Source organism: Carassius gibelio, chromosome B22 (assembly GCF_023724105.1).
Source record: "Carassius gibelio isolate Cgi1373 ecotype wild population from Czech Republic chromosome B22, carGib1.2-hapl.c, whole genome shotgun sequence".
NCBI classification, from domain to species: Eukaryota; Metazoa; Chordata; class Actinopteri; order Cypriniformes; family Cyprinidae; genus Carassius; species Carassius gibelio.
Genome location: NC_068417.1, coordinates 25,685,384 through 25,829,562, shown reverse-complemented (window position 1 = coordinate 25,829,562; position 144,179 = coordinate 25,685,384). Strand labels below are relative to the sequence as shown.

The 144,179-nt window shown below is 37.1% G+C and overlaps 7 protein-coding genes and 1 long non-coding RNA gene across 20 annotated transcripts; 4 read left to right on the top strand and 4 right to left on the bottom strand.

Annotated features, from left to right (window-relative positions):
• The first annotated feature begins 1,058 nt into the window (after nucleotides 1-1,058).
• On the top strand, nucleotides 1,059-3,385 carry LOC127987053 (uncharacterized). Its single transcript, XR_008161035.1, has 2 exons — nucleotides 1,059-1,988; nucleotides 3,117-3,385. It is a non-coding gene; the product is annotated as an uncharacterized LOC127987053 (long non-coding RNA).
• A 10,052-nt stretch (nucleotides 3,386-13,437) lies between these two features.
• On the top strand, nucleotides 13,438-18,247 carry cirbpb (cold inducible RNA binding protein b). 9 transcript variants are annotated; one of them, XR_008161482.1, is made up of 8 exons: nucleotides 13,438-13,600; nucleotides 14,219-14,331; nucleotides 14,421-14,527; nucleotides 14,619-14,736; nucleotides 14,908-15,109; nucleotides 15,211-15,269; nucleotides 17,444-17,529; nucleotides 18,046-18,247. XR_008161482.1 is itself a non-coding variant. In XM_052590503.1 (7 exons), exons 2-7 carry the CDS (start codon nucleotides 14,232-14,234, stop codon nucleotides 15,633-15,635), a joined length of 594 nt encoding a protein of 197 aa, XP_052446463.1. In that variant the 5' UTR covers nucleotides 13,438-13,600; nucleotides 14,219-14,231; the 3' UTR covers nucleotides 15,636-16,545. The 9 variants fall into 9 exon arrangements, 4 of the variants coding, with proteins under 4 accessions (XP_052446463.1, XP_052446462.1, XP_052446464.1 ...); XR_008161483.1 differs by having other exon boundaries at nucleotides 18,016-18,247; XR_008161486.1 differs by having other exon boundaries at nucleotides 14,908-15,111; nucleotides 15,206-15,269.
• A 7,506-nt stretch (nucleotides 18,248-25,753) lies between these two features.
• On the bottom strand, nucleotides 25,754-28,049 carry si:ch211-212d10.1 (duodenase-1). The gene is made up of 5 exons (XM_052590499.1): nucleotides 27,875-28,049; nucleotides 27,484-27,640; nucleotides 26,555-26,678; nucleotides 26,143-26,364; nucleotides 25,754-26,053 (listed from the first exon to the last, which is right to left on the bottom strand). The coding sequence occupies exons 1-5, from the start codon at nucleotides 27,927-27,929 to the stop codon at nucleotides 25,856-25,858; spliced, it is 756 nt and encodes a 251-aa protein (XP_052446459.1). The 5' UTR covers nucleotides 27,930-28,049; the 3' UTR covers nucleotides 25,754-25,855.
• A 26,744-nt stretch (nucleotides 28,050-54,793) lies between these two features.
• On the top strand, nucleotides 54,794-83,801 carry si:ch211-212d10.2 (uncharacterized protein LOC557710 homolog). Of its 2 annotated transcripts, none has more exons than XM_052590505.1 (3): nucleotides 54,794-55,105; nucleotides 56,033-56,148; nucleotides 81,657-83,801. In XM_052590505.1, exons 1-3 carry the CDS (start codon nucleotides 54,934-54,936, stop codon nucleotides 81,810-81,812), a joined length of 444 nt encoding a protein of 147 aa, XP_052446465.1. In that variant the 5' UTR covers nucleotides 54,794-54,933; the 3' UTR covers nucleotides 81,813-83,801. The 2 variants fall into 2 exon arrangements, with proteins under 2 accessions (XP_052446465.1, XP_052446466.1); XM_052590506.1 differs by lacking the exon at nucleotides 81,657-83,801 and adding an exon at nucleotides 57,680-58,357 and having other exon boundaries at nucleotides 54,799-55,105.
• cilp2 (cartilage intermediate layer protein 2) lies at nucleotides 58,360-73,656 on the bottom strand. The gene is made up of 11 exons (XM_052590493.1): nucleotides 73,217-73,656; nucleotides 72,408-72,495; nucleotides 67,182-67,277; nucleotides 66,368-66,637; nucleotides 66,073-66,255; nucleotides 65,215-65,367; nucleotides 64,819-65,136; nucleotides 64,618-64,726; nucleotides 64,372-64,529; nucleotides 60,795-63,223; nucleotides 58,360-60,710 (listed from the first exon to the last, which is right to left on the bottom strand). Exons 1-10 carry the CDS (start codon nucleotides 73,220-73,222, stop codon nucleotides 60,807-60,809), a joined length of 3,798 nt encoding a protein of 1,265 aa, XP_052446453.1. The 5' UTR covers nucleotides 73,223-73,656; the 3' UTR covers nucleotides 58,360-60,710; nucleotides 60,795-60,806.
• yjefn3 (YjeF N-terminal domain containing 3) lies at nucleotides 73,811-107,217 on the bottom strand. The gene is made up of 6 exons (XM_052590500.1): nucleotides 107,047-107,217; nucleotides 85,045-85,153; nucleotides 79,442-79,552; nucleotides 77,703-77,816; nucleotides 77,435-77,585; nucleotides 73,811-75,855 (listed from the first exon to the last, which is right to left on the bottom strand). Exons 1-6 carry the CDS (start codon nucleotides 107,103-107,105, stop codon nucleotides 75,659-75,661), a joined length of 741 nt encoding a protein of 246 aa, XP_052446460.1. The 5' UTR covers nucleotides 107,106-107,217; the 3' UTR covers nucleotides 73,811-75,658.
• A 1,358-nt stretch (nucleotides 107,218-108,575) lies between these two features.
• tssk6 (testis-specific serine kinase 6) lies at nucleotides 108,576-109,391 on the top strand. The gene has a single exon (XM_052590959.1). The coding sequence runs from the start codon at nucleotides 108,576-108,578 to the stop codon at nucleotides 109,389-109,391; it is 816 nt and encodes a 271-aa protein (XP_052446919.1).
• Nucleotides 109,392-110,230: 839 nt separating this feature from the next.
• On the bottom strand, nucleotides 110,231-141,532 carry LOC127988006 (transcriptional repressor p66-alpha). 4 transcript variants are annotated; one of them, XM_052590496.1, is made up of 11 exons: nucleotides 141,227-141,532; nucleotides 125,014-125,272; nucleotides 117,738-117,864; nucleotides 117,503-117,631; nucleotides 117,351-117,422; nucleotides 116,014-116,133; nucleotides 115,729-115,911; nucleotides 114,359-114,608; nucleotides 113,855-114,282; nucleotides 113,559-113,778; nucleotides 110,231-112,077 (listed from the first exon to the last, which is right to left on the bottom strand). In XM_052590496.1, the coding sequence occupies exons 2-11, from the start codon at nucleotides 125,262-125,264 to the stop codon at nucleotides 111,944-111,946; spliced, it is 1,914 nt and encodes a 637-aa protein (XP_052446456.1). In that variant the 5' UTR covers nucleotides 125,265-125,272; nucleotides 141,227-141,532; the 3' UTR covers nucleotides 110,231-111,943. The 4 variants fall into 4 exon arrangements, with proteins under 4 accessions (XP_052446456.1, XP_052446455.1, XP_052446457.1 ...); XM_052590495.1 differs by lacking the exon at nucleotides 141,227-141,532 and adding an exon at nucleotides 139,875-140,048; XM_052590497.1 differs by lacking the exon at nucleotides 141,227-141,532 and adding an exon at nucleotides 126,491-126,752 and having other exon boundaries at nucleotides 113,649-113,778.
• Nucleotides 141,533-144,179: the final 2,647 nt, after the last annotated feature.

The window sequence follows — 144,179 nt, the reverse complement described above, 5'->3', positions numbered from 1 at the left end:
TTCGATGTTCCATTAAAAAAAAGTACAACTAGCTATAGGAGTTAAATATTCCTTTAAAATGTTTTCTTTGTGTTACACATGGAAACAATAACTGTATGTTTATAACGGTAAGGGTTTGGAACGACAAGAGGGTGAGTAAATAATGACTGAATCTTTTGGTTGAATGCTCATTGCTGACTTATAGGGCTAAATTATATGTTAACTGACTCACAGGCAGGAATGTGGGGACAAAATTTTGGTGGGCTACCCTACCCACCGCATGGATTACTGGCAGTATAGAACTTCCCAGAGCAGTCTGTACTTTGCTTGAAATAGTAATGCCTCCATGTTCCACCTCTGTTTTGTAGGATACCTCAGAGAGGAGAGGCCTTGCTCCAGGCCACCTGTGCCTAAAGAGGGGTCATTATGTCCTCTGTCAACACCACCTGCCCTGGCTTGTGTGGACTGAGTTCAAATGAACTCCCACACAGAGCCAAACCCTTATCCCTCATGCCCAACTACGTGTAGGTTAGTTAAGTGTGTGTGTTCAAGGTTCTGTGCATCCCATTTGGAAATCACCAGCCTTGCATACCAAATATGGCCATTCCTTAGTATTTCTTGACGGAAAATCATTCACACCCAGCACCGGCAAGACACAAATAATTACAGACATTCCCAGCGTTCCTTGTTGTACTGCATGTCAATGAGAACTGAATTTCAATCATTGCAATAACAAGGCTGCTGAAAAAGCTGTTAGAGAATGATATTTAATGCGGTTTATGCTTGAAACGAGTAGAAAAACTCAAAGTGGGAGAAGGAAATAATCAAATGTTCACAAAATTTTTAAAGGTAAATCCAGGAGTTTTTGCCATTAATTTTATCCCTAGACTTTTAAATAATAGTTCATTATAGAGTTTTAAACCTTGAACCAGTTCTAAAATAAATTGCTGCATTACTTTCAGTTTTTAGTTATTAAACCTTAAACTTTAGTTTAAAGCAAAAAAAGTAGGCTTAATGTCAAGATTGTGAAGGGAGTAAATTAATAAACATTTGGAAATTTGGGAATTTTTGGAAGCTTTGAATGACAGTGTAGGCAGACTGTTTCGATTATGTCATTTGCAATGCTTTAGGTGACTGTGAGTGTGATTATGTGTGGGGTTCAGAGTCCATGAACAATCTGAGCTCATAAAAGGTGTACTTAGTTTGAAAAAGTTTGAGTAACCCTGCCAGATGCTTTACCACAGCAGCAAAAGTGAAGTGCTTTTATGGTTGTGGATTATCTCTGCATTTTCCACCATTTTCTGTTGTCAAAGTTGGTTCAAGGTGAAACGCTCATTCGAGGCGTAACACAATACTTGGTTTTGAAATGATTCACAACTCACTTGACATCAAAGGAATGTTCTGAATGCATACATCGCTTGGCCTTCGTGAATATATATTGTTCACGTAGAACTCTCCTTCCAGATAGTGAGTGCACTGATGCCGTTTTCCATCTGCAGACAAAAGCCCATGTGTGTGCGCTGTGAAGGCATGCAGCATGACCTGAGGGTCCGTTTCGACGCATGACAAAACAAGCTTGAGTGCTGCATGAGGCACAGAATGGGGATCTAGCATTTGTTCCATGACTTCAAACTCCCTTTTCCCCTTTTCTGCATTTTTTCCTCCTTTTAGGTACTGTTTTTTTTTTTCTTTTATCGTCATTTTCTTCCAGCATTTTTGCCTGGTATTCCTGGTCCCCCCTCTCCCAGCATTCCTTTGTGAGTGGGTGGAAGGTTGAATGGTCATGTGCGAGTCCAAATGGAGCAGATGAAGGAATGACTAGTACACAGTGAATTTTGGTTTAAGGGGGAGGGCAGCTGTTCGGTCTTTCCCGGAATGAGGGCTACCGTGTGAGGTATCTGAGGTGGTTTGAAGGCCCTACCACGCGAAAAACGTGCCCTAGACAGCTGTCCTCTGCCGGATCAGCTACTCTACTCAAGAGGCTGTCGTCCTTTTCTCGGGACCTAGAGGTGAGCTGATCAATGGGAGACCCCTACTGGTGTGTTTTTGCCACTGCAATGTCCTTCGAGAACTTATATGTTGATAAATATATTATATTTAGACTATAACACTGTCTTGAACACTGGGGCAGACCAAACTAATTAAATTACTAATTACATGGAAAAACTATGAAAATAAACTGGAAAAAAAACAAGTAGTATGCATGTTATTGAATATTGCTCTGTCTTTTGGAATTTTAGCTACTGGTTTAGCTACTGGTAAGAATGCACACTATTTCACCATTCAAATGTGTCACGCAATAATTAAAGTTTGGCTTGAATAGTAAATACCCACCTTCTTTGATTTGAAATTATATATATACATGTTGTTATTATTAAGTTGATATATAAGCAAAATATTTGAAAATGCTTAACAGTGGAAGTGTCATTTACATCTGAACCCATAATTAATGCACTTTGGGGTCATTTTTTTTTCATTATATTTATAGTTTCCAGTGATGAGTCCTTGTTTATTTGGCATATGGCTACAGCAAGATGACTGTGCACCAAAATACAGTCACTTTGATGTTTATTTGATGTCACACATAGGAAGAATCTTATCTCTTTTAAAAGTTAAATCATGAAAAATTATCTGACTAGTTCCATTTTGTATTTTCCGTGACCCTTTTTGGGATTTTTTTTTTTTTTGTGGCCTACCGGTTGAAAAATGCTTACTTAGTGATTTCCTCAAAAGTGTTATACAAGTTACTTGGTAGCACAGTAAGTCGGTTCATTTTTACAAATCTTGGCACAATCCAAATGCATGAGAAGCACCATATCAGGTCAAAGATGCGCCATTGTTACATTGTGCAAATGAAATTCACGGCAGACGTTTGGCACAGACTCAGGGTGCTGACTCAAGCGCATTATCTTATTGTGCACAGAACAATGGCAGTGAATCAGAAATGAATTCGGGATTGTTAGGCAGTACAGGAGGGTTCGCAAACGAGGCGGTGTTGTTGTGCCAAGGTGTCAGCGTGCGTGTCACCCTGCATTTCCCATCAAACCTTCTTTGATTATGGCCACTTTGCACCTCTACGTCTATTTATTTCATCACATGTTTGTTTGGTTTCATTTCCTCTCCCCCCAATCAAACAGGTTTTTTTAGAGGCCGAGCTGCTCTGTGGGCTGCTGGTGAGGTGGCGGGACAGGAAGAGGTGGGCGACCAGAGAATTGCATTTCCTTGTGCGTCTCCACTCCCTGCCCTCAGGTTATCGATTCAGCTCCTACTAAAACAGCACACACCCACGTGGGCTGGCGCAATACACACACACTTGTTTGGCCGTGGACTCACACATGAACAAGAAATACACATGTACGTAATGCACTTGATCCTCCGAGCTCTACAAATAAAAAGCTTTTTGCGTTTTTGGCTTGTTTGTGGTTGTTCATTTTACACCATTTTCCCTCCCTCAGCTCACACATTAGAGCCCACACAGATATGATACATGCACACACACACCTCTACATGCCTCTTCACTCAGACAGCTCATCCAAAGGGACAGTGCAACATTATGACTCACAACAGCCTAATTATCTAAATCAGAGAAAAGGTGTTGGATCAAATCAGGACAGGGTCTATTTATAATCCCAGGCCCATTTATATTTCTCTCAAAATGTCTTGCATGCATTTAATCATTTCCAGAGAACCGAAGCACACTGGTGTCTTTGTTCATGGCGTTTGCCAAACATGGTCAGCAAAGTCAGGTTTGGTACATGGTAAACATTGCGTAACTGTTTGAACTGACAAAGAGATAATTGCATATTTGTGTGTTCGCCTGAATGACGATGCAAGTGGGTGAACCTCACGAAAACATAAAACCGGGTTATGGTGACATTTCACTGCAAATTTAGGAAAAAAATTATTATAATTTGAACTGAAAAACAAGGCCTTTTTTCGGGAACAAGATTTTTGCATTGTGACATTTCATGACAATTAAGCACATTTACCCTTTACCCTATTTATTTATTTTTCTTTCTTTTGATTTTGGGTTGAAATGTGGCCCAGTCATGTTATTGACAGGTTTCAGCATAGGTGGGAAATATAAATCTTTTAAATACGTCCCTGTCAGGATTTAGAAGTTTTTTTTTTTTTTTTCATCTCCACCCTCAGGTAAATTATCCACCATCTCCTGACATCAAAGCAGCTTTCATCATATTATCATTCGCTGAGGCGCGCACATCTTGAAAGCCTTTCGGTAAATACTTGATTAATATTGCGTCCATCAACGTGATGATCAGCAACTCTCTGAGCGCTGAGAGAGAGGAGGGCAGACAAGAAAACAGGGATGTTTCATTGGCATCAGCTAGTGTATAATTGGCTCGTAAAAGTCTAATTAGTCTTACAACCTGCAGGAAAGCAATGAACACAAACAAAATTATAATATGCATCGCTCTAGCTGATGGGCAAAGTTGGTTTCCATCAGCGTCTGTCAGTCATGTAGGCTACTTATGCTTCTATTCACTCAAAGCTAAATGTGTTTGACAAGGGGATTCATATGTTTACCTCTATTGTTTATCCTCCTCCTTTATCCTTTCATATTTATTTAGTTACTTTTTTTATATATTTGCAACGTTTAATTTATTCATTTGCTAGCTTGTGAGTAGTACACTTACTGTAGCCTATATTCTGTAAATGGGTTAGTTTTAAATAATGACTATTGTTACTTTGGAAGTTTGTAATTCCAGTCAGGTCACTGGGATCATTATAAACATTCCCTCGTGTGCGATGACTACGCGTCATGTCTGTTTTCTGTCAGCCGCGCGTTTACCTTGTAATGAATGGAGACCTGTACCGGCTCTCAATCACCGAGAGCCGGTACACGCCCACGGCAACCAGCGTTGTTTGTGTACGGCCCAGGATACAAGAAAGATAACAGCTGCCTGTTTCCCAGGTATCACCTCAGCGACAGCGCACCACAACAATTAGCCAACAAACTTCCACGCTCATATCCTCAAGTTTTAGTCATTATCTGATTATTTGTTTTTCTTTCCGCATAATATATATTAAGAAATATATGTTATCGTTTACTTTATGTCCTACATAATGTATTGTAAGTTGCTAATTTGGGTTAAGACCACTGTTAACACCCACTGAAAACTAGCATCCACAAACACCAACGGACAAATGTTCTGTTTTTTAAAAGCGCATCGCTTGGCGCTTTAATGCTCGTATCTGATTGGCTGTTGATGTTTGAATCGTTTGTGAGCTGAAAATCGTCCTGAAAGTGATTCCAATGATATTTTATTGTAATAAATGTGATATCGACTTTACCATCCTAGTGAAAAATAAATATACAAAAAAAGGATTTTCAATACATTTATTTCATGCTAAGTACACCACAAATAGCCTCTTTTTTGTAGGCTATATTACAATAAATATCCTTCAATTGTACTTTTTGTATACTAAACTGGTATGTTTAAGGTCTGCTAAATTGAAACAACTAATTTTGTACTAAATGCACTTTAATTGTGTGAGTGAAGGATACATAGAGCGAATGTTCGCGACGCAACCAAGCCATTGTTTTAAAAAGTCTCTGTTTTGGTTTACACTAAGGGGCCATTTACACAACAATGTTTTCAGCTAAAAAGCGGGAAACTATTATGCGTTTTGACTGTTTACTGTTTACACGACAATGGCATTTTGGGGACTGAAAACGCATATTTTTAAAAAAGTGTTTCAAAGTACAAGTTTTTGAAAATGGCACCATTATCGTTTCCGTATAAAAAAATCAATACGAGAATCTTCAAAACGGTGACGTCATGCCTACGTGTTGGGTATGTAGACATGCGCAGAACGTGTCGATTTTAAAGGCAAGTGCGAACAAACATACACACAAATGGTGGAGTACATGGCACTGTTGTTGCTGCTCAAGAGTTTGCTAATGCTTCTTTAGCAAAGCGTGGATTTACCTCAGCAATATTACAACCAACAGCGGAGATGCATCATATAATGGTCACTTCCCATACTGATACTGTTTAATAACAAGGTGACAGAGCCAACTACTTGCCTGGAATATGTAATACAGTGTTTTGGGCTTTTTAAAAATGCAAGGGAAAAACTTTTCTGTTTTTGACTACACTGTTGTAGTGTAAACGTAGCCTAAGGCCCTGCTTACACTAGTACGTTTTTGTTTTAAATTGAAAACAATCCTCATCAACACTGGGGTGTACTCCAGAAAGCAGGGTTAACTTACCGTAAACTAAAACCTGAACTCTCGGTTGATTAACCCCAAACCTTGCTTACTCGAGGTATGTGGTTTCTTTCTTCTTCTTTTGTTAATTAGTTGTTTACATGCTTAGTACATATCGCCACCTAATTGATGGCTGTGCAATCATTTTTTTTTCCATTTAATCTTTAATACTTCCGAATGTGAATTATATTGTTTGTTTTATGCTAAGTATACATTGTCATATCAGATATGTATTTTGATTTAGAATTTAGACATTATAGAAAATGCCACTCCATGTGTGAGATATAACATTTAATAAATATAAAGTTAAACATTACCTTGTCATAGTGTTTTATAATTTATACATACTTCTTAATACATAATTTATAGACAACTCTGATATATGCCAATAAAAGAAATAATCATATTAGAATATTATATTACCTTATTTATTACTTATAATAGCGCTTCCTCATTAACATATCATATATAATAGGCTATATTACATATTGTAATATTATATAATGTTGTGTGCTATCTGTCACGCCCACTGAAGGCTCGCTGAAGTGAACTAACCCTGGAATATAACCTGCTCTGGAGCAGGTTAAGTTCAGAGAGTGAGTTGCTATGACTACTAATATACCCTGAAAGTTACCTCCGTGTTTGGAACCGAAGGTTGAGGTTATTCGCTTACTTACTCTTAAACACATCCGGGTATGTCACATAACCTGTTTTTTGGAATACCCCCCTGGTGTTTTCACTGCGTTTCTGAAACGATCTCCGTCTACACTACACAACCGAAAACACATGTCACATGACCAATGATGCAGGTACAGCCATAGATATGTTTAGGTAGATTCCCTATTATTTAGATGGCGGACGAGTCTGCGTGCTTGGAGCGGTCCAATGGGGAATCTACTCATACATATCTATAGGTACAACAATTAGCATAATGTTATTGTTTACATGATCATCAAGGATACGCAGAAAGAATATGGCCAGCCACGCCATTGTTTGCACTGTCCGTTTGCACTGAAACGCAACTGCATAGTTTTTCAGACTAAAATGGTGTATGCTGTATTTTCGAAAGTCTCCATTTTCGTAGGATAGAAAATGCTGGAGTAGTGTAAAACAACAGGTGTTACTGTAGCAAAAGTTATGAGTTTTAAAAAAAAATGCACTAGTGTAAATGTAGCCTTAGGCAGGTAAGGCCAGTTTCTATGACAACAGGCCAGCATGTACTCTTCTTCAGTGGTGCTAGAGGGTCTCTCGTAGCCGGTTAGGGGGAGTAGACATGATGTTCAGCTGGAGAGACAAAACAGCCTGTGCTCGCGCAGAACAGCTTGTCCTCTCCATGGATGGCAGGGTATTTGGAGCTTGGCTGCGAGACTGACGCACAACTGCTGCGTTACACCTGGACAAGAGCGTAATTGGTGGACAAATATGCCCTATCATGGCATTGTCCATCAAGGACACTTTGCTGAGGTGAATATGATTGCTAATAGCTTCAACCCAATGGTGACAGAGACAGTGGTTACATCAGGATTAAGTAATCATGTGAAACGAGGTCACTTCTTTAAAGTAATACCATCAGGTTTTACAGTGCAAGATATGGGATTTGATATATATATATCAAATCCCATATCTTATATATATATATATATATATATATATATATATATATATATATATATATATTGTTTATATGTTTACTGTGTATATTTATTCTGTATATATAAAACACACACATACATAAATATTTTGGAAATATTTGCATGTATATATTTATATTCAAATAATTTATATTACATATAAATATATTTAATATATAAACATTACATATTTTTCTTAATATATACATGCATGTGTTTGTACAAACCAGATTACAAAAAAGTTGGGACGCTGTACAAATTGTGAATAAAAACAGAATGCAATGATGTGGAAGTTTCAAATGTCAGTTTTTTATTCAGAATACAACATAGATGACATATCAAATGTTTAAACTGAGAAAAAATATATAATTTTAAGAGAAAAATAAGTTGATTTTAAATTTCATGGCATCAACACATTTAAAAAAATTGGGACAAGGCCATGTTTACCACTGTGTGGCATCCCCTCTTCTTTTATAACAGTCTGCAAACGTCTGGGGACTGAGGAGATAAGTTGCTCAAGTTTAGGAATAGGAATGTTGTCCCATTCTTGTCTAATACAGGCTTCTAGATTCTCAACTGTCTTAGGTCTTCTTTGTCGCATCTTCCTCTTTATGATGTGCCAAATGTTTTCTATGGGTGAAAGATCTGTACTGCAGGCTGGTCATTTCAGTATCCGGATCCTTCTTCTACGCAGCCATGATGTTGTAATTGATGCAGTATGTTGTCTGGCATTGTCATGTTGGAAAATGCAAGGTCTTCCCTGAAAGTGTTGAGGTCTGGATGGGAGCATGTGTTGTTCTAGAACTTGGATATACCTGAAGATCACAGGCATCCAGGATTGTTTTCTGGCCTTGACCCTTACACACAGAGATTGTTCCAGATTCTCTGAATCTTTGGATGATATTATGCACTGTAGATGATGATAACTTCAAGCTCTTTACAGTTTTTCTCTGAGAAACTCCTTTCTGATATTGCTCCACTATTTTTCGCCGCAGCATTGGGGGAATTGGTGATCCTCTGCCCATCTTGACTTCTAAGACACACTGCCACTCTGAGAGGCTATTTTTATACCCAATCATGTTGCCAATTGACCTTATAAGTTACAAATTGGTCCTCCAGCTGTTCCTTAAATGTATATTTAAGTTTTCCAGCCTCTTATTGTTACCTGTCCCAACTTTTTTGGAATGTGTTGCGCTCATGAAATCCAAAATGAGCCAATATTTGGCTTGACATTTCAAAATGTCTCACTTTTAACATTTGATATGTTATCTATATTATATCATGAATAAAATATAACTTTATGAGATTTGTAAATTATTCCATTCCTTTTTTACAATTTGTACAGGGTCCCAACTTTTTTGGAATCGGGTTTGTATTTATACATAATAAATCTGCATAGTACACACATATATTACACTAGTATAAAATAAATATAAACATTTGTATTAAACACATAATGTGTATATATATATATATATATATATATATATATACATATACAAACCACTGGTTAAGAGGGACACCAGCAACAAAACACAACATATGCTGCTCACAGCAAGAAGGGAAGACTTTAAAGGCTTTCAGAGAACATATAGTCTGGACTGAAAGCAAGCGGTGAGTCAGAGGTTTGTCTTAATATATATATATATTTATACAAGCACACATTGTCATGAGTCATACGCATCCAGTAATAATGTGTGAGAATTATGCTCTCAGTCTTTTGCAGGTGCTGTTCAGGGCATAAACTTGACAGTATCAAATAGTCCTGTTTGAAATATAACCTCACCTAACACAGCAATGAGTCATCCTCCACCAACACTGATAAATCTGTGCAATGAACATGCTGTAAAAGTTGCAATGTCCTTGCTTTTTCCAAGAAACGGCAAAACAGTGGCAATCACTAGTGATTTAATGATTTTCAGGATGTAAAATATGAGTCATGAGTGTGAGGCTCATATATGCTCATAAATTTCATTCTCAGAATGTTATGTAACTCAAGTTTTCAATGTGAATGAATATATGCTAGCACGTACACTAGCACGGCACAGTCTCTTACTGTGCAACCAACAAAGGCAGTAACCACCGGTCGTCCACCCCCACACTGAGCCTGTAAACAAAACAAGAGCTCACGCCTTACAAGCTGCAAAATGTTAGCTTACATATATGTCAGCCAAAATCCTGCCAATACACTACATATACATATATAAATAAATAATTCTCACCAAGGCTGCATTCATTTGATCAAAAATACAGAAAAAAAACAGTAATCTTTCAAAATGTTATTACAATGTAAAATGATGGTTTCTATTTGAATATCCATTGAAATATAATTTATATCTTTGATGCAAAGCTGAACTTCCATCAGCCAAAGTGTCCCATGATCCTTAAGAAATCATTCTAATATGCTGAATTATTATTAGGATTATCAATGTTGGCAACAGTTGTGCTGCCAGATATATAAATTTTTGGATTAGTTGATGAACAAAAAAGTTGTAATCCTTTCTATCAATATAAACCTTTGTTCTTCTTGCTCTTTGCTTTTTGATCTCTTCTTATCAATTTAACACAACCTTGCTGAATTAAAATTTATATTTCCTTAAAAAAAAAAGAAAGAATACAAATGTACGGACCCCAAACTTTTGAGTGTTAGAAAAAAATTGTATTTTAAATAAATGCTCTTCTTTTAATCAAAGAATCCTGAAAAAAAGTATCATAGGTTCCAAAAGAAATATTAAGCAGCACAACAGTTTCCAGCATGGAAAATAAATCATAATATTAGAGTGATTTATGAAGGATCATGTGACACTGAAGTAATGATGCTGGAAATTCAGCTTTATCATCACAGCAATAAATTAGATTTTGTTGTAAAATCTATAATAATAATATATCAAAATATTTCACAATTTTATATATTTTAATGCATTTTTGATCACATAAATGCAGCCTTGATGAGCATAAGAAACTCCTGTAAAAAAAAAAATATATATATATATATATATATATATAATATTTTAATATATAAATATTATTCGTAAATAGTAATATATACTTTCAATATTAGACTAATTTTACACTAATGCATAAAACAATATAGAAATGTTACAATTGTAATAGGTAATAATTTGCAATAATGTTATATAGTGTAATATATTGCATTACCATGTAATAATTTGTGTACAATATTTGTGTGTGTATGTGTGTGTATAAAAATGTAAAATGAAAGTAAACATCATGCATATTCTGCTCCATGTATAGCCAGTCGACCTGCTGATGAAGCTTCCTCGATAAGAGGCACGTGACATCAGACATACTCCGAGGTGCATGCGATTACTGCCCTCCACTGGTCAAATAGCTAATTGCAAATAAAACAATACATTTCTGATAGGCCATCTACAATTGCAGCCCCTTTATCGAGATCGTAACACAAAGCCTGGGGTTTTTGCGATTCTAGTAATTGAAGTTATTCTAGTTTTAGTATTGTTTTAGATATGTGATGTCGTATCATATATACTGACCGTGCTGAGTGGCGGGGGAGGGTTTGCTCGAGAAATGGAAAGTTGTGGTGAGGTGCAGGAAGCGCGTGTGTGGGCGTCTGAAGCGGAGGACAGTTCTCAAGGTCCCGAGGCTACGATATTTATAACCCTGCTGCTTCACCCTTGCTCTAGCTTGCTTTCTCTTGCCTCGTAGACGAAGAAGCATCTTAATCCAGGTCACTGCACAATTCTGAGAGATGCCAGGCTATTTTTAGCTTTCTGCATGAGAGGATAAGGTGCATATTTGTAGCCCTGCGTTACCACAGATTTGCACATTTTCCATGACCATGCAAATCCCGACATAACTAAAACAGGAGAGTGTGTAATTTAGCTTATATCACTATTGCTTGCTTGCGATGTTTAATTAGAATGTGTTGGTCCACTCGAGCCAGCACATCCCTGATGTAGTTGATTGTCCTACATTAGAACCATCTCTCCACAATCATCTTGGTAATCTGCATCCGATTGTTACTGGGTGGGGTCATCGCTGCCCTGCAGGGGTCCTCAGTCTGCCACATTGTTATGAATGCTTAACACGAGCATAATAGATGGGTGATGATAGTGATGAACCATTAATGAGTGATCCCAAGGCCAGTATCTTCTTTGTAGAATCTTTGTTGATTTTGGCGGTAAATATATATATATATATTTAAAAAAAAAAACTGAATTTAATTCTAATGAAATTGGCACTATATTCAGTTTTAGAATTAATCACATTTCTGAGATTGTATTTTAATTTTCAAAGCAGAGAGCAGAATTGGTTTTAAAATGTTTTAACTTGTTAATATCTTTTTTTTTTGCACAGAAATGTAAATCTTTGTTGTTCACATTGTAATTAAAAAAAAAAAAAAAGGAAATAACCATGTTTGTTTTTTTAGGCTACTTCTTTTACTTTGAATATGCAGTGAACCGGATTTCATGACACTTTTAGCCAATCTGCACATGACCCTGGTTCACACATTATCTTAAAACCCACAAGTTAAAGTGGATTCAGCATGAAAAAGTAGTCTAAAAAGATAAACAAATGTAGTTATATATGTAGTATATGTAGGATTGTGAAACAGTGTTTCACTGCAGATACATTTAGTGACCTTGTCTGTCAAGCATATGTTGATATAATCAACCTCTCACCACATTTAAAAAAAACCCCTCATGATTACCACAGATTATGCCATATCAGTGATTAATTTGGTATTGACTGATTCAGTTATTTGTTTACAGAGTTTAACTAGCACTATTTTTTTTTTATTAATCGCAGACGATAGCCTAGCTATAGTACAACGTACAAAAATATAGCCTAGAATAATCAAGCATTGCACATCCACAAAAAAATAAAATAAAAAATACAAATAAAATGTTTAAGGGGATGTTTTTGAAAACATATCAATTTAGTACCTTATTTAAATATTTCAACAAATATTTCAACAACAAAAACACATTTTTTGTGCACATTTGCCTTGCATGAATCTAGGACCTTTACGTAAGATTATATAATATCTTTATGTAAATAAAAATCATATTTTTGTGTAAGAGCATAATTAACATTCAAAGTGACAAAGTTGGGCTTTTTGTTGCAAAAAAAGCAAACAGCACTGCATTGAAGTACAACAAAGGTAGCATTTTGTGCTTTCTTTTTGTTTAATACAAACAGATGCAACAGAATGACATATACTGTACAAGGGCGCAAGACAATATTGTTGCCTACCTTTTGAACAGATTCAGTTTTGTACTTTCTTATAAGTAGAGTCAGAAATCAAACACATATAGAATTTTAAATCTGTACAGAAAATTTCTATAGAAAGACTTACACTTGCTAAATTTACCTTTACGTAGCCTATAAAAAATGGCCTAAGCCAGGAACCAAATTAAAAAAAAAAACATATGACTATTCACTCTCATGTGTACAGGCTATCCTAGAATATAATTTTCATACTTCAAAGAGATATCAGGAATTACACCACGGAAAACCCTCGATATGTGTTTCAAGAGATTCTTATTATAATCTCAATACCAAAAGAGGTGAGACAAACAACAAAGGTAGAGCCAGTTCTTTCTGCACGTACAAGCCTGTGACGCGACGCGACGCAACGCGATGAGAACACGCCCTCAGAGATCTGCAGTCACGTGAAGACTTTAAACTGGCGCCATTTTCTGTGTAGACTTCTGTTTTGCAGCAGCCGGCGTCGAGTCCTGCAACCCTTTTGTGTCTTCGAGAAAAAACTGAGGTGAGAAGTACTGCACTTCTTCCAATGTGCTCGGGCTAAAACAAAACATTGTATTCTGGTTATATATTATATTGATGTATGGTTTACAATGGTGGCTCATTTCTTGTATTTATACGCTTTTTTCTGGTGTTCTAATTTGAGAAATGTTAAAGTAGGAACATTGTGTAGGCGTTTTGCATTATAATCGCTCTTTTACTTCGAATGCAGTGTGTACATGGAGCTAATTCTGTCGAATTGTATTGGATTCTTTGTTCTTCTTAAAGTACAGCGTGACCTAAACCGTTAGTTCTACTGACCTACTTTAAACAAAGCTTGTGAATGGAATAACGAATTGTTATTTATTCATGCAATATTTAAAACCCAATTCGGTGAAGATTTGAAAACGTAGATTTCAAAGGGTTTAATCTGGTAAAACGTGTCTTTGTGGTAAAATGGCTGCAGCATGCTGTGAAGAAGATGGGTAGAAAATGGCGTTTCCTTGTTGCGCACTTAAAAAAAATGTCGAGTGTTAAGCCGGCTGTTAATTTGAGTCTCTTCAGACCTTGTGATGTTTAAAAAAAAAAAAAAAAAATCAAAATGTATTTAAATAACTTTGTTTTATGATAAATATTTTCCCAGCAGGTGATTCAACATGTCTGACGAGGGAAAGCTCTTCATTGGTGGTCTGAGCTATGAGACCACAGAGCAGTCCTTGGAGGAGGCTTTCTCCAAATATGGGTCAATTGCCAAAGGTTTGTTTTAAGCAGTTTTTCATTGAAGTTTGTTGAAATTAAAGATGTCAAACACATCTTTATTGATTATGTTGTTGTTTTTGCTCCAGTTGATGTCATCCGGGATCGTGAGACGGACCGTTCCAGAGGCTTTGGCTTTGTGACGTTTGAAAATCCAGAAGATGCCAAGGATGCAATGGCTGCAATGAATGGAAAGGTAAGATCAACACCCTCTAAGGATGGAAATTTGTAAAACTGGGTGGAGGCCTAAAGTGAGTTTTCTAACCATAAAATGCATCTTTTTGCAGTCTGTCGATGGCCGCATGATTCGTGTTGATGAAGCTGGCAAATCTGGTAGACGTTCTGGTGGTTTTAGAGGAGGTTCTTCTGGTGGTAGAGGGTTCTTCAGAGGAGGAAGAGGTAGAGGTTGGTATTCTTAATCTTGAATGCAATTGTATTAACCGATGGCTGTATTTGCATTTCAAGTATCCTTGGTGGCTTGTAATTATCATGACAAAGCTGGTAGACCACCTGGATGGATGCATGTTGTATTTCTTGCATGAGTTTTATTGATCTAACTTTGTTGTTGTTACACAGGTGGTGGAGGATATGGTGGAGACCGAAGCTACGGAGGTGACCGAAGCTTTGGTGGTGATAGGGGCTATGGTGGTGGTGATCGGGGCTATGGGGGAGGAGAGAGGAGCTATGGTGGAGGTGACCGATCCTACGGTGGTGGCGGATACTCAAACAGGAGTAGTGGATACTCGGGTGGCAGCGGCGGTGGATACAGGGATAACAGGTAAGGGATTGAAACATGGAACAATTTTGCACAAGGAACATTTTTACGATCATTGTAGCCATGAACACTTTAAATATGGCAAATATTACTTTTGGTTTTAGAAGCCAGAGTGGATATGACCGTTCTGGTGGATCCTACAGAGACAGCTACGACAGTTATGGTACGTATTGATTGTTCAGAATTACTAATTTTAACTAAATGACTGCACCAGTATATCTCAGCCCACTTGTGGGGTTTTAAAATAATGTCTATAGACCCAAGCAGAAAAAGACAATTGCCATTTTCGAACTTGAGTTCAGTCAACTTGGTTGCCTTTTTTATCTTGGAAATGACCACAATCCAAAAGCTCATTTTACGATAGTAGTGACTAAAGTCGGTTTTGTGCTCTTCTTCAGAATAGTCCATAAGACCTTGTTGGAAAAGAATCATGTCTTGGTGTCAGTTCACTGTTTGGAAAAGGATGTTCACAATGCTCCAGTGCCTTTACCCTTTTGCCTACTTCTTGTCCTCAGCTTCACACGAGTAAAAAAAAAAAAAATCCTGATTGCAAGATCATCCCTTCGCTGGCTGTATATAAAGATGCGCTCTTGGAAGACCTTTTTTGTTTTAACTTTTTTGTTCTGGTTCAAATGTTCTATTAAAGAGAGACTCCTATTTTACCGTGTCAAGTATCCGCAAGAATGTTCCTCTCATTGAGGAGCTGCCTATTATCCATGAGCATTCACTTCCTGTAAGAGTTTTCAAGCCCTGTGAGGCTACCTGTATCTGACATTTTACCTTGCGATTTGTGTAATAATAGATGCTCACAGAGGTTGGAAATTGTCCTTTATTTTTATTTTCAGTGTGTGTTTAAGAAACTCTGTCTCTGAAACCATGCGTGAAAATTGACCTGTCCAACACAGCCTGATAGCTTCTAAAAACCAATTTCCTCCAAGATCTTTGGACCAATTTCTTAATATCGGCTCACTGAAAGTGCTTCGAGGGGCATTTGAACAATTTTTAAACGGCACCTGAAAATATTCTAATCTGATCCTCCAATAGAAGCTTGATAAGCTGTGATGTGTTCTTTATTGCTCCTTGCCACCTCCATTTTGTGATGCATTCCTTTAGTGAAGCAAGGCAGGCATGTTGCATTGGAGTTCTCTCCGGCAAACCTCCTTGATGTTGCTAAAGATCTGTAAATATGAATTATCCAAAGAGTAAACCACTGAAGTGGGTCATTCTGCCTCGCATTAAGACCGTTGGCCCAAAGTACTTTACTCTTTGACCAGTCTAAATTAATTTTAAAAGTATGCTCAACTGTGGACTGAACATATGTCAAGATTTTGTTCCACCTTGGAAAGAAATGTGCTGTTCTGTATATCAACACCTCCGAATCCTTTCTTTTTGTATTAATCTGGATTCATGAAGCTCATTAAAGAAAAATGGTTGGAAAATGCTCTCTCTTGCCTTCGATATTAAAAAGCTCAATACAAGCCAAATTAATGTCTTGGAGTGGATAAGCTGGGGTTTTAGCATCTGGGATCCTAAGTATTTTCCATTAGACCAATAAAACTTCAGATTAGATAAGTTGACAAAGATGAAACGTTGTGGTGTAGCAACCAATGGTTCTGAATAATGCTTCATTGGATCCAAGAGTTCTCTGCTAGCAATTACGGAAGTCAACAATGTCCTTGGAGAATGAAGTGTTGTGCCTTCCGACTCAAGAATCCTGAGATGAAAGCTGCTCTCTTGACTAGGTCATTTGTGGAGATAGGCCTGTAATGTGAGGTAAACCCTTTTGCTCTCCTGTACGCATCCTACAACCGTTCTCATTGTCCATGTTTTCTTCGAATGTTGCTTCGACCAGTGATAACATCTACAGAATCTGTTCAATCCCGATCCACAACCCACCCAAAAAAAACAAAAAACACTTCCTGTTCCTCAAAGCATGACAACTTTTAATATACATATATAGTGTGTGCTTGTGTTTGGTGGAAAGTATCTCATGTGGCCTCTGAAAAGAGTTAAAAGTCCCTGTTCTGATTGCAAATTTTGTCTGCACCAACTTTAAAGATTATTTTGGTCCGTTTTAAGTCGCCCATGTCAAAAGTTTTGAAGTTGATTGTAGCTTTTTTTTTGCCACATCTTGAGTGATTAACTATGGAAGCTCGCTAAAAGTTTGGCCCTTTGTTTTAAACGATAACAATTTTTTTTTATTTATATATATATATATATATTTTTTTTTTATCTAGAAGTGTTTGTGTAGCATTATTTTGAAAGCTATTTTAAATGCATGTTTTGTCCTATGATGTTTACATCTTCTGTAAACTAAAATAACCTTTTATTTTTCAGACTGACTCCCTGGATGTGTTGTATTTGAAAACTAGAGGAGCATGACCTTTTGAAATGACCTCATTTTCATGGCAAAAACACAAGAGGTATGGATTTACTTGTAGAATCAAATTACTAATAGTTTGATGCGAGTAATCGAAGTTCTGTTAAAGATTAAAGGGATAGTTTACCCAAAAATGGAAAAATAAGACCTTTAATTATCCTCATGTCTAAACCCATAAGACCTTTCTTCATCTTTGGAACACCAAATTAAGACACTTTTGATGCACCCCCGTGAGCTCTTTGACCCTTCATTGACCGCAAGGGTATCAAGGTCCAGAAACATATCAAGTTAAAACCATGAAAATGAAATCTGGGGTTCAACCATAATTTTACGAAGCTACAAAGATATTTTTTGATTATTTAACTCCTCTATTCAACAATTTGTCTCCTGCATCACACTGATCCGTTGTCTGTTATTTGTGCTTGGATCCCAGTTTAAATGTTTACATTCAGTGGATACTCTCTAATTGTTAAGCACCGTACACTTGACTTGCATGCATGCTTGTTTGATTGTTTTTCTTTCTTATAAGGGCTTAAGTTACTTGGACTTGCTTTTTCAGAGCTCATGGAAATCCCTGCTGTGCAGATGAACCCATCTCTCCCGAAAGAAAGCAGAGAAAGTGTCAAAACACTTGCAAGATGATCAGTCTTCGATCTAGATTTAAGTTTGATTTATTTTGCTGAAAGCAGTGTTTCTGTATAAAGGTGTTAACTCGAATTGTTGTGAGAATGACATCAATTCAATAAAGCTTTTTTACATCTGTTTTGTTCAGTACTTTGGATTTATTCGCACTGGTTTAGTGGCAATGTTTCAGTACACTTTTACCACAAGGCGGCAGTGGTGGCCAGCTATACACAGGCCCAAGAAAATGAAACTCTTATTAGGCTTTAGCAGTACCAGTTAGGATTTATAAAGTTTTAAAGTTTTCAAATTTAGACAGGTTGGTTTAGTTCTTAAATACGATTGGATTAAACAACTACTGAAGTTTATCTAGCTTGCTGTTTGAAGGATTCTTTATAGGATTTTTTTTTTAGATTAAAGGCATCCTTTTTTAATATCCACTTATTTTGAAAGTTTAATAATTTTACCCATTTATTGGCTAATATTGCTGATCAGTCGTTTTATTTTTCTGTTGCAGTTTAATCTTATGCTCTTGTGGTTTGTGGCTTGTCTTAACAAGAAACAGAAAGTGTGTCTTCATTTCTAGGTTTTTAGCAGTGAGCAGTAATTTTCCATCGTGATATCTTGTATAACAATTCTCTCAATATTAGCACAAAGAAATATTCAATAAGTTACATTGCATTATCTCCGCTTTGTTAATTTTTGTTGGGTTCAGGTATCAGACAAACCACTGCTAATGGTTTTTGGTGTTTGGCATCTGGGGTTAGATCTAATGTTCCTGGTTTGGAGACTTGATCTAATATGTTTGGCATGTTGGATGACATGATCTGAAGAATCCATGGAAGAATCCGTTACCTGTGAGGTAATATGCATTTCCCTTGTTTTTGGAAAATCAATTGCAACTCATCCACAAACAAGTTCACCCTCAAAATCTGTCTGGATTATATAATTTGATAATTAGTATATCAAAATGTACTGATACTCTATAGATAATTTGTGAGTGGTGCCACTTGAAATACCTGTGCTGCAAAAGTAAAAGTGTATTCGTCAAATGTCAACCAACCATTTCCTACCACGAAAGGCATTTTTTCTAGTTTTGAAGGTGGTGAAATCGTTCAGCATTATGCATTTCCTTTAGAAGCAAAGATGTCTGTTCTTATATTGAATTCTGGGCATGGAAGGGATCTACCTCTATGCCATCAGGTACAAGTTAGTTTCACTGATCCCCAAATCTGCCATAAGATGACTTAAAATTACATTTTTTTTTTAAATATCTTCCAGACCAGGTTTACAAAGTTATTAATACATTTAAAATACAGTGATATAACCGCCACTTCGGATAACAGATGTCACTAGTGTAAAATATTCAGGAATACTGATATGACTGCAATGATAATCAAAACTTAATTATGGCTATAGTTTTCTGTAGAGCTGTTGAATTGAACTTATTTCAAAATAGATCAGAATTAGCTCTCTTCGCTTATATGTGTGTGCAAACACAAGGAATTTTTTTTAAAAGTGATCCTGATACACATAACACACATATTTGACATGAGAACAGAAAAACACTTCAATAACAAGACTTCACAATAAATAATGTGTATGAGTCTGGAACATTAGATTCATGTACAGACTTTACAGCATTATTTACTCTATTTACAGCTGTATAAATAAAGAGCTATGCATTTGTATTAACATAATCCTTGAGAAGGAAATAAAGAAGTAGAATGAATTACAGAACACAGGTTATGATTCATGTGGAAGTACAACCTCTGCTGGGCCTTTTTCACGATGTGAATGTCCCACTTCAGGTCCTGAGGGATGGTGGCTCCTAGGAACCTGAATGACCCCACTGTAGTCACAGTGCTGTCCATGAGGGTGAGTGTTGGGAAAGTGGGGGGTTCCTCCTGAAATCTAGGATCATCTCCACAGTTTTGAGTTTTCTGCTTCAGGTTGTTGTGACTGCATCAGACAGACAGCTGCTCAACATCTTGTCTATAAGCAGACTCGTTGCCATCCTGGTTGAGGCTGATGACTGTGTTGTCATCTGCAAACTTCAGGAGTTTGTCAGTAGAGGTACAGTCAATTGTGCAGAGGGAGAATAGCAGTGGGGAGAGAACATAGCCCTGAGGAGCTCCAGTGCTGATGGTGCAGCTGTTGGATGTGGGTTTTCCCAGTCTCACTAGCTGCTGCCAGTCTGTCAGGAAGCTGCTGATCCACAGACAGATGGAGGTAGATGAAATTTACACTGTTTTTAACTGAACTGAACCAACACCGAACTGACTTGAGCTGAAAAATGACACTATATTACTGCATAATTTGCATCATCTCCATAATTAAGTTTAAGTAACTGATTTTATCTTACTGTTTGTAACTGTGAAGCTCTTTTGTCAGATTGTACACCCTTTCTGAATAAATTATTAAATCTGGCAATTTAACCTGCCTTCGTTTACAGTGGACAGCTGTCATCAAATAATCCTTTCTACTTAAAAAAAAAAAAAAACACCCACAAGATGCTTGTTTTGATACCTTGTCACGAAAGTAGTCTAAAGGTTGTTAGAGCTGTGATTATCATCAACTTGTTGATTCACAACTAACACTGTTGGGTAACACTTTAGAATACTGTTTCTTACTTACTGCATAACTAATAAACAATTATTAAAGAACTAACAGGTAATTATTCATTAACACTTAACTTACTGTTAACTACTAAGGAAGATGTGTTAACTAATCAGTATGTAATACAATTTTATGATTGTGTTAAGTAACACTTAGCTAATCAATAACTAATGTATTCTGTCATATCTCCTGAATAACTATATTAATTATCTAAGGTTGAAGAAAAATAACTATGAGATAACTTCTAATGAACATTTATAAACAAATACATTGAATTTTGACCCTTTCATGTTCATGTTATTAGCAGAAGTAGTAGTAGTATGAAAATGCAATATTAATAAATGCTACAAATTTTATAGAGGATTTTTCTGTGTAGTGAATTGTTTTTTGAGAAATCGGCTTCCGATAGGAAAACCATCCCCACTCCAGTGCCTTAGGTTTTTATATTTTATATACAGTAATGTATGTGTGCCTCCTCAGCATATACCACATGATCTATTCGTTCAATTCCTGTATGTAAAATACAAAACACAGGTAACCAATTAGAAATTAATAAAGAATTATCAAATAATTCTGCAGGGCTTATTTCAAAACTGAAACAGTAGGCCTATTCTAAAGTTAAAATATTAGAAACCTGTTAGTAATTAATAAATAATTACTAGATAATTCTGCAAGAATTACTTAGAACCTCAAACAGTATTCTAAAGTGAAAACATAGGGAACCCATTAGTAATTAATAATTATCAAATAATTCTGCAGGACTTATTTCGTCACCTGAAACAGGCCTTTTCTAAAGTGAGAATATAGTGAAGCCTTTAGTAATTAATAAAGATTTATCAGATAATTCGGAAGTAATTACTTAGAACCTGGGCGAGTATTCTAAAGTTAACCTATAATTAAATAATAATTACTATAATTTTGTCTTAAATAAAACATACACTCTAAAAAATTATAACTTTTTATAAAGTAATCATAAACTTTGTAAAATACAAGACAACTTGTTTACGATCTTTCTTTCAGATGAGAACATTCCTTAATACAGCATATTTTATTAAATTTTAACATGTATACTCCCCACAATTAAACTAATTTAACAAACATTTTATAATCAAAAGTTAAACATTTACAGTAGAAGCAAACAAATTGCATATTTCATTTCCATTATAGGTTTATAAGTGGACTGTAAAAAAGTTGTTGTTGTTGTAGTACTTTGTACTTGTCCTTTTGCTCAAGTAATTTTGAAAATGAATAGGCTACTTATAATTTTACTGGAGTAATATTGTATTGGGGTGTCTGTACTTTTACTCAAGTACTTGATTTGTGGGACACAGCCTGATTATTATAGTGACTACTTGCGTATAACTGTTCAGTAGTAGTTATTTCATAGTAATATTTCTTGAAACTTAACTAGTAGATAATTAATTGTAGTTCTTCAGGAGGTATGGCAGAATAAATTAGTTATTGACTAGCTAACTGTTAATTAAAACGATCATAAAATTGTATGACATACCAATTAGCTGACACATTTTTCTTAGTAGTTAACAGTAGTGAGTTAAATGTTAATGAATAATCACCTGTTAGTTCTTCAATAATTCCTTATTAGTTATGCAGTAAGTAAGAAACAGTATTCTAAAGTGGTATCCACTTTTTGTGGTTATCTGATGTTCTACGCGAACACCGTTCTAAGCTTAGAGCTTCTGAAAGGGTGTGGCGCAAGTCCAAAAATACTACTGACCTTATTGTGTATCAGTCACTCCTATCTTCTTTCTCTGCTAACATCTCCTCTGCTAAAATGACATACTACCATAACAAAATTAACAATTCATCTAACTCTCGCATGCTTTTTAAAAAAAATTTCCTCACTTCTTTGTCCTCCTCCTCTTCCTCCTGCTTCATCTCTAATAGCTGACGACTTTGCAACGTTTTTCATTAATAAAATTAAACACATTAGTGCACAATTTTCCACACCACTATCAGTCAAGCTCATATCACCAGCAAACTTACACTCATTTACATCCTTCTCTTCACTCTCTGAGGCAGAAGTGGGGAAGTCGTGGCCTAATGGTTAGAGGGTTGGACTCCCAATCGAAGGGTTGTGGGTTCTAGTCTCGGGCCAGACGGAATTGTGGGTGGGGGGAGTGCATGTACAGTTCTCTCTCCACCTTCAATACCATGACTTAGGTGCCCTTGAGCAAGGCATCGAACCCCCAACTGCTCCCCGGGCGCCGCAGCATAAATGGCTGCCCACTGCTCCGGGTGTGTGCTCACAGTGTGTGTGTGTGTGTGTTCACTGCTCTGTGTGTGTGCATTTCGGATGGGTTAAATGCAGAGCACAAATTCTGAGTATGGGTCACCATACTTGGCTGAATGTCACTTCTTTTTTTTTAAAAACTCATCCTTTCTAATCACCCTACAACTTGCCCGCTTGATCCTATTCCATCTCATCTCCTTCAAGCCATTTCTCCTGCAGTTGTACCTTCACTCACTCACATCATCAGAATCAGAATCAGAATCAGAATGAGCTTTATTGCCAGGTATGTTTACACATACGAGGAATTTGTTTTCGTGACAGAAGCTCCACAGTACAACAGAATGACAGCGACAGAACATAAAACACATAATAAAAGAATAAAAAATACAAAAAAAAAATAATACACGTATAATGACATACTACCATAACAAAATTAACAATTCATCTAACTCTCGCATGCTTTTTAAAAAAAATTTCCTCACTTCTTTGTCCTCCTCCTCTTCCTCCTGCTTCATCTCTAATAGCTGACGACTTTGCAACGTTTTTCATTAATAAAATTAAACACATTAGTGCACAATTTTCCACACCACTATCAGTCAAGCTCATATCACCAGCAAACTTACACTCATTTACATCCTTCTCTTCACTCTCTGAGGCAGAAGTGGGGAAGTCGTGGCCTAATGGTTAGAGGGTTGGACTCCCAATCGAAGGGTTGTGGGTTATAACTCCACTACTTAAGAAACCCAACCTCAACCCATCTCTTTTAGAGAACTACAGACCAGTTTCCCTTCTTCCTTTTATTGCAAAAACACTTGAACGAGCTGTGTTCAAACAAGTCTCTACATTTCTCACACACAACAATCTCCTTGACAGCAACCAATCTGGCTTCAGAAGTGGACATTCTACTGAGACGGCCTTGCTCTCAGTTATTGAAGCTCTAAGACTGGCAAGAGCAGAATTCAAATCTTCAGTACTTATCCTGCTTGATCTGTCCGCTGCTTTTGATACGGTTAACCACCAGATCCTCCTATCAACCCTACTGGCAAATGGCATCTCAGGAACCACACTTCAATGGTTTGAGTCTTACCTATCAGATAGGTCCTTCAAAGTATCTTGGAGAGGTGAGGTGTCCAAGTCTCAACATCTAACTACTGGGGTGCCTCAGGGCTCAGTTCTTGGACCACTTCTCTTCTCTGTCTACATGGCATCATTAGGTTCTGTCATTCAGAAACATGGCTTTTCATACCACTGCTATGCTGATGACACTCAACCCTACCTCTCATTCCATCCTGATGATCCGACGGTAGGTATTCGCATCTCAGCTTGTCTAACAGACATTTCTTCCTGGATGATGGACCATCACCTTCAACTAAACCTTGCCAAGACAGAACTGCTTGTGGTTCCATCAAACCCATCGTTCCATCACAATTTCACCATCAAGTTAGGCACATCAACCATAACTCCTTCAAAAACAGCTAGAAGCCTTGGAGTTATGATTGATGATCAGCTGACTTTCTCAGACCACATTGCTAAAACTGTCCGATCCTGCAGATTTGCTTTATTCAACATCAAGAAGATCAAACCCTTTCTTTCGGATCATGCTGCACAACTCCTTGTTCAAGCTCTTGTTCTGTCCAGGCTGGACTATTGCAATGCCCTCTTGGCAGGTCTTCCAGACAATTCTATCAAACCTTTACAATGATTTCAGAACGCGGCAGCAAGATACATTTTTAATGAGCCAAAAAGAAAACACGTCACACCTCTGTTTATCAATTTGCACTGGCTTCCAATAGCTGCTCGCATAAAATTCAAGGCATTGATGTTTGCCTACAAAACTACCACTGGCTCTGCACCCATTTACCTAAATTTGTTACTTCAGACTTATGTGCCCTCTAGAAACTTGCGTTCTGCAAGTGAACGTCGCTTGATTGTGCCATCCCAATGAAGCACAAAATCACTTTTATGGACTTTTAAGTTAAATGTTCCCTTCTGGTGGAATGAACTTCCCAACTCAATCCGAGCAGCTGAGTCCTCAGCCATCTTCAAGAATCGGCTTAAAACACATCTCTTCCATCTTTATTTGACCATCTAACTTTAATACTCAATACTCAATATTCTAATTCTATTCTTTAAAAAATCTAACTACCTTTCTAATCTTTTTGTATTGTATTTTCTTTTCATTTATTATGCAATTGTATTTGTATGTGTGTGTGTATGTGCAAAGACCTCTAACTAGCTTGCTCTATTCTTTTTTTTTTTTTTTTTTTTTTATTCCGTTTTCTTTTTATTTATTATATTAGTTAAAATCCCATGCTACGTGTACTGTGTTAACCTAACTGAGACTTTGTTATAGCACTTATATATCATTGCTTTTTTTGTTGTTTTTTGATTACTTCCACTGTCTTCATCTGTAAGTTGCTTTGGATAAAAGCGTCTGCTAAATGAATAAATGTAAATGTAAGTGCACACTAGGGGCAGTCTTGATAGTTGTGAGAATATCATTATCTGCAATTTTTGCAACTTGTCATTTTTACGCATAGTGGCCACTTTATCAGGTACAACCTTAACAAATAATCTCAAGTCTTTGTGGCATGGATTTAGCAAAGTCTGGTCTCTCTCTCATTTATTAGCATTAGCATCTTTCTGATAAGACCCTTTTAAGTTACTTTTCTTTCCAGAGCGATCGATCTGATGTCTAGATTCAGGTTTGACTGTGCTGTATTTAGCTGAAAGCGGTTTTTAGCAACAGAAAAATGAAATTCCTATTAGACTTGGGTAAAAGGGTTACAAATAAGCCTTTATTTTAAACTTGCACATTTAATGATTGGTGTAAAACTGAACCAAACATAAATGATAGAACTTGCATTGAACCAGACAACTAAATGAATTTATCCAGCTTGCCCTTCCATGTTTCATATCGCTGCTGAGTAGGTGGTATCATGTTGTCATGAATCCATGCAAAGTAGTGGGAAATATGAGTGTACACCGTGAGGTAATCTGCATTTGTGTGGTTTTTGTAAAATGACACAATTCCCTGTGCGACGCCTCCACAAACAAGTGGACCCCCAGAGTCTCCCTGTGGATTATATCAGTTGATTATTAGTATATCACAATGCACTGACACTGATACTAATAATAATTTGTGTGTGGTGCGTCTTGAAATACCCGTGATGGTCCAGTTTTTCCCTCATTGCACAGAGTGTCAGCCGGGCCACAATTTGCAGAGTCTATCAGAGTCACGTTTGCTTCTTTGAGCACATTTGAAGGAGACCTATGCTGGTAATCTTGCCAGCCCCAACCCATGACCATGCAGTCCTTTGAGAATTGTTCATTCCCAGGCAAAGCGATAGTATTCACCGTTTTGTTTAAAACTGCAGGGGTTTTGAGCTGGAAGAGAAGATGCAAAGTCCCTGATTCAGTCGATGACCGCTACATTTCATTCAGTGTTTTTAAAGATAGGCTATTAAAAATGTTATGCTGATCTTAAGTATATTTGGTAAATGTTAACAATTTCCTATCATAGAATAATGTTTTTTAGGCATGATACCAATGCATTTGTTTAATCTTATGTTATTACCTTTAGAAGCATGATGTCATGTCCTTTCTTGTCCATACTGAATCCTGGATGTGGAATGGGATCTACAGCTACACCGCCAGGTAAATGTCTGGTGTCATCGACTCCCAAATACACCATAAGATCACTAAAATAAATAAATAAATAAATTGTTATCATAGAGGCCAGAGTAACAAAATGGTTCATATATATTTACAAGAAAGACATGGACTTTGGATGTTAAATGTCACAAATTTTCACGGATTTTCAGTAATATTATCAGTATGTCTGCCCTGATACCAGTGGATGAGAACAAAACTTGAACTGAATTAAACTGGATGATAACACTATTGGGGAAGTCGTGGCCTAATGGTTAGAGAGTTGGACTCGCAATCGAAGGGTTGTGAGTTTGAGTCTCGGGCCGGCAGGAATTGTGGGTGGGGGTAGTGCATGTTCAGCTCTCTCTCCACCCTCAATACCACGACTTAAGTGACCTTGAGCAAGGCATCGAGCCCCCAACTGCTCCCCGGGCGCCGCAGCATAAATGGCTGCCCATTGCTCCGGGTGTGTGTTCACAGTGTGTGCACTTTGGATGGGTTAAAAATGCAGAGCATGAAGTGATAGCTACCTTACAGCTGAATTAGACTCGATTCAAAATGTATGAACTTTACAATGAACTGAATAATAACACCATTGTCTTTTTAGAGCTGCTTGCTACTAAATTTGAATTGTCTTCATAACTGAGCTTTCCATAGTTTATTCTGATATTTTCGTGTTTATTACTGTAAAGCTGAAATGATCTGTCTTATATAAAGCGCTAAAGAAATGAATGTCACTTGACTTCAAAGTAGGGTTTTTTTTTTCAAACCGTTATAGACAATGAATGCCCGCACTTAGTCAGTTTGTATACTCTTAATTTCTTTTTGATTCTAAAATATGATAATTTCACCTACCTTTTTATGCAGTGGGCGGCTGTCATCACATAATCCTCTTTTACCAAAAAACCACCACATGTTGTTTTTGTAACGCTGTCACGGATGAAGACCATGTAGGGTCGACTGTGTGGAACGGAGACTTTACCACCAACAATGCCATCATCCATGGAAAAACCTAAAAAAAAAAAAAAGAGTTTAGTACTATTCAATAGCATATTCTGGGACATATTCTGAAAAAAATAATAAATAAATGACTGCTGACATGATTACTTATCATTACTTTAGTTAATTTGGATAGTTAAGTTATCTCAACAAAAAAAAAGTACCATTTAAGTAAACTAATTGCGGAAACGTAATTTTTTTTTACTGTGAGACTGTTTAATTACTAATGTAGACTGGATGTAAATACCTGGGGTGCAGGAAGGCAGCAGTAGCAGACAAGTGATTTGCCAACGGATGCTCATTGTAGACAGCTCAGTTACACTCAATGTGCACCACAGAGATGTTGGGCTGTGCTTTTATAGAGTGGCCCAAACCCGGAAGATAATAGCAGAAGCTGCAGCATGCTCTGCATTCAGATCAGTTGTACTGATCTGACAGCGTTTAAGTTAGAGACTGTTAAAGGAAGATTTGATCATCATCAGCTTAAGTTGTTTCGCAACTAACACTTTGGTGATAATATCAGAACTTGATAGTAACAAGATAGTAACGAGAATCTCGTTATATGTAATGTTTGCAGCTTCTGGTACGTTGACTACCATAATTCATGGCCATTTTTGTTTTATGCGTAGTCACCACTTGATCCGGTTCATACTACAAACCCGAGAATGACCTGATTTCTTTGTGGCGTGGATTTAGTAAGGGGTTGGAAATATTTATGTTTAGAAAGTCTGGTGTCTGTTGAGATGGTAGCGTGATACAGTTGCTGCAGATTTATATGAGCTGCACATTCATATCAATCTGCCCTTTCTCCACATCCCAAAGGTACTCTTTTGAGTTTTGGAGACTGTGGGAGTCGTCTGAGAACACTGAACCTCTCGAGTGTGCGTGCATTTTTTTTATGCACTGAATGTTCTCTGTGTTTCCTTGTTGCTCAAGATGTTTCACAACTTGTTTAAGTGTCTTCGTCCCTTGTGGTGGTACAGAGACACTCTGACATTTAACCTCTTTGTGTTACTTTTCAAAAATGGTTGGATTCCTTGGAGAGATGGAGATAACGGGTGACAGTTGGAGTGAAATTGAGTTAAAGATGGTTGATTTATCACTTGCTTAGTCAAGAAGTTTTTTTGTAGCATCTTATTTAAAAAAGTTTTTTCCCTCTCCATCTTTTGTAAAGTATAAAATACAATTTTATTTTTCAGACTGACGGGACATGGTGCATTTCCAATGTAGAGCTAACCTTTGATGAAATTACTTTATTTTCATTGCAAAGATGAGAGGCATGCATTTTCTTTTAGAATCACTTACTATTAGTTTGATGTGGGTAATGGCCAGATGTTCTGATATGCATGATGGAATATTTGGCAAACTGGGACCTTTTGTGTTGCTACAGTACCTGCTTGAGTAGCATTAACTGACTATTTTGTTCAAATAGAATGGTTCTTCTTGTCAGTGTGTTCATTTAGCATTGATATCTTTCTAAGATCTTTTTGTAAGACCACATTTGATAGAGAACTGTCATGGTAATCTTGCCAGCCCCAACCCATGCCCATGCAGTCCTTTGAGGTTTTTTCATTCTCAAGTTTTGGCAAAGTGATAGCATTCACAGTTCTTTTCAAAGTTGCAATGGTTTTGAGCTGAAAGAGAAGTTGCAGAGTTCTTGCTTGAGGTAATAACCCCTATATAACCCCTCTTCCCCAATTGTTCAGTGCACTAAGTATAACCTTTGTGATAAAAGTATAAAATATAAGAATTTTGCCCACCTTCTTTTACAGTGGGTGGCTGTCTTTAAAAAATACTTTCTTTCCAAAAATAAAAAACCACCACATGCTTGTTTTGATACCTTGTCATGATTGTAGACCATGTAGGGTTGATTGCGTAAAACAGAGACTTTACCACCAACATGTTTGGTTCTGCTTTTATAGAGTCATTCAAAGGACCCAAATCCAGAAAGAGTTGCAAAGCATTTAAGTTAGAGACTGTTAAACAGGAAAATACACTTAGCAGAATAATCCAACAGAAAATTTGACTATTACCTGGAAAACTGAGAATCTTCACAATCATATTTTATGCATCAAGTCACCACATTCAATTCAAAAGCAATTTGCATTGTAATGCGCCTAGTGGGATAAAATGGTACAGTTAAGATAAGTTACGTAAACTCAAGGACATTTATAAATATGCAAATAATATGTTCAGCAAATAACTGCTAGCGCAGAGTATGCGTGATCATCCTTCAAGCATGCTTGTTTAAAAATAATTGTTCAGCTGTAGAGTTCATTGGGCCAGAGGTTTTGTAGCTCCTTGTAGAGTCCTCCAAAACAGGAAATCCATTTTCATAGCTTTCATTACACGTCTTTGATGGATGTAGAAAAATGCACATTCAACAGAAACGCTGTTTTGAATATTTCGATATTAGCGATGCGGTCGCATAGTTCCTAAAGGCTGTAATGCTATATGCTTGCTTTAGCCATGCAAATACGCCAAGCAGTAGCACAGGAATGCCCATTAAGAAACTTCCTACGTCTAGACTGAGGTATGTTCTTCTCATACCTGAACCACAAGACGTTATTATAATTATTGTGAATGAAGCGCAACCAAGGTTTCTGAGAGAGAGAGGGATGGTGGGGAGTGGGTTGCATGCAGAAGACTGGGTTGTGAACAGTAATGGGTATTACAGGAGGAGGATTGGAGAGGCCGAGCAGAAGGGGGGTGTCCAAAAGAACGTTTACCGGCAGACTGTCAGCTTTATTAGAACCAGGGGGTTGACTTTGGGATGGTTAAGCAATTAGACGTCATGACAGAAGCAGGGAATGAAACGAGAGTTGTAAAAAGCCCATCAATCACTACACAAATCATGATTATTAGGAATAAAAGGAAATGACAACAGCGTGTTTCCAAAGAAGAAGGTAGCACACTGCGAGGTCAGGATCTAGGATTGGGTTTGTGTAATACACTTAATCACCCACATCTTCTTTGAGGGATCTCAGTTGATATTTGCTGTTCCTAACTTCATATATGTTTTCCCTGCTATCTTGCATCGCCTTCAGCTCTAATCAGTATCTCTGCTCATGGTATCATCTACTCACACTGAGGACATGTCAAGTTATTTTGCAATTCTCAGAAGATCACTAGATAAAGCCTTCACCCACAGTGTTACGTGCGTTAAATTGAGTATGTGTGAATACGTGGTTTTGATAGTTTTTTGATCCACAGTACGTGTCTTTGACCCTTTGTATGGTTCCCTGGAGCTGATCTCTGTCCCGGTTGAGACCAAAGACAGGAATTAAGAAGGCAAGACGAGCATTGACAATGAGTTCCAGACGAGGTTAAAAATCTATTTGTCTGAGCACTAAATTCTCCTTTTGCTGCTTCCCCAAAAGGACTTTGTAAGTTTATATGTCCCTTTACTACATTCATAAAATGGATCACGAACTTCTGTCCTAGAACAAAGAAAACACAGCACAACTTGTGCACTATATTGCTATAATGTGAGAAAAAACAGTTAAATTTATTCCATTATTCATTGGCATAGCTATTATATGGTTTATTTCGTCAATGAAAAGGGTGTTCGTTGATTAGCTTTTTTCCCATGACTAAAACGAGACTATGACGAGATGACAATAAGGTCAGTAAACAGTATAACTGTGTCTATGTCAACATGCAAAATTGTTGCCGATAAAAGTAGATACTAAAATATGTTTAAACTATTTATTTTTTCCGTCGACCGCTGTACACGCCTCTACTATGTGTGCTTTCATGTTTTCGGTGGACAGATATCAAGTTTGAGTTAGCTTGAGCTCTATAGTTCCAATTCGCAAATCAGAGCTTCTCTGTTAAAAGGACATATTTATATATTTGTTTATATTTTGCAATCTGGCAACTATGTGCACACGCTCGCTATTCATCGTGGAAGCGCCGACGTTTATTAGAAAGCACCGTCAAACTTACAAACAAGTAAGCTGAAGTTTCGTTATCTTTTCATCAACTAAAACTAAACTAAAATGCTCTGACATGTAGTCGACTTAAACTTGACTAAACAAAAAGAGGACAAGGTTGACTAAATATGATAACTAAAAAGTGCATTTGACACCAAGACTAAGATTAATTAAAAAGTCTAAGACTAAGACTTAATCAAAAATGGCTAAAAAAAGGAACATTATTTAAGTCTATATATGGCACACATTTTATTGTTTTATCGTTTTGGTGGTGCATGATGAATGTCGCTATGATTTACGTTTTCGTATGTGTGTTTCCTCATAAGAAGAAGCCATTTAATTTGAACTTGTTTTCTCAAATGCTAACTTGGACTTGCGTGCATTCATTTTGGCTCTTTAACTTTAAGAAGAGATGAATTTTTGCCTAAACCCTCATCCTGTCTCAAATAACACCTGCTGTTACCGTGCTTGTAGACCGAGTTCTCACGAGATGGATATGCAACATGGGAATACGCTCCCTGCCAACAAAATTATATCTGGTATTTTGATTGCGAATAAAACAGATGAGCATTTATTTTTAAATCTAAAAGCCAATGTACGTCTGACAGAAAGCAGAAGTGTTTTGCAGTTTGCTACATACCCACAGTGTGCTGACACTAGTGAACCCTACATTCATCCAGCACACAAGACCTTTGGTGTAACACATACACCAGAGTTTGATATCCCTTTTCACTTGGTCAGACAGCCAATTAAGTGCCTTTTCAGGATTACAGAGTATTTCATGAACACTGAGTGCCCTTGACTTGTGGTTCAGGGTGACTGTAATTTGCATAAGTGCTGTGGTAAGCTGTGTAGTGGAAGTCACCAGAGCTACCACAAATAAAGCCGTTACCATTGAGAAAAAGTTATTTGGTATTGCTTCTGTTTCAAATCCTATTGCACTGCTTTAATACATTAAGCCATTATATGCACTGAAGACAAGAGATGAACAATGTATCAATACCATTTTATATAATGTGACCTAAGCTTGCTGGTCGTTATAAAATAGTCGACGAAATTGACTACGCCACCCACAAATTCTAGGACGTGGGACCCTAACAATGATCTAATCTCTTTTTTGTTTTTCTTTGAATCACACAGGTGGTTCAAATAAATGAACTAGAAGCCAGAGTACAAAAAGGGTTGCTTTATTTTCCAGAATGAGCAAAATTTTATCTTCTCTTAAGAGTAGAAGGACTTGGTAAAACCATCCATGACACCAAAGAAACCAATAAAAAAAATAAACTAATTACAACAATTAAACACCACTCTGAATTGATTTAAAGTAAACCAAATTAATTTCCAAAAGAAATAACACTCCAAACAAATCGAAATCTAACAACATTCAATAAGAGAAACCAATCATTAGACTGATATTCACATTAATTAAACAGAGAAATCATACTTTAACCCAAAAGAAAACATAAGAATGGCACTCAAAATAACACCCAAATCAACCTAGAATACTAAAATGGGAAATATACCACATGGGAGGAAGAAAAAAAACAAACCCAAAAGTCAAACCCAATCAAAAAAATATAAAGAAAATAAAAATCAAACCCAATCAAACCATTATACGTAAAACACACAAATCAAACAAGGCCTCCCAATACAGCACTATACCATTCAAATAAGACAGGCAGATCCTGCAAAATGAATGCCACAAATCAAAAAAACAAAACAACCAAATCCCAAGTTTGGTGGGGAAAAAAACGATGGCCACTTGCCAAAGAAGGTTTTGATGTCCTGTAATTAAAACCATTTAAATTTTATTACACACCACATTCTACATTTAACAATCAAGAAAATACTCACGTTGCTAATGTATTAATGCTCCTTTAAAGGATACTTAAAGTGTATAAGTCTTTAAAAACTAGCTTAATCATTACTTACGTCCAGTGGTCGTAACCAAGCGCAAAATGACAAGTGCACTCTGCTCTCACCTCGATCATTAAAACCGGAACAATCCTACAACACATTTACTATGGTGAATGCGAATCTTACTACCAAGCATCTCCTTTACGATAAACATGATTAAAACAACAGGTTTACTCACTCCGAGTTTTCGGACACAATAGGTCAAGCCGTTCCTTCAACGCGCCAGCAGAGGAAGAAACACAAACTCGCTCACCAAGCGTAGAACGAGAGCAAACGCTGTTTCCTTGACGCCCGCGAGACTTTATACGCCACCTACCCATTACGTCATCTACCTACCTAACCGCACAACATACTCATACCGGTTACATCCACCCCCTCCTTCAAAGATCACCGTCCCGGTGACAACATTTAACTCCATCATAACCAATTCTAATCCCAAGGTCTAAAAGGGACATAGAGGGAACTAACGGAGGCTGAATTTGGTGGCCTTTGATTTTCCAAGGATCGCACTGGTCTTGGTAGATTGAATACATTTGAATGCTGGCCAGCCCTCGTCCTAAGCGACCGGCGTAACAAAGGTTCCGCCCGTTCTGGCTCGGATTCTCGTTCTAAAAAATCGAGGTGGGAGCCAGGGCCCGATAAATCAAGTACCTGCTACACTGGGACTCTGGGGGATGAAGGACCCCAGTTAAACATTGGTCTGGCTCCGACTCACCCAAATCCTCCCTAACAGCTGCCACCGAACCTCCCTCCTGGGCTACATGAAAAACCACAGTCTCTTCCTCTGACATTTCCTCTTCCTCAGCTAATGGTCTCGGATGGTCGTACTCTGACAGCAATCCTACAGGGGGGGGAATATTTACTACACCCTCACTTTTATCCAAGGTTACGTACCCATCAGGGAGCTCTCGCAGATCCGAGCGATGGACATTCTTCACGTGCTTCATTGTGTCTTGTTGTCTTACCTTATACACAGTGCCTACCATATCTAAACACTCTACCACCTCATACACCTTGGAGCCCCACACATCTTGGATCTTATGCCGGCTTGGGAAATGATTCTTACACAGAACCAGCGTACCAACTGGCAAAATAGGCACAGACTCTGGATGATGATGTGCTCGCTGGGCTGCTGCCACTCCCAGCTGTTCCCTAGCCTTAACATATACAGAGGCCAGATGGTGCCGATGGCTCGCCACCCAATCCTGGGCAGTCACTGGAGTGCCTCCTTCCTCCATCCCTAGAAGACCATCCACAGGAAGTTTTGGCTTCTGGCCAAACATAAGTTCATAAGGGGAGTAACCAGTGGACTGATGGGCACATGTATTATAGGCAAAAAGTAACTGAGGTAAAGACTGCGGCCATACCCTTTTCTTTTCGATGGGCAAAGTACGCAATAAATCATGCAAAGTGCGATTAAATCTTTCGCACTGCCCATTTCCCTCAGGATGATATGCTGTAGTCCTACTCTTCTGAATCCCATAAAGGTGGCACAGTTGTTTAAGCAATTCTCCCTCGAAATTCCGCCCTTGGTCCGAATGGATGCGTTTTGGCACACCATAAACATAGAACCACCGCTCCGTCAAAATGCGAGCCACAGTACTTGCCTTTTGGTCTCGGGTTGGGTACGCTTGGGTAAATTTAGAAAACACATCAGTCACTACTAGCACGTTCTCACATCCATTACTGGCCCGCTCCAAAAGTGTAAAATCAATTGCGAGAATTTCCAAGGGCTTTGAAGCCATCAAATGCCCCATGGTTGTACGAACTTTGGGGCGTAAGGCTTTAGAGACCACACAACGCTCGCATTTGATACACCATTGCTCAACATCCTGGCGCAAATTAGGCCAAAAACATCTCTCCCTCACCAAGGTGGTTGTCCTCTCTATACCTTGATGCCCATGATGGTCATGAAGGCTCTCCAACACTTCCTCCCTTAGAACCTCAGGCAATAAAACCTGAAGCACTCTAACCTTCCCTGGAGCCAAGAAAACTTCTCTATACAAAACACCATCTACTTGTCGAATACGTTTCCATTGGCGAACAAATTCCATTACTTCCCTAGACTCCCTTGCCCTTTCATAACGAGTAGGGGCCACTCCTCTTTGCCAATATTTCAGAAATGCAGCAATATGCACATCTGCCGCCTGAAGAACTTGCATATCTGCCTTTTCACGACAGGGCAGAGCTGCTATTTCTGAAGCTTGAGTACAGGTCGAAGCAGAGCTCAAACACTGAACTAAGGAAAGTTCATGAGGCAAAGTGATACCAGAAGCAATTTCCCTAACCCTTTTAGGAGCTAGATCCACAGGAAGACGGGAGAGTGCATCCGCATTGCGATTGGCTGTCCCAGGACGATATTTCAGCTCAAAATCAAACAACGCCAGCTGTGACGCCCACCGCTGCTCTACAGCAGCCAACTTGGCGGTCTGAAGGTAACTCAAGGGGTTGTTATCTGTGAACACCACGAACTTGACACCCAGCAGATATTCCCGAAACTTCTCGGAGATGGCCCACTTAAGGGCCAAAAGCTCCAGCTTCATGGAACTATAGTTTAACATATTTCTTTCTGCAGGGCGCAAGCCCCGACTGGCATAAGCGATAGGCCTCCACTGGCCCTCCTGTTCCTGAGACAATACAGCACCAAGACCAACCTGACTAGCATCTATCTCTAACACGAATGACTTTGTGAAATCAGCATAGCCTAAAACTGGGGCCTCTACCAGTGACTTCTTCAAAGCCACAAAGGCATTCTCCGCCGCCTCTGTCCATCGTCCTTCCAAAAGGGTGTCAGTGCCTGAACCCCGCTTCTTACCCTTACCTTGGAGCTCCCCTACTAATCTATGTAGAGGTGATGCTAATTGAGCAAAACCCTCTACGAACCTTCTGTAGTATGATGCAAAACCCAAAAAGGAACGCAACTCCAAAAGGTTACTGGGTCGCTTCCAGTCAACTACAGCGCTGATTTTCTCTGGGTCAGTGGACACTCCCTGGGAGGAAATTATGTGACCAAGATACTTAACCCTTTCTTGAAAAAATTTACATTTTTGGAACTTCAATTTCAGGTTATTTTGTTGAAGACGCCCCAAAACCATCTCCAACCGTTGAAGATGTTGTTCAAAGGAACCAGAAAAGATGACTATGTCATCCAAATATAACAAAAGGGACTGGAACCGTTGATCACCAAAAATCCTTTCCATAAGCCTTTGGAAAGTACTGGGTGCATTGCACAAACCAAAAGGCATTCTGTTGTATTCAAAGAGGCCAAAAGGAGTACAGAAAGCAGTCTTCTCTTTGTCCCGTTCGATCACTGGGACTTGGTTGTACCCACTCGTCAAGTCAAGAGTAGAGAACCACTTAGCACCAGTCAGCGCATCAAGTGATTCCTCAATCCTTGGAAGTGGGTAAGCATCCTTCCGTGTTTTCGCATTGAGTTGGCGGTAATCCACGCAAAGACGGATACTCCCATCCTTCTTTTGCACTATCACAATAGGTGATGAGTAAGGACTAGAACTAGGCCGAACTACACCCTGCTCAAGCAGCTCACTAATATGAGTTTTGACTTGCTCATACTGAGAGGGGGGCAACCGGCGATAACGCTGCCGAACAGGAACATTGTCTAGCACTGGGATCTCGTGTTGGACTAGGTGAGTACACCCCAAGTCACCCCCTTCTTTGCTAAAGACAGAACTAAACCGGGTCAAAAGGCATTTAACCTGCTGAGACTGCGTAGTGGATAATGAAGGCCATGACGCCTCATTGAAATCCAAAGATAGCCCACTACCTGCCTCCATGACCTGATTACAGCTCACCATATCCTGGCTATTCACGCTCTCCCCCAACGCAGATTCCAAAGTTGACTGCAGATTGACCACATACAATTGGCCCAAAAAAGTTTTTGGCCTAAGCCATTGGTCCTTTTCTCCCAAGTTTACCACCGGAACATGAACTACGCCCTGCTCTACTGGTAATAAACACTTTGAGATGAGGATATTCGCAGGTAGTATACCATCCTCCCCCATTGGAGGCTCCAAGAATACAGAAGTAATAACACGTGCCATACCTTGACTGCGACTTATAGGAACCCATTGCAGGGAACCCGCTGGCACACGTATAGCCGATCCTGCCCTTACAACTGCCTTCCCCAAGAACCCAGACTCGGCAGTAAGAGCTAAACTTTGGCACTCCAACAGGGCCTGCTTCCACTCCTTCCCGGCTTGCTTAACTGTGGGGGAGGAAAATAAACGCTCTTCGTGTTGACAAAAAAGCTCTTGATAGCAACAATTCAAAACATTCATGCCCAAGAGACCTGGGACTGCAAGCTTTTGTTGCCGTATAAGAGGATCTAGTGGATCTCTCATAATTAGTATCCCCATTTTAGGGAGGATCCTACCCAAAACCTCGACTTCCAGCTCCAAGTAGCCACAATAGGGAATGTCCAGCCCATTTGCAGCCTTCAACCGCAACCAGCTACAAGGTTTCAAACATTCCCTAATATGCAGTGGAAATGCAGACTCAAAGAAGCTCTCTGTGACCATTGACACCATAGACCCCGTGTCCAGTAAGCAGGGAGTTTTCACCCCCCCAAAACAAACTTCCACTATAGGGCACTGCCCAATAAGTTGGACCCAATCTTCCTCAAATACCCCTTTAGAGCCAGAAGAACCCCCCTCTGGTGTCAAGCTCCCAACACCAGAGGGTGCTAGTTTTCCGGCTGCTCGGGGGTTTCCCGTACAACCGTTCGACCTTGCCCATGGGATGACGGTCCCGGACCAATTCCTACCCCCTCTCTCACATTCACGTGCATGCCTGCCAAGTCAGATCTGCAGAACCTTGCAATATGACCAGCTTTATTGCAACGCATACAGATTGGCTTGCCGTCGGCTTGGAACCGGGCAGAAACAGGCCGGGAGCCTACAGCACCCCCTACAGGATTTGATGGATTTATACTCAAGTGCTTCAAAATAGCATCCAACTGCGTCTGTTGCTTACGGAGACAATCTTTAAGCTCACCCAATTCATTAGTGGATTCAGAGGAAAATTGAGTTGACCTATACGTACCCACCACCTGAACATCTGCAGTACAAGAATGAGCTCGAGGTCTTATACTAGGAGTGCCTCCCTCATCTGCCCACCGTATAGCCTCAGCACGAACCTCTAGGAACGACATCTCAGCATTCAACCGTACCTGTCGTTTCAGCTCCCTACGAAGGGTATTATCCCGCATGTGTTCAATAAACTGGTCACGTAAGGTGTGGTCGGGGTTACAAATGCCTGTCAAGTTCTTACGTTTCATTGCCTCCATTAGAGCCATGAGGGCGTGCGAGTATTCACGAAGCGATTCTCCCTCTAGCTGGCGACGTTGAAAAAACTGCTTCTGCAAACCAACCAAAGACTGAGAACAACCATACATCTCAAGCAAGATTGTAAAGATTTTTTCAGGATCATCCCGGTCGCTAGATGGGTGAAACTTTACTTCAGCCTTCGCTTCTCCATCTAAAAGATCATAGACGAACAAAGCTTTCTCGGCCACTGGAACCGGCCGAACGATCAAAGACCTACGTACTTCTTCAACCCAGTCTTCTGCCGTCAACAAATCAACAGACCTCCTCCCAGAAAACCTGGGACACTTTCTTTCACGTGGAACATAAACATAACGTTCAGATGCCGGGATGTTAACAGATGGACGGGCACCAACATCCAGTCTAGAACTAGCAGATTGAGCCTCATCAACAACCTCCACAGACCTCCTTACAAGTTCTTGCCGAAGTTGCTGGTTATCTGTCTGCAATTGTTGTACCAATTCTGTCAAGACTTTAAGTTGTTCCTCCATAGCAATCTGTAACATACACACAAAAGCAAACCAGAAGACAACTGATGATAGATAAGGATCACCGCTCGTAACAAAATTAAATTCTCGGTCAGTTGCGACCACCGTTTCTTTCCCCACCCCACAAAATACACACTCTAGAACAATACAACCATTTGCACTCAGGCTTCTTTAATGTATGGTACCCTGCCGACTACGCCAAGTGTGACCTAAGCTTGCTGGTCGTTATAAAATAGTCGACGAAATTGACTACGCCACCCACAAATTCTAGGACGTGGGACCCTAACAATGATCTAATCTCTTTTTTGTTTTTCTTTGAATCACACAGGTGGTTCAAATAAATGAACTAGAAGCCAGAGTACAAAAAGGGTTGCTTTATTTTCCAGAATGAGCAAAATTTTATCTTCTCTTAAGAGTAGAAGGACTTGGTAAAACCATCCATGACACCAAAGAAACCAATAAAAAAAATAAACTAATTACAACAATTAAACACCACTCTGAATTGATTTAAAGTAAACCAAATTAATTTCCAAAAGAAATAACACTCCAAACAAATCGAAATCTAACAACATTCAATAAGAGAAACCAATCATTAGACTGATATTCACATTAATTAAACAGAGAAATCATACTTTAACCCAAAAGAAAACATAAGAATGGCACTCAAAATAACACCCAAATCAACCTAGAATACTAAAATGGGAAATATACCACATGGGAGGAAGAAAAAAAACAAACCCAAAAGTCAAACCCAATCAAAAAAATATAAAGAAAATAAAAATCAAACCCAATCAAACCATTATACGTAAAACACACAAATCAAACAAGGCCTCCCAATACAGCACTATACCATTCAAATAAGACAGGCAGATCCTGCAAAATGAATGCCACAAATCAAAAAAACAAAACAACCAAATCCCAAGTTTGGTGGGGAAAAAAACGATGGCCACTTGCCAAAGAAGGTTTTGATGTCCTGTAATTAAAACCATTTAAATTTTATTACACACCACATTCTACATTTAACAATCAAGAAAATACTCACGTTGCTAATGTATTAATGCTCCTTTAAAGGATACTTAAAGTGTATAAGTCTTTAAAAACTAGCTTAATCATTACTTACGTCCAGTGGTCGTAACCAAGCGCAAAATGACAAGTGCACTCTGCTCTCACCTCGATCATTAAAACCGGAACAATCCTACAACACATTTACTATGGTAAATGCGAATCTTACTACCAAGCATCTCCTTTACGATAAACATGATTAAAACAACAGGTTTACTCACTCCGAGTTTTCGGACACAATAGGTCAAGCCGTTCCTTCAACGCGCCAGCAGAGGAAGAAACACAAACTCGCTCACCAAGCGTAGAACGAGAGCAAACGCTGTTTCCTTGACGCCCGCGAGACTTTATACGCCACCTACCCATTACGTCATCTACCTACCTAACCGCACAACATACTCATACCGGTTACAATAATAAAAAAAAAAACATTTTATCTGCATTTATTGTGCATGGTCATTTCTCTATTTTTACATCTAACGCTCACTTAAAGTGCACTATTAAAAAAAATAATTTAATAACACCGTAAGTTATAATTTAGATAACATCTAAAAAATATATAATTTAATATATACAAAATTTGTCTTATATATAACAGAATTGTACAATTTATTGTGCATGGTCTAATATCCTTTAAATGTCCTTAAAAATTCACTCAGTTACAGTTAGCTATTAAAACAATGATATTTAGTAACACCTAAATAAAATGTAGATAATATATATAAATATAATTTAACATTTGTTTGAAAATATATAAGTGAAATATTACAGCAAAAATATTAATTATTAACTTATTATTTATATTTACTATTATTAATTATATATATATATATATATATATATATATATATATATATATATATATAATATATACACCAATATACACATAATTATATACACACAAAAACGCATTGATTCGCTTCAGGAGGACTTTGTTCAACAACCATCCCCCAACCCCTGGTGGTGTCTGAGACATTTTTATTATGGATGGGTGATTTTTATTTAATTTCTTTTGGACCGGAGCACAGCAACACCTGCTGAGTGCCATTAAAAAGCTTTAAACTTCAAAGAAACATTTTAATATAATTCTAATATTTAATATAAATATAACTAAATTTTTAATATAACTTTAATGTAACGTCTGAAAGACGAAAGCCACAGTCACCTAGGATGACTTGAGGGTGAGTAATTTATGGATTTTTTTTTTTTTTTTTTGTGGTGAACTAACCCTTTACGTTAGCAGAATTGCACGTCCTTCATAGAGAAGACAATCCCAGAATGCATTGCAGCTTGGAAAAAAAACCCCCAAGAGAAACTGATTTAAATAATACTTATTCATTAAATAAGAATTGAAAGGAAATTGCAAGAAAAATAGTGCAAAGTAACAAATAAATGACTATTTCATACAAGTCTTCCATCAGCTACACGTGTTGAGTGCTATTTTGTATGATGTACAGACTTCCTGCACATGTAAAGCGTTTCAAATCACTCACTTCCATTACTTATGAGACAGTAGGCAGCGAGGGAGCTCACTAGGTTGTGGAACAGAGCTATTAAGTTTATCCGGCAATCCGCCTGACAGTTCAGTCATACATACCGAACCAGAAAATAAGATTTTCTTTTTTGAATAGGTTCTTCAGCGATACCTGGGATACATTCAGTAGCTATGACAGAGATGAAGCAATATGTGGGCTGCCAAAGCACACTGGGATGATTTTTAATGTTTTGTACATTTTTATTGCTTTCCTCTGGACCATGACACACTTTCTCTTATTCACCGATCTGTCTTTCTCTCTTCCTCTCAGAGAGATAAGACATCCATCACAAACTGCGGTTGAAGGTCTGATGTTACAAAATGAGAACATCAAGTGCATTTTTATTAGCTCTGGCAAGGATCGAATGTGCAACTGTGCATGATCTCATGTCTTTAATAATGGCCCTGTAAACAGAGAACCTGCTTCATCTGGTTTTTCAAACTGGTACACCGGGTCCAAAATTAACAGTCACAAGCACCAAATGGAGTAGAAACTGGCTTTTGTGAGTTACTTGCCAATTGGCTGGTAGGAACTTTAAGGAAGTCAAACTGTAAGAATGATAGTCTGATCCTCGCTGCCCAAGTCATGTGAGCCAAAATAAGTTCTTTTACCTCACTGGAAAAATTTAATCTAGGAAGCCTATACTGTAAGTATCTTATAAGTAACCTTGTGGTTATATACAGAATATTTTTTTACATAAAAAAATAAAGAACAAATATAAATGTTGTATGTGTGTGTGTGTGTGTGTGTGTGCATATATATATAAAATAATTTATGGCAGTAAAAAAAAAATGTTGCTGGTAAATTTTCTCAATTCCAACACACTTTCATGGTGAATTCTAACTATTTTTAATTTCATGAACTTGTGGTAAATTGTTATGATTTTGTAACCTCATTGGTATTTCGTCACACGCACACAAAATGGTTGGTGGTTAGATTTTTCATTGATCACGAGATTGGATTACTAAATTCTCATGACATTGGCAGGAGTGACAAAAATGTGTTAATATTTTATTTTAAGATCTCCTTGTTACTCATGTTACATGTGACTTATCCACCCACCAAACAACACCAATAATTAATATTACTCAATACTTATTATTACACTGTAACAGGGAAACCTTAAAATAAGGTGAAACCCAAAATTTCTGTGAAATTTCACATCCATCAAATGTAAATAACGTAGAGATGTATGAAGCACAGGTCGCACAGAAGTCAATTTTAAACCAAGCATGGAAAATTAGCAAAATTCCAGATCATTTATATTCCTATTTCACCTTTAAAAAATTTACAGAAAGGTCTGCACCTTTACAAAAGTTGGAACCTGCATCTGTTCCACTGCTTGCTTCAACTGAAACTAACAAGGCTGGCATTGATCTAATCACATGGTGCCAAACTTTTTCAACTGTGAACATATAGAATGTGTTCATGACTTGCATGCAAGTCCTCACTGTGGTTTAAGACAAAGATGTGTGTTACATTCACTGGAAATGATGATGCTCAATAACAGAAACTCCTGACTTTGCCAAAATGAAGCTTTTCTAGAAAGCCCTCGAGACCATGAACAGAGATCAACGACATGTTAGAGTGGAGAGGTATAAATTATGCAGAACACTTGGATGTTCTACTCTTCCGAATTTGATCCATAAAACATATGGTGTCTGCCCGCATCAAAGAAGGCCTTCATTTTAAAAATCAATCAAATGATGACCAAAATGACATATTGCAAAACAATTCTCAGTCATAATCCCAAAGCCTATTGAATTAGCAAGACTCAAAGTCTCCAACAAGCCCCAACCTCTGCACCGAGACACACACACTAACTAAGGGAATGTAAAAAACGCAAAAAAAAAAAAAACTATCCCCTCGTCTTCCTGCAGATGTTGTTCTTCTAGAAGGTGTGGGTTGATTAGAAGCACAGAGCTAGGAGGGAGATGAGATAAGAGACAAACTGCCAAACTTTCAAGCATTGCACTTATGTTTCAACTTAATGCGATAGACATGGAGATGAAACACTCATCTCAAAACCACAAGATAAACCAGCTCAGAGTTCAAAGGCATTGTGCAACGCGCATTCATTCCTGCGACAGACATACAGCAGCCTAAAAAGAGCTCCCTTTTGAGTTCACCATCGTAATTTGTAGTTTCCCCCTTTTTGTGTAGTTTGTGAAGCATTGGATCATTATGAGCCAGACTATGGAGAAAACAGTGGAGATAGGGCCTGAATTTATTGTAGGGTTGATTGAATCACTTATCTATTAACCAGACTGACTGTGGCCATGAGCTTGTAACTGGAGGCGTGAGAGTCAAGTGTTTTATTTTTAGAAAGTCTGCAAGGAGTCGCTGGCAATTATTTGGTAATGTAAGCCGATATTTTTAGACGGTTCTTTCATCATTGTTCGGACCAGGAGGGTAATCGTTTGTCCAGATGTGGTCTGGACCAAAAAAATGTGATCGGTAAAGGATTTCTATGTATGGAGGATAAAGCTGTCGCTAGTTAAGCCAAGGCTGCTGTACAGACAGCATACAGTAACCTATGACTCAAGCCCATCAAATGACACATATCGTAATATATGTTCAAATGCTGGGAACTTGCTGGATGAGACAAGCTAATAATGTCAAAACTGCTTGGGTTAAATTCAGTTTGATAACATAATGTCGTTGGGTTGTGCAAACCCTGTCCCAAACCAGCATTTCCTTTGACTTTCATACAGGAAAGGCAGATAACAGACTAAGAGTTTCATGAACAAATCTTAAAATTATTTTAAACAAGAAAGATTTACTTGAGAAATAAAATGAAGAAAATGAGACATTAGTTATTCATTTAAAAATATAATGGTTCTTTATTGGTTTGGATGGTTCCATGAAGAACTTATAATGACCAAGGAACCTTTCCATTGCACAAAAGATTATTAATTGTGGAAAGTGGTTCTCTAGACATTTAAAATGTTCTTAACACAATAAAAAAAAAATTAAGATAAAGTAATTAATTAATAATTAACGGCTCATTTTTGTTAATTTCATTTTTGGAACCTTAATTTTAGTTCATAGTGAGTACATAGTGACCCCAAAAAACATTCAGGATTTCATGCATCATATAGCACAATATCAAGCTATATTTTGAAGGTTTATCAAAATATCAGGATCATTTTCTGGTTGTCAAACATTAGTGCAAGTTAGTTCTGATTAGTTCTATTTACCCAATATACTTTTCTCTTTTTTTCATAATGTGGACTTCAGTTTCCCACAAGTATCTTTTCATTTGAAACAAACAAAACCATATTTATAATGGAGTCTTTTACATGGGAAATCCAGGGAAAAGGTATTCTGGGTATTTGGACAGGAAGAGCAGATATTTAGGAATAAAACGCGAATGAGTGGAACAATGAAGAATGGATAATAGTATTGTTGGGGGCGGAGGGAGGGGTCAGGCGAAGCAGACAGTCTGCGTTGGTCATTAGAAGAAGGAGCGGATGGAGAAAACAGACTGAGGCCTTCAGTGGACAGTCCTCAAAAAGTCTGCTGATGGGAAGAACGCTATGTGCTTCAGTTCCTCGGCAGAGATCTCCCAATCACTTCCCTTAACCTTGTTATTGTCGTTACGATAAACGAAAACATGCTCTTATGTTTCACTTCATAATACATCAATCAAATCACACATCCTAGACTTTGGAATGCAGCGCGTGACGACGATGTGTTCTTAACAAATCACTTCATTTCAAAGCATTGACAGATAGAATACTTGGGATGATCCTTGAAAAAAATCAAATAAATGAACGACTGACTTTTCTGCCATTTTCAAGAATGATTTTCCGTTTGGACCATGACAAAGAAAAAAAGACTATTTGACTTGGAGCGGATTTTGTTCTTTAGTCTGTATTATAGGTCACTTTGGTAAGGAACTGTCTGCGAATGTAATGCTTTTAATATTGCTCTAAACTTAAAAAGAAAAGCAATGTTTAATTTTGAAAAAAGACATGGTCACATATTGTTTATGGAAGCATAATTCAGTGTAACAATGTTGAGGCTAGACATCGGTCCGACAAGCCGTCACCATATGTAAGTGCTTCTGTATTCGATTTCAGTGGGTACTTCTTATTAATAACTTTCTGTCCAGCGCACACAAACCTTTGACCAAAATAACAACTCTTGTCCCAATGGAAGGACAGTGGAGAATTCATTATTTTATACTGTACTTAAGAGACTTGTTGCCTCAGGCCTATAAAGCATTTTGCATGATCCGAAAAAGTAAGGCCTTTTACCGAGGAGAGGTATGTATTTCATTGGTGTTATTGTTATATTTTCCAAATTTTACTACGTAACTGTACCCCGTGTTGTCATTAGATGATTCATACCACAGATGTTTGGAATTTCTGCGTCTCACTGGATTTTCATTCCCATGTTGATTGGGGACAATGGTATTAGATATACACTGTGTCAACACATGACGCGCCAAAACGTCCAGAGGCTGTCTACACTGGATGCGTCAAACCAAAGTTACAGAGCGCCAGATGTTTGGAAACTTCAGATACAGAGCAGGGCATCCGATTACATTCAGCGCTTTGAGAGCAATGCAACACATCCAGTTTTAGGCTCCATCCGCATTAATCCAGATACGTTTGAAAACTGCATTTTTGTTTCAAAACAATCTTCATCATTTTGCAAATTAACATCTTTAGCAACACTGTAAGTGCACAGCACATAACATGCCGGTATAAATATAGATGCATAAATAAACATGCATCATTGTTTTCAAATGCCTTCATTTTCGCCGTTCATTCTACCAATGCAAAATATAATTTTCAAAATTTTCCACAAAAAACACGTGGAATGCATGCCAATATACATAAATATATAAAAAAATATGCACTTTCAAATTTGATGAATATGATGCTGGAATTGTAAATGTTGGTAAAGAAATTTGTGAAAAAGGTCAAAGGTTCAGCTTAAGCTAACATCATGGAATCCTTAAGAAGTCTCTATGAAGGCAACTTGAATGAAAATAGATAGAAAAAAAAATGTTAAAGTCAAAGTGTGAGGAAACGTCAGCAACCAAACAAACTTTTTCATACAGATAGTCATGTCTAAATTTAATGTACTGAATAATGAAATGACAAAATATTCTTTGCTAAAACAGGAACCAGCGTGTCTCTGGTGTGTTCACATTTTGGTTTAGTCAGCATATTATGTGGATCAACATCAGTCATTTGATCAAAAGGTTTCGAAACACTTTTTTCAAGGGGAAAATACATCATGCTCGATCTTAACTCATCAGAAACCTCAGATGCTTTCTTATCAGCATATCCTGTAATGATGATGCCGATAACTCAAAGGAAATGTGCTGGGTAGAAAACAAAAACAGTTGCGTTCAAAAAACTTTTGAGGAAGTTCGATTGTATTGGTACATTAGCATACACATATGTAAAATGTAAACATTTATTTGATTGATTAAATTTGGGATATAAATATATACTGATAAAACATATTTTATATTTATATCCATCAAAATGCACAGATACTTTCTAAAGGCCATCAATAGAGAAGGATTTTTGCAGGCAGATGGTGTAGTTACAACATCTACCAGCAGGGGTTAAAAGGAACTTGCTCACTAGTAAAACTTGACCCCTGGGGCAGAAAACTGTAAGAAAACTGTGCCTCATTCAAAAATGATGAATTGAATAAAAACATACATATGTTAATGCTATTTGGGAATTTAACAGGGTGTAACTGTCTGGAAAGCAGTTCCAATATTTTTCAGGGCATGTTATAAAAATGGTCACGGAGGCTTTGGTTTGTACCCCCAACAGAGACGAACTGCTATTCGGGTGAGAGAAACTATCTTTCATTTATCCACATCTGAGAGTCAGATGAAGCATTGGGGGGGCTGAAAAGTTGCCCAACTTTAGCATAGAAAGCCTTGTTTTGACATCTGTCTAAGGCCAGAGAAAAATGAGCTTGGCCAGACCACTGGAATCAAATGAAGAAGTAAAATAAACTTCTGAGGCTAATGTCCTGTCATTCTCAATTAAGTCCAAAGCATGTCATGTCACAATGGAAGATTATTCTGATCTGATTGACACAAGGCTGTTCGTTCGGGTTTATTTTGTGCAAGAGCCAGAACAGAGAGCAACAACACAGGCAGGTTTACTCACCGTTTAACTAGGGAAGTGTTTAGGAGTGTACCTCATTTGTGCACGGGACAAAATGGGATTATGGGATTATTAGAGCATGAAGTAGGATAGAAAAGTAATTTATTAATACCTTGGGGAAAATGTTGTTGATACAGCAGGACAAAAATACAAAATATAGTTAGAGGATAAAATAGAATTTAAAAAGTGTGCTGTTAATAATAAAAAAGCCAAATGGTTTGTGAATACATTAAAAATTTAAATAAAGTAAACTGTTTGATATAAAACTTTTAGAATTTAAATGAATAGTTATTTACTTTGTTGAAGTACTTTATTTCACTGAAACATTAATATGACATCAAAAAAGATTAATGTTATTTGGAAACCTGAATCTAACATTTTCACTAAGTTTTACATTAAAAACCTATTACTTCTTAAATTAAAAAGAAAATAAACTGTGCGATAAATCATTTAGAAATTAAATTAATACATTTTCAATTTACTGAATTACCTAACTGTGCTGAAACATTAATATGAAAACAAAATATTAGATTTTTTTATAAAGCCACATTATTACTTTTTTAAATATAGTAATAATTATATAGTTACATAAAATGAATAGATTTGTAGTATAACAATATAGAATAGTGTGCAAAAATAATTTAAAATTAAATTCAATGTAATTACTTATTATTTAATTAACAAATTAGTAAATTTTATTGAAACATTAATGAAAACATAAAATATTTGTACTTTTTTAAACTTAACCCTCATACAAGTTATTCAGAAAACTCAATGGTGTGTAAAATAAAATTACATTAGGTTAAATTAAATATACAGTGTTCAACAAATAATTTCTATTAATTAATGCTATCTGTCACATAATTCCAGATTTTATATATATATATATATATATATATATATATATATATATATATATATATATATATATATATATATATATTTGAATGGCTATCAGCAGAGAAAAGATGCTCTGTGTCATGGTGGTGTAGTTACAGTATCTGCCAGCAGAGGCTAACAGGACCAATCTTGGCAGCATTAATTAACCAACCTCTTTTTTCTAGCTTTACATATTTGTGTTGTGATTTCATTCAAGCTTTTTAAATGCTACCAACAAAGAGAGATAATTGTGCACGGGCTGATCGCCGAGATTTTCACGCATAAACCAGAATAACAATCATGAATCATGTATGCCAAGATGAAAGATTTTGGTTGAAAGCGAGGCTGGCCACCTTTGGGAATACGTACAAGGCTCGAGGGCTTGTGTGTTTATTCCTCTTTCATCTTCTGAATGTGTCCTGCTCTGATAACAGCCTCTTCCAGACAAACAAGCACTGTATCTGGATATAATTAAGTGAAGACATGATGGGACAGGGACGCACTGATCATTTCAGCAGACGCAGAGGTCAGGGGATGCCTGAGATTGAATATCCTCCACACATGCGTTCAGCATCTCCCTTAAGAACATTTATCAACATCCACACTTCCTCCTTTCTCCAGGGCCCGGTCAATATATCCCGACAACAGCCCAGCAGGCACTAGCAGCTGTGGCCCATCATTCATGCTTGATGGGGTACAAAATTTGGCACATTTTAACACCCAGAATGTACAATGTCTGGTTTGTGTGGAAACACATTCTGACATGAAAAGAAGTTTTAAAAGGCTATTTGGGACCTCACAATTCTGACGTTATTTTTCACAGTTTTTAATGTAAATCGTACAATTTTGAGTTAACATTTGAATTGCGAGATTTAAACTTAGAATTTCAAGGCAAAGGTTGCTGGAAACTCAAATTCTGATGTTATTTCTGAGTGTATATCGCACAGTTTTGAGTTAACAGTGTAACTGTGAGATGCAAACTCAGAAATATATATAAAGAAAATAATCTGAATGAAAAAATGTAAACTAAAATTATGAGACAAAAGCTTAAAATGGAGAGAAATACATTTTTGTATTGTAAACTTGCAAAAAAAAAGTTACAAAAATGGCCAACTTAGACTGTGAGATATAAACTCAAAACTGAAAAAGGGGCAAAATTTAGCAGTATAAATTTGCAGTTCTCAAAAAGTCAGTCTAAATTGTTATATACAAACTCAGAACTGCAGGAAATAAAATGAAAATTGTGTTATAAACTCAATTATGACAAACTTTCTGAGAAAATTAAAAAAAAAATACACAAAGTAGAAAAATTATGCTAATATAGATTCTAAAATATGTTTATTTAAATTTAAATTCTGTTTACTTGTGTGTTTTTTGTCCATCCATTTTATATATATTTTCAGTATTGGAAAATTGAAGATATGTTCTTCACTGTTTACAACATATATTTAGCATATTTTTGGAATGTAGTTTGGAAAGAAATGTTTCTTGCATTACGGGTTTCAAGGTTCAGTAGTCTCATGATACCGTTTATGTTAACCACAAGAGTTATCCAAAAGAAAGATGTATCGGCCTGAGGATCAGACCAACAAACCCTCGAAGTCTCTGCGAGGAACTTTGTATCCAAAACCCACTTGGCAAGAAAGGCTATTGAGAAGTGACACAAGTGTGTGTTTCAACTTCTGGACAACATACACACGTGCCCAGGTTGAACCCTAATCAGCTGGCTCTCCATGGAACAGCTTTAGTTTCTCGCAGAGCCATACACCAAGTTCAAAGTTGAGCTTTGTTTCCAATGGAGTTCCCCTTGCATCCCAGTCTTGTCTGGATGAGAAAAGTACTGGTAGAACGGGAAAATGGATATCACTATAATTCTCCAGCGCGTCAGGGATAAAGGGGACCTTAACCTTTTTAAACACCGGACAGGTGTTTTAGGGAATGATTTGGGCAGATTTCAATCAATCTTACCCGCTGGGCTGCCACACTAATTGCAGATGAGAAATTTTGGCGGGAAACAAATCATGCTGTTGACTGATTTTTTTTTTTTTGAAATGCTTTCAGCAGGTCTTACATAAATGAAAAACACATTTTTTTCAGGGATCGCAGTGTCCGCGCTGAGCTAGAAGATTAGGAGACTTTTGAGAATAAAGGTGCTGGAGGAACAACCAAATTTTGCATCATTGGCTCCTGCACAGCTTCAGTAAGTTTTGCCTGAGCTGCCGTATAGTGTCATTAGGAGCATTTTCAACAAAGCCAACTTGCCTGCGGGAAGTTACTCATGAGCTTTTCTGTGCAAAAGTCATTTTGTCTGTCTGGCATTTTTGTGTTGCTATATCATCAGCTTTAAACCATCTAAAAAACACTGTTCATTTTTAACTGCCAGACTTGTGCCTTGGCATGATGTCAGTTCTATGACACCATAATCACAGTCCTCATAAAATAATGTAATTGTAATAAAGCATGCAATGGTGAACTTTTGAAAAAGAGAAGCAGAAGTGACACAATGTTTCCAGAATCATATTACTGCTGTAAAAAAAATAAAATAAAATAAAAGATTAGGGTAAAATAGGTCACAATAGGTAGGATCAAGCATGTTAATGATATTATTTATAATTACTAATTAATTTAATAGTATTATTCATATAAGCACTAAATCAGCATATTAGAACAATTTCTGAAAAATCATGTGATACTTAAAACTGGAGTACTGATTCTGAAAATTCAGATTTGACAGACAAAAATTATTTTAAAATACATTCAAATAAAAAATATATATTTAAAATTATCGTAATATTTAACAACATTACTGTATGTTTAAACAAATAAATGCAGCTCTGGTAAGCATAAGAGACTTCTTTTGAAATCATTTAAAAAACTTTACCAAACCTTTGGCTGCCAGTGTGTAAATAGCATCACATGAAAGTGGAGGAAAGTATTAATAAACGCAGACCTTATGGCTTATGTGCATATTCAGAGCCGACCTTTATGAAGGATGATGTCATTTTTTGACTTTGAACGAGTTTGAACTTGTTTCTATTTAAATGGAAGCCAACAGGTTTATATGACTGAAATATTAAGACTGACAGTACGCTGTGCTCGGAGCATTCGTTTGACAAATGACATCATGTTGCAGTCACATTTTGAGCTTGTGCAAACCTATATTTTTTAGATATAGCTCACTGTGTAACTAAACATTATATGGGAGAATATTTCGAGCAACAGGCCAAAAAAATATTCTCTCACACAGAATTATAGTGATTGGAGTTTGGTTCTTGAAGTGGTGTGGGCACAGAATGAGTCACTTTGTGAAACTGTACCAAGCATGGAAAACTCCACTCGTACTGAGGTTGCTTGCGTGCCAGAAGGCTGGTGCAAGTCCCTGGTTTCTCTCAAACAATGGAAATTCTGGGCAACAAATAATTGTACTAAATACAATCAGAACAATCCTCATTTAATGCAGTAAACAGCATTGTTTTGAGCTTTCGCAATAGTTGACAAATGGATATGGACAGGATGTTCTTTTCAACTTTTTAGGCTAAAGATGAAATTCTCAATAAATCTTATAAAGTTAAAAGTGGCGTGTTTGTAAGAAACAAATCCATCATTGTTTGAACTTTAAACTGTTGCTTCTGGCCAAAATATGAGTCCATAAGGAAGTGAAAAGGCCATCCATGTTGTTCTATCGCATTACAATCCAACAACATTTATTGTTTAGAACCGTTTTGGATTGTTCTTGCTTAAATGATGCTTGGTCTATGTATATTTCTCTCCTGATTCAAACAAGACACCTTTTTCAATGGAGGACTCACCTGGAAGCAAGAGTTAAAAGTTATGAATGTCTTAGTGATGGATTTGTTTATTACAAACATGAAACTTTTCACAAGATATAATTGATATACTGTCATTTGGTTTACAATTATTGTTATGTTTTTATCAGCTGTTTGGCACCCATTCGCTGCAGAAGATCCACTGATGAACAAATTATATAATACTAAATTTATTCAAATCTGTTTAGATGAAAAAACAAACAAACTTATCTACATCTGAAATAGCCTCAGGTTGAGTACTTTTTTTTCAGTAAACTTTCACTTTTTAAATGATCTGTTCTTTTAATAACTGGTGACAAAATAATATAGTTAATTTGTCTTTACAATATGTACATTTGTGACCAGATTATTTTTGAAAGTAGCCATCATTTGGATAAATCCAATATAGCCTATTTAAATTGCATATATAGAGTAGAAATTGTATGCTCTTAATAAAAGAAAAAGTCAAGAAGTTATCAGGTGAATAAAATTAATGCTGTCAAACGATTAATCGCATCCAAAATAAACGTTTTTGTTTACAAAATATATGTATATGAACTGTGTGTGTGTGTGTGTGTGTGTGTGTATATGTACACATACAGTCAATATTTTCTAAATATTTACAGGATTAACATGTATACATTTATATTATTTCATATTATATATACATATATTGAACATTACATTTTAAATATATACGTGCGTTTGTTGTATTTATATATACATAATAAACATTATACACACATTTTATGTAAAGGGCTATCAAAAATATATCTTGCTCCAAAAGAAGATAATGGGCTGAAACATCTGGTCTTGGTCTGCTTTTAAAACACCCTGCACTTCTGTCATTTTTTTACTTTTGCAAATGAAAAACAAAAGACATATTTTCAGATAGACCTTTTTTGATCCGATTGCATGTTTCCAGTGTTCGGACAATTTCAGCTACCTAATTACGTATTTCTAGCCAGATAACAGATTTTTTAGTTCATCAAAACTTTGCTTGTGTAGTCCACAGTGAGATAGGAGGACAACTTTCTACTTGAAATTTCTGTTTAAAAAAGCTAAATATGAATATTTAATTTACATAATAGATTCACAGATACTTTTTTTTCCAGATTATTAAAATTACCAATTACAACATGACTCAACTGGGTTTTGAAAATCCTTAATTTGAGGAGAATGAGTATGTGAAGTGCTTTTAATGATAAATAGGCTTTGAGTGTTTGTCTAGAGCTTGGATGTAATTGACCAGAGAGCCTGTTAGTCTACATTTAATGCTCACGCTGTGCTGTGTGAAGCTGTCTTAGCACGGTTTCAGAATGGTTCGCTCATTTAAGTAGGTCTATTCACCTCACTCGCTATTAAAGTTTAGAGCAGGGAGTGAGACACTACAAAGCTTTTTGGACACTGGCCTTCCCCTTTTTCCATAGTGCACGACCAGATGTTCAGTCACCTCGCATCCAGCAAGCAACTTGTATTAACGTAAATGCAACCTGCACTTTATTAGCACGAATAAAGTCTTTATTTGGTGGAACAAAGATGCATTGTGGTTTATAGTGATGCACAATGTAGGCTACTACTTTTTTTGCATGTCTGTTTATGCTTATGAAACTAATCTGATTTTTAAAAAAAAAACTTATGCTGATTATAAATAATACAGACAAAGACGAGTGACACATATTTGATTTAAGACTAGATGATTGCGTAACACAAAGGTGGACATCCTAGCTTTGTGAAAACAGCAAGGACGCCATTGTGAAATAGCTTGATCTGTTTTTCTTCTTTTTTTTTTTGTTCTCTGCTGTAATCACTGAGGGCTTTATTCTTTGATTTTGAGTTATGTTTATTGTAATAAACCAATCATTGTTGGCCTATCCTCAATATTTTAAGTACTACCAGAACCTTGTAAGCACTTTATTTTTTATAATCAGTCTGCATGATCTCAACACACCTTTTCCTAGTTACATTGCTCAGTTCAAACGTTTAAAATCAAAAGTGATTGTCAATATTTGCATAGAAATGTCTACAAATTGTGATAAGGTCATTTTGGGGACCCCCCTTCGGCGACAAAGTGCAGTACAGCCTCCATGAAGCGACAACCCAGTGAGAGCAGCGACTGTCAGTGAGGCGAAATTGATCGCGTTTAGATAAAACAAGAAATACAGCACATTAAATGCCCTGCTTTATCCCACCTCTATGACTTCTCCAGAAGATGAGAGTGTTCCCTGGAGGCTAATAGGCCCTGTGTCGGAGCTGTCCAAGAAACAATGCCGACTGATCTATTCGTCTGAGGGACGCGACGCGGATGTTTGCCTGTTTCAGGTGAACGGGGAATTCTTCGCGATGGACGCTCGCTGCGCTCATTCGGGTATGACCACTAATTATTTCACATTTTGTTTGCTTATGTCGATTCTTAAGCGTTAAAGCGTGCTGCAAAGCTAATTTAGCTAGCAGAGAGCTACAAACAGCGACAGAAATGACACATCCTTCTTAGTTTTGCCGTTTTGCGATGTTTTGCTTCAATCTTTACGCGCCCTGTCATTATCTCCATGGTAACCGTTGTTACCGCCTAAATGTAATTTAAAATACAAAGCGGTTCTAACTGTAAAACCATTTCAATATGTGATCTACTGCAAACGTTACGGACTGTCTCATTTTTGTTTAACGATGGAGTTAATAAGGATAATAATAATGGATGATAATAATGATGATTTCCTCACAAAAATTACATTTTACTACAAGAAAAAAAAAACTATAGTGAAACTATGGTAACTAAAAATTTACCATGGTTTTACTACAATAACTATAAAACGGTGGTAACATAAATGTTAATCCGTCAATCCACAAAAACAAAAACAAAAACATGCTACAATTTTGCTATAATAAAACCATGGTTCATTTTCATAATGGTCGTCTTATCTATTGTAGTGGCGGCAAATAAGAAGTTACCACAATTTTGTAGTAGTGCTGAAAAGAAAACCGCATGCAGGTTAGGTATGTTTTGACACTGGGATGCTGGTTTATGCTGGTCCTTTCCTGGTTTATGCTGGTAATTTTTCTGGTTTATGCTGGTTCTTTGCCAGCACATGACCAGCAAAAGGACCAGCAAAGGACCAGCATCCCAGCGTCAAAACATACCAGCATATTCTGGGTTTTTTTCAGCAGGGTTGTGTCGTGATATAAAACTGATGCCTTTTTATTTTTTGATGTGGTTAAATGTACATTTTTGTATGATTTTAAACATTCTGTCAGATGAGTAGAATATATTTATGTGGTAAAATGCTTTGACTTTCAGGAGGTCCGCTGTGTGATGGAGATATCGAGGAGGCCGATGGTGTTCTTCAGGTTTTCTGTCCTTGGCATGACTATGACTTCAATCTCAAAACGGGGAAATCAAGCACAGGTTTACAGGTGAGACACTTTGTGTCGTTTTAGCTCATTAAAGGAATATTCAAGGTTCAGTACACATTATGCTCACTGACAGAATTTGAGGTCTATTGTCGATTACCACCGAAAATTATTACCTAAGCAAAAAAAAATCACTGTTTCAGTTACAATGGAAGTAAATTGGACCAGGCAATAACCACTACGTTAAAGTACACACTTTGTGGTTTTAGCCAAAAATATTGCTAAAATATTATACGTCAGCATGGATATGAGGGAATCACTTCGTCATCTTGTCCAATCTTTCATGGGACCTCCCATACAAGGATACCAAGAATGATAGTGATGTTACTCTCTTACTTACATGGAGTTAAGTGGGTAATTTGTTCTCTTTAATAAGAAACAGATAAACTTGTCTTCTACATTTATATTTATATCCAGTAACGAAAAACAAAAGTGCAGAAATGGTTTAATTAATTTTTAAGCCAGCACATCTCTGTTCAACACTCACAGATATTACATTGAAGATAAATAACTAGGCCTAGAAGTTTTTTTTCGAGCAGTAGTCCAACTGTAAAAATGAAAAGTTCTACCTTTTTAAAGGAAGAATAAAGTGCTTTAACAATAATCACATTTCACCCTTTGCACTGTTCACATCGTTTTTTAAAACTAAGGGATAATTATATGTGGTAACTGACATTATACAACAAATGCAGTTGAATAAGCCTACTCGGTATTGAATCCAGAAGATTCATTATAGTTAAATCAGATTAAAGACATGATTATGTTTTGATAGAAGATCTATTTTGCTTTCTGCTATCATCGATCTTAAATGAAGCTCCAATAAAAGGAGCATTCTCTTTAATCAGCGAGATGCCTGAATGTTCCTCCTACAAAAATAAATGTATACACCAAATTTCATTACTCAGCAGTAAAGGGGCAGTAGGCAGCCAGATGAACAAGTTAACTTAGCCAGTGATTCAGGCGATGATTCAGCTTCCCTGAAAACGCTTGTATTTTCGTATTAAAACCACATTTGTTGTGCCGTCACTTTAACTCGGTACGGCACCAAACATTATCTCACACGGTAATGGATTGCACATCACCAGAAACGTACAGAAGTAGGTGCTGCCAAACAGACAGACATTTGGAAAGTCTCGTTCCTAAGAATTAAACTGCCTCATTTTAGCACATTTCAATTTAGCCAAACGTCTGCTTTTTTAAAAAGCAGATTAAATGTGTTCTCTCATGCTGCGAATATAAATAATAGGGCAGTTGGACGTGACAGTGAGCTTGGGCCAGTCAATATAAGGCAAAGACTATGTAAAACAATCCATAATTATGACAGTCATCCTGGGGGACTCGACACCTTGAAATGTTCAGTAATTAGACACCATTCCCACCACCGGTTAACATCCACTATACTCGTATATCAAAGTTCCTTCCTAGCTGTAGGCTTATACAGCTGTCCAAGCAGAAATAGAATCAGATGTATTGCATGCGTGCTTAGTTTTATTTCTTTGTTAAAATGTAAAATTTGTCTCTTTTCTTGTTTTAGCAACAAGTTTTTGAAGTGAAATTGGAGGATGGCAATGTATACGTCAAGCACGCAAGTGAGCTCTCGTTACAACCTTTTGGCCAGGTCAAGGAAAACTGAACTTGTTGGTTACGGCAATGTTTTGTTCCCTCAAACTAAAACATCTGCTTGGATCTCGTAATATTTGAAAAAGATGCAGAATTTTAGTTGAATAAACTTTCCCGTTCCCAGTGGAGCAGCTGTTAACATTTGTGACAATTTGTATATATACACTACGAATCAAAGATAAATTGTTCTTTAATGTTGTAAGCAAATTACTTCCAATGAACATTGTTTTCTGACATTTTAATTATATATTTTATGTTTTATTTCAATTGTGAATTTCTTAAAATGTAAGTTTGCAAAATGTATATGCAAGATTGATTGAACTCAGGGAAAATGGGGTTACAGATTTAGTTAGCTGTACATTTCAGCGGTTTAATTAGACGTAGTTTGAGATTCAGAATTGTTAGCACTCCAGAGATGTTAATGTGTTTCTCTCTAGGGCCATAACAAATGTTTGAGGTTGTAACTTTCCATAATTATACTTTCTGAGATCCAGCCCTCTTGAGTGTCAGGTAGACTTTTACCACTGGGGGAAAAAAATGAAAAAATATATTTTCTATTTAAGTTTAATGGAATAAAGCAATGTCAACAGAACATGTTTACAAGAGATCTTTATTTACAATCTGGGAAAACTGACCGAAATTGTAATCCACAATTTACACATAAAACTGGCTTTTGAGATTGCAAGATGGGAATTTTCATTCAGCATAAGAAGTTACAATATGAATTGCATAGGTTTTCAGGATGTGTTGTATGTAACTTGTTTGAGAAGCAAGCATGAAAAGCGATTTCCGAGAGTGCAAAGGCAACTATTCAACTCACTTTGTAGTGTAGTGGTAGAGTTATCAATGCACATTTTGTCAGAAGATATTCCTGGAAAAGTTGTAGTCTCCCTGAGACCAGCCAGACAGTTGAAGCAAGGACAAACACTTTTAAAAGCTAACTGGAGGCCAACAAAATTTTAGCACCATATTCATCCAATATCCAACTCCATCTTTCCTCTGAAACAGAAATGCACAGTATAGCTAAATATGCTACATGTAAAAGACCAAAGGTTACTTTAACTGGATATATTACAAAATTACAGAAGTTTAAATTTCTTCAAGTTACAAATGTGACTCAACATCACTTACATGTGAGACTGTCTGGGATAGAAAAAAAAAAATAGTTTTAAGTGTGTACTTGGCCTAAACGCAATGTGGTTTATAGTTACATATCTTATTTCTTCATTTGTCAGCCATGACTGTAAATTTTCTCCTGTTAAGTAGACATTATAACACATTTTTTAAATATTGCAATGTTATAGAAAAATCTCAGATTTTAATGACTGATTACAGTTGGTCTGTTATGAGACTCAGCTACTTTGTGTTCAATCAAAAAATGTGCCACAGTATTATAAATTTCTCTATATTGGATTATTTCCCAAAGACTTTATTCTGTTCATCTAACTTTTATTCAGACTGATTTTCCAATTAATCAACTTTTTTTGGGGGAGGGGGGTTGGGGTGGGGGTATATTTTTTCTTTGAAGGTTTGAGTTTAGAATATTGTTTTAATATTGTTTATATTATACCTGCATTGGGCCAGCTGTACATCTTTGGATACACAGACAAAATAAACTTTTGCACCATTATCTATTAAAGCATACACTTTAATCCCTCAACTCAATTAACTTTCTGCTTTCAACCAATACAGAATACTGGAAGCATAAGGGATTAGTCAAATCAAATCAGAATTACCATAATGAAATTCTGTCTGCAATGCTAACTACAAAATATACTTCAAAAGATACAAATGTCCATCTTATGCAGGTCCACATGTTTTTTTTATGGTCCATTAATTGTTGAAATCACACAATAAGATTTGTGTTACTTCAGGGTGGAGTTAAAACTCTGCAACTGCATTTATGTTGCATTGTCAGCTGGCTACATGAGAGGAGGTTGAATTGGATTAGCAAACTCAAATTCATTAGGATTAGGTTTAAAAAAAACAGGTGCTATGTAATTTGAAATTCAGATATACAATTACTAAGGAAATAGCCCAACATTTTAACAGACCTATGGTTGATTGGCTCATAACATAGGATATTTTTGTCAGGACTCTCAAGTCATTATTGGAACACAATATTGCACATTAGGAGACAAACAGAAAAAAAATACAACCAGTTTACTCTAGACATCATAGACTGAGATACTGTATTAGTTGGATTTCATATCAAAAGAAAGTTTGATTAGGCCAGCCATATGATCAAAAGAATGAAGCATTAATCTGTGTTTGAAGTTAGGGCCATTATATTATTCTTTGTCTCACCACAGGTTTGTTTAGTCTACCTAGGCGATCCATTCTGTTAAGGGATGCTATTCTTGGCAGGGGTCTGTCATGCTTTGGTCAGACCAATAGTTGGCCAAATCACAACTGGAATGACGATGTGGAAAAGGAGATGAGACAGAACGAGCATCTTTGCTGCCTCGGGTCTTGTTCATTACATCCAACAGAGTAGAATATGTGGTTGATGAAAGGATTAGCAGCTGTCACACTTGACCTCAACCTATACAGACCTGTCTCACCTATTTAGTCTATCATCAATGGAAGACACTGATCAATTAGAGAAAATTAGTGAATAATTACAGATTAAAAGTAGGACGCTCCACATAAGCAAGTTTTGACATCGGAAATAAATAAATGACATCAGCCTGTATGGGTATTGTAGATTATTTGGCCTAATCACTAAAAATAAATGTCTTAAACAATGAAGTAAACTTTGAGGAAGTATGAGAGGACAGTTTTCCATACACAAGTAGAAAGAGTTTAAATGTGTTCGGATAAATCAGGTGAGGATTTTGCTCCGTTAGGACAGAGCATCCAATATCACCCGGCTGGCCAAGTTTGGGATTTCCATAGCAGGTTTTTTTAGTCTTTTTTTCTTCACTCTCTTCAACCCAAAAAACCTGCATGAGGATGGAAAACATACACTTGATTTTCATCAACATCTTGAAATTATTTTTTTTTAAAAGTGCACTCTGAGAACTCACCTAAAGAAAGATCTACTGTCTTGGTTCTGTCCTTGTAGCTGGTCTCCTTCTGTTATTGTTCGTGGCTCCGCGGTTCTGGCTCCTGCCCTGCTGGCCAAAAGGGTAGGCCACCATTTGGGTTGACCCTCTTCTGACTTGCAGTCCCTGTGACTCCCTCATCTCCCGTGCCATCTGTGTTAGTGTTAGGCCAGGATTTGTTTGCAAGCGCTGGAATAAGCTCTCACGATTCACAGTTCTTTTAGGGCAGCTGAACGTCAGTGCCACTCCAGAATCTGACTTCATCTCCCTGGAAAAACCATCTGAAGTTCCATCAAAGCAGCGGCCAATGGCAATCTCTTTAGCAACGCGTGGGTTCTGGTCAGTGACAGTGTATATTCCATAATTGTGTCCAAGTGGATCGACAGGAGCTAACATATTGAAAGCATGAGATTCATTGTTCTGAAGAACAGGGGGATGCTTTATCAGATACTCTTGGAGGAGACCATTGATGCCTAGACGACGACAGTTCCCTTGTGGGATGACAGAAATTAGTGACCTATCTACAATACCTTGATCAAAGAGCATCCCGCTGCACTTGAACTCAAGACAAGCAGCAGAGGTATTAGGATGGTGTAAGTCACGGGTACTACGAATGTCTCTAATGCCATACAACTGACCTCTTGTCTGAGGATGAGTGCCACCCATGTTTCTTGACCGTACCATGATTTCTGTAGCTCCATGAATCTTAACTTTGATGTAGCAAGCCCTGAACTCTTGTGGATTTGGCCACCAGGAAAGATAATCTCCAGTCCAAGACGTGAGGTCACTCTCCTCAAAGGGTACCACATTGTACTCATATTTATCTTTCTCGACACGGAAGAAACGAAAGTGGTTGGCATCAACAGGTGCATTTTCACATGCAATTAAACTCTGATAAGGATAGATTGGTCCGTTTGTTTCATCAAAATTGTTAGGGTTTGGTTTGGATAGGTTGATTCGAAAAGCTGTTTTCTTAAGTGCTGGATCCTCATGATCGGAGCGCTGGTAATCTAACTTCCCTAAGTACGGCTGAGACACACCAATAATGTTTGGATTCATTTTTGGCATTGAGGGTGCTGCTTCCAGTTCCTCACCTCCCATTATAGCTGTGACGTAAGCCGTGTATGCGTCAGCCCTCTGAGCATCACAGAAAGCTGGAAGACAAGCACCGTTTGGTCCCGTTATCACACTATCAAAGCGTCCCCAAGCCCTCGGATTTGACGAGTAGCCTGGCTTAGGCTCCAGGTTTATCAAGTTTATTACCACTCCTTCTAGTTGCTCGTTGGGCAGGAACTTGTCACTCATGTACGCCCTCACTTTGACATAGCACCGGCGATTCTCAGGTACATCGAGATTGAACAATCTACGCTCCCTGATTTCCATATTCCCTATCAGGAAGGTGCGCTCCTCTCGTTTGTTCCTCCCAGTGCCAGCAACAGTAGTTTGTGTGGGTTGAAAGTTACTCTCCTCCTCCCAAATGCCAGTATCGGGATTGAGGGACCAGAGTTTCATAGCAGGGATGTGCTCCTGCATTTTTACATGCTCTGTATCAAGGAGAACCTGGACAGCACCAGTTCCTAGAACCTCCTGGTTTGCTCCATCTCGGAAATCTACTGAAAACATTCCATATGTCCTAAGAGGTAGCATGTCTCCTTCATTGTCTACAAAGTTGAGATCGCCAGGAGCGGCAGCAGCCATAGTAATATTGCGAGGGTCAAGGAACGTGACGCTGGCCTTAACCGTCCCTTCGTACACTTCCCCTGTGTTTTTATGGAAAGAGTTTGGAGGTATGACCAGTTGACCAATAGGGTCCTCATCTTTTATTTCACCTAGGTAAATGGTATTGCTTTCTGCAGCGTTTATATCAACAGGTTCCTGCTTCCTCATCACTTTTACATCATGATAGACAGAACCTCCTCTCTTGTCAAAGATAAAAACCTTGATTGTATCAATGAACTTCTGAGAAGGGTCAACAAAGTTTACAACAAGACGCTGTGTATCTGGAGACACCTGGATTGTGAACCCACCCTGATATCCTGTGGTACCTATCCGTTCCCTCCCTATGTAAATATGTCCAAAGCGCAGGGGTTCATCATTGTCTGCTGACACCACCCTTCCCCGTACAAGAATTTTGGGCTCCACACAAGTCTGGCAGCCACACTCACTAACGACTTTGATAGGCAGGGTGTAACGACCACAGTTGATCTTTCTAGCGTTCATTTGTTTGACCCCACAGCAGAAGCCAGATCCATCCCTGCAACGCATGTCAAAGTCCAGCGATCCGGGGCATTTGTTGTGTGGACAGCGACCTGCATTGTAAAACTTGGAGTCTGTTCCAGGCTGCTTGCAGTCTAATGGCAATTTTATCAGGTGATTTTCAGGTGTCGAGTTGCATGCTGGTGTTCCTTTGGCTGTGAAATAAAAAATTTGAGATCAGTGTGCTACATTTTCATTTTATACACATTGCAAAAATAATGTTGATTTCAGTAAAATATTCTAGTTATTTGGGAAGAAAAATCAATTTCAGAATAAAGATTTATTTATTTTATCCCAATGGCTTTTTTCTTCCTTTTCATAGATTTATGCTTGAAAAACGGAAAAAGAAAACTATATAAAATTCTGCATTTATCTTTTTATATTGTTATGAAGATACTTGTTTTGAAGTAAAAAGGATTTAGAAATATATATTTAATCAGATCATTGTGAACAATAAAACTGGGTCACTGAACTTGAAAGCCTGAAAAGGAAGTCTGATGACTTGCCAAAATATTGGTTCTGTTTAAAACTGATGATCTCATTGTGTCACCATATTAATGACTGCAGTCATTATTGTCACATTACCACTCTATGGTAAATGCTGCTCATTTATTCAAAAGAGCGCTGTGTTTCCTTTAAAATGACACTTATTGGAGAGAGCAACCATGTAATCTTATTTGAGGTTGATGAAATTTAATTTATGGAAAACTTTTCTCCTGTAGCTGTTGTTTAAATGTAAGAGTGAATACAAAACACATTAATCATCCTCCATTAAGAACCCTGCTGTGACAGGTGTTAGTGTTTCATTCAGCAAAGCACATTTTGTACGCCAAAATGATTAAAAAGCAAAGAGATCCCTCAGACAAAGTCTAGGACTGATTGCTTTAGCACACGTTTCGGCAGACTATTTCTGACAATCTATATCTTGGATAACAAGCATCATGGGAATTCTCATAATGTGTAGTTATGTGTGCAAATGTGGAAATGCATACTTGTCTGAAGATGAAAAAAAAAAAGGATTTATTGACAAGGTTGGATTTCACATTAATATGGAAAGCGGGTGGGATTTAAGGATTTTAGTCTGCCCACCACGACTTCTTGCCAGTCATTCCTTGTTTACAAAGTGATAATTTCTACCAACTTAAACATAATAAAATATTGCACTGCAGATGTCACTAGACATTATAGACTTTAATATTCCATTGGAGACCACAATATTTATTGAGGTTATATTTCTTCTTTAGGGACAATTTGCAAAATACTGGTAAAATACTGTTGACTGGTAAAATGGTTTTGCACTTACCGAAAACAGTGAGGACAGCTGAAGTAGACTTTATGCTGCCTGTCAGACTAGTTGCTTTGCAGTGATATTGCCCTGACTGCTCTGGTTTCAGGTCTCGCAAAATCAGATCTTCATCATACTTGTATATTGTGCGATTCAGTAAGGTTCCGTTGTGATACCTTTGGATCAAACAAATACATTTTTATGTAACTATAAGATTAACGGCATTTGTTAGACAACCTATAAAGAAACTTCATTGCTTTTTACCAGTAATATTTGTCAGGTTTTGGTGATCCTGTGGCTCTACAGCAAAGGGTTGCACGTTGTCCCTCATAACGCACTTTGTCTTCTGGGTGCTTCTCAATATACGGCTTTTCTGGAAGACATAAAATACAGAAACTAACAATGCAACAGTGCATGAAATTATCAATGTGGGATCATCCATATCCAAAAGCTTATTCTTTTTACCTGAGGATCGTAAGATGGCCCGCACCCAGAGTTCATCAGTGCTATTGTTGGAAACAGGGAGAGTGACGGGTGCAAATTTATCCTTTTCTATGACCACTCGGGTCTGTGGGCTGGTGCACAGTCCATCAATCTTGAACTGGCCCTTGGCATCAGTGTGGGCGCGGACAACCTTGGCTTGGCTAGCCAGAGCCACTGTTGCATTTGGCACAGGGACACCTGTAACACTGAAGACCTCCCCATGTAGTATTTGTCCATCACAGATACAGTAGCTACAGTCCTTACTGGGACGTCCCCCAGGACAGACACGTTTGCATGCCACTGTAAAAGAAAAAAATCTTTTTTGTTTTTTATTTCATTGTAGAAAAAAATGTATGTGTGTTTTGTAATGCACAATACCTGGACATGGATTTCCACATTTTTGCACCTCTACAGGTCGTCCTGTACACTGAATCTTAGTAGAAGATCTGTGACATGTCCTACGTCTTGTTCTGCGGCCTTTACCGCAGGTCACTGAGCAAGCACTCCACAAACCCCATTGGCTCCACACAGCTGTTTAATCAACATTTTGGGTGAAATAAGTGGTTTATTAGCAATCACAGTGGCAAGTTTTCAGAAACCGTAAAAAAAAGGTGAAGATCATCAAATGATTTTGACCAAATACAAATGAAAAAAAAAATCATTATCTTTAATTGTGTTATTTTACTATTTAAATATTGTGTACTGAAATGTCAGTGAGTGCATTCTGACATCTTTGCTAGTGTGATTACATTGATTTTATGATCAAAGACAACAAATCTCTGTACACACAGAAACATGTTTGGGTTTAGCCTGCTAATTGGGCACCACATGTGTCATGTAAATGTCAGCAGGATGTGATTGCTCTCGAGAACCATGAGTGGAAATCAAACGCCTCATTTCGGAGTTTGAGTGTCAAAATGATATGGGTAAATCCGAAATGCGACAAAACAAGTATTTGGCAGCATCTGATATAAAGGGCACACAATGAGCTTTTGACACCTCACTGCTCTGTAAAAATGTTTTAACCATTCTAAGATAAACCATGTTAACACTATCTAGGTCAGATTTGGAGATTAGCTAAACTACATTAAACCAAACCAAACTATATTTGGTTGATAGACGTTTTTTTTTTTAGGAGAGTCTCTAGTAAATCCTGCCAGTCAAGTCTAGGAAATGCACTTTATATTAGTGAAAATGTAATTATTGTCTCCAAATTCATATTTGTTCTTTATTTACCTTCGCATGGCGGGGTTGAACACTCTCTGCGTTCAATGTGAGGTCCCACACAAACAGGCGAAAGAAGCAGTGGAAGAGGTTGTGTGCTCATGCATTTCCTCTGACGGACTTGGATGCCAACATCGTTACAGGCAGTGGCAGAGCAAGGCGTCCATTCATTCCAGTCAGTCCAGTATGAGTGGACTTGAAGAAACAAAACAAAGAAGATTTTTACACACTCATATGTTAAAATGCATATGCCTCCATATGGAATACACTTCTGTATTTTGATGGATTGTCTCTTGACTAATTGTACCTGGTGGACACTGGAATCGCACATGGTAGTTGGAACAGATGCGACCAAATGGCTGCTCCTTATTGATACACCAGAAGCCTTTTTCCAGACTGGAATGGACCACCTCCCCCGTGTCCGCGGCTGCAACCCAGTCCGTGGTACGGGCCTCGATGGCTACAGGTCGTGAGCACACCCTTTCTCGGTAGTAGAAGCGGATGGCTTCTAGCCTCTCGTAGTCACCGTTTCCTCCTGGATGGTCGATATTGAACCAGGATGTCCACTCGGTTACACCTGGGTTGCACAAAACAAAGATCAGAGCAAGATGTTTTACAAGAACAGAATGCTCTTGCCAGTGACCCAAAGATGAAGAACAAGAGTTTCCAGATTACGTCAAAATTTCTGTTGATTTTGCTGGGTTTACTTCAAAAGATTACTCCAGCATTTTGCATCACATTAACAGAATACAATAAGCGTCCCACAAAAGTGCTTGTTGCTTTTTGTCAGAAAATCCCATAGGAGGTATGAATTAAATGACATTATTTAAGGCAAAGACAGCCATCTACATTGTATAAGAGAAAACATAGTCTCTTGCTTTAATTAAGAACATGTGTAAACTCATTTACACGTCCATGAGTCAATGTATTATTGTTTCAGCATTGCAGTGGCTATATGTCTTCATCATTAAAGCTCACATTTAATGAAGACAGATGACTCCAGAAATCATTACATCACATTTTTTTAGCAACACAGAGACCCACAATGCGGTTTGGAACAAGCAGGACACCACAAATTAACTGATTGCATAAAGAGAGCATGTTAAAATATCCATAACTACCTGTGGTCTTTGGATCCACGAGGCTGTTGTAAGCCAGCTTTCTGTTCCTGTCGGTTTTGTTTAACCTCTGAAGATGTGAGCTGTCCCAGATGGGTCCTGTGGGAATGCAAACTTTAATACAGCGCACTCAACAAAGGTGCTACCAATGAAACGTTGGCTGCAACTAAATCTTGAAGAAACACTGACCTCCCCAGGGACTAACTAAATTTGGTCTTAAAAAGTTGGACATGAAATTTGTTTGATCTATTACAGTGCAATATAATTTGCAATGTAATTGATCAGAACAACTTATTCCTTGCACGTTCCTTAGGTTGCAGACATGTCTGTGAATGTGATCGGAAAATCCTGCTTGGCTTTGCAGTAAATGGAATGTGTGCAAAAGACATTCAATATTTAAGTACTGACTTTTTTTGTCTATTGCTGCCACCAGAGTCCAAGTGCCCTACTTTTATCGGCTTAGCATCCATTGGCGTCCACGGCCCTTCTGAACCATGTCCAACCAGTTTTGAGTTAGCACCTGATATCTGATCTCATGATTGGCCTGAGGAGGACACATTTGGTCCATTTCTCCACTGTATCTGTTTCCGTTCCGTCTGGTCACATCAGGAGATGCTGCGCACATATGGAAGTACAGCACGCATGACGGTCTGATCCCCAACATCAATTCTCAAACTAATCTGGAGACACTTACTAGCTAGAGCCCCAAAGGAGAAGATAGAGTAATGGGAACAAACACATGGCGTCTCATGCTTTCTAGATGAGACATTACCAGAAGATGCACTCCCACATCCCAGACAGAGGACAGTGGGCCTCCGGTGTTTCGTGCGAACTGTCCTGCCTGCAGAAGGTGAATCCCTGAACCACTTTCCAGAACTTGCTTATAGTGTGCTGTGATAAGGAAATCACAGACTGAAGGATTCATTCACCAATGTCATTTTTTTTTTTTTTTTCAAATGTGATGTGTCCCACAGATGTAGCCAAGCTTAACATCCTCAAGCAAGAACGGCACAGTGTCTTTGCAGTGAATTGTTACTGGCACTATTCGATGCTCACACACTGAAGTGCTTATCTGCGGCAGAAGTGTCAGTCACCGTAGAAGCTCTGCAGGACTTATTCCAAGCCACCATTACTGTTATTACAGTGTATCCCTCTCCTATACTGCATTGATTTACCATGCAGGTCCAGCTGAAAGAGTGTCATTCCCAAAGTATTAATTTGCAGAATATGAGATGTCATTATTCCAGTTATTCACTTATCTTGAGTGGCCTTCTGAGGCACTGAGTCACTTTTCTAAAAAACTGTGTGTCACTATGCTTTTCCTGGTCATGAAGTTTCCCCATTTCCTCCTTTCGATAAAAAAAATAAAGCCGTTAGATGTGAATTTATATCTGAAGATCCTGAAGTGTAGACCTTTGCATTTTACTTGCAATTTATTACTACTGTGCCAAGAATAAAGCCAGAAAGACTATGAAACAACACGAATGCACACTAATTTACTGCGCACCTCATAAACCCTCCATTGAAAATTTCAAAGTTTCATTTTAGAGCTAATAACAGAGACTTGGACCATTGATATGCAGGCTAATGCAGTTATTAATGCAGTCTAACATAGTTATTACAGAGAGAGAGAGAGAGAGAGAGTTAAGTGTGTGAATACCTGCTTATGTGCATCTATCAGCAGTGTTCAGCAGCAGAATCTCTAATAGTGAATCTTTAAGTTGATCTGCGTCAAGAGCCTCGCTACTGAGAAATGTCAAATGTGGAACTATTTTACTGATAAATCGCAGGGCAACAAGTTTCTGTTTGAGTCTCCAAATTTGTGCGAATGCATGTCTTTACAGTGTGTGCGTCTATGAGAGAGAACGGGAGAAAGAAATCATGATGTTCGTACATAAAAAAGGTGCAAAACATAGAAATAGATTGTCATTTTTTTCCCCTATTGTCTATTTTATTTATTTGCTAAATGTCTTCTGGTGTTTTGGTTTTTTAACTCTTGTTGATAACCCATCGTATAACGAAAAAAAATTCACAATGAAAATCTTCATTGTGCTTGGGCACCCCTGGACTAGCGAGCATAGGCACGTGGCTAGAATGGCTATGCATAAATTACACAACCTCCGTACTTAAGGGGGCGATAAAATTTTCTTTAGTTGTTAGCGACATGTATTTATTATTCAGGTAGCTAGTTAGATTCATATCAAGGACAGTAACTATAACAATATTACCACAGCTATAACGACAACAACACAAGAGAACAATATAATTGAATTTTTACAATATAATTACATTTTTTTATATATATATATATAAAATCTTGAACAATAAACCTCTATAAAACCTACTATGGCCACCAATATAATTAGCAGTAACAACATTGCATACTGTAGTCTGCTTTATTCCTAGATAGAAGAAGTGTGTGTCTATGACCTCAGTGGAACCTTCTAATATCTGCACCCAGTAACAGGGAATTATTAGGATCAGATGTTAAAAAAGCATATACGTTGAAGTGGAAACTATAAGTTAACAACATCTTAAAATACACAACTATCTATAAATCATTGTCATCCCAACATAGAATGACACCCTGCCCTCCCATAACAAACCACTCCTGCCAAGTTTATTTTGGGAGATGGCTCTCAAACAAAAGGGTAATTTAAACTTGGTACAGCTATTCTGTGATTATTTTGTGCCTATCTTATTGCCAGGGGTTTTACCCCACAATATAAAGTGCAGTATCATTACCCTTTTAGACTTCTAGCGTCACCTCATAAAGTCTGCACAGTGTCCAATAGCCTCAGACAATTAATCCATTCAAGCAAACAGTCTGTGGCCTTTTAATAAGACATTCCCCTTTTTTAATGTTCATTTTGGAGCATTGCTACCCAAGCCAGAAGCAAATCAAAATACATGTGATAGTTGAGTTTTAATAAAAGAGCTACGTCAAAGCTGCAGCGGAGTGGTTAGCGCACATGCTTCTTCTACAGGAATCATTTTTCGGTCTGTGCTGTCTGTAAATAAAAAGGTTAGACACAAAAACATGCCAAAATGTAGCTGGCATTCACCTTTCTGAAAGTTTTTCCCTTGTTTATCCAAAATGGAAAGGTAAATCATTTTGGCATGTTATGTAATCCCTTTGACAAAGCGCTATAGTGCTAACCCACATACTCGTATGTATTAGGGCGACTGTGATGGCTTTATTGCAGTATATGAGGTTGGTAACAAGTAGGGATTTGTTTGAAATCAGAGGCATTTCATTTAAGGCGGCAGTGTGCCCGGGCAGTGGTCTTGAAATTGCATTCCACATCCCATCGTGTTTTAATGAATGCAAATGAGAGCTCCAAAGTGGTTTTATCTGTGTGTTTACCCTGCGTCGGCAAACATGTGGAAGTAGTTTTGTGCATCTGGCACATGTCCTGGCTGAGGTGTGCTCGAATGGAAGATGGTGAGCTCTGTCTGATTGGGTTGAGAAGAAGATTAGGAGACAACGACTGTTCCATAGACTCTGAACTGGGATGCATCTGTGCTCCATTATTCTAAACTGAACTGCTTCATTGTCACTGCATAATAATGAAGCCCCAGCCAGATTTGTGTGTGTTTAAAATTATCTGGATTGGTTTTCCTTGTCTTTGAACCGTTTCATCCAGAAAGTTGATCTTAAGCGTCACTTTTAATGTTGAATACTCTAATACCCTGGAGAAGAGTAGTTTTCTAATTCAAAAGACACGAATAAGTCCTTTTTTAAAACTTGTTTTCTGTTAACAGGATACTTACAAATTCTTCAAACAATATAAAACTAGGTCGAATATTCTTAATAATTAAATCTTGAATATTTTTTATAGATCGTTATAAACTAAAGTAAATGAACTAGTGTTAAAGACACCTTTGAAAACAAGTCTTACAAAGCATTGCTTCTAGAGTAAACATATGTTTATATATTTTAACGAATTCACTTTTTCCTGCTGTGACTTTACCTCTATGAGGGGTGTAAAGTGGAGTAAAATCACGGTAACCAAGAATCGAGTTCTACGTTTGATAAAAATTAAATGGCGGCGACAGCACAACGACCAAGGACTCTAATGTTCAATAAACAACCATTTCCCTGAAATCAGTGCGTCCAATCAGTATTAAGTTTTTTTAAAACATTCAGTTAGCGCTCATGTAGCGGCCACTCACGGAAAAGAGCTAAACTGAGACATCGCACATTACCTTTGATCCCTCTTTCCACCCTCTTTTTCACTTCAAAGCATCAGAAATCGATGTACCGGGCAGCTGAACTTCAGAGCAAAGTGAAACATCTGGAGAATAAATCGTTTAAATGGAGCAGATTAGAAAGGGGCAATATTTACTTTGGAGCGTTGAAAATGGCTTCGGCGTGCCCTGGATGAAGCTGGCACGGACGTGCAAGCTTGCAGCTCATTACCGGATGACTGAGCGACATCTGGTTATTCAAAACCAAAATTTGGTCCTAAAGGTTTTTAAAAGGCTTGACTTAGAGCTCAGCGATGTCAGGCGCTATTTTCTGTGCATGCTGTCTACGCGTGTTGGGAAACAGGTAATAAATTCCGTGGAGAGGGTGAGGTGGGCTGGAGACAGTGAATGCAATAGAGGCGGATGAAACGGTGCTGCTCCACATTTCAGTCTGGGTTGGTGGGCAGTTTCCCAGTATTCATGACACTCAGTCATTCAAATAATGAATTCCTCAACAGTCATAGGCTACATAACTTTTCCAGTATGAAGACTTTTGGGAGGAATCAGAAATAGTTTGCATTACGTTTAAATATAATGGTGCTTTGTGACACACTCACTATTCTGAATAAGACTTTTGAAAGGAAATTACATAAATAACTTTATGTTCTGCTCTGTTTTAATGCCCAACTATTAGTACTGCAGTTGTTTACTGCAATAAATAACAGCTGGAGCAGTTAGTTAACATTCACATTCAACACCTTCATCTTTTTGAATTTGCATAATTAGTAAAACCTTTACTTTCAGAGTGTCTTTTAATAGCAGTGAGACAAACAGAAGCAGTTCAGTATGAAAAAAAGCTGATTTACTAAACATCACTCCATCCATGTAAGTTGATTAAGCTTTCACAAACAAACAAGCTCTCACTGTTTTTTTTCCCCCTTAGTCTTAACGTGCTGACAGCTCCAAACTGTTACATAATGAATAACATCCTTACATGTTCTAATTAAGACAATTATGAGATTATTTAAATTACATTACCTTGTGCCAGAGACACTACAAAGACGGTAGACAGCGCCAACGTCCCGACTGTGAAGTCCCACATAGTGCCACAGCCACTGATGGCCAGCTGTTGGTAACAAAAAAAATAAATTAAAGACACACACCAAAAAAAAGTTTGTCAAGTTCTTGGGTGCCTTGAGTGAATTTGTTTCCCCCCGGTCCTTCAAAATCGAGTCTGATAGTTTCGTGAACTTCCCAGAGTTTTAAAAGACAGGATGGAGTGGAGAGTGGTCCAGACCGGCCCCCTCCTGCTCGCCATTGGCTAATGCGCTAACATCTGTGTTCTTATATCATTCCAACAGACGAAAAAGAACACACAGATGTAGAAGAAAGGTGAATGTTGCATCAGAACAGTGTTATGTTTGTGTTTTAAATCAAGATATTTTGGATCACTGGGTGTTTTATTATGTTCTGCCCGGTTACTTCATTTCAAGCATGAATGAAGACGTTGATGTAATGACAGCAGATTAATATAATAAAAAATCTGTTTATTTCACAACTGATTTTTCAGGAACACTTCAGAACAGGGAACATTTATACACTATTAACTAAGACTTTTCCCTCAATAAATTCCTAATTTGGTGCTTATTAATAGTTGGTAAAGTAGATGTTAGGTTTAGGTATTGGGTAGGATTAGGGCTGTAGAATAAAGTCATGTAGAAAAAGGCATTAATATAAGCTTAAGTAGTACTAATAAATGGTTAATATTCTAGTAATATGCATGGTAATAAGCAACTAGTTAAGAGACCCTAAAATAAAGTGTTACTGATTTGTCTTATTTTACTCACATGCATTGCAGGAATGTTCGTCCGACATTCAGTGACTCAACAGACAGTAAAAAGACTGTAATGTGACGCACCTGTTGCATACAAAAGGAGTTGTAAACAGCCAAAAGGTTTCAAATGTATAACTGTCACAGAAACTGATCCATAATAACTATTTCACATTGCTTAAAGGTGAAGTGTGTCATATTTTTTCTTTAAAGGAATTAGTTTATCCTAAAAGGAAAGTTTACTCACCTTCTGACCATCCATATAGATGAGTTTATTTCATTGGACAATATTTGGATAAATTTAGCATTACAACACTTGCTCACCAATAGATCCTCTGCAGTGAATGGGTGCCGTCAGAAAGAAACATATCTCACTAATCCACAAGTTATCCACACCAAATGTACCACACCAGTACATTTTTATTTTTGGGTGTCATATTACAGTAAAGATAATCTAAATGTAAAATCAGGAGGACATTAATATGCATAATGAAACATCCAATAATTGTTTTTAATTCTTCAGAATTCCAGAAATGGTATGAATATTGTGCATCCCATTTTAATGTCATTTTCAACTGTTTTATGAAGTTGAGAACTATAGGTTTCAAACCAGAGTGCCACACAAAACGTTTATTGTTAAGTCCAAATGTTGAAGTCTAACTCATGGTTCATGAGCAAATTGTGTTTAACCATTTGTAAATATTCCCATGCATGCTACATGTACAGTCCTGTTCCACTGTCTAGGATCATGCACGACCAGCACATCCATGACGGGGAGATGCGTTCACTCGCCAGTCCATGGTGTCGTCCAACATTTCGAGTCATTTTTGCACAGCTGTTTTGAAAGCCTTTTTTGAAGCACAGCAAATATTTCACTAAATGGGTCTGACAAAAAAAATCAGGATCAGAAGTCAGAAAGATCGAAGATTACAGGGAATTGCGGTATCAAAACAGAATAAACAGCCAAGAAAAGCACATATTTCCCCCCAATTCGTTTGCAGTCTAAACAGATTTTCATATTTTCCTTTGTCACCATATTGAGTGCATATGGCTTCTTTTGTCCGTTACCTTTGTGGAGCTCTCTATGCGTGTTTAAAGACAATAAACATACTTTTTGGCCTTCTATGAGGTGGACAGAAATGTAAAATGTTTATTGGCAGACTAAGAAATATGATCTCCGGATGAGTTCATGTCCACCTTTTGATGATTATATCTGAGTTTACACAATGTCCTAAAATGGCCTATAATGTGTTAGTGATGAATCGGTATTCCTGTCCACATACTGTAACTGTTGTTGCTTTAGACAGAGACATTCCTTTATATCACCCACGCTTTTTCCTGACTTTTGAATAAATCTCTGGGAAGAAATAATATACTGTATGGTCTAAAGAATATCGTTGCTACCTCTTGTTCCCAAATATTGGCTAATGGAGCACATTTTCCAAGGTTTGGCTAAATAATAACATCCGTGGGTTTTCAACATCCCACGTTTCTTTAAACACCCGACTTTGGCATCTCAATGAATAAACTTGGTTTTTACAATACCTTAATTTATTCATTCATTCAACTAAGAAAACACATGTACATTGAGCAATGTATAGTAAAAACAAAAGGATTTACACACGTTTGCCATCCTGGGATTATTATTATACTACACAACCTTTCCAATAAAGTACAGATAAATAAATTTTGTAATTGGAGTAAAATTCCAGCAGAGATGCGTTGGGTTTGTAGGTGTGGTGCACATTAGACTGGAGGCACTATCAGGGTAATGCACTTTGAATATGTCTGACATTAAAAAGACTTGGCGATTTTTGAGGACTCAACAGTTAGACACACTGTAAATGTCAAACATTTGCAAAAAAAAAAAAAAAAAAATTTATAAATGATTCTAAACCTATTTCTTAGGTCTCATTGCTTGTTTCTGCCACAAGATTAATTTAAAGAAAAAATTTAAAGGCGATTCCGATTTTCTTGTAATTGTGAGAAAAAAAGTGAGAATTGCGAGATATAAAAACAGAGTTATGAGGTTATAACTCGTAAAACGAATGATTCTGAGAAGAAAAGTCAATTCATAATTATGTGAAAAAAAGGTCAGATTTGTAAGATAAAGACACAAATTTATAATTTAGTATTTTTTAATTCCGTAACACACACACACACACAAAAATAATCGGAATCAGAATCGTGTGATGTAAACTCTAAAGTGTGAGAAATCTTTTTTCGTTTTTTCTTTTCTTAGAATTCCGAGTTTATACAGCCGGACTGTGAGATATATACTCAAAATTTCAAGACAAAAGTCATTCTGTAACAAAAACAAGCTTCCACAGAAAACTCACCTTAACTATCCAAGGTATCTAGTCATATTTGTCAGTAACTGAATGCCACAGAACAATCTAGAAAATACAAAAAGGGGAAAAACATCCTTGTTATTCAAAATACAAGTCTGCATAAATGGCTACAGTTCTATAACACATTCCGTGCCGGGGAATTCTGGCAGATTAAGTTCATATTTTTTCTGAATGTCATAGGGCAGGAATCGTCCCGCCAGAAAATGCTTTCCCGAGAACCCCGTTGCGCACTTTTTGGGAGCTGTCAGAGAAATGAGAACTTCTGGATTTATCCCATCTTTTGCTGGTTCGTCAACATCCCAACCTTTAGGAAAGAGATAGACAGAGTGAATCCTTTTTCGCCATCACAAGCCACTGGTTATTAACTGAAATATAGCATATTCTTCCAGATATGATGTGGAAAACTGGCTCGTAGAGATCATTCATCACACTACTGTCATGTGGAAAGAGAGCACAAAAATTACAGTGTGTCAGCCATTAGATGCAGTTTTCAAATATGGTCTCCCGATGACGTAACGGCTGTGAGTTTTCTTCAGTTTGATCATTTGACTGTTTCGCAAACACTTCAGGTCCAGTGCAACACATTTGCACATTAAGGTCTCTGGTCAGCTCATTTATCAGAAAAGTTGGCTGCATAAATCAGATTTCATCAGTTGAAACTCCTTTGAGGCATTAGTAACCCATTTTTCAATAATATCCCAACTATTTTGCATGCTTACAAAAATATATCTTCCCTTTTTTTTTCTTTTTTTTTTATCTAGTATTCCGTTTACTTACTCTACACAATTAAATAGCTAGTAGCTATTAAGTTTAGAACGTGTCAGTAATCCATTTCGCAACAATATGATGACTATTTTGCATACTTACAAAAATGTATCGACAATCTTTTATTTTTCAAAGTTTTTCTAGTATTCCGTTTGACTTATTCTACGTAATTAAGTAGCTAGTAGCTATTAATCTTTAACTTGTAAGTAGGTTTAATCCATGTCTTAATAATACAGTATGACAACTATTTTGCATGCTTACAAAAAAATTCTCAACAACCTTTTATTTTTTTAAATGTTTATCTAGTATTCAGTTTTCTTATGCTATGTAATTAAGTAGCTAGTAGCTATTAGTTGTGAATGTGTTAGTAATCCATTTCTTAATATGATGACTGTTTTTCATGCTTACAAAAAATTTCTCAACAATCTTTTTTTTTCTTTTCTTTAGTTTTTCTAGTGTTCAGTTTGACTTATTCTACGTAATTAAATAAAGTAGTAGCTATTAACAAGGGTAGCTAGTAGCTATAAGTCTTGAACTTGTTAGCAATCAATTTCTCCCTGATATTTTGACTATTTTAAATACCTGTAAAAATGTCTCGTTTTATCTAGTATGTGATTTGCAATTTAGTATTTATGATCTAGCAGCTATTAGCCAATGCAGCTAATAGCTATTAGCTATTAGCTAATGTTAAAGCCAAAGTAATTTCTGTGCCACTTCCATGACCAAACTAAATAAGTTTTCCCAACACTTGAACAACAACATTTAGTGCATAATCATGCAAATGAAAATTTTGTTGTATGCTAACATATGTGGCCAATCCGACTTTACAGTGCACATGCTTAGCTGTGAAGAATTACACAAATTATGTTCAGTGTGTAAAAACAGGCACTTACGATTTGTTTTTGATGTGTGTGTTAGCGAAGAATGCTAAAGCTAATGCTTTTAAGCCTTGGCAAAAATAACCAAAACCTTCCTCTGAACAGATTGAGCCCTTTTTCATGAAACCTTTTCTTTTTCTAGCAAGTAGCTACTGTATTTACTGAATGTTTTCATTGTGGTACTGCACACTAACGAATGCCAGGGGCAAAAACACAAAAATGTGTTTAATGAGCAAATACCTGAGGGCACGTCCACACTAACGATGGGTATTTTGACCTGTTTGAGAGTCACCAGCATCCCAGCGTAGGGCTCTTTGACCTCCTTGTGGTCGGTTTCTGGTCCCAGGATGGCGTCGATCACCAGATTGTAGGCATCATTTAACAGCTGGACCTGGTCGTGGGGTCAGACAGGATTAGATTAAGACTGACAGATGTCCAGAAGAGTGAACATCACATTGACATCTCTCTCCCTATGGGCTGATCTTCATTGTTCAAGATTGACACTTACCTCTGTTGGAAGGTAGGACAGGAAAGGGATGTCCATTTTCTCGCACTGAACGGTAAAGTCTTGGTGCAAACTCTGAGGAGAACGTTTGGGATAGAAAATGGTGGGCTCATATTCCTACATTAAAGAGAGATGAGGAAGATGATTAATAAATATGTCCGTTACTTGTGAAAAACAGATATGAAAATTGCCACTCATGAACCAGACAGTTCGTGATTAGATTTCTGTTTTTTTATGTAATATTTTGTCCCCCTGTGGATCTGCAGGGGGATTTTTGAGTTCATAAATCACAAAACATAATTACCTCATAATTTCATTTCAGAAGAATGTTAGAAGTGATTAATGTGGACTAAAATGTATGGTTTTGTACACTTGATTTGCTCGGGATGCAGGATAAAGTCCATACAGTCTGGATAAGTTGCCGGGTAAGTTCATTACAATCCTGCAGTTAAACTTAATGTATTTCTTACACAATGTTGGTACGGACACAAGAATCCATGCACATGTACGGTGGGAATGTATAAAACAGCTGCCATCATGTGATGACCCTCTATTGTTCGTTTTTTTCACTCCGAGTTTTTTATTCATTCTAAGAATCTCATATTGTAAACTGGCCAAATCTGGACTGGCCAAACTTCACTCCATCAGAACGAAAGGAAGGATAACTTTAACAGAGCGTACATTTATTAGACAAATACTGATGCACCATAAATCTAGCATCACAGAAGAGAATGGTGGATGATTTTTTTTTCTTAACGGGTTTTTTTTTTTTTTTTTTTACCGCTAAAGTCAGGAATTGGAAATGTTGTAAGCTGAAGTTGAATGCCAAATGACGAGTTATTCCCTAGCCGTCAGGGCATAGTTTTATATCACATCTAACATTTTGTCCGTTAGCCGATAAGCAAATAGCCCTTAGCCAAAAACAATAAAAAAATTAAGGTAATTTAAAAGACTTATAAAGTAATTTGAAAAACTTTCAGACATATAGACTCAAAATTGCAAGATATACACTTACAATTCTTAGAAAAGTCTGCATTGTGATATATATACCTGCAATTTCAAGGGAGAAAAATAAACTTGGAGGAAAAATTTAGAATTGTGAGATATAATTTTAGAATTTTGAGAAAAAGTCAGAATTCTGAGTCTGACCTCACAATTCTGCTTGTTCCTAATAAAATCGCACGTTTTTATCTCACAATTCATTTCATAGCGGAAATAGGCTTCCATACAAATGAGATGCGATGTTTCCTTCAATAAAGATGCATTTAACATCAACATAAAAAGCATCCGCACATCCATTTTACTTTTGTAATGTGGCTTATTTCTGGCTGAAACAGTATATTCAATAACAAACATTTAGGGCAGGGCTTGATTTTATTTATCAAATTAGATTTTGAAAAGTAGTTTCTATGTGACCGGAGGGGAGGGGCTAAAAACTAAGAGAACTTGATAATGTCATCAGAATAAAAATTTGTTTCAGACGCCAAGCAAGCAATTATGTTTTGATGAACAATTACAAACTAAAGTAAAAATCTATACCGACTGGCCCGACTGAAAAAAAAAAAAAAAACTTAACATTGAGCCCTGAATAAGCAATGAACCATACACAATAATACCAAGAAAGCACATTAAGAAAGTAAATAGACTCAATTATGATTTCTTGTTGACTTTAAACAACAATACAGCACCCCATTGGTATCCATTCTTTCTCCGTGCCCTTCGGCACAGTGCTCTATACTTACAAACATGCGCAGATGGCGGGCACACACCAAACCAATGGAGCCATTCTGCTCAGGACCACAAACAACCAGCAGGGTGGGCTGCTTTTTACTCAGGGAGCTCAAAGGAAAAGCCTGGAAAAAGACAGAGGGAGAGAGAGACAGTTCAACAGAGAGGTAGACATCTCATTTCAGTCCTTTCTGCATTTTCAGAGGTAAAGTTCATCAGAATAACCCAGCAACAATATTAAAGAGCTGTGTAGACACTTCCACAGGATGCAGCCTTAAAATAACACACTTTCTGACAGGTTTCTAAACTGGACCAGTGCTGTTCAAATTTTCCGAAGCGTGTACACACTTACAAAACAAAGTCTGTAAAGGTGAGGCCTGTAATTTCTGTTACTAAACAGAACTGAATTGTTTTCAAATAGGTTTCCATCTGCTATTGGTCAGTCAAACGGATAACCACGCCCCCAGATGCACGCCATTGGTTGAGCTGTTGCTATGCCTGGCTGGTTGTGAAATATAAACAAACAACGTTTTGATAGAACCACAGAGAAAGTGTTTATTCTCTTACCTTCTTTAGGAAACTCAAACTACAAAGGTCTTATAAGTTTTCTACGCATATGCTGGAATTGAAGACTGAAATATTTTATATTTTAAAGTCTTTGCAGTCAAGTTGTAAATATATTTGTTCCTCGTTTACCTCATCTTGCCCTAAGGTTGTTGTTATGAACAGACTAATGAAGTAAAAGCAACAGTTAAGGTAATGTGCATGTTATATTCATCTCCAATTAACCGCTTCTGAAATATGGACCCCGGCACAAGCGTGGGAGTAATTGCAGACTTCCGAGAAAGAGAGGAAGCCAGACGCTAATGAAGCTAATGGCACTTTGGAGAGAAATGATCAGCTGACATGGATGTTCCATTAGCGAGCTGATGAAGTTTAGATTACATTATCATCGCTGGTTGTCTTAGTCACAGCGCCGGGTGAACAAGAGTTGAATGCGTGTCTGAGAGTGGAAAATGAACATCTGTCTCCATCTGTTGTCATTTTAAAGGGGAATCCAAGTAGGAAACTTTCCTATTGGCCAAAAGCGAGCTTGTCGATGAAGTTGATTATAATGGGCAGTGTCTGGGAGTGACTAACTAAAAGGTAGCAAAGCTGTTAACTACATTTTCAGATGCGTGACTGTAGCGGTTTTTCAAAATGGTTAAAATTGGATTTTGAAAAGTGGTTTCTGTGTGACCGGAGGGGAGGGGCTAAAAGCTAAGAGGGCTTGATGATGTCATCAGAAAGAAAACTTGTTTCAGGGGCGGAGCAAAACTTTTATGTTTTGATGAACAAAGTCTAAGTCTTCAAGCACTTGAATGGAGAAATATACACACAGTTATTTTTTTTAAAACGCCTGTCTTTTTGAGTATCCTTGCAATTATTTAGTTATTATTATTATTTAGTGTTCCTGTAGCTCAATCGGTAGAGCACTGCAAAATCAAGCACAAGGTTGGGGGTTCAATTCCCCCGGGAACACATGATATGTAAAAATTGATAGCCTAAATGCACTGTAAGTTGCTTTGGATAAAAGTGTCTGCTAAATGCACAAATGTTTAATTTTAATTTAAAAAGACTAAACGTTAAAAACGTTTTTCTTTCTTTCATTCCTTTTAAAAAAAAGCGCAATAAAACATACACTGTAACACCAGAAAAAAAATAATAATAGGCTCAATTAACACTTTATTTTGACTTCACAAAGTGCAACGTAAATGATTATCTGATTTGCGTAAACCTTGCAAGAATCCATTTGTATTTTTACAGAAAGTATTCTGGCAAATATTTTTCTTGGTCATTTGTGTTTCAGAATTACTTTTGCAACACTGCATATAGTTGCACTTTAGATTTATTGCACCGTTAGACATGGCTGTATCTATGAGGTGTGTCAATATGCTCCCTGGTTAAAACAGTAAACCCTTTCTAGAGCTGTCCCATTGCCAAAATCAAGTGCACCACAACATTCATGAGCAAGAAGATCCCAGAATGCACCCTAAAATCAGTTAACATAATCAGCTAATGATAATGAATATATATATTTTTTTCAATCACATGAAGCTGTATGAAATAACATCAATTCCCTTTGTCTGTGTTCTGTCCATTTTTTCTTCTTCTCCTCTGGAAAATGACATGGAATGGAGTGTTCCTGGGAGCCGCTGCCAGTGGATGCATTGTTCATTTCTTTTACAGGTCTGCTGCAGCTGTGCTGGAATCCTCCATTGTGTCAACTCCTGCCAGGACTCTGGAGACGGCCGCTCTGATCTTCTCTTGTTCGGAGCCACTGAACCCCTAGATTTCACTTCCATGCTTCCAGCAAATGAGCTCTCTAGAGAGGGTCTTGACTAACTGATCTTGCACTTTATACCCTAAACCTGACACACATTAACACCAGAGCTGTGTTTAATTTAGAAGTGTTTTGAAAATGCCTTTTAGATTCATAATTGGAGGATTTGCAAACAGGATGCAGAATGTGAATTTAAGACAGCAGAATCAAAGTACAAAGAAATGTCATATAATGATAAGAGGACAAACCAAGGATAAACTTAGCAACACACAGCATGTCTGAACCAGATACAGTGTAATTTGTTCTGTCTACATTTATTTAATGTGAAACTGTTTGCGTATGCGATGTCGGGCAGGATTTTGAAGTAATGAGATTTCACAGTGGGCGGGGCTCCTCAAGAGTGGCATAGTGTTACCAGTGTTGAAGAAAACTACACATTTAATAAAATAAAATTAATTGAAATAAAACTGCATAACTGGAAACCAGATATTAACTGACAGCCCTAAAATACTACAACTACATACAATTCTACATTCTATGTACATACACACACACACACACACACAAACATAAACAACAGAGAAAATAATGACAACTAAACTACTGTAAGCAGACAACTAAAAAAAGAAAAGAAAAAAAATTAATTCATTAAAATGTAGAAATAAAAAACAGACACAGAGAACTGTTCGGTTAGAAAACAAATCTTCATAATAAAAATCTGTCTTTTTTTATTCTCAAAATGCAACGATTAGTTCTTAAAACATTAACTTTGGCAGTCCTAAAATGCTCAAATTAAAATTTAGAAAAATTCTAAAAACAGACAAAAAACTAATACTGAAATAAACCTAAGAACATTACAGTGAAAACTGACAAAAACTGACGACAAAAACTAAAAAGATGAATTATAAATAAAATAGAAATAAAAACTAAATTAAAAGTTCAAAGCGAATACCTGGTGTGGTGCTGCAAAACTCACAGCCTGCTTGTCAAAATCTACACTTGAAAGAAAACATCAGTTTTATTAATTGTATTCCTTTTCTTTTCCCATTTATTCTGTGTTATCATGTAGGAATGGGAAAATACAGGAATGGTCACAGACAGTGTTTTACGAGAGGTAATGTCAGTCTGCATTTTTCACTGAAAACACAAAGAACGTTTCATGAGCCATGGTGATAAAAATAACTTCCTGATATCTAAAGCAGCGAGTGATCACAGACATCAGCCTTGACGTAGCTTAACACCAAAGCACTTATCCCCCCGATGTAGACGGATGACGTTGATCTTGGCATCCACTGCCGAGGATAGTTTGGTTGTGAAATCACAATTGTGGTAAAATATGACCAAGATTCGGTCCCCCCCTCACACACACACAAGCGTATACTGATGTAATGCTTGTCTCAGAGCTACCGGCCGGCGTGTTTTCTTTAGCTGCAATTTATGGCGACCTCACAGAGGTCACAGCACAGGAAGTTTTGTTGACGCTAACCGCAGCAGCTGCTGGTGACCGGGAGCCTTGGAGGGGAGGAAGGTTCAGTTTGTAAAACGCTTCTTAACAAGGGTTGAAAATTCACACAAGCCAAATCAGGAAACAATTTGGGGCTTTAACCGACTCTCAGGTAGGTCAAGAGGAGCCCTGCGCTGCCTGTCAGCCTGACTGAATCCAGATGGATGGTGACCGCAGTAGTCTGGTTTGAGTTGGCCTGGCTCTATCGAAACGCTCGTGTCGCTCCGAGACGTAAGGCCCGAGACTGCAGGCCGGCCACAGACAAAAGACTTTCAACACCTTCAGTGACGGTGCATTGGATTTGTCACAAGGGATTTTTAAGGAGAAGTCAAAGTGCAGTTTGGAGGTGAATGAACCCAACTGCTGCTGATTTTACTGCTCACGGCAAGACATAGCATGACCCCGCAAAAAAAGCTAAATCACCTTTTTGTAACCCTTTTTGTATAGAAGCTTATTTCTGACAAAAACAATAAAGAAATAATCGCTGTAAGTGTTGTGTTTCTTTATATATATATATATATATATATATATATATATATATATATATATATATATATATATATATATATATACGATTTTTCATTATCACAAATTTATATCTTAGAAACTGTGAATAGACCTCACAAAGTGACTTCATATTTTACAAGTGCGCCTTTTTTAAGCGTTTCTCGTAATTCTGACCTTCTGAGACTTAATCTCTTAGTCGCAATTGCGACTTTTTTCCTCAGAACTGCAACTATTTCACATAATCACTGCTTTGCAGCATTTCTTAAAATTGCTAATTTAGATATCTTAGTAATTGTAACTTTATATCACACAAGGTTACTTAATACTTTACACTAGGCTTTTTTTTTAATATAGATTTGCAACTATTATATTTCGTTATTACAACTTTTCTTTTAACTCTACGACTTTTTTGTAATTGTGACATATCTTATAATTGTGACTATTTCTCGTAATCGCTATTTTATATCTCAGCGACTGTGGCTATATACAGTAACTCACGATGTGAATTAAGATTTCACAATCAAGGCTTTTTCATAGATGTGCAACTTTATTATAATAACGACTTTTTGTAACTCAATTGTAACATTTCTTATTGACTCTCGCAAATGCAAATTTATGTCTCAGAGATTTTGGCTTTATAGTCTCTCACAATGTGAATTAATATTTAACAATTGCAACTTTTTATTAAAAACTGCAACCATTTCTCATAACTACAATGTTTTGTTACTTATAATTGCAATATTTCTTATAGTTGCGACTATTTCTCATAACTGCACATTTATATCTCAAAAATGGTCATTATACTACATAACTACAGCTTTTAATCTCACAACATCATAATGTTCTTCATAACAGTGAATTTGTCTTGTAATTGTGACTTCCTATCTGACATTTACGACTTTATGTCAGATACAAAATCTTTTTTTCTTCCCCGTTGTTGTCTGTTTTGAAGCGAAAGTGCCAGATTGCTATTCCGGATCATTCTTTAACCCCTTTTCATGAGAAACCCCCTCAAAGCAGCAGATGCGGTCAAACCCTCGGCAGAAACAGCGAGATCAAAGATTTCCCGCTGTTTTCATCATCAAATGCAGCAGGGCCTCGTCTCTTAAGAGGATTGGTTGAAGTTCGGCAAATGCCGACAGACGCTGGGAGCAGTAAATGCAGAGAGTTGTGTAAATCACAGCGATGCTTGTGTACAGTAAACACTGGATTCGATTGAGGATTCAGATCTAGGATGTTATCTTCCACTTCACAATAGTGTAATTTGTGTTCTCTTTACAAACCTTTGTGATGGCGATAGCGCAAGCATGGCCCCATATTTCAATCAGCTGCTGTTGTCCAAAGCGATAGTCCCTCAGAAGCTCCGTCTCAACGGTCGCCACCTCAGATTTACTATAAAAGACAGACAAAGAGACAAAACACAATGACACAGAGCTCACGACACGCATGGTATTAGCGTACCAGTTGGGACAATAAATAAATCATGTTTTATTTTTCTGGCATGAATGCTAACAAGTGCCAAGATGGAAACTGGGTGGGTTTGATTACATGGAAACCAAGGACTGCATTACAGCACCTGACATTTACGTGTGTATTCTGAGCACATTGTATTAGGCATGCCATCCATTCCAGGCATGGTGTCTCGCTGCCTAATGCCTGTTGAGCCACACTCAGAGCTTATGTTACTGGGAGTTTAATGTGGGCTACAGGGAACACAACGTAATTGTAAAACCCAGGCCCTTACTTCACGACTCAAACACGGGGAGCCTTTAATAAGCTCCTGTATGGTCGTCACATCAGAGCCCCCTGCTGGAGGAACACAGAACTGCTGTCAGGATACTGATACTAAATTACAACTCTAGCCCTAACATTAGTGCATTATTAATCAACATAAATTTATCAACAACACAGTATATTTAAGTTAAAATCGATCTAGATATATTTTTATGATAATAAATGCTGTAATAACTGTTGATTGTTAATAGAGTTTTAAAGTGCTACCATTTTTTATTATTATTAACCATTTTATTTCAAAGGTTTCTCTGTGGTATATAAATCCTCAGCTGCTTATTATTATATTTTCAACATAAGAAAGTTTATAGGTTGCTCATATTTTTAACATGACAATGGTAATAAAGTGTTGAGGAACAAAACCAGCCAAAGCAAAAAATAAAATAAAATAAATAAAAGTGAAGAAAAATTGAAAATTAAATAAAATATAAATATGCCTATTAAAAGAAATGATTTAAAAACTGTGAATCAAATGCTAAAATAAGCTGAAGTACTTAAATGACTAAAATTAAAATAAAGCTATGTAAAATACTGTATATTAAAAAATAGCATAGAGAGTGTGAAGCTAAAATTTTAATTAAAGCTAAATATATGAAAGCTATTTCACAATATTAATAAAAACTCTAATAGTGTTATATTATTGTATAAATATAGTATGGTACAATAGTACTATAATGTGTTTTAGACACCTTTCTGTCTTGTTGATTTATTGTTGTATTTCAACCCGAGGCATTTTTCCAGGTTCGCTTGTATTGTTTTTGTTGTCTCTTATTGCTTTAAGCATAACAGAATAACAGAACAAAGAACCATTTATGAAAATGATTATACATTATTGAGCTCTCTCAGCTGTATGCACGAAGTTCCCTGCTTGAATGCAGCTTTTTCCATTTCAACGCAAAGCAATTTTCTAGTTCTACTAGTTCTCACAGACGCTTCAGAGTTCACTAACAAAAATAATGAGCTTGTTGTCTGCAAGAACTGCATGTTATATATATATGGGGGAAATTAAAAAGAAGAGAAACAGTAAAGTCCATATTTATATTAGAGATAGACAGATCGTTGGAGATCTCAAGTCATATTTTTGGCACTGGTCAACAGGTCACCAAGCGTTTGCTCGGCTCTGATCACTGCCCTAACCCTCCACATGGGGTCCTCCAGCTTTCTGGCATTTACCGTCTCCAATAGAGCTCCACAGCCGTCAAGCCGAGTTTGCAGGGGGAGATTTCCTGGCGTACTGTGACACAGTGATATTTGTAAAGTTCAGCCGAGTCTAGCGCTTTTGATATTTCCGTTCCCATCGACCTATTCGGGGAAGTCCTGACAACCGTACATTTCCAAAGTTCTCTGAAAGGTTCCAGGGACAAGATAAAGCCCAGAAATCTCAAGCCTCAACCTTGTGTATGTAGAAACTGCTTTTGGCCGGAGAAGAAATACTCCACTTGAGCATTAAAACGATTCAAATGCATCCCTGAGTTGTAAAGTCAAGGCTTCTTTGTGGTGGATCAACTGCAAAGAGGAGATCTCCCCACCAGGGGACAGCGTGGCTCAGAGTGTTCGCCCAGCTTCCAGATCACCCACCAGTCCAAATCACATTACATTAACTCACTTAACATTTATCAGTGTAGCAATTAACGCTTCAAACGTGATGCCACAGAAGAACCATTTCGGTTTCTCAAAGTATCTTTCAGTAAACAGTTCTTTATATTTTTTCTTGGTGTGAATAATGACTAAAGAATGGAATGGTTCTTTCTACACCCTTAAAAATGTATTTTCCAAAAGCAGGTTTTCACAGTGACTCCATATAAGAACCACTTTTGGTTCCCTGAAGAGGTTTATAATGAACAGCTCTTAAAGTATGAATCCAATTAATATTTTTTTCACTAAAAAGAACCTTTTGTGCAATGGAATGCTTGGCCTATTCTTTAAAATGAAGGTTCCAAATGGAGGCCATAGAAGAACAATTTTGGGTAAACAGTTATTAAAAGAACACTTTTTAGTGTGAAGAACATTTTTTTTTTAAAACAAATTATTTTTTGTAGAATCAAAAGATTTCATGAATTTTAAAAACACAGATGAATATAACCTTTATTTTGAAGTGTGTACAAATGGGGGTTTACACAACAATGCCATAGAAGAGCCATTTTTGGGTTACCCAAAGAAACTTTAAATGAACAGTTTTTAAAAGAACCCTTTTTTCACAGTGTAAAGAACCCTTTTCCACTATAAAGAACCTTATGTGCAATGGAAAAGTTCCACGGATGTTAAAGGTTCTTCAGTGCGAAGTACCAGAGGCTCTGAAGTTGACAACAGGTTAGCGTTAGCATCTCCCCTAGCATTGCTATTCCACAGGGCTAGGGCTAATTGTTGTTGATTGCCTTTACAGCAAATACACAGATGAATGCACAGTTAAATGAACAACAGTATCAGCCCAGGCACCTGTCCCGAGTCTTCTTAATTCCCCACAAGGACCCGCGCTATCTGGGAGTGGTGGATTGTGCTGATCAGCTGTAATAACAACTCTGCTAATGAGGTTGTTTACCTCCAGTCGGCTAGCTTGCTCAACACACACGAGTTTTGAAATGGACGTGCCTGTTTGCAAGAGGATGCATGGATGTTTGTGTTAAGCATAGCACAAAATGGGGGATACTTCTTTTCATTTTCCCTCTTTTTCTTCATTTTTAACCACTGTAATTACTTCAGCACACCACGACAACTAAATAACCACATCTCTCGTTTAAATCAGAGGGCTTGTTACTTTTAGGGGACAGGAATCCGGTTTACAACCCGATGTTCTCAGTGAGGACTGATTTAACAAAGGAAATCAGGGGGTGAAAACGATATAATAGACAAGTCATGACCATGGAGAGTACACTGCTATTTGCATAACTGCCAAACTTAGCGTACGGCCCCTCCAGGCTCCCGAAATGTGATAGACGGAGGGGTTATAGACGGGGGGTGGATAGCCTTTTCGGCACGGCTGACATCTGTTCATTTATTCGGTACGAAATCATTTTCACACAGTGTCGCATGCAGTTTTTAATGACAGATGATGAATGTGCGTCCTGGTGTGAACACTGCTATGAGCGTTTGCTTGCCATTTAATGTAACATTTGAAATGTAAAAAAAAAAAAAAGATAAATTGAAAAATTATGTAAGTGTCACTCTACAAGTGGTATTTCCATCTTTTATAAATCATACATGAAACCTGCCAAGTTAATTATTTTATTTTTTAAATAAATGTAGAATTATATACATATACAATGATTTTATGCATATACAATTTTTTATTATTTATTTTATTCTTTTATAAAAAATACTACAATGCTATGTGTAAAATAATAATAATAATAAATGAATATTGAACAAATTATGTATATGTTTATATATGTGTGTGTGTGTGTTATATTAATTTTTCAAACTTGAGGTATATACATCATTTGAAAGCTTTGTATTGATGTATGGTTTGTTATGATAGGACAATATTTGTCTGATATACTACAATTTGAAAATCTGGAATATTAGTGCAAAAATACTGAGAAAATCGCTTTTAAATTTGTCTAAATGAAGTTCTTAGCAATGCATATCACCAATCAAAAATTAAGGTTTGATATATTTACAGTAGGAAATATACAAAATATCTTTATGGAACATTTTTGGCAATTGCTAAAAATACACCCAAGCAAATTAAGACTGGTATATATATATATATATATATATATATATATATATATATATATATATATATATATATATATATATATATATATAATGTGATATATATAATGTATGTATTTGTGTATAAGATGTAAAATCTAGCTGTATTTCAATTTACATTTAACATTTAACATTTATTTTAGTTTTAGTTAACGATGACAACAGCCCTGATTGTTTGGACATCTAAAAGTGACCGACAGCATGTGCCATCACCATACTAGAAATTTCAAGACAGTAATCCCAGTCTGCAAGTACAGAGGTTACTCAAAGTGAAGTTTCAACTGCCTTGAATGATTCATGGGAAAAAAAGGGGAAAACAACAACTAATGATGTCGACGATCCAGGAGCTGAACTCTCGTGTTACTCTTAAAGCAATTAAAAACTTCTAAACGCTCAAGCCCTTGCTGATTCCTCCTTAATGAGTGTCTCGACTTCCTGCTCATTAATGACATAAAAGCCTGTCTGAGGCATTGGAGCAATGGTCAGCAGGGACAGCTCACTCTGGGGCGATGTCCACATAAGGGACAGGGTGGCCCTATTCGACCCAGACTAATGCTGGACCGTCCCCAGTCAAATCTGGAACCCCAGAAATGGTTTGGAAGTAATGAGAAAAACAAAACAAAATGGTATTAAAAAGTAAAAAACTGAATCAAAAGTACAATTTGAATCAAAAAGTATCACAAATGTGGAGAGAACAGCGAGGTAGATGTGAAGGAAAAGATAAAGGTGAGCTTGAAAGAGCAGATATGGAGATCAGTGGTGACACCTGTAGTGTAAATGTGTCTGAGTCATAGGACACGTCGCTTTCCAAAGGTAATTTCAGGACTGAAGAACAGCGGGATGAAGCTGACACCGGTCTTGGCAGCGAGGAGTCTGGCTTCCCTGACATATGTTTAAAGAAGAGATGAAATATGCATCGAGCGTGACACTCTTATTCTAAGATGAGCCTGCGTTTGACATTAATCGAGCAGGGAAGTGTTATTTTACGATGACGGAGAACATATTTAACGTGTCTTCTGTTAACATCCAAAGAGCTATGTCTTTCCTGAGCCTATCCATGTTCGACGAACCTTGTATTAAAGTGATAAACAAATGCTGGAACATGCCGTCTTGCTCTTCACATTTTTCCATGTTGCCTTGCATTTATCCACTCAACATAAACACCGTATTTCAGAGCCACTTCCTCTATTCATCTCTGCCCTTATATCCGCCCAGACCTTTCCAAACACATTTCAAGGCCTTAACCGCTAAGTGCAAACAGTGCAAAAAAACTACAACAGACTGTATAATAGAAAAGATAAAACATCACTTTACCAACTCGTTGCCCTGAGGGAACCTCTAAAACCTGATGTGGCTGCACAGTAAGATAACAGCTCAGTGCAGAATGGCCAGGTCATTTATGAGCTTAAAGGTTTTCTACCACTGATCCTTCCTATAAAAAAATAGTAAAAAAGTCCTTTATTCTGTATCATCATTACAATTCTTGGCAACCCTGAATTGTCTATCTAAACCGATGCTCTCAAACTCAGTTCAAGGAGGGCCAAAGCCCTGCGGAGTTTAGCTCCAACCATCTCCAACTCAACTGCTTGGACGTTTCTAGTAATCCTGAAGGCCTTGATGAGCTTGTTCAGGTGTGTTTAATGGTTGGAGCTGTTATCTAAACCTTCTACAAGCTGCACGAATTTTGGCTGTCACAGACGAAAGATTGGAAAGGTTAAAAAAATTATTTCTTTGATCGTGGCTCCTAAACGGTGGTCTTTTGTCGTACAATGAGAGAGGCTCTTGCGTCTTGCGACCAATGATAGCCTGCGATCGTTTTCTGACAGTGTCTGAAATTCAGCATGAGTGCTGCTACGACCCATGTTCACTGACCAGCCAGTAAAAATTTAATCATAAAAATTTGCGTATTAACACAACATGGCGCTTAAAACTTAAAACTGCTTACTTCAAGCTCTTTTAACTTACTCTCTCTCACAGTTTTTTTTTTCAGCAAACATTGAAATTTGGCAACTGCCAAACTGTGCTCGGTCATGCTCTTTGTGTTTACCACTATTGTGTGCTAATGATGTTTTATTCTTTAATAGTAACCTGCGTCGTAACTTACGCCGTAACATACAAGTAACTAGGTGCCATCATTGTACAGTTTGTCTACATACGTAATAAGTTTATTGGATCCATGTCACACAGTGTGATTTGTAATGATCTTATAGGATTGCTAAAATCGTGCAGTGTGTAGAAAGCTTTACTCGCAAGTTGTCTTTTGCATCATTCACACGAACAACAACATATTCGCTTCTATTTTCTGATACAACCAGATTTGTCAAGCCGAATATGTCCGTAACCTCTTCACTGATTGGCTTGGGTGACAATGTCTTATGCGAAGTTTCCGCTCGAGTTGAAATGGTTTAACTTTAAATATTTCATTTCAGGGGAATACCCCGATTTTGCGCCAAACACATTGCCAGAAGTGAATTTGCATCTGTTCGCGTCTTTGCATTGACTTTGTATGTAATCTACTCGCATAACAATAATTAAATTCGCTTTTGGTGTAAACACACCATGAACTTTCCTTTTAGCTTTTGTCATCAATGAAATTATTGACGTAAATCACCAGCGATAACAAGAAAATGTGTATAATTCTTTTTACATTTTTAATTACAACATACTGACAAAAAGTATAAGAAAATCCAACATTGCAAAACATTGAGTGACAGTTTTCTTTTTCTTTAAGAAACTAAAAATCGAGAAAGAATAGGACTGTTTCAAATAATTCACTCATAGTTAACAGTGTCAGGACCCTCTTGAATTGCATGAACTGAAGCCAAACAACGAATGAACATCTCCAAATTGAAGTCCCATAAACTCACCCAAAATTACACGACATACACTTAATATAACAATTTAAATCTGAACAAAATAATGCAAAACGCACATGTTAACTGGTCAAAATATTGCATCCTGAATATGGTCTTTGTCTTGAGATGCACCGAAACGACAAAAAAACAAAAGCACGCAGAATACACAACACTACAAACTTATTATTCTTATGATAAAATGCAACTACTGTATTTTACAAGGTGATGATTGTGTAATTAGTACATTGTGATTTGTTTGTTCCATTTTTCTTTTGAAAAAAAGAAAGTGTGAAGGTCTACCTCTAAATTGAACTGTCAGCGGGTTGAGAACAAAGGAAATCATACAAACACACATGAATTAGACAAGAATATGTGTCGACAGTATAATAGTCTAATCATAATGTTATTTTAGGAGCTTTCCACATTAAACTGTCACATTATGTTTAATGTTAATACACACTGACTGAATTCTATAATGGTATTTTTGTCACAAGACAAAAACTATGACTTAAACTTTAAATACTATAAAAACTGACGATGTTCTTCAAGAAGCTCGTCATTCATATCAATGTTCAAGAAGAGCAGATGGTTACAGCAGATCTAGTAGGGCGTCATCATCTTGGCCTGGTGCATCGGAAAGAACGTTTTCAGAGATTAAGATCCACAGTGCTGGATTTTTGGCAGCGGTGCTTGGACTCGTGACAGGAAAGCCAAAGCGACAACGATTTGACAGGAATTACAGGACTAATGTTCCATAATGCTGGAAAATTATGATAAATAAGTTCTTGCCAGCAATGTAATGACATCCATATTGTAGGTATCATCCTCCCCAGTTCTGCATAATCAAATGCTTTCCTCCCCTTCGCTCCAAGACCAAATCTTTGACCCATAATTCCTCCCTCTTCATGCATTTCAACTGTCTGCTCGGGTGTAAGGCATCCAGAAGACCAGGCACATCTGAAATGATAACAGACCAGCTCGCTGCACAATAACTTTCATCTGGCCAGATGAACCGGTAAACAACGAGAGGCTACATCGGAGCTTAAATCGGTTTTTTGAAAGCATGAAAGTAAGGAGCCTCTTTAATGCCTTGGTAAGGATCACGTTTCGGCCATTTCCCTGGGAAAAATCGATAAACGGGTCATAGGCACCGTCTCAAATCCTATCGCTGACCCATAAACTAATCTCCACCACACTTCAGATGGGCTTCTTAACTCGATTTTGAAACCCATTGCTGAGGCGGCTCGACTTCCCATCCAAAATTACAAGAATACATCAACAGTTCCATTTTTGGAGCTCTGGGAATCTGGTGGAGAGCGTGCAGTGCATGCACCTCTTCAAGAACGGGCCTGTTTCGGCAGCCAGTCAGCTCCGGGACGGCTGCCCGTCACAGGTTTTTTGGTGACACGGAGGCTTGATTTTGATGGACTGCATTTGGCACCGAAGAGTGACTTCAGGAGAACTTCATTTGGAGGCTCTACTCAAAAAGCCCGCTGTAAAATACGATCCCGATTCCATCGAGGAATGTTGCGCTTTAACACAGGCCGTTTAGTTCAAGTAGACCAGACAATGAGGAACTGAGCAGCAGTTCGGCGTGCCAAAGATGGAGAGACCACGAAATGTGATTAGCAACCACAATCCATGGCTTAAATCCATTAGTTCCCTTCAGCCGCATTACATCAAAGTGGAACTTTTTCGACGGTCATGTGCTTATGTAATTATGGCTTCTGCCAGTTGGCAGTTTCTCAAGTAACTGTACCCAGCTAGATATAGCGAGAGGACCACAGGAGACTGTGCAAGTAGAGGAAACCATGGTAACAGAGCAAGTCAGGTCACCGAACCGACGGAGCCCGCAGACAGGTTGAAGGATGTAGAGAAGAGAGAGAGAGACTGGAAATAGGAACGCAGGTACAGCCCTTCAGGCCCAATTAAAACCAACGCATGGCTGAACTGGAGCTCCACAGCAAATGAAGAAAGTGAATATGAAGCGTTAGAAGCAGATGCGTTTAGCCGTAGATATGGTTGAATAAAATGCCCCGTGATTATTTCTGAAGTGTAATTTCACAGGCTAATTTAAGGCAATAAAACAACTGTGACAGCCATCTTGAGTAACGCAGGATGCATGGAGTGTGAAAACACTGAATCATATCGCATGGATAAATTGTGGAATCAGTACAACTTAAGGTTAGGGTGTTATCTTTTAGCATTTTGGAGTGTAATCTAATAACAAATATACTTAGCTTTTTTTTTTTTTTTGGTTGGATTTAAGTTTAAGGCTGTATGTTTTATGCATAGCTTATAATCTTCTCATATCATTTTTTACCGCTCACATATTCTATTTTTGTAACGTAGTCTCATTAGAAGTCATTGTTGATATGAGATGGGGAAATGGCAAGAAATCGCTTAAAAAATTATGAACAAAAGAAACATACAGCCTAAACCTAAACCCCAAAAAATGTTTCTACAAATTAGTCTAACTTAGCCTTATGAGAAGTCATAAATTGTACGAATCGTAAGAAGTCATAATTCATATGAGATGGCAAAATCATAAGACATTACACAAAAATGTAAAACCCAAATCTAAACCTAACCAAATGAATGTTTTGTTTTTAGTCTTAGTCTAAAAATGTTTTGTTTTTAGTTAGAAAAAGTCATAGATTGTAAGAGAATCATACAGAAGAACTATGACAACCCAAACCTAAATCTAATCTAAAAAATAAATAAATACAAATTCTATATATATTATAAATATAAATTATATATATATATATATATATATATATATATATATATATATATATAGATAGATAGATAGATAGATAGATATAGATAGATATCAATTATATACAAATTATCTCATAAGTTATAATTTGTACGAGATTGCACAACATTTTTTTTACGAAAAAACTCAAATCTACACTGAACCAATTTTTTCCCCACACATTAGTCTGACTTGCTCTTATGAGAAGTCATAATTCACAAGAGATGGCAAAATCTTAAGTCGTGAAAAAAAAAATCATAATAATTCATACTGTTTTACTAAAACATACAACCTAAACATGAACCAAAAAGTGTGTTTTTCATACAAGTGAAGTTGCACAATATCATCATATTTTCACAATCTCCTAAGTATTATTGAGTGCATTAGATTACATTGCTTCGCTATTTTTCTGGGAGAGAAGCAGCACAAACTCATCTTAAAGAAATCTGCCGTATATCTTCGTTAGGATGCTGCCTTTCATATTCTCAGGGGACGTTCACTGGTTTCATTTTTCAAAAAACGAACTGGAACACAATGGTCTGAATAGACTAGAACATAAATAAAGGACAGCAGGAGCAGCTTCTGCGTTTTCGCACAGACCTCAAGTGTTTCCTCAAGGAAATCGCAGATACATGACAAGCTAAGCGAGCCAGTGCTTTATAACTGACCCCAATCTGCCACTGCTATTTATGCAGTGATACTAATATGCTCTTTCCCCGGGCTTGCTCAAACAACAAATGTGTCATTACGATGCAAAACATCTCAAGTAGCAATATAATATAATACGAGTGTCACGAAAACAGGTCCAGCTCACATTTCACCCCAAAGTCCAAAGAAAAAAAGCAAGAAATGAAGTTTGCACAAAGACAAATCTACTATTTTTTGCATAATTACTTTTTTTTTTTCTTGCATTGGAATATTATTTTCAAGACAATTAAACATTTTCCCCTAATTAGAGAGTTTGTTTCACTATAATATCAGAAAAAATTATAAAAGCTGAACCGGCCTGTCAACACGAGCCAATGAAAGTGCATCCTCTGAGACTCTCTCTCAGGCGGCCTATCCTTGTTCTGTCCTCTTCCTCTTGCCCAGGACATCCATAAACTAGATTGTGACTATGCCAGAGGATGAAGGCAGGGGTCCATGTCCTCATCTGGCTGTTTTGAGAATCACAATTTATCCTGAAAATAAGTCATGTTGAGAACCGTCAACAACATGCTCCGGCTTTATTGTGGTGATACGGCCATATGGCACATGGAGGTTGTGTCCTCAGATGTTCACAATTTGAAATTTGCGTTCCCATCAAAGAAAAACGCAATAAAACACCCCGGTTTAGACAGTTTCATAGCTTGTTTACCTATTCTGAAGCCTTTCAAACAGGAAACAAGTGTACGCCACAAAGCCGTGCCGAATAAAAGCCTCGTTTCTCCTGTCTGGGATTCTGCTGTTCCCCTGGTGAGAGCTTCTCAAAGGAAAACAAGCTCGCATTCATATTCCATCGTCTGATTGCATCGTGCGCCCTGAGTCCAATTCATAACTTTTATAGACATCTTTAATGGAGATTAAACCAGCAGTCTTACTAGGATGCCATCCTAGGGAGGGCATTTAAGAAGATAACTGAAGTCAGTATGAGAATATGAAATAAATTATGCCATTTTAAAATGTAAAAAGCACTATCGCCACAATTAAAAAACAAACAAACAAATAAAAACACAAAGAATGCATACTCATAAATCGGCCTACAGTTACAAAAAAAAATAAAAAAATAAAATAAAATATGGAGATGGAGAACAAAGTTAATCTTAAATAAATAAATAAATAATATATAGGCCTAATATCAATATTACATAATATCAACAATATTTTTTTTACTAAATACAAATGTACAATTTATTTTAGAATAATGAATTAAAATTGTAAAAAAATAAAAAATTAAAAACAAATATGTATATATATATAATTATTATTCGTCTACGGGTAACATATAAGAAAAATGTAAACATAATAAGACTAAAACTGAAAATAACAAAAGGACTTAAAGTTACTACTAATAAAAATAAACTAAAACTAAAAAAATAAAAATAAAATAAAATATTAAAATAAAAGTTTATTTAAAATTTGTATAAATACCATAATAGTATATAAATAATACAATGGCCATATGAAATCAATGTTATAATTATTATTCCTTTTTTCTGTTTTAAATTTCCTGATTTTAATGTTTTCATTTAATTGTAATAATCAAAAGCACCTCTAATTAATTATTATTACTATTTTCGTTTTATCAGAAACACAGCGTATTGACATTTTCTTGCTAAATAAATTCCGGTAAATATTCCTCAAAAAAATCCAGTGATATTCCACACACTACATTACATTTTTATTACTGGATTCTGCAATTCCATCCGCGTTTTCCAGAAATCATAAGTGCCTACAATACTAAAATAAAAGTACTAATCATTTGACATCTTGCATTAATTGAGCCAGATCAAACGAGGCATGATCCAATCTCATCTTTGTCTCGTGAAACCTATGCCAGAGACATACTTTCCAGAAACAGTTTGGATATTTAAGACTGGCACCTTCATATTCAGACGTGCCCAAGAGATTTTAATTTGCAGCATTTCAAATTAACAGAGAGCTGCACTGATATACTTTCCAGTGACTAATGGTGATTAAAAAATAATTAACAACGCCTCTAACTAGGACGGGAATAAAAAAAAAACATGCATAATTGAAGAGGAAATCAAATCCTACAGACAGAAAAGCAAAATCTTCCAGACAGAGTAGAAAGGATATGACTAAAACCGAGGAACGATGATATCAGTGGGAAACTGACAATGAATGATTCAAAGAAAGAAGGAGATGGCAAAGCAAGAGGACATTATTATTCGTTCAGGTGCCCTATGTACCATTATTATATATTATGCTACAAAACATCAAATTTAATAATCAAATAAAGCCAAAAGATCTAAGTATGAAACCACATGAAGTCCATTTCATGCAAAGATGGTGTTCTTCACAGTCTTTAATACAGTTTGGAAGTCACTCTGTTGTCTCAGTAAACAGTGCCAAGCAATAAACAAGTATCTCAGTTTGTTCATTCTAGCGAAACTAAAGAGTAATATCCCAAAGGTCGTGGATTGAGACATTTCGTCACTTTTATGAGATATTTGTGTGATGCCGCCAACCTTGTTTTTTCAGAGACCTCTAATAAAGAGAAAACAAGATGTAGCTGCTGGCTCATACCCGAACAATGAGTCCATTTTGCCTAAAACTGGAATTTTCACGTACAGAGAGGAGTTAAAAATGGCTGCCGGGGCTGGCAAATCCCTGCTTTGTTCCTTGTGTTCATGTCTTTGCTGGAACATCACCGAGGAGAGTCATTATGGAAAATGTGTGTTGTGTGGGAGAGCACAAGCAAGCCAGGCGCCAAGGTTTTGCTGCCCAAACCTGCCGTAATTAACGCAAACAGCAATGGATATATCTACATTTATGCATGTTACTATATAACTATTAGTAATTATGATATTCCTACTATAGCAGACACCTTCCGGTTTTTATGTTTTCAGTTTTCTTCCTGGTTTTGCATGTTGCTGAAATTAGTCTTGTACAACTACGTTTTAATACTACCGATTTTCAGTAAGTCAACTCAAAATGTGAAACTCGTGTATTAAATAAATTCAGTGCACACAGACTGAAGTAGTTTAAGTCTTTGGTTCTTTTCGTTGTGATGATTTTGGCTCACATTTAACATTTAACAAAAACCCACCAATTCATGATCTCAGCAAATTACAATACTTCATAAAACCAATAAAAAATAAAACATTTAACAAATTGTTGGCCTAATGGAAAGTATGTTCATTAACTGTACAGGTACTCAATACTTGATAGGGGCTTCTTTTGCTTTAATTACTAATTTTTACTAATAATGCAAAGTTTGTGTTGTGTTTTATTAAGGTTTAAAAAAAAAAAGCTTTCTTTTGAGCTATAATGTAAAAATAAAAATACATATCAATACGTAGCTGCAGTTTGGTTTTCATAGTAAAAATATGTTATATTAACATTTTAAAGCTACTTCCATAATGTTTCTGAAATATGTTTCTGTTTCTTCACATTTTATTTATAAGTGGGGTTTACTACAACCACAATTCAACATTAAATTCTTCTGTGCAACTCGCAAAGCAGCGGAAAAAAACCCAAGTGTAAACCAAACATGTGTAGTGATTTAATTAGGTTTCAAAATATCATTAAAGGGGGGGTGAAATGCTCGTTTTCACTCAATATCCTGTTAATCTTGAGTACCTATAGAGTAGTACTGCATCCTTCATAACTCCAAAAAGTCTTTAGTTTTATTATATTCATAAGAGAAAGATAGTCTGTACCGATTTTTACCGGAAAAACACGACCGACTGGAGGCGTGACGTGTGGGCGGAGCTAAAGAATCACGAGCGCCAGTAGGGTTTGCGTTGAGAGCATTTGGAAACTGTGACATTACCGTGAGGAAAAACAAACCATGGCTTACAGTCAGATTCAGCCGTTTATTTATGATCCAGAATCAGATCCAGAGGCTGAAATTGAACAAGAGCAGCATCAGCAACAACGTCTCTATGTGGTATGTACTGAAACTGTATATATTTGCTTAGCGGTTTTGGAAAATGACTAAGTTCCACTTTGTCGTCTTTTTTTTTTTTTTAAGCTGTACATGTGGAAAGTGCAGTTTGATGACAACATCGCATGTTGTTTACTTGATGTGCTTACGCGCCGATAGCTAAGTTAACAACAAAGAGATATTTGAAGCAGTTTTACTCACCGCATGCGGTTCCAACACACGATCGTGACCCTTTTTCGTTGCGACTGCATTATCCTTAAGAAATAAACGATGTGCAAATCCGGCGTCAAACCGGGCCTTGTTTGTAAAACAAGCATCTTCGAAATGCAGGGAAAAAAAACACAAACACTTGCACAACTCCGTTGATGCTCTGTAAAAATTAACTCCATCCACTGGTCCCTTAATGCTGTTTCTCTTTTGGTAATCTGTGCAGGGTTGTCTTGCCCTGGCAACCAAAAACACACTTCTTTTGTGACATTTCGCGACGCTCTCGCTCTGATCAGTGAAGTCTGTTGTGCTCTCAGTGCTCTGCTATACGGGAGCGCGCGCTCTTCTGGCAAACGTGCCCTCATGACCCATATAAGGAAATTCCGCTCCATCTAACGTCACACAGAGCCATACTCGAAAAAAACTTTCCGAAACTTGTGACAAACCGGAAGGAGTATTTTTGGAACAGAAATACTCCTTCAAACGTACAACTTAATTTTTGAAACTTTGTCCATGTTTAGCATGGGAATCCAACTCTTTAACAGTGTAAAAAACTCAGTATGCATGAAATAGCATTTCACCCCCCCTTTAACATTTTTCTTTGTAAACAAAGCTTATGAAGAGACTTGTTAGTGTGATTTTTAAATAACAGTAAAAAACTGTTTACAGTAAAAGTCCTGTAAACCGTAAACTACAGGTCCCAAAAACATTTTACATTTCCAAAAGGTATATTTTCTCAAAATGTAGCTAAAGTTACTAATCTAGTTTCTAAAGTACAAATCTATTACATTAACATTTGAAGGCGACGTTGTTTCTAAAATATTTTCTGTTGATTACATTCACTTTTACTTTTAGGTGTGCTTTACTACAACTAAAATGCAATGTTAAATGTTCCTGTTTGATGCACAAAGCACAAAAAAAAGAACAGGCATGATGTAAACATTTAGTAATTTATTTAAAGTTTAATAATAACACTAACAATAAAAAAGTCTCTTTATAAGATTTTTTTCATTTTTACATATTTTATTTATTTATTATGAATTATAAGACCAGTGAGTTATGACATGTGTTTTTAGTTTACATTACTTTAAAGTGCAGTTCAGTCCGGTTTCTGTAGGAAAAAAAAACTTGTTATATTGTCCTTTTAGAACTAGCTCCACAACGTTTCTGAAAGGTTGTGGTTTGAGCACATTAGTTTTCCCTTTTTATTTTACTTTTAAGTGCTCTTTAGTACAACCAATGAGCAACGTGAAACGTTTCTGTGTGGTGCTGCACCGGTGAATAGATCAATGCCATCTGTTTCTAGACCTCCAGCAGGGTCAAATAAATATATTCCTCCCAACACCAGGGCTGCCGAAGGCCACCACATGTTGATTGTTGAATGTGATTAGCAAGAGCGCTAATCAGCAGACCACTAGCGGCCTCGAGAGCAGGTCTCCTTTCACCCTCACCCACGGTCATTCAGATCACAAGACAGCAAGCTGCCTTTGGCTGATTCACATCAGAAAAATGTAGAAGATGAGCTTTAAATGCTTGGAAAAGGTCAGTGATTTCTCCTCTAAGAGCCCACTTGTTCTGACGTTAGAAAAAACACACTTAATAAGACAAGCAGACGTTTTAACCCAACAGCACTTTCCATCTTTTCACAGATGATCTGTTTTCAGTGGTAAATTTAACTCCTTCCAATCTCACTCTGTCTTCAGTAGAGGAATGGATCACGCTGATGACTTATCAGAGGTATACAAACACATACTCACAGTCCTCGGACCGAGAGATATGATTGGTAGAATTATTTTTGAATCTACCGTGTCTTTAATTAAAGGGATAGTTCACCCAAAAATAAAGATTCGGTAATTAATTTGTTAATGTTTCTGTTTTCTTTGCACACAAAAAGTATTGTCATAGCTTCATAAAATTACAAAGCACTAATGTCACATGGACTTTTTTAACAATGACCTTATTACCTTGCTTGTTTTAGATTTCCTTGCTTTCTATGGAGGGTCAGATTTAATCAAAAATATCTTAATTTGAGTTCTGAAGACGAACGAAGGTCTTATGGGTTTGGAACGAACTTTTAAGGTTAATACAATTGTGCGTTTGGTCTCCCAAAATCCTGAAATTGTCTTCCTGAGAATAACCCACAGCTGAATTTATTGAATTAGATAATAAATGTAGACTAAGCATTACAACAAAAACAACATTTGCAAGCTATAAACCAAGTATGTTCGAAAAGCAGAGAAGGACATGGGCCTAAATTATAACTTCGGGGTTTGTAGACGGTCAGCTTTTGCCAGAGAATAATGGCTTTGTAATAAGCCCAACCGAGCGAGACGGTGAACCCAATTACACTGTCTCTGGAAAAACAAACAAGGGACAATTTGAGACAAGCATGTCGGTAGAAAACAGCTGAAACGTTGGCTATCCACATCCGTCAAACTTCACAAAGAGCTTGAGCCGGAGCAGAACAGTCCCGGATGTTTAATCTGGAGGAGTTCGCGCGCCTTCGTTCTATCTGGCGAAATTCACCGCATAATTAATAGAGCTCAAGCACACATTCACATTCCCTCAGTTCGTGACTGGCCAACGGTTCCCTTCTCGTCCCTCATTCTCTCAGAAACTGCCATGCTGTCAAAAATGTATGTTGACTTCATGGGAATATGTTGCAGTCCCACTGTTTCTATGGTGACTTGGCCATATATCAGTCCCTGACTCGCAGCTGTTCTCCGCTAATGGAAATTGTACCATGTGCTCATGAAAACAGCTCCTGTCGATTCTTGTAACAGTTGATGATTCCCCACTACACGCTGTAATCCAAGCGTCACGCCTCACCGATTACACATCACATACCTGATGCATTTCCTGTGCGATTACCTCTCGAGACCCAAAATTACCCTTACCCCCCTTCTAGTTCTCTTATTCCACCCCTGCCGTAATCTGGACTAGTTTTCATGGGGAAAAAGCACAAAGGAAAAGCTCTTAACATGAAATTCCCGTCTAAACACACTTAGCTTCTCTAATCTGCCGTATTTCTGAGTAGAACATGGCATTTAATGAGATCAGTGAAATGTAGGGCATCCTTGCAAGATCTTTGAATGTCTATGAGGCACAAATGACACAAAAGCAGAGAGGTAAACAACAGAAATGGAGGACAGTGACTCAAGGACATCTCAATCAAGCTCCATTTCCCAGTTCCTTGTTGAGGAGCGCGAGCCTGCATGGACAGAGGTGCTTTCCTCATAAACAAAGCCACCTCCCCCATCTCCAACATCTCACCTAGTCCGTCAGAAATAGAGGCACTTCATCACGCAGCAGCTTGGCAGTGAAGACACTCATTAAACACATCAGGGGGAGAAAAACCAAACACTGTCAGTCTTATCCAACAGCCTCCCCCCCTTCACAGCCCCAACCGCAAGCAGTGATGAAACTCATTATATGCATCAAAGGGAGAAAAAGAAATACTGTCAAGTCTCATTCAACGCCTTGACTGAAGAGCACACAGATGAGGAAAAATCAACCAGTTTTTACTCCTTAATGAATGTGGTATGGGGAGATTTGGGCCTGGTTAACATAAAATAAGCTATGATCTATAATAGAGTTTTGATTTCACAAAAAACTAGCGGCTAATCAAAATTGGTAACCCTAAAGTGGTTGTGTTTTCCTGTACCCAGTCATTTTGGCTGAGATATGTGCTTCTATCCGTCCTCTTTATAGCTCAGTAAATGGGGCTCTATATGAGCTGACTCTCGGATGGATAAGCAAAGGGGCTGAAATAAAAAACCAACATTAAAATCCTGCTCCCAAAAGAGAATAACAAGCACTTTATCTGCCACTTTGTCCCTTTCAGTGTCTTAATAATCAAGAAATGGGTGTATATAACTCTGCACTTTGACGCATTCGCATTTCTGAATCATTTTATCTTCAACTAGTCAACTTGAAATCAAAATAGACTATATTTACTTACATCTGCCGGTCTTATTGTGGATGATTCACTGTACATTATTCGACAGAAAAACTCTTTTATGAATATTAATAACTTGCTCGGGTCTGAAACGGTGATCCTTTTCGGGTGACGTCACCAAGTCCTCCGCACCACGTTTGGAGCGCAACGCCATTTAACTGACTAGATATTTCTGTGTCAACTCTGTTTGTGCAGAGAGAAGATGACGGTTGATGGAAGCATAAAATTAACTGGTGCTTCAGTAGAGGGCGCTTGTTTTGTTTAGTCTAGAATTTGGTGTATTTTACATATAATATCCGATAAAAAACGCCCAGTCTCGCTGTTCGTCGTTTAATCTACGTCCATCATCAGTGTGGGCGGGGCTATCCAGTTGAAATGGAAAGTAAGTGACCGTTACAACTCAGGTTTTGATTAGTTTGCGAAAAAGATATGCATTGCCCTATATACGAGCAAAAATTATTTTGATGTCTCATTTATTATAGGAAATCATGATATGCACTCATGAAAACAATCCTCTTTTTTTCGTTTTATTTTACATACATTATCCAAGGGACGGAGGAGCATGGTGCAACCTGCGTCGTGGATTTATATCGAATGGTATAAATATTAGACAGTTAAGGAATCCCATACAGGCCAAAGTGCAATATTACACAAGTGCTTTTTGTCCCAAATAACACGAGTGCAAATGTGATACTGATTTAGACAACAATTCTATAAATAAGTTAATTTTGTGTTTTAAACACAGTCTTGTCTGTTTTAGCTCAGTTTTACCAATATCCACCCTTTTCCTGTAACAGCAGGTGTGGCAATTTGTAAACTGGCCGCTTCTAGCTATTTTTTGCTGTCCAAAAGCTCGTTTTCATGCTTGATATTGATATAGTGATTTCGCAGTTTGAACAAATCGAATAAACGAATGACTCAATGACTTCTCATTAAGACATTCATCGCCACCCACTGGCAGTTTTAGTTTCTCATTTAGAGTATAATTTAATTAAAAAGCTTTAACAACATAGAATTTGTCAAAATGTCTAACCTATATTTAGAATTTTGAGTTTTTTTAAATCATAGTAATATTACTATTTCTCACTTTATTTATTTTTTTAAGTGTGCTGTTATTCCAAATTTTCCGGCTTCCTTACAGGCATTATAAACAGTTTCAATTTGATTTATCAATTGTCCATTTACTCACATTTAAGAGTTTTTTTGTCTCTTTGTCTCTGGTCGTGTCGTGGCCCAGTTGTTAATTTGAATAATTGTGCTCATGTGGGCTTTAGAGTTTGAGTCTAGCTGGATCTCATCTGATAGATCAGGATTGATGGCATATCAGACAATTTCTGGCATCAAAGCTGAAGAGACAGATGGTGTGTGACAGTATTTTGTGTGACCGGCTGAGAACAATGACCGTGGACACCTCTATGATCTTGTAAATTGATAGATCATTATACATGTGGACCCAAAAGGGTCAGCAAATATTCCTTTTGAACTGACTGAAGATATTCAGCCAATCGCACCTGTATCACAACTGCACAACATAAAGCTAAAGCGCACACACCTCTGTTGCATTCTTGACAAACTGAGTAAATTGAGTTTTCACCTCCATAATCTAACTTTAATGGGTACCACCATTAGAAGTAATACATAGCCTGGTAACAAACCACAAATCATGCAGGCTGCTCTGTTACTGCATTTGGAGTCTTGGCCTACAAATAAACCCCAACGCCCAACAGAAACTAAACAATCTGTGCAATCAGATAGAACTTCCACACCATAACAACACCTGCTAACTCCTATCCAGCAACTTTTTTTCGTGTTTTGCAACTGTTGGGTCGAAAAGGCCTGCAATTCTGAATAAAGAAGAAACTGTAAATATAACGAATGTGAGGAAAACTAGCTGTTAACATTCCTTTTTATCGAAATGTGAGGTGACAGGTTAGTGCAGGGACCCTCGGAAGTAGACGGTTTGAAATCTGTCCTGTTTTTGAGCCAATCATCTGGCATATGACTTACCATTTTGAAACAGATAATGATGTCATGTCATTGAAGCATGCTAGCTAGCCCTTGACTAGCGGCTATCCTGAAATGTAATGCCAAAAACATTAGTGCTTCATCCACTTTAATTTGTAATGCAAGACATCTTTAACTTGAATGTGCGAGGCTTCCAGTTGTCTCAGCTGAGCAAAACTGTTAACTGACGTTGAAAACTTGGTTATACCATTTATTGCGCTTTTAGTTATTTACGGCTAATGATTCAGAAGCCTCGCCCGTTCCCAAGAAATCTGCTTTGAAATGAGTGGATACTATATGTGGCTTGCAAAAAGATTTCATTAAAATGCTAATTTCGAATGGCGGTCGATGAAGAAAGATCCCATCGGTTCTTAAATCCAATTGTTTTAACCCAATGTTGTCTATCTTGTTACGGCGTACATAAATGATAATAGAAAAGCCAATTGTTTGCATGTGGTTTTCAAGCAAAACCATTATTAGCTGAGGGTTTTAGGTTACAGTAGGAACATTAATCTCCCCTGAATCCACACCGTTAAACCTCAAATCCTTAAATCCTATTATTCCATCCTCCCTTAAAGTGAATAATTTGCTTCGTCTCCTGCCGACCACCGTATTTTAAACGCCGTGGGCTGGTGTGAAGAGCTTCAAGGGCCTCTCTTTGCCAGGAAAGCCCAGTATGGAAAGCAAATCTCGTGCCGCTCAGGCTTCTGATCAAAACACCATTTGTTCTGTATCATTTTTTAAATATATACTCTCCGGCTACATCTGCTATATCTAAACCTCACGAGGCATATGAGGCAATTTGTCAGATGTTAGATTACACTGACACTTTTATATTCTGATAATGCTTTAGAAAGCAATTCTGACATGTCATATTTCACTCAGCTCAGGAAACAGGCGACCTCTTGCTTGTTTAAAGAGCAAATCGCTGGCCATGGCGTTGCCATCACGACGTCCAGCAGCTAAAATGTCACATCACCTTTGTCGGCATGCCTCAATCGCCAACAAACTGCTGAAGAGAGAGCTGAAGTGGACTGTTCCTTCCACCTGTTTGCTTACAAGCCACATTTCCAGGTTGTTAAAGCACGCCAATCATAATCGATGCATCTTATTTTGGTAAACAGGAAAGCTGTGAGGAAATTAAGTTAGATGCATTCTCTTTAACCAGCCAGGGATATTAGGCTACAGTCATCCTTCTGTGTCACAAATCGCATTCACGTAAAAGTTAGAATGAAAAGATGGTGGAAATATTACTCACCCTTACTGGGATTCCCATTCAAATGCTTTTAAACACAAACCTGTCTTAAAGGGTTTTGCATGTCCAATTTAAATCACATAACGAAAGAAGAAAAAAAAAAAGAAGAAGAAGAAAAAAGAGCTTACCTGAGATAACGCAGTGGCTCTATGGTCTCAGGTTCTTTCTCATTGGAGCTGTGATTCATCTTGATTGATTCAGCTGCGCTTATCTCTAGCAATATTCACCCTCTTATTGCTCTTTCTTTTCTCACTGTGTGCCCTGCTTCTGCCTACTGGCTCATAAACCCAGGCTCCACGCGTAGATCAGCTACTCTTGCTGGAAGTGTCAGCCAATTAAGAGGCAGGGAGACACCGGGAGCGCCATCTGATTGGCTGAGCACCCCTGATGCTGGAGAGCTCAGTCAAGCATGAACCGCATCCCTTTCAGATGTAGCATCCTCAGTATGAGAGTGTGTGAAATATCTATTTCAGTTCAAATGCTTATTCATCATGGTGCATTATTTATGTAATACTACTGCTAATGCATATATTCATGCAGTGAGGTATTAATATTCAAGGTTTGACTAATTCATGTAAATTGTGATGCGGCTTGCATAGAATAACAACCAGTGTAACTTGTTAAAGTGCTTAATCCTATTATAAATATGCACGAATTGGCTCATTTGTATTTAAAATTAGGCAATCAGCATTGTTTAAAATAATTGAAATAATAAGTGTTCTGATGAAAACTGAATTAATGGAGATGGCTAGTTTGGCGCCACACTGCCGTTTAGAGGTCATATTGTGTCACTGCAGGCACTTTTTCTATTCTATTGAAACGCTAGGGATATAATGAGCTCCAGTTCATCTAAAACTAATGAGAGGCATTTGTGGACAAGCAATTAGAATTCATTTAAATTATCCATTCCAGTACTCACCGGCCTCATGAACCTGATGTAGGGCGTCGAGATTACACGTTAAATGCTTGACGAGATGTATTTTTGCTAATAGTGGATGACGGAAGTTTCCGTGAAACGATTATGTGTGTTCCCGAGACATTGCTTACTGGTATAAATATCTCGAATATTCGACGCTGGTCTCTCTTAGCACATAATTAAAACGATGGTTACAGAATCGAACTGCATTTATGGCGCGAACGATGTGAGGGTGCATGTTTCCCGCCACAGAATGAAAAATAAATAACGGCATTTTCGAAATAATGTTTAAAGTAAGTAAGAAGAGTCAAAATGTGAGATATAAAGTTAATAGTAAATTATTATAATGAGATATAAAGTAATATATTACTATCTCTGAGGGTGAAACTGCTAAAGCTGCTATAAGCACCTTACTTCTAAAATAAGTTCTCAACAATCAGTCAAGTCTTATTAAAATTAACAAAATGCTAAATTAGGGATAAATGTGGATTTAATGGGGTACAGATAAAGACCAGAGGGCTGATGGTTTCTTCTTAGTACCTGGTATGTGTCCATAAGTCATCCCTGGACTCCACTTTGTATGGTCTATTATGACATCATAAATTAGAATGCTGATATCTGTCAGAATGTTGTAGAATTCAAATGCCTGTTTCAAAATACTTTACAGCAAGGGTGAAGGAACGTGAACCAAGCTCAAGGCCAAGCTCAAAGTATTCATGCAGCTGTTGTAAACTTAAAACAATGTCTGTTAAAAACGTTTTGAAAGGCATGGGCTACAAGTTCATAGCCGAGATTGGTGAAGGCAGTTTTTCCCAAGTCAAGCTCGCCACTTCGCAGAAACACCACTGTAACGTGGCCATCAAAATTGTGGATCGCGTAAAGGCCCCTAAGGATTTCGTCCAGAAGTTTCTCCCAAGGGAACTAGCGATTTTGAGACGAGTGAATCACGAGCACATTGTGCAAATGCATGAGTTAATTGAGGTGGCTGGTAAACGACTTTGTATTGTGATGGAAGCTGCAGCCAAAGATCTCCTTCAGAAGATACATGAAGTGAAATGCATCCCAGAAGACCAAAGCAAAAACTTGTTCTCTCAGATGGTCAGTGCCATCAACTACCTCCACCAGATGGACATCTTCCATCGGGACCTCAAGTGTGAAAACATACTGCTGACAGCCGAAGAACAAGTTAAGATCACAGACTTCGGTTTCGCCCGCTCTGTTCAAGACCCTTCAGAGCTCAGTCATACCTTCTGTGGTTCTGCAGCCTACACTCCACCAGAAGTCATCATGGGAACGCCGTATGACCCAAAGAAGTATGATGTATGGAGCCTCGGGGTGATCCTATACGTCATGGTGACTGGATTGATGCCGTATGATGACACCAACTTGAGGCGACTTCACCGTCTTCAAAGCAAGTCTTTGGTTTTTTCGGACAATGCCGGTGTTCAGGAACCATGCCAAGTCTTCATCCGTACTCTGCTCCAGTTCAATCCTTCCACACGTCCAACCATTCAGCAGGTGGCAGAACATCCGTGGATGCAGAAGGGAAAAAGCTAAAAGCACACAAGCTAATAAAACAAAGTGTGCAAATGCAAAGAAACAGTGTTACAAATTCATTCAGCTGGGAGTTTTTGGATAGTCCTAATTTATGAATTCCTGTCACGTCTTGGGAAAAAAACGATCAGTTTTGGGAGAACAGTCTGAGGCAGAATAGCAACAGATTAATGGGGAACTATAAAATAAATTACTCAAATAAAGTAGGGGTTGACTTATGTGGGTCTTTGTAATGGCCCAAGATGATACAGCTATCTACAGAGCAAGATGGCCAAAGAGCAAACTTTAAATACTATAACTTAAAATGCTGAAAACAAAAAAATAGTGTTTTTCATTATTTTAATATTAACATTTCTTGGTTCTGTTAATAAAAATTGACAATTTAAACTTATAACGTGGAGATTTAACGTTGGGGAATAAATTGAGAACCATAGATAAATATTCATGGACAATACACTCATGTTGTTCTAAACCCATATGATATTTCTGAGAACTTCTTTCTTTTTAAAATTAAAGTTAGACGACTTTCGTGGTGCCTTTGGAACTTATTGGTCACTATGAATTTGTATGGCTAGTACAAATAATTGATATAAAAATGAATTTCAATCAGATTTGGAACGTGAGAATAGTGCAAATTTTATTTTGTTCCTTAAAAACTTATTTCTAAATCCTTCCTCACATCCTCATTTTCACTCATATCAAATGAACATGTTGTCCACCCAGACCAAAAGCCATTTCACACTCCATCAAACCAGTTTATTATATGTATTCAAATTAGATCACAGTAAAAAAAAAAAAAAAAAAACATTCACACACAAAATACACCCACACACTAGACGAAACAGGTTAAAATTAGTTTTTATTATAATTATTAACTGATAGAGCAGAAAAAGATGAAAAAAAAAAAACTTTTTTTTTTTTATTCTTAAAAGAGATGCTCCACAAACAATGGCAGCATCTCGAGGGGGAATGGAATGGTGTTAGTTGTCAGCAGCCGGCAGTAGTTAAAACACCAGTCAGAAACAGGGGCCTCTGTGTCCAAAACGTTCCACAAGATCACAGAATGGATAGTCTCGAGAAACGGGAAAACAAATCGAAGGAAGTAGAACTGACTCGACGTGTTGATGGACTGCGCTGACAAAGGACCCGAGCTGTCGTATATAACATACATAACTGTTCAGCTAAAATACCAAGTGTACTGCTAGCAAATCAAATCATATGAAAGGAAAATAAGAGATGGTAAAAATAACAAGACCACCACCTAACAGGTAGGACTCAATTTAGCTAAGATTGTGTGCTACATTCAATAAGCAGTAATGCTTTCAACCCAAACATTTCCTTTAAGGAAAGATTAAGCCGTGACTTAAGCGGCACGACTTCCAACAGGATCTAAAATCGTAGACAGGACATGAATGAACTGCGCATTAGACAAAAAAAATTGCATTTGAAACGTACTAAATACGGTCCAATCTTAAATTCACAAGGCTTTGAAACTATTTGGGAAGGAGCTAATGGGATATCCTTCATTTAAAGTCACATTTATAAATAACACAGCATCCAAATATTACCTAGATGCTGTTATAAGAAAGCCTATGGGGGAGCACATCACAACGGTAACTAAAAGCATAAAACTTTTCTGCAAAAAAAAACAAAGCTACCGTCAGGCTCATTTCATAAACAAATCGCTCAAACATGAAGGGGTCTAGTAGTAGTCCTGTTGCGGCTGCTGCTTTTTGTTAGTTACATCCATCTCTGTAACCATCCCTGATGCACAATTCTTGGATAAATGTCTTTATAAGCTTACGAAGAAAAAAAAGAAACAACCCAGAGTATTCAAAAACACACACTACACCAGCAGATGTATAACCACCTCAACAGTATAACAGTTCCTTAAACTTCTAGCCTTTAAAAAAAGGCCATTCTGAAAAGGGTGGAATGAGTCCACAGTGAAGCTAAAAAACAAAACAAGCAATGTATTGACATCAAATACACAAACATACACTCCCATATCACTTCAAGAGATGCTGTGGGTCGGAAAAACGTAGCTAAAGGTGTGTCGATGGTCCACAAAAAGTTCGTAAAACAATCCGTGGCATCAAGCAGGAACTCTGAGGTCCTGAGTCCTCCACTTCTTGTGGGAAAAAGTGTTCATGAGCCTCTAGAAATGTTAAGCGGAGGCTTTAGTTTCACATAATGGAGCAATTACTCCACCTGGAGGGCTGTGAATTGGGAGTTGTGGGTGATGTGTATTAGACCACTAAAGCCCATTGGGTAATGGAGGGATTCAGTAGACAGATACAAAGGCCTGTAGAAAAGGTCCTTGATCACTAATCCCAGTACAGTTCTCCTCTAGGACGCTCGTTGGCCTATGGGGTCTTACCTTGGACTGTACAACTAAGGGTCACGGAACAAAGGAGAAATAGAGAGAAAATATAATAATTCGTAAAATTTTTATTATTGCTTAACGGCTGGTTGTCTGATACTGATAACCGCCCGAATGTCCAAAAAGACAGGATTATAATTCTGAGAAATTTGAGGGTGATTTAATCGGGGCATTATTTCCACGTGTTTGCCGTTTGGGAAATGGAGCGGGAAGGGATCATGTCCAAGAGGTACTCTCGCTGACGGTCCACCGGAGATGTTGTCCTGTGCACAGACAGACTGGGGTTGACGTAAGCCATGGTGACACCTGTCGGGGGAGAATTGCAGATTTTGAAAGAATGACCAAGAACATTTCTAAAAGATGTGAAGTGTTTATAACCTACCCTACATTTCAAGCTAAACCAACTGTGACTTTAAAAACAAGGTTGCAAAGTAACAGCGTTGATGGTAACAGGATTGACAGTTGGATATTTTACCAACAAATACAAGCCTTATAGCAACAGACACACAAGGTGAAAGATTTACAAAAACCCATTTTAAAAAATCTGTTGTTTACTATGACAAAAATCACGACAACAGGGTTGAAGACTTCAAGATTTTCTGCTTCTGACATGTCTAGTTTTGCAAGTAAATAGTTTATAACAGAAAATAAATATTTACTTATCTTTGAAAAGTAAAAAGGATTGTCACATGACGGTTTTAAGTACCAGAATACTAACAAATTTTAATCCTTTATAATGGTAACAGGGTTGACCATTTAGGATTGCTCAATTCTAACAACTGAGAATGAAAGAAAAAGTGATTTAAAAAAAGAGGAGATATTTATTTGTCCATGAAGAGGTGAAAAGAAGTCATAACAGTTTTTGGTTAATTGATTAATATAGTATAGAATTTTTATTAGTTTTTAATTTAGTTATGATGGTAACAGGGTTGACAATTAGTGATAAAAAGAAAAGAGGCTTTAATTTGTTAATGAAGAGTGAAAAGGATGATCTCCTGTAATGGTTTTTGATAAAATGTATAGTACTTAACTTTAATAAAATCAACAATTCTGATGATAACAGGGTTGACAAATTAAGGTTGACCGCCTCTTAAACACCTATCGTTATGTATGATAGTAATGAATATATATATATATATATATATATATATATATATATATATATATATATATATATATATATATATATATATATATATATATATATATATATATATATATATATATACACACACACACACACACACACACACACACACACATATATATATATATATATATATGTATATGTATATATACATATATATAAATAAAAGATGTATATGTATTTAGTTAAGGAATAGTACAGAATTTGGCAACGGTAACAGGGTTGGTAATTTAAGATTATCCCATTCTTATCCACCATATAATAATAAGATAAAGTGATAAACGGCCTGCTCTTGTTTTATGATAGTTGAAATGATGATGACATATGAATAGTATGACATTTTTGAAATAGTATAGAATTTAAATATTCAACAGTTGTAACGATAAGGGCTTGACAACATAATTGTCAACATAAATTGTCAGGCTAAAACTAAGTCTCAACCAACTTTTACAAATTATACAGTTTTGTGTTTTTGTTGATGATTTTAGAAAAATGTGTAGCACAAGTTAACAGAAGCACATTTTTGCATGTTGGCCCTTTGCAGTCAATCAGGTACAGATACAGGAAAAGAAGAGACAGGGAAGGGGCAGACTTTGTCGATTTTTTTTTTTTTTTTTTTCTTTAAGTAGGCGTCATCTACCTGCGGTGCCGCTTGTCTGTTTCCTCCAGGTATTGGTGGTGGGGTTTCTGCTGCTGGTGCCCTTTTCCCCTGCCCTCACGACATGCTTACCTGGCCTGCTGACCAGCGCGGCGGCCTTGACGGCATTCTGGAGCTGGGAGGAATTGGAGAAGCTGTGGCTCACTCCACGTGCGCCCGCACTCACTGCCTGCTGTACGCTACGGGACAGCTGGCCTGGAGTCTGAGGAGAAAAACATGCTCAAGTCAGAAAACACCATGCTTGGGACGAAAGCAACTAAGACAGGAGTGTCCATTACCTGCTTGATGGTGGTGTGGTATCGACCGACCGACGAGCCCCTGTTGGTCTGCTGAGACAGCGACGTGCTCACCTGCTTATACTGCGGCGACACCAGCACGTGATCGGATTTAATCACCGGCGAGGATGAGGAGGAAGATGATGATGAGGTGGTGGTGGTCTTGGAGACGGGCGAGGCGGCCTGCTGCAGGATGCGCTGCTCGATCTCTTGCTCCTGCTGCAGGGCTTTGACGAAGGCAGCCTTCAGACGGCTGGTGTGCTCAGCTTTCAGGGCCTTCTTCTGGTTGGAGCTCATGCACTGCTCACAGAGGATGGAGCCACTGCTCTTCTCCTGCCTCCAGCGAGAGGTGAAGTCTGTCTGGCACTGGACGCAAGTGAAAGGCTCCTTGGGTGCCGGGGTGGATGCAGACTCTGTCTGCGGCTGCTTACCTGGAAAAAAAAGCAAGTGATGTTAGCAATATATAGTGTGGGATGTTGTAAATACGCACTATTATGATATACCCACTTTTAGCCAATGTATCTAGCAGGTTCTGGACCACCATTTCCAGCCCCACCAGGTAGATGAACTCATTATTAGCTGCCGAGGGCAGGAAATTGAGCTCCGGTGCTGGGGGTTTAGGTGGTGGTATCTCAAGGAGGGTTTTCTCCAGCTGTTTTCGTAACGCAAGCTTGGCTGCAGCCTGACGGCTGGCAGGAGACTCATTGGTGCTGCTGCCCAGACCAGACTGAGAGCTCTTCAAACCGGTGGAAGAGGCCTGGACAAGGGAAAACATCATGTGAGTCCATAACCGCTTCCATTTATCAGTTTATCAACACCAATACATTTTAAAATACATTTTAATTTTTTTTATATATATTTGCATATTAAATACTACACCTATATGATAAATTATATAATAAAATATGCATAATACAGCTACTGTTCCTAGTTAATTAGCAAGAGATAACAAATATTATAAAAGGTATATATGCTGATAATGCTAGTTTTTCCCAATCAACAGTCATGATGGTAACAGGGTTGAAAATTAGTGATAAAAAGAGAAGATAAATACTTGTCCATGAAGAGTTTGAGGAGTCAAAAAGTACATAATTTTAATAATTGATACTTATGATGGCAATAGGGGTTGACAATTTAAGATTGTCCAATTCACACCTTACACACCTAATAATATAAGATGGTGTTTTAATACTATAAATGGCATAATATTAAAGTTTATAACTACTTATAAATATTTAAAAACTTGATAAATTTGAAAACTTCAATGGCAAAGAGCATTAAAAACGTGTTTATAGTGGTTAACAAGTTAATAGTTAGGTTTTTTTAATAATATAAATACAATATTATATGACACGTAGAACAAGTAAAAAAAAAATTATAATAATATATTTTAATATGCATTTGTTTACTTTTAACTTTAAAATAACAGTTATAGTAGCTTTAATTGTATAAATACATTATAAAAAACCCTGTATAATAAAGTATTTAGATATAAAATGTTCTAAATACTATAATGTTATTTTTAAACACTTAGCATTATAAATACTTTTACTGCAACCAAGATTTACTGCAATAACCACTTTGTGTGTAAATATATATATGTAAATATATATGTAAATATATATTTACTGCAATAACCATCGTGTGTGTGTGTATGTGTGTGTGTGTGTGTGTGTGTGTGTGTGTGTGTGTGTGTGTGTGTGTGTGTGTGTGTGTGTGTGTGTATATATATATATATATATATATATATATATATATATATATATATATATATATATATATATATATATATATATATATATATATATATATATATATATATATATATATATATATATATATATAAAAAAAATGGTATATAACAAGTAAATGGTGACCTGTGAGACCAGGACGTTTGCATTGGCCACACGGATCAGGCCCTGCTGAATGATCCTCTGGCCCTGCACCTGTACGCTGGGTACGGAGGAGCGTGCACCCAGCAGCAGAGGAGGGGGACCCGTCCCCGAGTGTTGCTGCTGCTGCCGTAGGGTCGCAATCTGCTGCGGGGTCACAGCGATGGGCTGTCACACACAAACATCAGAGAGAATGGATTTGTATATTTAAAAAAAAAAAAAAAAAAATCCAATTCTCTTTAGGGGTAATCAAGCCACAGCAGAACGTACCTGGGAGCCTCTGACTAAGGGTGGCATGACTACGGTATTATGGGAGCCGAGCTTGGAGACCTGCGCTCCACCTCGAACCAGAGGAGGAGGAATGACTGCCCCCGAGTTTCGGTTGGAGACCTGAAAACAAAACGTTTTAGATTTTAATAACTCTTCACAGTTCAGCTTTTAGAAACATGTTGAAACCATAGCAGGAAAATGCATAGACTGAACAGCAATGATCCAGAATATATATATATTTTTATCCACTTCTGATTTTTTATTTTACTAAAATAACGAAGGAGTGGCTTCACAACAACTCAGTGACTGTTCTTGAATGGCCCAGCCAGAGCCCTGACTTAAACCCTACTGAGCATCTCTGGAGAGACATGAAAATGGCTGTCCACCAACGTTTACCATCAAATCTGACAGAACTGGAGAGGATGCCCAAATCCAGGTGTGAAAAACTTGTTGCGTCTTTCCCAAAGAGACTCATGGCTGTATTAAATCAAAAGGGTGCTTCTATTAAATACTGAGCAAAGGGTCTGAATACTTTGGACCATGTGATATTTCAGTTTTTCTTTTTTTAATAAAGGTGCAAAAATTTCAACAATTGTGTTTTTCTGTCAATATGGGGTGTTATGTGTACATTATTGAGGAAAAACAAATGAACTTCAATGATTTTAGCAAATGGCTGCAATATAACAGTGAAAAATTTAAGGGGGTCTGAATACTTTCCGTACTGACTGTATATTTTTTAATTTCTTCATTCATTATTTGTTTTTATTTGCAAAGCTTCTTTTTTTTAAAACTGGCAAAATATTCTCTTTATAATCAAAGTAGTATTAGTAGTAGAAACAATACCAGTAATACTTTTAATAATAATACTATTAATAACAATAATTTTCTTTCTTTTTTTATTAGTCATAACACCGAAGGATATTACACAAAACTGGATTAAAGATACAAAACACTATCTTTATAATTGTATCTAATAATAACAATAGCAGCAGTAGTAGCAGTACCAGTTCTACTATTACCATTTATAATAATTATAATAATAATAATATATTTTTTAATTAGTTTATAACAAAAGCTGTCACACAAAACTGGATCAAAAATGCTTAATATTTTCTCTATCTATCTATCTATCTATCTATCTATCTATCTATCTATCTATCTATCATACAAATCATTATTTTAATCATAATTTACTTTAATCATCATCATATTTTTATGATAATAATCATATTGCATTTCTTTATTCATTATCTCTAATAATGACAGTACTGGACACATGTTGTTCTAAACATGCGCCATCGTGAGGTCATGTGAAGTCTACAGTTTGACACACTGACCTGTAGGGGTCCTTTATTGGACGAGAGGCTGCCCCTGATGAGAGGTGGCGGAGCAGCCACAGAATTGGTTGACTGCAAAACAGAAGAGGTCAGTGTCAGCTCAGATTGAACTTCAAGCATCTTTATCGTATCACGACGGTCACGTTTTTTACCTTTTGCACAACATCTTTTTGGGTCTGACTCTGTCGGAGTTTCTTCAGCAGGACGAGTTTGGCCTCCTGTAGACGCAGCTCTTCCTGCAGCTGTTTGATGATGCGCTCACGTTCAGCCGGGCTGCTTTTCTGCACATGACATGGACACACACACAAAAAGTTGTGAGTAAGTGAACAGGAGATCTGATCAAGTGCAAATGATCTGTAGATATAACGTCCTGAGAAATCACATTACCATGAGCATGTCAGTGTCCGTCTTCTTAAAACTGTAGCTGACCCCATTCACACATGGACTGGAGGGCTCATTGTCCGACAGAACAATGACATCATCTGGCGTCGGAGGTCGCTCTTTCTTTATGTCACTGAGAAACAGATAGAAAGGAACATGAGCAATGGCTAAAAACACACTGATTTAAGATACACCGTCCCTTTAAATGATGGAATATTTAGAATTGCATATTACCAAAATGTTAAGTATAGGGGTGAGCAATATGACCAAAATGAGTAATTATTTTCCCCATTGTAACGATATTTATCACAGTATAGTTGTTTTTGCTTTAAATAAGGTCTTTTTTAATATATAGATGTTTGATTCCATAGTAATGTCATGATTCTTGGAACCAGTATCAATATGATAAATTAAAAAAAAGCAATACTAGCCTATTTTAAAAAAACAAAAACAAACAACAAAGAAACTCAAGCTTGCTGAAGACAAGTAAACAGTTAGCAATTAAAAAAAAAAAACGACAACAACAGCAGACCAAATAAATTAGAAATGCTACATACATTGTGTTTAGAGGGTGTGACACGGGAGTGGATTCCCAAACCTCTCCAGTCCCACTCCCACAAAAAAATAACATCTCGTCCCACCCCAATCCCAGAAGAATGACTCCCACTCCCTCCCACATTGTGTTCTTTGGCCGGAATCTGTCAGTTACAGTAAGAAATTACTGTACAGATCACAGCATGCCCACTTTAGTTGAATAAAAATCCAAAATGTAGTTTTTTTTTGTTTGTTATTTTATTGAACTGGAAAGCCTGCTTAAACAATCCAGCGCGCATTGCATGCACATAAAAATTTCATGTAAATCATCCATGCTAACGCATACATTTTATTAGAATTTTTTCCATCTGAAAGTAGACCCTCTATAGATATATTTTACATACACAGAGCTTCGAAGTTTCTCGCTCAAGTTCAGAGACCGAGACGGCATAAAGTGCATCCTGTTTGCTTTATTTTACAGAAGCACAATGTTTTGTTGTTATTCTGAGTACACACAAATAAATGTATAGTCTTTACAGATTCTTAAGATTACGATGCATTCAACCTAGGGCTGCACAATTAATCAAACGCGATTAATCATGATTGTCATGCACATTTTGTCAGTAAAGACAAGGTTCCTGTGATTAGCAGTAAATCTCCATCACCTGCTTTCAGGTGGAGCAGGATTCACCAAACAGACCCGTGGTTCTCTGACAAGCGATGCAAAAACGTGTTCATAATCGCAGACGATATAATTGTATGATTATGAAATCGATGAAATCGTTCACATTAATGACAGCTGTTCGCATATCTTCTCAGTGTAATGTTATTAAATGCCACTCCATCTGAGAGCACGTGAAAATACCACATTTAATAACATGTTTTTACTCCAAATTAACTTCAAAACGTCAGCCGAGTGTTTAAAATAAATCCCTCTGTGAGATGATGTGGCTTCTTAATATTAAGGCACACAATATTTCACTGTATTCTAAGAAGTGATAAAGACTGTTGATTAGCATTTAATTACAGATATACTTTTATGATGAAAAAAAAAAATAAGAACTCAAATAGACCATATATTGTCGTAGTCGTGTGTTTATTAGTCACTATGAATCAAAGAAAGCAGTTAAATATTCTGTTTATTCAGCTGCAGAGGTTTCCTGGATTTCTTCTTTCGGGGCACATTTGGATTTTCAGCGTGAGAGCGCCCTCTGGCCCTCGGATGAAGATTAACTGCTGACCACAGAACCGTGCTTCACTGAAAGACACGCATTACAACCACAACTTATGTCTATATTGGGATTTAATTTTCATTAATTGTGCAGCCCTAATGCAAACGATAACGTTTAATGACCGCCTAGCACACCATTGCAATGGAAGCGAGTAACCGTGTAAATAAAAACAAAGTCTTTACTTATTTGATTATACCACCAAGTGGTTTCATGCAAAAACTTGTAATGTAATATCATGATTATAATTATAATCATAATTATATTACAATACTGGATCATACATAAACAATTGTTTTATATTTTCTTATAATAAAAAAAAATCCATTATTTTTACTGAATTTTCCAAGACCTATACAGGACACGACATGCTGATTTTAACATGCAAAAAAGTTTTGTACTGATTTAAATATTTAACACTAAATGTTTAACCATTACAATAGTATATATGTATATAGTTTACCTGTAAGAAAACCAAAACCAAAAAAACTAAACACGCTTCTACTACATTCTAATGCTCTATTGCTCTTCACCTAATGCTGTATTTTTTGCACTGCCCACTAGAGGTCATTCTCCATCCACTGATTGGACATTTTGTCTTCAAACTCTTTTACTCAAGAAACTGTCACAAGTAGTATCAGAAGGTCTCATAAACACAACATTTTTATGGTCAGATCAGATACATGAGCAGCTCCAAATACAAATCAGCCCTATCCAGGAGAAATACTCAAGCAGTGTGGCGTTGATGTCTCTTAAGGACAGTAGTGCTGTACCCAGATGGGTCTAAGGCCCCTCCTGAGGGACGGAGGAGGAGGGGGATGGGACGGCTAGCAGCAAGGCTATTGTGTGTACTCAGTCCTCAACTTTCACTGCAAACAGGTCGCTCGCATATCAACAAAGACACCCGCTCTCATGCTCCTACTCCAGCCGCTGGTGGGTTCATGAGGGGAGTGTCAGAGAGGGCTACTGGGAAATCTGCTAGAGGCCTTCTGCTGCTTATAGGATAAGGGTCACATACTAAATGCAATACTGCAAATCAGCTTCAGAGTCGACACAAAATACTTGTTAATGTGTTGCTTGAGGTTGTTTATATGGCATTGCCAGGTGGTTTCTAGGGTTTTCTAAGTGGATAAATATGGTCTAAGTCTAAAGAGTTTTGTTCGAAGCCACTTTGGTCAACAGATATGGCTAAAATTCTTACGATACAATTTTTGTTTTTACATTTTATCCACCCACTAAGTTACAAATGGTAATTTAAGCTTGCCTCAAGAAACTTAAATCATGTGTATCATTTACACAAGTTGTGGTTTAAAAAGTTATTTTTCGCTGTTGAAATGGAATCAGCAGCGAAAGAGAGGTAATTTCACTATATACACGCTGTTTCTGAGATTTACGTGAATGTTAGGATGGTACACAGTGTGGGAGCATTGAACAGAGTCATTTCTAACGCTTTATAGGCCTTGAACATTAAAACACACAGATTTGTATGCGTCAAAATACCAATCTTTGCAGGTATCCTCGTTAACTCAGTATATTGGATCTGGCAGCTCTTAAAGTGACAGCAGTCTAATATTCCCGTTGTCTGTCGATCATGTTAAATTCTCACTGCTCTTGACTAAATCACTTTTGTAATTTTTTAATTTATACAGTGAAGAATATAAAGTGATTTTATACATTAGATTATACAATGTAGTGTTTCATATATATTTGTTCGAATGTAACAGTTTTTCCTATTGAAAATGACTGACTGATTACTTGTCTTCAGTTAGCTTTAGTTTTCTTAAATCTATTTTTTTATTTTATTTAGGCTTAAATTTGTATTTGTGATATTGACACTGGTGACAAGAATTATGAAATTTATATGGTATAAAAAATGTATATCATAAAGACTATTTAAACAGGGGTCTTGATTTTGTAAAATTTGTTATAATTGTAATTTGTGACAATTTGAGAATGTGTGAATTGAAATTTGACCTGGTCACATTTGTGCGAGACGTGACGTCCATCAATTTTTTTTTTTTTTTATACCTTCCAAGTCCTGTCAATGACAGCCAGTTTAGTTTTCTAACGTCTTTTGAAACCACTTGGTATAATCAAATAAGTCAAGATTTTTTTTTTTTTTTTTTTTACACTGTTACTCGCTTCCATTGCAATGCTGTGCTAGGCGGTCATTAAATGTTATAATTTGCATTAGGGCTGCACAATTAAAAAAAAAAAACCTTCCAAGTCCTGTCAACGACAGCCAGTTTAGTTTTCTCATACATTTCTCGAACATCTCATATTTAGTTTTCTCAGTTTCTCTTACGTTACGCCACGGAGGCTCTCTTCTATTTGTTTGATTCTTCAGTATTTGGTAAACGTTCTGTAATTTGTTAGTCGGTATATAATACAGTAATATATAATACAGTGGTGTATGCCATACCTCATCTTATTTGTTTTGTTAAAGCCACAATATGGAATTTTTTTTTTTATTAAAATATCCAAAAATCAGTAGAAGTATTTTATATTTTGCTGACTTGTGTACTTACATTATCCCAAAAGTTTCGAAGAATGTATAAATTCAGAGAAATAGCTATTTTAAATAGTGTCTCGTCCCTGGTCCTTTACGTCACCTGCCAATGACGTCATAACCCCCCGATTTGTTCACGTTTGTTTTGTTTTGTACAAACCATGGAAATACCAAAGACGCTTAAATATATTGTTTGTTTTATTAGTCAGGTGACGACCGCATTAGCATTAGCATTAGCAGTAGCATTATAACAGAACTTTCAAATTCATTTATTAATAAATCTTTAATAAACGTTATGTAAGCTAGTTTGTAACTGTAGCATACTGTTTTATTGTTGTGCTTTTTAATTAAGAATAACAATGAATACATATTTTGTTTTAGTCTTAAAAAGTAAAAGGTGCATTGCAAAACAGATCAAAAAGATCGCGAAAGCATCCAAAGCTCGGCTTCTAACATGGCAAAAGTGGAACTCCCTTCACAAGAGAAGGAAAAAAAAAAATTGCACAAATACTACTGATGAAAAAGAGCGTGTTTAATGTTACAGCTTTGGTTAAGTTATAAATTATAAACTATGATAAATGTTGATCGCCACGCACTGATTATCATTTTGTCGGAGCAAAAATAAAATTACAATTGTAGCCAAATTATGTGCAACATGGAGAGGAGCAACCAGTGAGAAGAATGAGTCTAGAGCCCTGTTAGAGCACTGTGAGATAAACTGACTTGGTCATATCGCCCACGCTAGAAGTAATATCACACAAGTAGTAGCAAAGTCCCGTGTTCGCTTACTGACATGATGCTAGGCTGCTCAAAACAGTTGTTCATGCATTGCATAGTGTTTGTTCTATGTTGTTAGGGCATTGCTAAGGTTTTCTCAGTCTAAAGAGTTTATTCCCAAGTCTTCAAGTCATTCTGGTCCCTAGACATGGCTGAAGATCCTTTGTACCAAATGTTTATAATTCTTTTTGACTTCCTCGAGGAGCAAGTTTACAAAAAATTGCACATTTGGAAGTAGGCAATCATTCATTGCCTGAAAAGCATGACAGCAAGTATGCTATCCTTTTCTTCAGGCAGCAGAAGATGAGGAGGAAGAAGGGTCAGGAAAATCTTCCGAAAGCACGGCCCTTTCAAGTAAATGGGCTGGAAGAAAGAACACGTATCCCTGGACAGCACTTGATTTTCCTTAAAAAGGAAAGCGACCAATTGAACGCATCCGCTGAAAAACACAAGCCCAGGTTTACAGGAATCGCTATGACTGCTAAACGCAGGTTCTCATGACGTGCACAACCAGAATTGGCTTTATAGATATATTTATATATCACTTCCTGTGTATTAGCCAGCACCAACAAGATCACATGGTGCAAGAATTTCCCTCTGGTCACATGACTCACACCCTCCCTTTTCTTTAACTGTTCCTGCCAGTGTGGAAACCAAGGCAACGGCCGGCTCAAACCAGTTTGTGACATAGGCCTCGTTTCACAAAGTCAGGCAGGGTTCAGGTGCGACAGCAAACACTTGGGACTTCTTTCTTCTTCTGTTCTTCAAGCAGGGCAGGGTGCCACTCGAGGGGAGACCGGCATGCTGAGCAAGCACATATCGGAGTGTGGTCTTTGGGAAAAGTTGAGCGTACAACGGTCGTGTTTGTGGAGTGTGACATCTTTAACTCAACTTTGTACCCCTCCCCCATCCCGCATGGCACCAGGCCACCTCCTTTGTTCTTTATCATGAGCTCCACTCCGGTTCATCACCACTTCTGTTCGGCTTTTACATTAATCATGCATTCACCAACAAACAGGAACTGCCTTCAGTTTATCATGCCATAGGTTTACCATCCAGTCAAACATCCTGAGACGAAGTGTCAAGGTAAATAACCAACAAGTGAAACTTTTTTAAGCAACCGAACTACAAATGCAATGGGAAGTTTTATGTTAAAGATGCAAGACATCTAGTTTTGTGTTTTTGTTTTCTACTTCTGTTGAGGCAACAGCGGAAAACGGAGAGAAAATAATAAAGATTCATGTGTAATCATGATAATATTAACATTTTACAGTACAGCTTAATTTAACATTCAAGTTAATTACTACGCATACTGATAAATTAAAGTTGCATAAAATAACATTGTTTCATGCATCATGAACGAACACTAAATAAGCTATTTTTATATATATTTAGATCACACATATGCCATCCATGCATATGCAAATCGAAATATTAGAACGACTTCTGAAGGATCATGTGACACTGAAGACTGGGGTAATGATGCTGAATATTCAGCTCTACCATCACAAGAATAAAGCATATTTGAAAATATATCTAAATAGAAAACGGTTATTTAAAATTGCAATTATTTTCCACAGTAGCACTGTTCTTAATGCATTTTTGATCAAATATCTGCAGCCTTGTTGACAGTAGTGTTTTCACAAACAAACAGAATAAAATAAAAACTAAACTTTTGAATGGATCTGAATGTTGACGATTAATCTAGATTAATAAATGGTGTAAATGTAGATTTTTTGTGGTTGCAAACATCATCTCTCATGCACTTCATCCTTTATCTGTGCATCACTAAACTTCATCTGAGAGTTAGTGTGCATGCTTCGATTTAATAAATTCTATTTGTGTGTTAATAAAAAACTACAATTGAATTTACGCACAACTTGAATCGTACACATGGTATTTAAACATAGCCTCAAGTTTTTTTTTTTTTTAAACCAGCGAAGCACAAGCACCATCACAGTGAGCTCTGGCACTTCTCCTTTTTTCATCTACTTGATGCCTTGTAGACTTTGCATGTAGCAGATGTTTTATATTCAGAGCTACTATCACAAAGTCTCATCGGAGTAAGAGGAGGTTAAGTGTCCTCAACACAAACCTAAAAATGAACCGGCAGGACCAACATCACGCCATTTCTCCAGTTCACAAGCCACTACCACCGAAGATCAACAGTGATTTCATTTAAAAGGAGGCTTGGGGATAAAAAGCATGCGTTTATGTTCAGCCTGCGATCTACCTCTTAGATGTGCTCATGTCCACAGGCTCATCGCTGGTCTGCACCTCCACCTTGATGGTGGCCTTCACCTCCCCGGCCCGCAGGATGTTAGCCACCTTGTTGGCCTGTTCGCTTCTGGTCTTCAGTCCATCTACAGCTCCCAGCTCTCCTCTCTCCAGCTTGACCCTCTTCAAGTCGGCCTCCGAAGCAGGGGCATCCCGCTCCAGAGCCCGCTTTTGACTGCGTGTCTGACGCACTGCGTCTTCTGACATCTTCTCACCTGTAAAACAAGACCACGGAGTCAGACATATTCAGGCAGAAAGCCTTGTACACAACAGCTGTTTCTGGTTCTCGAATCTGATTGGCTGAGAGCTTTTTCCAGCTTTAATTTGCCCTAATTGATAGACTTTGGAAACTATTCAAGCTGAACAGGTTTGTTTTGGGTGGCGTTCACACAGGATCATCTGAAACCAGTAATATCAAATTATCTAAAACCGGTCAGATATATTGATCCATCACCAATACAACATTCTAGAACATCAAGGACCCAGATTTTACTTTGGACATAAAAAAACAAAAACAAAATCAAAAATAAAACTTTTTATTGCGCCAGAGTTAAAAATAATAATATTTTTAAATAATAATAATTATTATTACAATTAGTGAATGTAGAAAAAAAATCACTATTAAAAAATACATTATCTAAAAATAATGATTGTGATGTTTATTGTACCACAGCAAAGAAAAATGTGTAAAAAAAAATTAGAATAGTAAAATAATTATATATAAAAAGAAAAAAAAAAAAAATTTTTCAAAATACTACTAAAATACAACTTTTTAAAAAAAAGATTTGTTGTGATGTGCTGCCATTGATTTTTTTTTTTTTTTTTTTTACAATTCAAGACTTCTCTTTATAGTTTTACTGTTCAATTTCTAAACATCTTTGGCTCCCAGCAGCCAATAATTCAACACACAAATCATTACAAAAGCCCCAAAACATGTTTATCTCAAAATAGCCCGGATAGTACTTTCTTTCCCAGTGTGTAGTTCTCTTTATAGTTTTTGGGGATGAGGCCATGCCATGCAATCAGTCCAAAAATGAATTGCACCAATAGTCCTATACTGTAGAGTTTGTTCCAACACGTACGTCAACCACATGACAAAAGATACTCCTCCCTTTTAATAAAACGAAACCAGTTCGCATCTGACATGGTTTTTCGCATTAACCCCTTTTTTTTGGGTCACGACCCCCTGGCTGAGAACTACAAGTATATGATGAATGCACCTGTAGAGGAAAGACAGATTTTTAAAGCCACAGAGAGGCACTTCTCAAAAGACGATCCACAGGATCAAAGTCCACAAACAGGAAATACAATCAAGAAACTTAAACTGTGCCGGGCTGTGTGCATGCAAACCCCAACAGCCACTTACAGGAAGAAGATCCACTGGATACATCAAGGCACACACACACACACACACACGAGACGTGCCGACCTACCTGTCTTACATATGATATCAGCCATCTGATAGCAACACAGCTGATTCAACACCCAGGCCTGCTCTCATCTGCCATGACATCACTGGGGCTCCACATGACCCTTCCCAAGATTCCATGGAACACATCAAGCATTTCCCCAGAAAACCAGTTGGAACCGGTCGGTGGACGCAGCCGAGAAACTGAAGCAGGTTTTTAACCCCTTGAGGGACTGACTGGCAGTGAACGCGGCCACACATTCCAAAACAAGCCTTTCAGAGATGAGGAGGAAGTGTCCGCCCCTTTGTTGCTCAACCGCCACAGTGGTCTCGACAATAAAAGGTAGTCAATAAACCAACTGACTAGACAATAGCAGCGCATATGATCACGCTGATCCAAACAAGCTTATGCAAATGGCAGGATTTGAGAACCTCGATCCTGAAGAGAAGTTTCAGTGTCTTTTGGTCCATGTGATTAACAGTTTGGTCCACTTTTGGGGTTTGGGATCGTCAGATAAGGCTTTTTAGAGACTGCATTCACAACTTATTTTACAGAAGAAACATAGATTCGTCTTTTTTTTTAATTTATATATAACCACAGATTCTGAAGAGCATCACATTTTTCAAAGTTGTAAATAGATTATTGGAATAGGTTTCGCAAGTGAATACTATTTGTGTTTCAGCTTCAATATGTTCGGTTTAGTTCAATGCTATTTTTGTAATTTACAAACGCTTTGAGTGAAAATGGTTTCAAAGTATGTATTTCAAAGCCAGTCATTCATTCATTCACTTATCACGGCGGAGATACTGTTGATGAGAACCAAGAACAAAGCCGTACGCGTGATTCGCAATGCTCGGGTGAAATGCTATGGGAACACTATAAATATGCAGAAGCATTTGATATAACGCATCTGGATTTCCGCATTCAGTGGTGGATGGCGCGGCACACTGTTTTGTTTACGAACGCAGATGACGCTCGCTGTGCTTTCAGCTTCTTCGGTCTCACTATGATATGAATACACAAATATCATCTCCAGCTGCTCTGAGAGTCACTTCATTAGTATTATACCGTTTCATTTGAGAAAACTAGCGTCATATCAAATACAACACAGCTGCAAGTTCTTCATGGCAACCCATCAAAATAAAAGTTTAGTTTAACATTAAGAAGCGTCAGAATATATTACTATTTAGCGGTCTTAAGACTCAATGCTACTACTGTTAATACATAAATCTTTTTTTTTAAAAGAATAAAAATTACATTTGTTTTCTTTTTTTATTTCATCAGTAAACCTCTGTTGTGCAGCACTGTGTTTGCCAACAAATAAAAGGGTTTAATTTTCTAATTTGAATTTGAATTTTATAGGGCCCTAATATTGTTCAAAAAAGGACCCTATACAAAAAAAAGAAAAGGTTTAAAATACAGGCCTGTGGCTGTTAAATTTTTTTTATTAATTCACCATTTGGAAACTGATGTTTACTGTTCATTTCTTTGGAATATCAATAGCATTTGTAATAAAACTATATTGAGAATCGAAGCGAAAGTTTGTGACTCAAAATTGTCTGAATTGATACCCAGCCTAATTGATTTCATTGTTTAATTGGTGACTTCTGCTCAGATACATTAAATTGAGCATGAAAGTATCCTAAAAATATAAAGTATATATAAAATTACTGAATCAAAATGGTACAACCTTAATGTAATAGTTCAACTAAATACTATGGAAGTCCATTGCTACCAGCAACTGTTTGGTTGCCAACATTCTTGAAAAAAATCTTCTTTTGTGTCCAACAGAAGTAGTAAAAAAATGAAAAAATTTAAATAACCTCATTCAGGTTTATAACGACTCGTAGGACAGAATAAATTATGACAGGATTTTCTGTTTTAGCTGAACGATCCCTTTAGTCTAATAAAACCGAATCGTTCACAGTTAACTTTTGAATCAAATCCCAGTCATCTGAACAATTCACATCTAAATAGTGTTATCTAAATAGCTGGCTCAACCATTATAGTGTTAACATCAAATTCTGGACATTTTTTTGGTGGGATCAGATATAATTGTCAATGTAAAGGAGCACTGACTGGACAGGGCTTTTAAAAGTAGGTCACCAAACCTGTCAATGTATACTGACGGTCAGAAATGCATTCAGCCGAGTCCATTGCACAATCCAGAAAATCATTAGCTGTACTTAAATGATAATAAACAACATTTAACATTTAACACACAGTTTTACAAATGATCTCCAACTAAGAAACGTTGCATCACCAGTTAATGTCATACTGAGAACAGCACTGCCAGGTTTTCACACTGAGTGACTAGTTTAGTCATACACAAGCCACTTGTTCTGGTTAGGAAATGGACGCTTGTCTGCAAGGCACGTGGCTTGCAAAGCCTCATGGGAAGTGGATGGCATCAGATCTGTGCACCACTCATGCCTCAACAACAGGGTTTGATACGACGAACCCAATCCCTTTTTAAAAGAATCAACTTGTTTTTACACTTTCATATCAATTGCGAAGCTTCAAACGAACCACAGTGTGACGCAAAACAGGAAGATTAATATTTTGATAACAACAGACATACTTCAGAAGATTATTTACATCTGTGTTTGGGTTTAGCTAATCAGATTTGAGATTGTGATGTCATTTAAACCACATGCTACATAGAGGTCGCGCAGTTGTTTGTTTACTAACAATTCCACTACAGAAATACTCGAACCTCGGTGACGTCTGCACGCGATTAAGTGCTAACAGCACAACATGGTGTATTGGATTGTCTCTGCTGGGTGGAAAACATGTCTGTTCATGCCACGCCGCGGCGAGCTGGGAGTGTGGTGACTATCCTCACGGGGCCTGATGAAGAAGAGTCGTCTGATGTAATGACCGCCCTAAGGGCGCAGATCGAGCAAGACAATAGGAGGCATCGCTAGAGCTGTACAACAACACAGCATGGTGGCAATACAACCCAAACTGGATCGGTACGTTCAGCTGCTCAGCAATAAGGATGACCCGCTGGCCCGGGACAGATGGGATGGTCACTTGACCGGGTGCAAACTTGAACATCTGATTTTCAAGATCTGCTTATGCACTTTTAAACTTGTGAAAAATTATGCAGCAGATCGACAAATGAGATTTGAAGAATTGAAATGGAAAGAATGAACTGTAATAGCATCAATAAGAATGGGTTGCAAATGTTTTGCCAATTTATGCTCTTATTGGAAATTTTTTTTGTACTTGAAATTAGAATGTAAAAAATAAATAATGAATAAAAATTCTAGGTGTAAAATGGGAATGTTTTACATTTTACAAAAGTCTAAAGTGATATATTTCAACCAAAAAATATCTTTATAAAGAAAGAAAAAAAATGCATTAACACAAGAATGAATAACAAATATATAATATAAAATATCATTTAAAAACTATAAATTAAAATAATATTGTAATTGTTTTTTTTTAAAGTAAATATTTAAATTCAAATTTCCATTTAAAAGAAAACAATTAAAAATAAATGTAATGGAAATGTGTGTTTATAAAATATTTTAATTGAAATTTTTAAATTATTATTTAATTATATTAAATATATATAAATACATAATTTTTTTTTACATTTTTGAATAATAATATAAAATTATAAATTTAAGTTTGCTAAAGTTTTATATAAAAGTTTGACTTTTTATTGTTGGAGGGAGCAGTAAAAATGTTGGTATACTGTCAACGGAGCAAGAAAATCCCTTATTGAATTACTTTTATTTGAATATCAAATTGAATTGAATAAATGTATGTGTTTATTCAAAGTTTATTGAAAACTTTGCAAAAAAATAAAATCAAAATTCAAATCTATGTGTTGCCAAACCTTAATTACTGGTGCCTATCCATGTCCAAATCACCACCATGATGCGAGTGACTGCACTGCGTTGTGAAGTGGTAACTTACAGGCCCAAGTAAAAATATTTAAAAAAAAAAAAAGAGCACAAATATATGACTCTCTGCTGAATGAGTTATAATTCAAAGTTTAACACTGTAGTAAGGGTTTTGAAAAATCCTTAACTCCAATTATGAGTAATATCGATAACTCAAGTTAGCCAAAAACTCTCAAGTCGCCGCAAACAGAGATGAGAACTGAGACACAGGTCATGCTGCACTGGACTACTGTCTAAGTGCTTCCTGAGAAGGACAGTGGAGTCGCTTTAACCAAGCTTGTCCAGCGCAGAAGGACTTCCTGATTGATTCACCAACACATTTCTGAAACCAATCAGATGATCAGCACTAAAAAACTAAGTCCCAGGTAAGTTTGCGGAGTCTAACATGCTACAGATGTTCCTCTGGATCTCTCACAACAAGCATGTCTTGGCTGCCAAGAGGGTTGAGTCAAAGGTGCCCCTGCAGGCTCCAGTCCTGCATATCAAGGGTTAAGCCCTGCCATTTTAACACCACAGACAGATCAGGCCACGAGGGTGTTACCTAACAAAATGGACGTCGTTAACCCTGTATCTGCCAGAAGATCCACCTGGAGTGCCCCCTAGCAACAGAACGACACAGAAAGAAAGTACAGCCGACTGCTTTTCACGTGGGCACAAAGAATAACTTGTGCTGTAAGAACAGTCGCGAGCAGCCACCCCCTCTCCACACACACACACACACACACACACACAAGCATGCACGCGCATCTACCCATCCCCCACTGTGATCTCAAACAGACTAGAGTGCAAATGTACACTGACGCACACACTTATACTCTTCACTGGCCTTCAGATCAGTTATAGTCAAATTTGTAGATAACAACAACAACCAACACTGGGGCAGCACCAAATGTGTTTCATTTACAGTAATTACTAGAGAAGGTCACTACCTATGACTTGTTGAATTGTGAGGTCAACTTGTATTTTGTATTTTATTTTTAGCATTGTGGGTTAGTTAGCAGCATTTCAGAAGTCACGTTTGAGGTTAAATCGCTTTTAAAGCTCGACCGCTATAGCCATGCAAACAGATGGTTTTTTTTTGTTTTTTTTTTACATATTGGCACAAGTTGGTCAAAAAAAAAAGTTGCATGTTTAAATTCCTCCTGTTGCTTTAGCCAAACACATTCAAGCCAATACGTATGTTACATGATACATGTTACAGTGTTGAATGTTAGTGCACATCAAAAGCATACTGAATATCTACACCGCGTTACTTGCTCTACATTATTTGTGGGATTTTTTTGCATGGCTCGCACAAATAATAACACTCTGATATAACCAGATGTTTTAAGCTCTTCGCTGATTGGCTTGTGTGCAAATGTGTCATGCAAATTTCCTATTCTTCCATTCCACAGTTTTGTACTTTAGTTTAGTTTAGGTACAGGTTATAGGACCTGCCATGAGAGGGCACACTACCAAAACAATAACAATCGATGCCCCACCTTTGTAGTGTATACCCCATAATTCTAATCTTGTTGTTCGTTATAATAGCTTACGTTTTCTGTAAGGTTACGAATCAAAACAACTCACCTATTGAGTAAAACAAGCGAGATCGGCATCTCTTTCTAGTTAAACATGCGAAGCTACTTCCGCATTTGTCCATGAAACTGTTGTCATGTGGTTTCTACATCAGTAAAGGCAGTAAAAAAGGGTAACTAACGTAATTGACAGGTGACTGCACTGCCCCGTGTCACTGTTTAGAATGGGAATTTTCTCATGATTTACTAGTAGTTGAAAACAGAGATATTGTTAGTGATCAGCTGGAGAAAATATATAACACTAGCCGGTAACACTTTAGAATAAGGTTCCATTAGTTAATGTTAGTTAATGTATTAATTAACATGAACTAAGCAAGAACAATCCTTCTACAGCATTTATAAGTCTTAGTTCATGTTAATTTCAACATTTACTAATGCATTATTTAAATCAAAAGTTGTGCTTGTTAACATTAGTTAATGCACTGTGAATTACCATGAACTAACAATGAATAACTGTATTTTCATTAACTAACATTAACGAAGATGAATAAATACAGTAAGAAATGTATTATTCATTGTTTGTTCATGTTAATTAATACATTAACTAACATTAACTAATGGAACCTTATTCTAAAGTGTTACCCACTAGCCTAGTGGTTTTTGGATATTTTAATGCAAATATCTTACCTTTAGATTCACATTTTTGGGTGACACTATTAGGAAATGTATACATGACATTTTTTTTTTATATATTTCCCATAAAGGAGACAACATTGTCAAAACGATCCCCATTCACACAGATTCACGAAAAAGACTAAAAACGCTGTATTATGCATGCCAGCTATTTATTTGGTGATGTTACTTTGTAAAGAAACACTACGTGTCGGAGCACATACCTATAGACTAAGAGTATATTCACACCAGGAAAGACCGCTAGTTCACTTGTTTTGGTCCGGACCAAATACAATGTTGATTTTTTTTTTGGTTTGGTGCAGTTCGCTTTCACGCTGCCCTTTTTGCAAGTGAACCAGAAATTGTAAACAAAACCACACATGTGCTAAGGTCATCCATTCATTGGACAGAAATTCTCAAACAGGGAAAAGCAGGAAGTTCGAAAACAGGCTAATCATGAAAATTTTCCATAGTGCAATTGTTATTATTTACTGACTTTTTTGCAATCAGCTGCAAACGCAATATGAAGACACTTGAACATCAAAAGAGACAATGTCATCTATACGATGTTGTATCAAGGATTTTGCAAAGATGAAGAAGTCCTACAAGATGGTTAGGGCGGAAAGAGCATACTCTTATTTGCGTCTACCATGGCATCATGACAGTGGCAGTGCAGAAGACGGATTAGGTATAAAGAAAAAACTGCGTGCATAGGAAAGCGATTGCAGGCTATTGCGAGTGTAGGCTAACTGCGCGATCGTCCAAAGACACTGCCCAACCCCCAAATGTCAATGAGGCAGCATGTCTCCTTGGAGATCCAGGTCGAACCACGACTAATTTTTCAATGGCTGGCAAATGTTGCGAACACAAGAACCAACCAAGACCACCTCTTCAACTGGGTCTCGATTCAGTTGTAAGGTGCACACCAGAGTACGATTGCTGTATTGAGACCTGCCAAAAAGACCCGCACCAAAGGGGGAATCGAGCCAGAGTTCATTTCAATCGACCCAAACAAGAAAGGTGTGAATAAAAACTTAATATGTAATATGCACAAGCATGACTTTTATTATTGACTAATATTTTATTTTGCAGTTTATAGAGGCAGTTTTTTTAAAAACTTACGCAAAAATCTGCATTTTCAGGCACCCAAAACACCACCGTTGTGTAAACGAACCACCAAAATGCAAAAATGCATTTACGTTTTTAATAGAAAACATTGTCGTGTAAACGCGCCTTAATTAACATGCTAAAAGACAGGAAATCCCTCTTTAAAGTCTGTGTGAACCGGAAGTCACTCGCTGTAAACTAACGGTTGGAGGGGAGTGGCTAAGGATTCTCCGCCCAAGCTGTCAAATTGACATCAGAGAAGAAATCCAATTTCAGAATGGACTCAAATTTCCAGATTTTTATTAAATATTACTAGAAAATACAAACAAAAACTCACATGGATTAATTGTTTATCACAAGAGTAGGAATGTGCCCTAATGAAGTAAATAGTTTTCATTTTGATTTCATTGGATGAATGCAAACCAGCCTAATTATATTGTGTGGTTTAATTAGCATTCTAAAACACAATAAAACCTTCTTGGAAAAGCTGTAAATATCACATGCCTGACCATTTAACTACGCAACAAGACACATACAAACATCCTTAGCTCTATAAGAGGTATTCTATTGTTACAAATTCATTATGTATGAACAAATCCATACAGACAGTTCACCTTCATAATCCCGTTGTCAAACTTGACTAATCGGCTGAGGACTTAATTTAGATTGAAGCACTTATTTTGAATGGCAGCCGGATTCTGCAGTTAATCTCTCTGGTCTGTCGGGCCGAGAGCCAGATCTACAAGAACTGATGGGGGAAACAAGTGGTTCTGCATGCCATTTTAATCAAATATAGAAGTGTATTCCGTCAGACATGATTCTGTACTTCGCAACTGCATATTAATTTGCAGCGATCATTGTTCAGTACCACAAATCATGCGGCTTGTTGAAGAGAGGTGTTCTATAAGTTTTCCAAGTGATCAGATTTACTATTTGCAGGCGGACAATAAGACCCAGACTTACATTGAAAGACAGACCCGAGCCATATCTAGGACCACAATCGTTAAGAGATATTTCTTCTATACTGGGGCAAAATGCACCTATAGGAAAAACAAATAAGCCTCAGTGTGTCCGAGGTGTGCGAGGAGCCATAAGTCTTCGCTCCTGGATGAATACCTTAACGGTGTATTCATGTCACTTCGGCACACAGAGAAATCCAAAGTTGCCACGCCAGCGAAGTCCAGCTTTGGAAAATACTGCTGGAGAATCTCTAGAAAAGCACAGAATTAGCTTCTTGGTTTGTCACAAGTTGTTTCTACACAACTCAATGCACTGCTGAAAAATAAAATTTCTGACGCATAAATATGGGGTTTGTTATACAAGATAATAATTGTTCTCCTCCTATCATGATCACACATTAAACTTCAATAACTTAAATTGACTGTGCCTTATTTTATAGTCACAGAGAGTTTTCCTAGTATCACTGGCACTACTACTTACCTTGCCTGTGATAAAACTAAATGAACAAACTGACAAGCAAAACTTCAGTTCTTCATATTTAGCCTATAATTGCACTCTTACATGTGAATTAGTTTAAAAATGGTTTAAATATTAAGATAGTTCATAATTTGTTTTATATTTTTATGTTTTTTTTCATACTAAGTCAGTCAGTGGTTACAATTAACTGTTTGGTTACCAACATTCTTCAAAATATCCTTTTTTGTTTTAAACAGAAGAAAAAAAAACAAGATCAACGTGAGGGTAAATTAAAATTTGACATTACATGATTTTTGGGTGAACTTCCCTATTAAGTCAACTAAATTAAGGATGCAGCACTTCAGATCACATCATTAGTGTGATCTGCTGATACCGATTTTTTTTCCGATTCCGATTTCCCCCCCCCAAAAAAACAAAACAAAAACTTTTCTTTAATGCAAAGTTTTTTCTTCATAAAAAAAAGTAATAAAAAGTCAGTTATACAATTAGAACAAATCAATACATGCAAACAAGAGCACAAATGCTGAAATTAAAGAAATCAAATGTAAATTTATCAAATTTAATTTCTGTAGTTAATTGGAAAAATGTTTTATACAAATTAATGCTTACCATTAAAGCTATTATTTTTCTTGCTCTTTTGATCTTTGATTAACATGACAGACAGCAGCAGAGATATTGGACAGCGGTCCCTTTAAGAGTTTATCCACCGACCCAATATACTGTTACACAACAAACATTTTCTTTCTCAACTATTTAACGTTCCAAAACAGACTGGTTTAACTGGATACTCGCCAAGTCAGGCATTTGACATAATTTTGTATGTATTTGACCTTTTAGCACAGTTAGCCACTCATTTTGGTATTTGTGGCTCTCAAGCTGTTTGAGACTGATTGCGGCTTGTGCGCTCCACGAATATAGATCAGTGGTGGTGCGCGTGCTTTTAGTGCAAGCACAAAACCTGTGGGAATGACTAAAATAATGTGCAGTACAAGCCCTATTTAACCAGTGTGAATGAGATCTATGAGAGAGAAGCGGTCGTTGGAGAGAAGACAGCGAGAATGTGCGACGTTATTGCCCGTGCAGCTGGTAATAAAACTAGGGGTGCACGATATATCGGTCGATGATTAATGAGCATTTCGTCAGTAAAGCCGGTTCTCTAATCAGCTGTAAATACCATAAGGTGCGTGATTTCACAGAGCAGCCGCTACTACACGGAGCTGATCCAAATCCAAGCTGATAATGAATGTGCATTAATCATCGGCCGATATATATCGAACAAAAACAGATCGGCTCAAAATCTGAAAGAAGTGAGACTAATCGGCCCGATGCCGATCCCTGGCCAATCATTCGGTGCATATCTAAAGGTATATTGTAAATTATATTAAAATTAGAGTAATAATACCGTTTTTTACATTGATAAAAATTCAACAAAATTAAGCTTAGACATTGAGCTTCAGGAAATAATGATTTTAAATTATTCCCATTATGCCAAATAACACTAACCCAATAACAAAACATGGAAAAAAGATCATTTAAATATTATTTTACAAATCCAAAACTACCCAAAAAAAAAATTATTATTATAATTATTATTATTATTTATATATATATATATATATATATATATATATATATATATATATATATATATATATATATATATATATATATATATATATATATATATATATATATATATATATATATATATATATATATATCTATCTATCTATCTATATATATATATACACATATAATAATAATAATAATAATATTATATATATATGAATTTCTACAAAACCAAATCAATGTATTCAGATCTAGTTACCATTTCATAAGTATTTCAGTTTTTATGAAGCCCGTAAAACCAATTACCAATAAGCGTTTTATTATCTGACAGGATACCCCAACACAAAACCACACCTTACTGATAACAACAGTCAGCTGAAAGTGAAATGCTCAGACTCTAATACAATGGCATGTACTTTTGGTCTACAGCCAAAACAAAAGTGTCCTTCATTTTCCATGCCTAGCTATATGTCTCCAGCATTCTTCCCCTGGCTTTCCTCATCGGACGCTTAACAGTACAAAGATCTCGCTGGATTGCAGTGGCCATGTGTCAGTGTCCAGTCCTTCCTGTTTACCAGCGGCCACCATCTCAGATACAGCAGCTCTGGTGTGTTTCTCAGGTGCAGATGAACAGATCTCGACGTCCAGCCCTCATTCCTGCTAAATATACTTAGCTACAAAACTATTATTGTTCAACAGATCTCTTATGGAGAACACAGCTGGTCTTCAGGCTTGTCCTTGGCGTGGTGTGGGATTCGGAGAGACATGCCTGTTACGACTCACTTGAGAGGTGCCAAGTGGCTTAGCTGGTTGCCTAATAGACACTCAACATGGTACGCCAGGATTCGACAACACCCGGCACATACTGACATGACATATTGGGAGATTCTTGGTTGTAGGACCAAAATCCAAGCATTTGTAAGTATTTTATTATGTACTATGATTATACTTGGTGGTTTCTCGTGACACCAAGTTAGTCCCACCCAATCTATTTACAAAAAGCCACTCAAGTCATCCTTCAGACAAAACAACTTAAGCCTCCTCCACCACCACACCCATGCAGACCAACCTTGAACTACACCTCTGCTCCACCATGAGAAACGGCTCAAGCATTTCGGCAGGATTGTGACAGCATGCATCATCAAAGCTGACAAACAGTGGACGGTCAGTTACACTTTTACACCAAGTCCAAAGTCTCAGAATTGAATCAACTTGCATTTCATAAGCAACAGCTGCTAAACTCATCTCGGGGCAGTTGGTGGACATTCAGTGGGTTCAAACATAAGAGCAATATTAACCAGAAGTGAACAGAATTACAAAACAATTACGCATTTGTAATCGACACAAGATACTTACTACTCATTGCAGTTCACCAATTACATACAACAGTGGCTGTTTATGCTCAAGGCTGCATTCATTTGATCAAAATTACAGTAATACTGTCAAACAATTTTTATTTTAACTGCAATTTTTTCTTTGGATGCAACTGTGAACTTTCTGCATCATTCAGTGTGGCGTGATCCTTCAGAAATCATTCTAATATGCAGATTCGCTGCTCAAGGACCATTTCTTTTTAGCTTTTTTTTTGTGGGAATCTTTTCTGGATTCTTTGTTAAATTGCATTCATTTGAAATCGAAATCCATTGTAACATTATAAATGCCTTTACTGTCACTTTTGATCAATTAGCCTACATGCATCCTTACTACAAATAATGGTTAAAAAAAAACACTTTGAATGTGTATAGGTTATATATATATATATATATATATATATATATATATATATATATATATATATATATATATATATATATAGAATGCATGCCACTTTTGACATCACATTCTGATCTTACATAGATCAACTGCAGGAACTTTGAACTCGGCCCTTGGTCTCAGCCCCTGAACTGATGACTTATATGTTACTAGTCACAAACGTAACACCAGGAACATCTGACCACAATATGCAGAATAACTATTTATCGTTAACCCTTTTAAACCCATGAAAATATCTAAATATAGGGCTCACTGTAAATGAAAGTCTTGGTTTCACATGAACGCTTTTACATGGCTGGTGTAAATATCACATGACCAGTTTGTCCTCTCGGAAAAAATGGTGTCCGTGTCAAGGGTCCGTAAAAGGAAAAATGTAAAACAGATCATCATTATAAGAGATACCGCCACCATAATTGGTGCACGTAATCTTTAAAGTGTTGTTTTTACATTTTTAAGACGTAAACACAAGCGTCATGATGTCATATTTGGTGCACATAATCTTTAAAGTGACTTTTTATTACATTATTAAGATAAAAGTCATGATGTAAACACATACAACTGTAACCAGTGGGAAACCCAGACACTCATTTTGATGAAGTAACTGATTGCTTTATATTACAATATCACAAATTCCAATGGACTCTTAACTATAATGATATAAAGTGAAAGTAAAAATGCCTTGGAGTAAAATTTTGCTTCAAAGTTTTCAAATTTCTTGGGTTTTACTGACTAAGCTATTTCAACTCTGTGGTCTCCTACTAATTACAATTGTGACCAGGTATAAAACCAATTTTCATACCTTATACACTTAAAAAATAATTTCACTGGACTGTTCAAGTGTTAAAATAAATGTGGCCATGAATTTGGGTGAATATAAAACGAAATGGGTCGATTTAACTACCCACAAACCTGAATCTGTTCACATTTCTATGCACTCCAATCCAATGACCAAAAAACACAGTGTCTGTCAGATGATCTAAAGATAAAATCCAACACTTCCTAACTTCTTATGTTTAAAAAGGAGTTTGAGCTTAAGTGAAGCTCAGTGGCAACAAACCAACTAAAGCCCGGTGAGTTTAGTGCTGAGGAAGCAAAACTAGTTAGCTAACCCGGCTAACATTAGCTAATGCTGACTAACTCATCAAGCCCAATTAGCAAGCGAGCTAAATGACTAGTTTATTTCCCCCAAACTGAACACAATTGACAAGTTTCTTCTCTAAAGTGAACTGTTACATCGCATTGCATCGGTATCGAAAGAGTTGGACGGAATCCGTCAGATGTATTTGATCAAACGGGTGGTTGAGTTTGTAAAGCCTGTGTTTAACTCAACAGTCCAGTTGCTAGCGAAGCTAATGTAAAGTCAAAACACTCTGAAAACGTCCGGTTATCACTCAATCGCTCTCTGAAGGAACTTACTGAGAAGATGAAACGCTTAGTGGTCTTCCGAGGGCACTCCACGCGTCTAGTTGTTGTTATTTACCCTAGTATTTTTGGTGTGAAACTATCCCGGGGATCCCCTTCTGTCTATCTGCCCTGCCCGATGCCGCTCCGGTCGCCAAATAAAGATCTTCGCTGCCTACACATGGACCCGAGTCACCGAACCGCGCATGCGCACTGAGCACTGGCCCACATCAACACATTTACGTGAAGAAGAGCATCCTCATAGCGATTTAATTACACAAATATTTACTATGGTAAATGGTTACCATAGAGACTACTAGCTTCAGACTAAATACAATAGTTACCATAGGTAAAGTTGCTACTGTCGTTTAGAAGACCTCACACTGACTGTACACTTTTGTAAAGGGAAAGATGTAAATTTTAGGATTTGGTTATTTATGATAATGGTCAGGCAACAAAAAATGGTAATTTATTTCATAGGCTGTTGAATTACAGTAAATAAAGAAATAGTTTGTGTCTATTAAATTGTAAAATCAAAGAGAACGGTTAAAATAACTGGATTATTTCAATTAAATTGAGACAAATTACTAAAAATTAAATCATTAAAAAAATGATGAAATGTTTAAATAAATTGGTACATAAAAACTGAAATTATTAAAAGAAAAACACACACACATAATTAATTAAATACCTCTTAAGTGTCAATTACCATAGTACCATAATTTACCAAACTCTGCTGCTACATTTCAAAACAAGAATCGGAATCAGAATCAGAATCAGAATCAGAATTCGGAATCAGAATTCCAAATTCCATTACAGTTGTGGCAAACGTTTTAGAGTAATGTATAGTGGTTTACATATTTTAAACTTAAACAAAATTCTACAACGCTCCAAAATAATCTGGTCAATCGTAAATCGACTATACACTGACCAACATCATCATCTTGTTTTATTAAAGTCGCTTCCAAAACTGCGGGACAAAAAGTTATATTCCACCAAGGGGCGCTCTATGGCTCACAAATGTGAATTCTCCATTGCGTTGCAATCAAATTTAATCCAAGTTTTTTTGGGGGAACGTGTGTATACTAAATAGTATAATCTCTTAAATATATTCAACTTCATATACTAGTAACCGACGAGGAACTGTAAGCCTTTTGAAAAAATAGCAGGAAAATAATTTTGTTAAAAACTTTTACAGTAATCACAAACGACTGTGATTGGTCCATCCTGAAGAGCGCTGCGAAAAGTAACAGAAACCACGTTGCAACGTCGTCGCAAAGCAGGCTCTATCGTTGCCCTTATGTCTTATAAATGTTTAATATAAAATATATAAATCAAGTCTAAATAATCGAATCCCATGAACATACCAAGTCCGTCAGTTTCCTGCAGTTGTTTCCTTCTGCCTTGATGGTGACTCAGGTAGAGCTCGTGATCCGGATGTGGGCTTTTTATCGACGAAATGAAACCAAAACACGTAAACTCTCTCCGGAGGATTTTTTAAAGTTCAGATCCGCACGCCAAGCCTGTTTCCTCTTCTCTTCAGAGTAAGGCATAGGCCGCAGGGCACGGACATTAATTCCTGATTTTTTTATGTCTTACACAGATGTTTTTTTACAAACTCTTCAGGGTTTTTTGTTGTTGTTGTTGTAGCAGCCTGATACAGGACATGAGCTCATGTCAAACTCTGACACCTCACGTTCACTGTCTGCGTATGTCAAAAATGACTTTTTTTAGACAGACCGGAAGCAGAACACCGGCAAACGGAAATAGGAAGACGTCGTATTGTTTTCCAAAGCACACTTTATGCGTACTGTCAGTAGTACAAACATATTACAATTATTTAAAAGAGAAAAAAACATTTAAATAGGGTATTAAAATAGGCCTAGATATGAAAAGTTTAAAAAGTTTTTTTATTTTATTTTTTTTTTTTTTTATACAAGTTCTTTACTCAACTTTCATGTCGTTCTTTCAACTGTAGTTTGGAATTAAACTCAATCTTAGACGGTTTTTACATGTAGTTTCAAAGGACGACAACATCCAAAATGATTTCCCTAGTTTAATTAATTAATTCCCCACGTTTTAATTCATCATGGAGTAAAACGATCATATATATATATACTGTGGGGTCGCCTACATAAAATGTTATATTGTTATAAAAATAATAACAATAATCATGCAGTCAAGCTAGCAGGTTTGAAAAGTATATTTGGATATCTACTGACATCTGTTGGTTGTTTTGAGGTATGAAAGCACATATTTTTATGTACGACCAGATATCTCGGTGTCAATACATGGATATATTAAGTTGCGTTGCAAGATAAATACATTTCAGAAAATAAGTACAACTAATTCAGTTAATAAATAGCTATTAATACTATTTAACTATGTCAAACATTTCATACTGATTGCTATACAAACGTATTCTAAGATATAATTAGGCCTATGTGAATACAATTTAAATGTAACTATGATTAAGCATGCAATTTCATCTTAAAATCTTAAAATCTAAAATTAAATTATGATCATATATTATATAATAATCTTAAAATCTAAAAATCTTCCAGTCTTAATTACAGTTTTAAAGTGAAACGAGGGCATTAATCTGGAAATGGATGGACGGAATAATCTAAAATAATCTTCATAATCTTAAACGTCAATTGAAAGATTCTCTTTTAATGGGATGCTAGTTATTAAAGGATGCCTAAATGCTTGCTTTACATTAGCCTTTACATTGGGTGACATATTAATAAAAGTTTAACGAGTCTTTTCATACAAAACGAATCGCCAAACACGTCAATTAAGTTAATAAATAATTATTTTATAATAATTTATATTACTGGAATCAGATAAATAACACAATATCTCTGGAAACAAGCTAAATGTTCAACCACGATTCCTACTTTAGTTATTTATAGTATTTCAATTGTAGATTTTATTCGGGACGTTTTCTTAAAGAGATGACGTCCTTCTTTCACACCACTGGGGGGAAGCAAAGGTTAAGCTATAATTACATTGTTCGGTAAAGACATAGCAAAGACTCTAATAAATTATTGTAGTTGTAAAAATGCTCGTCTATTTTGTAACTTTTCATATCTTACAATATCCCAGTTTAAGTAGCCTAATAACCTTAATCGGGTTAGACGCCAAATTAACGCGGATTTAAAGTCTCTACGATGGCACGAGCTAAGGATCCTTGATCACGTAATTTTCACAGCTCACAACTTTCAGAATTGTTTCTGGAGTTGTTTTCTACTGAAACCACTGAACAATTTGTCTCTCACGTCCTCGGTTTCCCTCCTGTCAAAAATTAAATATGGCACTATTATTACTAAAAGGACACATTCACTAAAAGCATACATGTCAGTTCAGCCATAGCCACTAGATGGCAGTATAATAAAGTAATTTAAAGGGTTGACAAAACCCTGATTATATTCTGGCCTGAACCTGACCTTGACAGAACGATGGATGTGTCCTTTAACTGAAATACATTGCATCAAATTCCAGCAGTGTGTTTATGTAACTTAGTTTTGTATTCAACATTCAAGTCTGTTGTAAGATCAGTGTAAGCTAGCCTAAATAAAAATCAGCATGATTTTTGATTTCAAGGCTGACTACAAAAAAATATATGATAATAATAATAATAATAATTCATTTATTTACTTAATAATATAAAAATAATCAAGCAAAGTAAAACAAACAATATATGTTTCCCTAAATATATGATAAATATTATTTTATTAAAGCAAAAAAAAAAAAAAAAAAAAAAGAAGACAGAAACAAAGAAAAAAAATCTCCAAAATGTTTATTATTATTCTTTTACGTTGTGTGTTGACTCGTAAAGTTAATCTTGAATTATTCGTGCCCCTCGGTTAATTAATCAGCTCTGTGGGTGGAAGTTGGCTGAGAAACTTCTGTCTGTCCTGAACTTCCAATCCCGCCATTTCCACAGAACACAGACCTTGTGACACCAGGGAGGGGTGAACTCTCATTTGCATGTATTTAAATGACGCATGAATAATTTACACAATTAAGGCTTGAAAAAGGAACATCTAAGAGAGGTTTAGAAGTCACGTTGAGCTTCAGGCTGGTAGTACAAAGAGAGAAAACGGGTTAAAAAACAACACACACACTTTAAGGCTTCCTGGTTGAAATAAATACGACGGTCCATAATGGCGTGTTTGGCAGCTTCACAAGCATCTATTCACTAGAACCTTCCATAAATTGTCGCCACATTAAAACGCCCCGCGCGACATTATGGAAGGGCATGAATAGCCTTGTAAAAAAAAGGCAGAAAAAAAAAAATTGAAAACATACACAAGA

What these genes read in the sequence shown, in the direction of transcription:
- LOC127988006 (XM_052590494.1), bottom strand. Translation starts at nt 126,515, where the DNA reads ATGGCTGATATCATATGTAAGACAG. An exon ending in ACCACACCACCATCAAGCAG is followed by an intron (nt 113,779 to 113,854) that starts GTAATGGACACT and finishes TTTTCTCCTCAG; the next exon opens with ACTCCAGGCCAGCTGTCCCG. An exon ending in ACAGACAAGCGGCACCGCAG is followed by an intron (nt 112,078 to 113,558) that starts GTAGATGACGCC and finishes CTCCCCCGACAG; the next exon opens with GTGTCACCATGGCTTACGTC.
- cirbpb (XM_052590502.1), top strand. Translation starts at nt 14,232, where the DNA reads ATGTCTGACGAGGGAAAGCTCTTCATTGGTGGTCTGAGCTATGAGACC. An exon ending in TGGCTGCAATGAATGGAAAG is followed by an intron (nt 14,528 to 14,618) that starts GTAAGATCAACA and finishes ATCTTTTTGCAG; the next exon opens with TCTGTCGATGGCCGCATGAT. An exon ending in GGTGGATACAGGGATAACAG is followed by an intron (nt 15,110 to 15,210) that starts GTAAGGGATTGA and finishes TTTTGGTTTTAG; the next exon opens with AAGCCAGAGTGGATATGACC.
- yjefn3 (XM_052590500.1), bottom strand. Translation starts at nt 107,105, where the DNA reads ATGAATCACAGCTCCAATGAGAAAGAACCTGAGACCATAGAGCCACTG. An exon ending in GAGCCACTGCGTTATCTCAG is followed by an intron (nt 85,154 to 107,046) that starts GTAAGCTCTTTT and finishes TGTCTTTTATAG; the next exon opens with TAAATCTGAGGTGGCGACCG. An exon ending in TAGTGTGGACGTGCCCTCAG is followed by an intron (nt 75,856 to 77,434) that starts GTATTTGCTCAT and finishes TCTTTCCTAAAG; the next exon opens with GTTGGGATGTTGACGAACCA.
- si:ch211-212d10.1 (XM_052590499.1), bottom strand. Translation starts at nt 27,929, where the DNA reads ATGAGCATCCGTTGGCAAATCACTTGTCTGCTACTGCTGCCTTCCTGC. An exon ending in GCTGCCTTCCTGCACCCCAG is followed by an intron (nt 27,641 to 27,874) that starts GTATTTACATCC and finishes TTTTTTTTTTAG; the next exon opens with GTTTTTCCATGGATGATGGC. An exon ending in ATGACATCATGCTTCTAAAG is followed by an intron (nt 26,365 to 26,554) that starts GTAATAACATAA and finishes CTTCTCTTCCAG; the next exon opens with CTCAAAACCCCTGCAGTTTT.
- si:ch211-212d10.2 (XM_052590505.1), top strand. Translation starts at nt 54,934, where the DNA reads ATGACTTCTCCAGAAGATGAGAGTGTTCCCTGGAGGCTAATAGGCCCT. An exon ending in CGCTCGCTGCGCTCATTCGG is followed by an intron (nt 55,106 to 56,032) that starts GTATGACCACTA and finishes TTTGACTTTCAG; the next exon opens with GAGGTCCGCTGTGTGATGGA. An exon ending in AATCAAGCACAGGTTTACAG is followed by an intron (nt 56,149 to 81,656) that starts GTGAGACACTTT and finishes TTTCTTTTACAG; the next exon opens with GTCTGCTGCAGCTGTGCTGG.
- tssk6 (XM_052590959.1), top strand. Translation starts at nt 108,576, where the DNA reads ATGTCTGTTAAAAACGTTTTGAAAGGCATGGGCTACAAGTTCATAGCC.
- cilp2 (XM_052590493.1), bottom strand. An exon ending in TGTAGTGTCTCTGGCACAAG is followed by an intron (nt 67,278 to 72,407) that starts GTAATGTAATTT and finishes GCATTCCCACAG; the next exon opens with GACCCATCTGGGACAGCTCA. An exon ending in AGCTGTCCTCACTGTTTTCG is followed by an intron (nt 63,224 to 64,371) that starts GTAAGTGCAAAA and finishes TTTATTTCACAG; the next exon opens with CCAAAGGAACACCAGCATGC.